The sequence below is a fragment of the Dipodomys spectabilis genome, unplaced genomic scaffold (genome assembly GCF_019054845.1).
Source record: "Dipodomys spectabilis isolate Male_0828 unplaced genomic scaffold, ASM1905484v1 ptg000392l, whole genome shotgun sequence".
Taxonomy (NCBI): Eukaryota; Metazoa; Chordata; class Mammalia; order Rodentia; family Heteromyidae; genus Dipodomys; species Dipodomys spectabilis.
The window spans coordinates 317,368-456,790 of NW_024871069.1; the positions used below are offsets into that span (position 1 = coordinate 317,368).

Genomic DNA, 139,423 nt, shown 5'->3' on the forward strand with positions numbered 1-139,423 from the left:
CGCGGGCTGAGGGCAGAGGGCGCGGGCCGAGGGCGCGGGGCGCGGGCACGGGGCGGAGGGCGCGGGCCGAGGGCGGAGGGCGCGGGCCGAGGGTGCGGGGCGCGGACACGGGGCGGAGGGCGCGGGGCGGAGGGCACGGGGCGGAGGGCGCGGGCCGAGGGCGCGGGGCGGAGGGCGCGGGGCGGAGGGCGCGGGGCGGAGGGCGCGGGGCGGAGGGCGCGGGCCGAGGGCGCGGGGCGGAGGGCGCGGGGCGCGGGCCGAGGGCGCGGGGCGGAGGGCGCGGGGCCGAGGGTGCGGGGCGGAGGGCGCGGGCCGAGGGCGCGGGGCGCGGGGCGGAGGGCGCGGGCGCGGGGCGGAGGGCGCGGGGCGCGGGGCCGAGGGTGCGGGGCGGAGGGCGCGGAGCGCGGGGCCGAGGGTGCGGGGCGGAGGGCGCGGGGCCGAGGGCGCGGGCCGAGGGCACGGGGCGGAGGGCGCGGGCCGAGGGTGCGGGGCGGAGGGCGCGGGGCGCGGGGCGGAGGGCGCGGGCCGCGGGCGCGGGGCGCAGGACTTACCGGGTCGTCGGCGAGCTGAGGGTCAAGTTCACGGCCAGCCGCGGCCCGAGGTCCCGCCCGCGGGCGCGGGGCGCCGTGGTCACCCAGGTCGCCCGGGCCTCGCCACCCCAACTTGGTGCACCGCCGCCGAGCGGCACGTTTCCGGGCTTGGCGGGCGCGGGGCTGGGCCTGGGCGACGCCCGGCTTGCCAACAAAGGAGAGGGGGAGGAAGAGACTGGGGGACAGGGCCGGGCAGGGCGGGCGGCCCCGCAGGCCCGGGACCGGGGCGCCCTGGCCCCGATAGGAGATCCCGCGCCCCAGCCTGGCGGTGCCTGCCAGGCCAGTCCCCTCCCCAGGGAACCGTCTGGAAGAGCCTGGGTGGGCACAGCAGCGGCCCGGGCCCCCCAAACACGTCCCCCCGGGGCACAGCGGGGATGCCCAACCCATCTTCACCCCAGAACCCACACCTGGCTCAGCCTGGGATACCGCGGGCAGCTGGACCCCGGTTTCCACTGAAGGTAGTGGACTGGCAGTGAATACCGGGCCCTGTTCTCGGCCTGCCAGGTGAAGGGCTGGTGCTGCTGGTCCAGGCCTGAGCCACCATTTTCTGATCCCTCTCTCTGCCTGGCACCCACGCTTCCCAGAGTAGGGTGCTGGAGACACATCGGGGGTCAGGGAGGCCGTGGAGCAGCCTATAGGATGGACAAAGTCCCCACAAACCGGAAGGGACCTGCAGGCTCTGGGTCAGGTGCGGAGGGGCAGTGTGGGTGGGGAGCTGGCCCCAGCATGCCGGACCGGCCCTGCTCTCCCCCACATCCAGCCAGCCTACCACCTGAATTTGTTCATGGGAAAAACACTCCACCTCAGCCTGCTATTTAGAATAGTTGCAGGCCAGAAGAACAGGACTTTTTGCCTGTTAGTTCCAAAACAACAGACACAGCCTTTTGGGGGGTTGTGGGAGTGAGGGGGGACTGGAAGACAACGTTCATTGTCTCTTCGGCTCCTCTCTGAAAGTGGGGGCTTTCCCTTTAGGCCACCTCCCAACCTGCCACCTTCCTGGGATCGGTCGGATTCCCACACCTGGTTCCTGGGGAGGCAGTCAACCCTAGAAGTGTGATCAAGCTGCACACCCTCCCAGAAACTCCCAGGACATAGCAGTGGCAGAGGTGGCCAGATCCTGCCAGGGCCAATTGGGACAGCATGTGGCACCCCCACCTTGATAGCCACAGATGCCCCGCATCCCTAACGATTCGTTCCTCGCCCAGGGAGCGCCCGCCCACGGCGGAGGCAGGAGGCTGGCTGGGAGAGGGGCGCCCTCTTCCTCCCATGTCTTCACTGCTGTCTCTGTTCCTTCTCCCCAGGCCAGTGGATGCGTGGTCAGCGGCTCAGTCCAGGGCAGAGAGATCGAAATTTTATCAAGGCAGGGTACCCGGGTGCCGACACTTCCAGAACGCTTGCGGTATCCCCATGCTAAACCAAGCTCCTAGGGCTGGGAAGGCGGCTCAGTGGTAGAGCGCTAGCCTTGAGCTGAAGAGCTGAGGGACAGCGCCTAGGCCCAGAGTTCAGGCCCCACGACCGGACCAAAAAACAACAACAATAACAAGAAACCAAGCTCCTCATGCAGGATGTGGAACTTTCTGCTGGAGAGGTCTGTCTGCTCTGCACTGGGGCCTTCAATGTACAGGCGCTCAGGACAGTCTTCCTGAGCTTTCATTCCTGAGCTTTTGGATTCCTTGTGCTCAGTTTGCCTCGTGGTGCGTGTCACCCTAGTTCTACTGAAGACCAGTAATATTAGGCTGGGTGTGGCGCTGGATGCCTGTTTAAAAAGAGGAAAAGAAAGGAGGCCAACAAGGAGACGGTGGCTCACGCCTGTCATCCTAGCGACTTGGGAGGCTGAGATCTGAGGATTGCGGTTCAAAGCCAGCCAGGGCAGGAAAGTCTGTCTGTAAGATTCTTACCGCCAATTGACCACCAAAAAGCCAGAAGTGCAGCTGTGGGTCAAGTGATTGAGTGATAGCTAAGAAACAGCATCCAAGCCCTGAGTTCAAGCCCCAGGACTGGCACCAAGAAGTAGAAAAGACAAAAGGAAACTGCCCCTGAGCCTGGCTGACAATGAAAACATTGCAGTTGGGCAATTGGGCTTATTCCCTGAGTTCTCATGGGTGCTGATGCGCTGCACTGGCTTACCACGGTGAGAGACAGCCTGCAGTCACTTCACCTACATCTGCAAGTCAAATTTAGTAAAAGAAATACACACACACACACAACACACACATTAACCAAGAAAGTCAGGCTCAGCTACATAGTCCAAAACAAGAATTTTAAAAATCCAGGCCTTGTCTCAAAACAAACTCAAAATTTTCAGCCGGAGGGCAGCTGGGGATTGAACACAGGGCCCTCCTGCGCGTGTGGCCACAGCCCATGTAGCCAGCCCTGCTCAAGGTATTTATGGCTGTGTCTATTTCTCCTTCCTTCCTTTTTTAATCTGTAGCCCAAAGGACAGGTATTCATAACTTTGTCGAAACATTCTTCAATGTAGACTATCACAAAAACTTCACACAGTACCCTATATACTTTTAAAAAAATTAAAAAAAAAATTTTTGCAGTCATGGGGCTTGAACTCTGGGCCTGGGCACTGTGCCTCAGCTCTTCAGCTCAAGGCAAGCCCCTTACCACTTGAGCCACAGCGCCACTTCTGGTTTTCCGGTGGTTTACTGGTGATAAGAATCTCACGGGCATTCCTGCCCTGGCTGGCTTTGAACTGTAATCCTTAGATCTTAGCCTCCTCAGTAACTAGGATTACAGGCCTGAGCCACAGGCTAGGTATTATTATTTTTTAATCAGTGAAAAGTCAGTTTAAAGCCAGCATATTTGACTCATAACCCTAGCTACTCAGGAGGCTGAAATCTGAGGACCATGGTTCAAAGCCAGCCTAGGCAGAACAGTCTGAGATTCTAATCTCCAATTAACCACCAAAAAGCTGAAAGTGGAACTATGGCTCAAGTGCTAGAGCACTAGCATTGAGTGAAAAAGCTCAGGGACAGCACTCAGGCTCTGAGTTCAAGCTCCAGTACTGGCAAAAATAAATAAACTAAAAAAGAAACGAACACACTGTAACAATACTTTTTTTTTAACTGGGAAACACTGGAAGGCCAAGCAGAGCTCGTGACTGCTCGTGACCTCTGCCTGGCCAGAAGGCCCAGACGAGCGCCCTGCAGACCTCACAGGTGGCATGAATCCTGCAACATTTGCAGAACCACAGTGTCGGGAGAAACACGCTGTGGCACACCGTGTTCCTATCCTTCTGTGCCTCCATTCCCATTTAGAACTTGGTTAAAAATTATTTTTTAACTGTTTTAGGCAATTATTTTTCATATCCACAGGCTGTTAGAGAATCTGCTCCACTGGGGAGGGAAAGACACCAAAGCGATCAGGGATGCACCTCCCCTCCGCCTCCCCGGTCCCTTATGAGAGCCTCTCGCAAGAGGGACGTGAGTGGTGGCCAACCAACATGCATCAATCAGCCACTGCGTCCAAGTCCGAAGATAGGTAGGCTCAGCCTACCAGCTATCAGCCAGGTGACTCTGAACAAAGTAAACATTCACCTATGTGCTTCAGCATCTCCAAATCTGAAGCAGGCAAGAAAACACTCTTTAAGCTGGAGATGAGCTAGAACTAGTGTTTCCTGGGTGGCCCTCATTGGCCCACTCACCACCCCCAACAGCCCTGGAGAAGATGCAAAGTGACTGGCAAAGAGCCCTAGAGAAACAAACCCTTGACCCCATGCCCTGGAAGCCAGCACAGTCCAGAGAGGCCACAGGGTCGGCAGCCACCCCAGTCCGGAAGGGCTGGCCCAGGGACAGGGCTCTCCCTCATTCTTCCCTGTCCAGAACCTGAGCTCAGCGGTGACTCGTGGGCACAGCAGCCCCCCAGGGGGAGTGGCCATCAGAGGAACTGAGTGGAGGAAGGGCGGGGGCGCTGGCTCTGGCACCGCGTCCCCAGCTACCATGGTGCTGTGCACTTGTACTTCCTCTTACTGGAGCCTGGCTGTCCTCCCTGCCCTGTCCCGGAGCCTAGCCTTCGTGCCTGGCCAGCAAAAAAAGAAAAGAGATATGCTTGATTTTATTTAACTTGTTTACAAAAAGGAAAGTGTTCATTAAAGAAAATCTGGAAATATAGAAAAGTACAAAATAAAAAACAAAAACCCACGAGGTAATTACTGGGTACATTTTGTTCGAAGTCCTCTGGTATATTCCAATCAGTGTGTGTGTGTGTGTGTGTGTGTATTATATATAATTGGATCATATTATAGATATACACGTATAATGATTAGATCATACTACAAGTTATTTTTACAATCTGTTTAATATGTTGAAGCACTTTATGTCATTAAATACTCTGCTCTACAAAATTTTAAAGAGTAAGAGCTAAAGTTATTTTGAACTGTCCTTTAGCTTTGTCATTCAAGGCTGATGCTCTACCACTTGAGCCACAATACCACTTCTTTTTCTGGTTAACTGGACGTAAGAGTCTCATGGACTTTTCTGCCTGCGCTGGCTTTGAATCAGGATCCTCAGATCACCAGCCTTGAGCAAAACAAAAAGCCCAAGAGAGTTTGAGACCCTCAGTTCAAGCCCCACATACCTGTCCTTCCCAGACAGGAGGCCCAGCCTCTTCTGAGTTAGAATAGTCTCTGCCTATGTATAGATTGGCAGGCCTGAAGAATATTAATGCATCTGGAGCTAGGTGGGGTGGAACCTAAGACAATTCTCAGGAGCTTAGGGGATAGAAGTGGTCCAGATACCCCTACTCACCCCATCAATTCCTGCCCCAGCCCTAGGTGCCTCCTTCCCAGAACCTAACTCCAGACTCACAATATGGTGAGTAAACCCCATGGAAGAAGGTGAGAGTTGATGCGTGAACTGGAAAGCCCCGGGCCCAAGAAGTTCCTGTTCTTGAAGTCAGAAGATCTAAGAACTCCTCTGTCCATGGGCCATGAAATCAGGGAAGAGCCCATGTGTTTTCTGTTTAGAGAGGGGCCTGTCCAGTTCCTTTGTCTAGTTCTTTAATGCAGAAGGGGAAAATGTGCAGCTCAGATCTCTGAGGTACTTTTGAGACTGGAAAATCTGGATAGCTGTAGATGTGCAAAGTGTGTTGGGCCTCCAGCTCAGGACTAGCACCCCACATGCTGCCTGCTGCCAACGCCCAACCTTACAACCTAAAAAGCCACAGTGGAACCAGAACAACCCTTAGCTCGTCTCTGGTAGATGCAGGCGAGAGGCAGCCTCGCGGAGCCGTGAGGCCTGGCTCCCATAATAACGGGGAGCTCTCACCCACATTTGTCACCTGGGAATCACCACCTTTTCCTCCTGGATGGACAGTGCCCATCTCTCCCCCTTTCCCACGAAGGTGGTCTTCAACCTACAAAGGTGCCATTTAGGAATTGCAGATTGGGCAACGGTAACAAACTCGTGAAGGATTTCGCAAAGGTACTGACAGGGACTGGAGAAACAGCACCAGGAATCTGGGTACTTCCCCCGCCAGCGATCCTGAGCAAAGACCCTCACCCGGGCGCCTGGAGGGGGACCAAGGAGCCCTGGCGCGGAGACGCGCTTTCAACTTGACAAGGAGCTTATCAGGCCGGGGCCCCGGGGCGGCCCAGGGGCGTGGGTGGGGGGCGGCCCAGGGGCGTGGGTGCGGGGCGGCCGGGCCCAGGGGCGTGGGTACGGGGCGGCCCAGGGGCGTGGGTGCGGGGCGGCCCAGGGGCGTGGGTGGGGAGCCCAGGGGCGTGGGTGCGGGGCGGCCGGGCCCAGGGGCGTGGGTACGGGGCGGCCAGGGGCGTGGGTGGGGAGCCCAGGGGCGTGGGTGCGGGGCGGCCGGGCCCAGGGGCGTGGGTGCGGGGCGGCCGGGCCCAGGGGCGTGGGTGCGGGGCGGCCCAGGGGTGTGGGTGGGCGGCCAGGGGCGTGGGTGGGGGCGGCCCAGGGGCGTGGATGCGGGGCGGCCCAGGGGCGTGGGTGGGGGGCCCAGGGGCGTGTATGCGGGGCGGCCCAGGGGTGTGGGTGGGGGGCCCAGGGGCGTGGGTGGGGGGCGGCCCAGGGGCGTGGGTGGGGGGCGGCCAGGGGCGTGGGTGCGGGGCGGCCGGGCCCAGGGGCGTGGGTGCGGGGCGGCCAGGGGCGTGGGTGCGGGGCGGCCCAGGGGCGTGGGTGCGGGGCGGCCCAGGGGCGTGGGTGCGGGGCGGCCCGGACCCAGGGGCGTGGGTGCGGGGCGGCCCAGGGGCGTGGGTGCGGGGCGGCCAGGGGCGTGGGTGCGGGGCGGCCAGGGGCGTGGGTGCGGGGCGGCCAGGGGCGTGGGTGCGGGGCGGCCCAGGGGCGTGGGTGCGGGGCGGCCGGGCCCAGGGGCGTGGGTGCGGGGCGGCCGGGCCCAGGGGCGTGGGTGCGGGGCGGCCGGGCCCAGGGGCGTGGGTGCGGGGCGGCCGGGCCCAGGGGCGTGGGTGCGGGGCGGCCCAGGGGCGTGGGTGCGGGGCGGCCGGGCCCTTCGGTGTCAGCTCTGCCGCAGCGGAGGGGAAAGGGGCAGAGGTGACCATGCAAGGCCCGGAGCGCGCGGCCCGCGGTGCCCCGGCAGCCACGATCGCGGGACCCCGGGGAGCACGAAGGGCAAAGCCAAGGCCCCGGGCCCCGGCGGGCTCCTCGGTGTGCGCTCGGGGTGCCGACGCCGCGGCGCGGGCCGCCCGGCCAGCCTCGGGGCCGCCGCGCCCGCGCTCCCCGCTCCGGCCCGCGCGGCGAGCCCGGGCCCTGCCCCGCGAACCGCGGCTGCCCGGGCCGTCCCCGCCCCGGGGCCCCGGCCTCCGCACACCTGGGCTGCGCCGGAGGCGCGCGGACCGCGGGCACCGCCCAGTTGGCACGGCCCGAGGGCGGCCGGCCGCCAGCCTCCCGCCATCTCAGCCCGCCCCGGAAGCAGCGCGACGCGCTGACGCAGGGCGGGGCGGAGCCTCGGCGGCCAGGGGCGGGCCCCTACGTGACTTCCGGAAGCGCGGGGAAGGTGCGACAGGCCGCGCGGAATCGGTGTCGCAGCCCGGAGTTGGAGTCTCTAGGAGCGACGTCGGACATCTCCGGCGATGGGCGGCGCAGGCGCAGAGGCGCTGCCGAGTGGGCGGGGTCATGGGCGGAACCTGGGCAGTACGCTCCCAATGCGCTCGCAGATCTGCGCCGGCGGCAGAGCGGGGGCGGGGCCTGGGCGTCAGAGCGGGGGCGGGGCCTCGGGGGCGGGGCCTGGGCGGGGCCTGGGCGGCAGAGCGGGGGCGGGGCTCGGGGCGGGGCCTGGGCGGCGGGGGCGGGGCCTCAGCCCGAGGCCTGCTCCGGGCTCCTGCCACCTGCATGGTTGGTCCCAGCACCCAGGATCCGTCTAGTTCTCTGGATCGTGGGGTGGATTTCATTTCGTTTCAGCCGGATTTTACTTCCACTATACTTTTCCATTTTAAAATCTTAACTCTTTCTCTTCGCTGAACCAGACAGCGAAGGGTTTTGTAAAGCCTGGTCCAGTACAAAGTAAGAAGATGAGCTGGTGCTGGCTGCTCACACCCAGAAGATCTGAGATCCGAGCATCACAGTTCGAAGCCAGCCCAGGCAAGGAAGTCCATGAGACTCATCTCCCACGAACCACCTAACGCCGGAGTGAAAAAGCTCAGGCCCAGGCCCTGAGTTCAAGCCCTAGGACAGGCACACGCACAGTGTGTTAAATGTGCTCAGCACCGTGGCGATTATCAGGCTTACAAAGGAATGAAGGTCTTCGTGTGTGTGCTCAGGGCCTGGGGCTTGAACTCTCAAGGCTGGCACTCTACCACTTGGACCACACACCTCCACTCCCAACTGCCACGCCGACTCCAGTGGAGTCTGCTTAGCATGGGAAACCATCTATCAGACCAAGATAGGGGCTTCAGAGACCTATCTCTGAGTTCTGGGACTTCACCGAAGTCTACCTCAGAGAATGGGGCTTTACAGAAACCTATCTCCAAGTTTTGGGACTTCACCGAAGTCTACCTCGGAGAATAGGGCTTCTGAGAGGCCTACTCCTGGAAAGGCTGGCAAACCCATGGGAAAGATGTGTATCTGCCTTTCTTTTCCTCACTGTATAGGAGTGCCTATTAATCTTTTACTGTTTCTGCTGTTCATTGTACTTACTCATTGTCAACGTTCCCTTATTCAAAGCTCTTTCTTAAGAGTGTTGACGACTCCAATATCTGATGAGTGTCTTAAAAATATGACAAACTCACCAGAGTTAAGTGCCACCCTGAAACCCCTCTTATGGAGGCTAGTAGACAAGTTATAAGTAAATATAAAAGTATTGGGGGTTTCACGAAGTCATTTCAGCAGAAGGAATTGTTTGTAAGAGATTTGCAAGAAGCTGTAGGCGCGGCTAGAACAGAAAGAATGTATGGCAATTGCTGAGATAACTACTTAGGAAAAAGAACTTCCTGTTATTCTCTTTCATTTACTAAGAGACTTGCTAGACCTAGGCCTCCGTAACCTTGCTATTAAAGAAGGAACAGGAAAGATCTTATGGGACAGTTAAGGCCTCTATAGAAATAAGGTAATGGTTAGTTGATGACAAAACATCGAAACCCATTATATTTCTTAGAGATAAGCCAGAAACAAGTGCCTATCAGGCGACCAGCTGGTGACCACCCAAGAAAGAAGCCCTGCAGCAAGATTATATAACCTTTTGCCCTTTCTTATGGAGACTTTTGCTATAAAAGTTTGTTATCCTCTGCATTAAATCGCACTCAGCACTCAGCACTCAGCACTCAGCACTCAGCACTCAGCACTCAGCATCCACTCCTCTTGTGTGTGAGTTGTCTGTTTGCCATCTCCCCACTGTAAGGTCCACCCCTGGATGGTGAGCAGACTCCACCCTCCTCGCAGCAAAGTCTCCACCCAGTACCTGTGTTACCTAGGCAACTGGAACACCTGGAAGAGGTCACATCTGCATCCGCTGAGGTCACATCTGAATTTGATGTGGCCACACCTTTCTCCGCCCATACCCTAGATAAGGCCTTGCCCAGGCCCAGACGCTCTCTTGCTCTTCTTTTCTAGCTCTCTTGCTCTTGCTCTTCTTTTCTAGCTCTGTCTGCTCTCTCTCTGCTCTAGCTCTTTCCTCTCTCTTTCCCAGCCACGTGGAGTGCCAACCTTGCCTGGTCCCAGCAGGTCTACTGAATAAACCTACCCCTTACCTGAATACCACGTGAGTGCTACTGTTCTTACCCCTCTCTCTGCTCTTTTCTAGCTCTTTCCTCTCTTTCCCAGCTCTCTCCTTCCCAGGCCTTTCCCAGCCACGTGGAGTGCCAACCTTGCCTGGTCCCAGCAGGTCTACTGAATAAACCTACCCCTTACCTGAATACCACGTGCGTGCTGGTGCTGTTCTTACTCGGCTACCTCTTTTTAAAAAACCTAACACCCACCTATTCCAGTTCCTCCCCTAGGTGTCCTCCGTCGTCCCGACAGAACCCGGTCCGCGGCACCCAACTTTCTCTCTGTTAATTGGACATACAAGAGCCTCAGAGACTTTCCTGCCTGGAGTGACTCTGAACTGTGATCCTCAGATCTCAGCCTCCTGAGTAGCGAGGATGACAGGTGTAGCCACAGATGCCTGGCATCACTGGAGATTTTTATATGAACTTAGTTTTTTATTTCTGGGCCACAGAAACAGACAGACAGACAGACACACCGAGTTGCCATTGCTGACAAGTTTGCCAACATGCCAAGTGTCATGAGAAAATAACAGAATCCCAGCCCAGAGAAACCTCAGCTGGCCTTAGGGCATCGATTAGGGCATCTATTTCTCAAGAACTTCCTTCTCTATTCAAGATATGAACTTAAATCATTGTGGCCATACATCATGTTTTATTATCTTCGTCCCTGCTAATATGCAATGAAAAATTCCCCTCATCTTTAAGTGTTTCTCCAGCACACGTTAATGACTGCAGGGAGATCCATTGTTCAGATGTCTCTTCCTCACCTCATTCTTTACCACTGGCTGTCGGGTGATTTACTCCTGGGCTGCTGGAGTGGCCTCCCCTCATCCCTCATAATTCCCCGTAGGTGCTCCTCAGGGAATAGTTGGAACTTCACAGAGAATCGGCTCTTTAAAGGCTCTTGAATATATTGCCCGTTGATCTCCCAGGAAGAGCAAATAGATTGTTCTGGTAACAGCATGTGAGAGTGCATGTTTTACATTGAAGTGTGTGTGTGTGTGTGTGTGTGTGTGTGTGTGTGTGTGTGTGTGTGAGTACTGGAGTTTGAACCCAGGGCCTGTTCTTGTTAAGCAGGTTTTCTATCCCTTGAAACATATCCCCCAGCCTTAGGATTTAATTGTTTTTGGAAGAGATTGACCTGGACTGTGATCCTCCTGTTTATGCTTACCGAGTATATGGAATGACAGCTTCCCACCAACATACCTAAAACTTCTTGGTTAAGATGGAGTCTTGTGACTTTTTGCCCAGGTTGGCCTCAAACCACGTTCCTCCTGAAGTCCACCTTCTGAAAAGCTAGGATTACATGGGTGGGCCACCGCGGCTGTCTTATATCTAGGGGTGTTATCCACTGGTGCGGTGAGTGGTCCTCTGTGGAACTCTGACCTGTCGCAGCTGCACCGGAGGATCCGGGCTTGGAGCCCTGCAGGACCCCGGGTCCCTGACTCTGAGGTTGGCTCCACTCCCTGCTGCCCCAGAGGTCACTCCATCTGTGAACTGCCTTTTGCTGGCGCTGTCAGAACTGAGGCTGTTTCTCAGAGTCTTTGGGCACAATGTCCACAGATGCTGCCCCAGGCCCACCTGGCCCCTGACCTGACTTGGCGGGCAGTGTGCACAGCACCAGGCTGTCTTGACTTAGAGGGCACTTGCATGACCGACCTCTACACGTGGCCTTCTGCACGGGCCTCCACCCCAGACTGCACTGACTGACGTGAAATAAGATCCCTGGCAACCTCTGGAGACAAAGTCCTGGACATCCTGGCTCAGGACCCCTCCCCTTCCCTGGGGGAGTATGGGCCCGTCTTCCGGGCTCATGGCCCAGCCTTCCTTTGCTGTTCTCCCTAACAGCTGCCTGAGTGCTTCCCTATCAGGGCTCCTGTCTCCACCCTTCCTAAGAGCCTCTGGTTTTAAAGCAAGATTGGGCCTCCTCCTCCTCTTCATTCTCCCCCTCCTCCTCCTGTGCCAGGCCAAGGATTTGAACTTGGGGCCTAAGCTTTGTCCCTGAGCTTCTCTTGCGAAAGGCTGACACTCTACCACTTGATCCACAGCCCCACTTCCAGCTTTTATGGTAGTTTATTGGAGTTAAGAGTCTCACAGACTTTCCTGTCTGGACTGACTTTGAACTGCAATCCTTAGCTGTCAGCCTCTTGAGTAGTTAGGATTACAGGCATGAGCCACCGGTGCACACTTCCTATTACACAGCTCCAGGGAATGGCTTCCTATTTTACTTCAAAACATTATCTTCCAAGCCAGGAGCTGGTGGCTCACACCTGTGATCCCTGCTACTCAGGAGGCTGGGTTCTGAGGGTCACAGTTTGAAGCCAGCTCTGGCAGGAAAGTCAGTGAGACTCTTTTCTCCAATTAGTCTTCCCCCTCCCCCCGCAAAAATAGAAAGAAAAAAAAAAAAACAACTGGAAGTAGAGCTGTGGCTCCAATGGTAGAGCTTTACCCTTGAAGAAAAGAGCTCAGGAACAGTGTTCAGGCCCTGAGTTCAAGCCCCAGTACTGGCACAAAATAAATGCAGCCTCCCAAAAGAAAAATTAAAATTATTTTCCTGAAGGCCTCATGATGGGGAAAGAGTTTGCAATCTGAAGGAGAGCCGGAAGCTTTTCCTTTGAAATTTAAGTGGCCTGTGACTTCCAGATGCCCGGGCAGCCCTGTCTGCAGGAAACCTGTTTAGCACTTGGAGTAGCCGCCCTCCACAGGGAGCCAAGGTCCTTAGTGTGGCATGCGAAGCCCAGTAGGAGGGAAGGTGGCATTATATCTCAATTAGGACTTCCAAGATGACCTCCTTTGCAGAAGTGGGTAGATGCAAGGGGCAAGAATGGAAAACTGAAGCCAGTGAAACAGTAGATATTAGGGATGATAGCTCCTGAACAGTCAGCATCATGTCCACTTCATAAAGAAGGTTCTGGAAGCTGTGTCCTGGTGCCTCATGCCTGTTATCCTAGCTACCTCTGAGATCTGAGGATTGTAGTTCGAAGCCAGCCTGGCTCTGAGTTCACCCTCTACTACTGGCACAAAAAAGGAAAAAAGAAAAAGAAAACAAGGCTCTGGAGTAGTTTGCCCACCATGTCACACAGCAGGTAAGGGCACCTGTGCCCACCCAGATCTGAGGCCTGCCGGGGATCTGACGCCCTGCTCCCAGCTAAGCCTGGATGTGAGGCTCAGGTTCCCTCTCTGGGGCTTCCCGGGCTGCGGCTACCTGTGGGTGAGGCTTGGCTCAGTTGGGCCCATGGAAAGGTTCCTGGACCCTGCATGGTGCCCTCACCTTTGGGGTGCCAGCTGCTAGGGAGGAGATAGATGCGCACGCCCCACAGCTCCTCAGAAAGACAACTCCTCGCTGCTAGAGACTCCAGGTCAGGGGCATTCCTGGGGCACAGGGGACAGACGCCTGTTCTGGCTCATGAAGCCTAAGCCACTCTCCAAAGACTGGAAATGGCAGGTGCCACCCACCACACGGCACAACCCGCCTGGCCCACCATGAAGCAGTAATTGTGTGCTGGGTGCTCGGGTCCTGTGGGAATGGGAATTGCAACGTTCCTGCCCAGGGGATCCCAGTGCGTGGGGTGGGCGGTGACAATGCCCTGGGGTATGACGGACATCCGGGCACCTCCTAGCGGCTCAGGCCCGGCCAGGCCTCCCCACAGACACCAAGCCTGGACTCGGGGAGGTGTGAGTCCCGGTCCCATCCGGGCTGTCCAGGCTTCCGCCAGGAAGGAGGAGTCCTGCAGGGAGCGGAGCAGGCCCTGACGATCTGCCTTCAAGGCTCAGGGGACGCTGGGGCGGGGAGAGACTGCCAGGCAGCCTCTGGAGTGGTGCCAGCGCCGCCTCTGCTCCCTGGCTGGCCGCTGGACCACGCGGGCGCGCCTTTCTCACGGTCAGGGCTACTGCTGGCAGCCGCGTCCCCTGGCACGAAGGGCACCTGGTAGCTGGGGTGGCGGGGACCCCGGGGGAGGGGGCCTGGCAGGGGGACCCCGGCAGGGCCGCCCTCCAGACGCGCTGCCAGGCTGATTAGCATGGGCGAGGGGCGCTGGCGCGGGGCGCCGCCGGCCGGGCTGGCACTTCCTTCGCGGGCCCAGCTGTCCGGGCCGAGACACAAAGCGCCTCAGACGGCGCAGGGGCGGCCAGGCGCGGGCGGAGAGGAGTTCCCGCCGCCAGGGCGAAGAATAGCGCCTGGGCCGGGCGGGGCTCGGCCGCCTGGCGCTCCTGACCTTGAACCTTTGTGACTGGAGCGCATGCAAATCGCGGAGCGGCCGCGCCAGGCCCCGAGGGCGCAGCGCCGCCCCGGGCGTCCCGGCGAACAATGCGCCACTGTCCGCGCGCGGCGGCGCGGCTGGGAACCGCGCGGGCGCGCACCGGCGGCGCGGCCCGCATCGCCCGTGCGGCCCGGATCGGCCGTGCGGCCCGCGGGCGCGCGGATCCGGAGCGGCCCGCATCGCCCGTGCGGCCCGCGGGCGCGCGGATCCGGAGCGGCCCGCATCGCCCGTGCGGCCCGCGGATCCGGCCTCGATCGCCAGTGCGGCCCGCGGGCGCGTGGTTCCGGCTTCGAACCTCAGAGCGGCCCGCGGAGGCGTAGGTCCGGCGGGGTGGGGAGACCTGTTCCCGCCCGACCCGCGCGCCCCGGACCCGGGACCGACCCCCACGCTTCCCACCTGTCTCCTATGGAATCGATGGTTTCAACCATCCAGGCCCAAGCTGGGGCGCAGCGCGCTGGTGCCACCAGGGTGGGATCCTGCCACCTCCCCTCGCCTGGGAGCGCTTTTCTTTCCTTTCTCACAGCCACGAACTCTCCATCCAGCATCTTGGCTGGGTCGCCGGCCCCTCAGAGGTGGCCAATGTGGCCCCCCTTCCTAGTGGCCACACAAGGGAACATGCAGTGGCCTCACCAGGAGTGGCTAGATGAGCCCAGAAGGCGGTGCCAGGCTTTCCTGCGGGCCCCACACCTCATCCTCCCCACCTGCAGGTCGGCTTTCCACGGAGACCCTACCGCATGCACCCAGGAAGGAGCTTCTCCTGGATTTGCGCAGGGCTGCCTGGCCGGCCGTCCCACCCATTCCAAGAATATGAGTTGGACACATTTCTGACAGGAGACAGAGCTTCAACCCAGAATTACATGTCCCAACACTGTATCTGACTTGTCACTTGTCCAGCCAAGACGCGGTACCCTGGTAAGGGGCCTCTGCTTGCTGCCGCCCATCTGCGCTGGGTGTAAGGGTTGGTCCTTGGGAGCCACCAGGCCGCCTGTCTTGTCACAGCACCTGTCTTGAGTTCCATTCCTACTACCAGAAGAAGAAGGAAAGAAAGAAAGAGGAAGGAAGGGAGAGAAGGGAAGGAAGAGGAAAGAGGAAGGAAGGAAGGAGGGAAGGAAAGAAGAAAGGAAGGAAGGAAAGAAGGAAGGGGAAAGAGGAGATGCAGGAGGAGGAGAGAAGGAAGGAAAGGCTCACAATGTCCAAAAAGTCCTCCCCATGTTCAAATGCGTCTGTGCCAGGAGCAGTGTGGACTCCTGCAGTGTGCTTGGGGGGCAGGGGCTCAGTTTTGAAGTCTCAAGTCCTTTGTCCTCTTAATAATAACGCATAACATCTCAAGCGCACCTCCCGAAGACACATTTTGGAAACAAGTCCCCAAAGAACTGAGACCCTGGCCGTCCACGTGCAGCTGCCCATGCCCCTGGGCCTCACCGACCCCTGGGCCTTGGCTAGGCAGAGCAGGGTCACGGCTGAGTGAAGGGAAGGGGAGACAGAGACAGGTTAATCTGGCTGAGACTGGCAGGTTGTTCTGGTGTGAAGCCAGGGCAGACCAATGTGAGAACCAGACTTCCCGCCTTCTGCGTCTTTCCACTACTTCACCGGATTCCTTGGAAATTAGCAATGGAAAAGCCATCCCACGCCAGGCTCAGGGAGGAGCGAGTCATACTTTCCGTCCTGGCTCCAGTAAGCACCTGAGATCCCATGTCAAAGCGCTGGCTTGTGTCACGGGACAGCCCCCAGCACTGGTGGTGAAGCCCCCAGGCCTCGGTGGGCGGCGTGACCCCCCCAGACCTCAGCTGCCTCTCCCGGGCTGGCCCAGGGGCAGCAGCAAGGCCTCCGAGCCTGTCTGGCTGGGGAGAGAGCGCAGGAGGTGTGGACACACAGCCCTTCCCATCCTCCCTGGGCGGGAGGGGATCTAGGCTGAGAAGCGGAGCCGTCTGCTGGCCTTGACCCAGGCTTGACTCTTCCTGGCCCCTAGACAAGACGCTTCACCTCTCAGCTGCCTCCTCTCTGGAGTCAGATGACAGCCGTGGGGTGGGGAAGGATCCGCAGACACCGCCGGGGAGGGCTCAGGACATGCACAAGCGTGGCTACTCTCCATCCATCCTGACAGCCCGGCCCTTCCCTCCCCGCGAACTACCGCAGCGTCTCGGAGAGGAAAAGAGGAACTGTTAGGTGGTAGCAGGGACTAAAAGTGGTGGACATAACACGGGTACGTAACGTGTCCCCTCCAGGTGCTGCTCATTCCCATCATGCCTCAGACTCCTGCTCAGACGCTTCCTCCCATAATGCCTTGGGTGCCTGTTCCACCAATGAGAACAGCCGGGGCGGTGTGAGCTCAGCCACTGGGCAGCCAGCACAAACCCAGGGCTGAAGGTGGGCGGAGCCTCACACCACAAAAATGGCCCTAGGGCTCCTCTGGAGCTCTCTCTCCAGACAGGGAGTTAGTTTCTGCTCCCCGCACAGCTTTCCCTTCACTTTCAAATTAACTTACTCTTTTACCTTAAACATGTTCCTGCCTTTTAACTCTGTAAAGGGAAGAGAAAAACCAGCCTGCCCCTAAATGGTGTCACAGCCACGTTGGGGGGGAGGGGGTGTTGCTGGGGCTTGGGGACCCTTACTGGTAGACAGTACGGGCAGGCAGTGGCGGTCCCCTCGGTACGCACAACCCCTACGAGTAGTAGGCGCTGGGCAGACTGCCCAGGGCAGCCCTATCCACCAGGACTTTCTGGCATGACCCAGACGTTCTTGACCCATGTTGCCCGATACGGTAGCTGCTCGCCACAGGTGAGCCCAAGGAGCCGAGTCTTCAATTTTACTTGTCATTCCAAGTGCAGTGCAACTGTCACAAGCGGCTAATGGCTGCCATCTCTGGACCGCTGGGATCCACAGCCACACATCAGGCTCTGCTATTTCTCCATGACGCGCATCACCTGAGCCTCCTGAGTTCCTTCTCACTCGAGCCATGTGCTTTGGTTTGGTTTGGTTGGCTTAGAAGCAGGATGTGAGGCATAGACTTGCGTGGGGGCAGGCCCAGGCAGGGGTCAGGAGCCAGGACAGTTGGAGGATGCTTGGAGGTCATTCACAGCTGCAGGAGACACCCTTGGCCCTTCTGGGTTCTGATGATGTCTCAGAGCTGTGTACCAGGAGCTGACGCCTGACACTCAGGAGATGGTCAGGCCTCAGTGGCTTCCTTAGTTTGCCCCCCTGGTGGAATCCCCTTCTTAGACCTAAGAAGTCACTCCTTACTTGGGAGGCTGCCAGTGGGAGGATCACAGTTGGAGGCCAGCACAGGCAGGCACTTGAAACCTCTTTCTCCATCAACAGTGAGGAGCCATGGCACACACCTGCCATTCCAGCCACGACAGGAAACCTGACACAGGAGACGCACAGTCCAGGCACAAGCTCAGGATCTACAAGCAAGTCAGAGCCTATCTTAACCAGTGCAAAAACGGGACTAGGTGTGGCTCTACAATATAGCAACTGCACAGGCCCTGAGTTCAAACCCTCATGTTAGGGGAAAAAAGCCTTCGATTGTGGGAGGAAGGGGCCTTAACACTCTCTCAGGCCTGGCGGAGTTGAGTTGGTTCCTTGGGACACAGTGCCTAGGACAGGTTTATCCTGCCCCGTGAGTCACAGTTACCCGGCGCTCGCTCTTTGCCAGCTTTGAAGGGACAAGCAGCTCTCCGTGGAGAACTCCTGTCTGCCTGGCTTGTGGCTGGACCCCGGCTTCAGGAAAACCACACAGAAAGCACTAGGCAAGTCAAGGAATTTCAAAAGGATTTAAAGACAGAGGGTAAAGTGCATTGTAGTGCAAACATGAAATACGGGATAGTTCTGGAATACCTGGACCAATACACAGAATCGAAAAATCTGGACTGAGATGCAGATAGGGCGCATGTCTCTGTCTTTGGAATGAGATGCAGATAGGGCGCATGTCTCTGTCTTTGGGCGCACATTGCTTGTTGTGATAGGGTCTCGATCCTCCTGCCTCAGCCCTTCTAGGTCTGGGACTATAGGCCTGTGCTACCATGCCCAGCTAGGGCCATTCTGAAAAAAATGTGTGTGTGTGTGTGTGTGTGTGTGTGTAAATTAGATCTACATGTCTCTTGTACCAAAAGAAATTTGAGATTAATTTGATTTTTTTTTCTGGACTGGGGTTTAAACTCAAGCTTTGGGCTTATGAGGCAGGTGGAGCCAGACCCGTACCCTTGAATTAAGAATCTTCTTTTTTTTTTTTTTGGTGGTGGGGCTTGAACTCTGGGCCTGGACGCTGTCCCTCGGCTCTTCAGCTCAAGGTGAGCGCTCTACCACTTGTAACACAGCGGCACTTCTGGTTTTCTGGTGGTTTTTTGGAGATATAAGAGTCTCATGGACTTTCCTGCCCGGGCTGGCTTTGAACCTCGAGCCTCAGATCTCAGCCTCCTCAGTAGCTAGGATGACCGGTGTGAGCCACCGGAGCCGGGCTTTAAATTAAGAATCTTAAAATTTTTAAAAACTTGAAGCTAGTGGAGAATGTGACTGTCGTGGTTTCGGGGGATCTGTGCTGCGGTTTCTGAGCCGTCTCATTGCGTCCAGCTCAGGAGTCTCTCCCTGCTCCTCGCGGGACTGGCAGGACGGATTTTATTTTCAGCGGGTACACCGGGGTGGAGGGCCCAGGTGGGAGGGGTGGGGGATGATGTGGGCTTGGGGACGCGGCGGGCCCTGCTCGGGGCAAAGGCAGGGGTGCCCTGGAGAGGCGAGGCGGGCCGGGCCGCGCAGGGACTTGCCTGGGGACGGCCCCTCCCCGTGACTCACCTGCGTGTGCGTGATGCCAGGCGGGGGGGGGGGGGTGTCTGCGCTCCCCACCTGGCAAGTTCCAGCACACAGCTCTGCCCAGCGTGGCCGGGTGCCGGGGTGGCCAGGCTGCAGTGCTCAGAGCAGACCCTGGGCCGGGCACACAGCTCCCGCTGTCCCGTCCGCCCTCCCCAGAGGTGGAGCGGGCCCTGCAGGCTGCCCGCCCGCACCCCACACCCAGGGACCGCTCCTGGGGAAGCCTTGTGCAGGGCTTGCTCCGTGCTGGAGGGGGTCCCCTCCCCCGGGGGTCTTCTGAGCTGTCAGCACATCCAGCTCAGGATTCATCTTGTGGAGGACAGGCTTTTCAGGGACTTTTATTTTGTCAAGTCTGTCCGCTCAGGCAGTGCTGAGGCTTGACCTCCCCACGAGGCAGGCCCCCCACTGTGGCCACAGTGCTAGCCCTCTTCTCCTCTGCTCTAGGTTTTCAGGGCAGGTCTTGCTTCCTTGGTCCAGGCTGGCCTTGTACAGTGATCCTCCCAATCTTAATTCCCCTCGTGGCTGGGATTACAGGTGTGTACCACGGTGCCTGGCCACGGTGCTCTGACCGGGATGGACGTTCCTCACCATCTCCCACGTAATAGCTGTGTGGACACCAGCCACCGGCCCGCGTGCCCCTGGCTCCATTCCACAGCACGTGGATGCCGCGTGGTGCCAAGTGGGAGGACCTGAAGGGAAGGCCAGGACCCCCCCCTCCACCCCCCCCCCCCCCGCACTCTCCGGGTGGAAGGTCAGGACTGCCGTCCAGAGAGCACTCTCATCCTTGGGGAGCCCTGGCTTGGGGCCAGAGGCAGGAACAGCTACACATCCTAGCTTCTTTGGGGTGTCCTAGCAGGCATCCCCACTACTGAGCTGCCACTGATGGCCCACAGGGGAGGCTCACAGCCTTGACACAGGAGGATCCTGAAGGCTGGGCAGCCTCCCGCCCTCCCCCTCCCCTCCCCGCTGCTCCCCAGGGGCCCAGCGTGGGGGCAGGGCTCCCCAGGGGCCCAGCGGGTCAGGCTGCATCCTGGGGCTTGGCAGCTAGGCCCTGACTTCCCTGGCCCGCACCGTGGCTGCCGTGAGCCGCCACAGCCCAGCTTCTGTCCTGGGGCCGCAGGCACTGTTAGCTCAGGTCCGACTTGCTTTTCCCAAGCTGAGCTGGACAGGAAGAGCCCCGCAGCCATGGACACAGCAGAGGCCACCAGCCACCCACCCCGGACGGCTCACAGCCCGCGCGACTGCTCTCCGCTCCTGCCGGCCCTGACAGTGTCAGTTGGTCGACAAGGGCTTCCGGCCCTCTGGACACGCCCTGTCCTGCGGCCGGCCAGGGGGCCCTGGGCACCAGGGCTCTTTTCTCTGCCAGGCCCCCCTTCCCTCCTCCACCCGCCTTCCTCGGGGGCCCAGGAGGAGGCGGCCTGGTGGACTGTCCAATGGGAGGCAGGTGGTCCTGAGAGGCAGCGAGAGCCTCCCAGAGCGCGGAGGACAGGAGGGAGGCTCTCGGTGAAGCTTTCCCCGACTCAGGGGAAAGCCCTTTCTCTGTTCACTCATTCACCTTTCATTCATTCACCACTTCATTCATTCCATCTTTTCAGAGTTTCCTGCCTGGTTGGGAAATGACTGCTGGGATCTCAGATCTCATTTGGTTGAGAAGATGGTAGGGATGCCGGGTACTGGTGCTCAAGCCTGTAATCCCGGCTTCTCTGGGGGCTGAGATCTGAGGATCGAGATTTGAAGACAGCCTGGGCAGAAACGTCCATGCAATGTTCTGAGCTGTCTGATGCCCCCACCTGGCACAGCTCAGATGGCTCCGGCTGGGTCTGGAGTGTCTGTGTTCTGGCGTGGGGACTGGAAGGCCGGGAATATGGCCATACATCTCCCTGCAGCTCAGGATCCCCTCGGAGTCCAGTCCAGTCACCCCAAACTTCTGATAAGAATCCTGGCCCTGAGCAGTGTTTCAGCAGGCACCACAGAGGCCGGCCCTCGCCTGGCTTTGGGGCTGCCAGGAGGCCTTGGAGCCCGAGCCTCCCCCCTCCCACCCCGCCCCCCATCACAGGGCTCCCATGACTGGCCAGGGCCCAGTTTGGCCAGAAAATGGTTGCCCACGGCTGCCAGCCTGCGTGTCCTGGGGCTCTGAGAGTGAGCTGAGTGGCTGAGACGGGCCTTGGCATGCGGCCTGACACCTGGTGATCTCAGTTCTGGGGGCCGAGGACAAGGGCCTCCAGAGCTCTACTTATCTGCCGGCGGGAGCTGGAGCCAGCCAGCCTTAGCTTTGAGCCTCACAACAATGAGATCCCCCGGACACAGAGAACGGCGGAGGCTGCCACCATGCCCAGAGCCCCACAGCGGGGGGGCAGGGGGCAAGCTGGGGCTCACCCTGGAAGCAGCAGGGTGAGCTGCTTCGCCCCGGCCTCCCATCCTCCGTCCCGGGGTGGTCCACATTCCCCAGCCCCCTGCCAGGCCCCTGGAGGCTGGCAGGGTGCCTGGGACTGGTAAAGGAGGTTCATGGGGTCCCCACGAAGGGACGTGGAGGGGAGAGCACCGTCTCTGGGCCTGGCCGGCTCTGGGGGGACAGTCTCAGGCCGGGCCTGTGGGCGCCCGCCAGAGGCGTCCCCAGGGATCAGACAGGCCTGCGTGCGGTCTCTGACTTGGATTTCTTACGCAATGTTGGCCAAGCCCCCGCCCTGGCTGAGTCTCACTTCCCCGCTCTGCGGAGCTGGGTGGGCAGGGCCGGTGACTGCACTCCAGACCTCCTCCCCAGCCCACCCCCACCCGTGGGTCTCCCAGGCTGGGATTCCATCCCCGTGTCGGAGACGGTGCCTTGAGCAGGCCCGGTGCTCGCAGGCTCCAGCGCTCCCGGCTGGCCGCGTGTGACCTGCTGGGCCTCCAGACCCCCTCCCGCTTTTCCTGCACAAAGCCTCTGCTCAGGAGGCCACACAGACGAACAGAGCTGTTCCCCTCTGCTGCCCCCTGGTGGTCACACCACCACCCGGCCGTCCATCGGAGGCCCCGGCACCACAGTGCCATGGGAGAGTGCCCCCCCCCCCGCCCCCCAGGCTGTCCCCCAACTGCCACATGATAGCGGGGGAGATCTGTGAAGCAGGCCAGGCCGGGCCCCGAGGTACTGGTGGCGTTCAAGGGATCCTTTTATTCCCCCCTTCTTTTTGTGCCTGTCCTGAGGCTTGAACTTGGGGCCTAGGTGCTGTCCCAGAGCTTTTTACTCAAGGCTAGCACTCTAGCACTTAAGCCATAGCTCCATAGCCAGATTTCTGGTGGTTCATTGGCGTAAGAGTCTCACCAACTTTCCCACCTGGGCTGGCTTCAAAGGGGGAGCCTCAGATCTCAGCCTCCCGAGCAGCGAGGGTGACAGGCGGGAGCCACCGGTGCCAGCCCAGTGCCCTTGGCCTCCCAGGGCTCTGGTGAAGAAGTAGAGAGAGGAGCGCGGGCCATTGCCGTTCTGGGTTTGCGTCATCCACAAAGAACAGAGGGGAACGGTTGGTTCATTCTCCCAGGAGCAGAGGTGTGTGTGTGTACGCATGTGTGTGTGTATGTGTGTACGCACGTGTGCGCGTGCGTGTATGTACGCATGTGTGTGCGTGTGCGCGTGTGTGTGTATGCTCACGAGCATGCGTGTGGGATACCCTCCTACACTGGGTGCCAGGCCAGGGTGAGAGCGGGTGGGGACAGATGGCCAGGCCCCGGCCCGCGTGGGGACAGATAGTCCACGCCCACACCCAACCTGCGTCTGCACAGCTGCCGAACGAAGCCAGCAAAGCCTGGCCCGTGCGCGGGCCGGCTCCCGGGCAGAGCTGCTGTCCCGGCGGGTCCTGCCCTAGCCGCTAGGCAGAGGGGCTCCCGGGCAGGTGTGCCTCCCAGCGCCCTCTGCCAGTGCTGCCTCCCAGCGATCCCAACACCCGCCTTCCCCTCCCTGCCCGTGACGCTTCCTGCCTCTCGGCCCCTCAGTGGACACCTGGCTGGGACCAAGCAGAGCCCCGTCAACCTCTGCTGGTGGGTAAGCTGAGGCCCGAGGAGGAAGAGGAGCACGCAGTGCAGATGGGGGCGGGGACGAGGCGTGCCAGCCGCACGGCAGCCGTCCCGACTGTGTGTGGGAGAGATGCGGGAGGTGGAGGGGACGCTGGCTCCCGGCGCTCCGGGAACCCCCTGTCCCCCGCTGTCCCTCTGGGCCTGGCCTGGGGCTCCCACGCCACCCTGGTCCCGGGGCGAGGTGCACCGTGCTGGGCTGAGGTGCCCCGTCCCTCCGGGCTTCCGCCCACTTCGGCTGTGCATCACCAGGCAGCTGCCTCCACCTCTCTGTTCTGCACAGCTCTGTCTGTGCGTGGGGCTCGGGGCAGCCTCCAGGCCCCGGGTGCTGTTGTCAGGAGCAGTAGCACTGTCAGCTCATAGGGTGAGCCTGCTCTTGGTCCTGGGGTGCGCATGTGACCATGGCCCATGAGCAGCCTGTGTGGAGGGAGGGACTCACCCCGGTGCTAGAGACAGAGCCCAGCGGGACCCAGACCCAGTCGGAGGGAGGGAGGGCTCGGTGTCACCGGTGAGCTGTGGGGACCAAAGCAGACATGGTGTGGTGAAGGGTGGGTGAGGGGTGGGGTGGGGGAGGGGTGGGTGGATGAGGGGTGGGGTGGATGAGGGGTGGGTGAGGGGTGGGGTGGGTGAGGGGCGGGGTGGGGGAGGGGTGGGGGAGGGGTGGGGTGGAGGAGGGGTGGGTAAGGGGTAGGGTAGGGGTGGGGTGGGTGAGGGGTGGGGTGGGTGAGGGTGGGTGAGGGATGGGGGAGGGGTGGGGTGGGTGAGGGGTGGGTAAGGGGTGGGGGAGGGGTGGGGTGGGGGAGAGGTGAGGTGGGGGAGGGGTGGTGTGGGGTGGGGGAGGGGTGGGGTGGGGGAGGGTGGGGGAGGGGTGGGGTGGGTGAGGGGTGGGTAAGGGGTGGGGGAGGGGTGGGGTGGGGGAGGGGTGAGGTGGGGGAGGGGTGGGGTGGGGGAGGGTGGGGGAGGGGTGGGGTGGGGGAGGGGTGGGGTGGGTGTGGGTGAGGGATGGGTGAGGGGTGGGTGAGGGGTGGGGTGGGTGTGGGTGAGGGATGGGTGAGGGGTGGGTGAGGGGTGGGGTGGGTGAGGGGTGGGTGAGGGGTGGGGTGGGGAGGGGTGGGGGAGGGGTGGGGTGGGTGAGGGGTGGGGTGGGTGAGGGGTGGGTAAGGGGTGGGGGAGGGGTGGGGTGGGGGAGGGGTGGGGTGGGTGAGGGGTGGTGTGGGGTGGGTGAGGGGTGGTGTGGGTGAGGGTGGGGGTGGGGTGGGTGAGGGGTGGGTGAGGGGTGGGGTGGGTGAGGGGTGGGGTGGGGGAGGGGTGGGGGAGGGGTGGGGTGGGTGAGGGGTGGGTAAGGGGTGGGGTGGGGGAGGGGTGGGATGGGGGAGGGGTGGTGTGGGGTGGGTGAGGGGTGGGGTGGGTGAGGGTGGGGGTGGGGTGGGTGAGGGGTGGGTGACGGGTGGGGTGGGTGAGGGGTGGTGTGGGGTGGGGGAGGGGTGGGGTGGGGGAGGGGTGGTGTGGGGTGGGTGAGGGTGGGGGTGGGGTGGGTGAGGGGTGGGTGACGGGTGGGGTGGGTGAGGGGTGGTGTGGGGTGGGGGAGGGGTGAGTTGGGGGAGGGGTGGAGTGGGTGAGGGGTGGTGAGGGGTGGGTGAGGGGTGGGTGAGGGGTGGTGTGGGTGAGGGGTGGGTGAGGGGTGGGTGAGGGGTGGGTAAGGGTGAGGGTGAGGTGGGTGAGGGGTGGGGGAGGGAGGGGAGGGGTGGGGAGGGGTGCGGTGGGTGAGGGGTGGGGGTGGGTAAGGGGTGGGGGAGGGGTGGCGTGGGCTATTGTGGGGTGCAGGGAAACCCTGAGCTTGGCGTCCGTGGCCATGGGAGGGGTCAGCTCTGTGCTCTGGGTGGGTGTCATGATGCCCAGGGCTAGGCTGGGTTGGCGCCACCCAGGTGGCTGGCACAGGAAGGGCCATCGGTCCTTGTCACCCCTGCCTGGGGCCTGAGCTCCGGCTGCTGTTGGAACGTCAGGAAATGGCGATTGGGGGTTAAAGCGCTCGTCTCCTGGGGTGACCCTGGGACCCCTGGAGCAGGGCTGAGGTCACAGCTCCCAGCCTCTGACGTGTGCCCCGAGTTCCGGAACATGAGGGAGAGGGCAGTGAGGGCCGGCCACAGCCCCTCCACCCGCCGCCCTGACCAGCCAGTGCACCCCAACACCTGACAACGCCTACCACTGCACCCCAACACCTGACAACGCCTACCACTGCACCCCAACACCTGACAACGCCTACCAGCCACTGCATCCCAACACCTGACAATGCCTACCACTGCACCCCAACACCTGACAACGCCTACCACTGCACCCCAACACCTGACAACGCCTACCAGCCACTGCACCCCAACACCTGACAACGCCCGCTCTGAGGCTCCCTTTCCTGCCCCTGCCCCTACCTTGCCAGGGGTCTTGGGGCAATCTCTACCCCTCCCTCCTTCCCTCCCTCCCTCCCTCCCTCCCTTCCCTTCTTCCCTTGCTCCCACCTTGGGCTGAGGGAGCCTGGGAGCATGGCGGGCCCTGCTGGTTCCCTGCGGGGCCTCTGTCTGCCCCGGCCCCTCCCCAGCTCTGGTCCCCCTGCCCGTCCAGGAAGAGGCGCGTTCAAGGCGCACTTCTCTGTGGGGTCTTCAGGGGACAGGTCACCGCGCTCAGCACCCTAGGCTGGCGTTGGCCGGGGAGCAGGGGGAGGCAGGCCCGGGGCGGCCGGCGGGAAGAGCAGGAGGGGGGTGGTGCTGGGGCTGGGGGACGGTGGCCATCCAGGGTGGGACAGGGCAGTGTGGCCGGGCACCAGGCCCTTCCATTCTGCGGAGGCCCGTGGACGATGCCACGGCAGCCACTGTGGCCAGGGCAGCCTGGCGCCGCGTCTCCCCTCCTCCCCTCCTCCCCTCCCCGGGGTGGGGCCGGGCGCCCCACGAGACGGACACCGGCCCGAGCCACGGAAGCCCTGGGCCAGAGCCCAGCTGGTGTGACACGGCCACCGGCAGCGGCGTCTCCTGCCCCCGTGGACAGGACTTGAGTCCCCTGCATGGCAGCGCCCTCTGCCCAGGTGGTAGGGACGAGCATCCAGGGTGCACGAGGTGGTGCATCTTTTAGGAGCGGTGGCCGTTGTCTCTTCCAGGTTGGGGGCGGGGCAGCCGTGCGGAGAGAATTCAACTAAGGAAGATGGGGGGGGGCTCAGGCTGACCTGGACCACAGTCCTCCTGCTTCAGCCTTTCAATTGCTGAGATTACAGGCATGCCCCACCAGGCTCCGTTCTGATCCGTCTGGGAAGTTGAATGAGATCTTATACAAGTGACCGAGCCAGGCACCGCAGTGGCTCACGCCTGGCATCCCAGCTACTCCGGAGGCTGCGATCTGAAGATCTCCACGCAAAGCCCGGACAGGAGAGTCCAGGAGAGTCTTATCTCCAATGAGCCACAGAGAAGCCAGAAGTAGAGCTGTGGCTCAAGTGGGTGACCATTAGCCTTGAGCAAAAATGCTCAGGGACAGCGCCCAGGCCCCGAGTCCGATCAAGCCCCAGGTCCATCCAAAAAATAAAAAACAAAAAGTAGCTGAGACATGTGAAAGAATATCAACAGAAGGTGCTAGAAACCAGATCCCCGGCCAGTGTGAGCTCATCACCGGGACAGCCATGGGGAGAGGAAAGCCAAGCGCGTAGCCTGGGCCGCGGGACGGGCCTCGGGCGCACCGTGCCGGGCAGGAGTGGGCTGGGCGGTGGGGACCAGGCCTCACTGTCCAGGGTCCCAGGAGACGGGGTCCTGCCCGGGCCCTGGGCCCCCGTCAAGGGAAGTCCCAGGGGAGGCGACAGGGACAAGGACCTGGTGTGGGTGGCGCGGAGAGGGCGAGCCCTGGGGCACCTCACAAAGTCACTCACGAGCAAAGATGCCCGTGTCTCCCCCCCCCCCCCAGTCCTCTCTCAAAGACTGTCTGTGAGCCCCAGGGCGGGGCAGGACCCAGCCTCCCCCTCCCCCCGCCCGCCCACCGCAGGGCCAGCCAGGCCAGGTGGTACGGGGAGAAGGGACACTTTCGTGCCAGGATACGGGGCCCGAATTCTCCCAGGGCCAGCGGCTGGGTGGTCTGCCCCAGTGGAGAGGCCCCGGTGCTGGGGACATTCCGCTTGTCTACAAGGGCTTGGCTCCCCCCTCCTGCCCTCCCCACTTTCTCCGGGCTGACAGGTGGCCAAAATCTCTGGCCAGGCAGTGCCGTCTGGCATCGCCCAGGCCGGGCGACCAGATGGTCCGGAGGGTCTCCGGGGAGCTGGGCCGAATGGCAAGGGAAGAACAGGATGAGAGCGGGCCCTCCAAGAGCCTCTGCACCCCAGGTCTGGAGGCGTGGGGGCCCAGGTGTGTCTGCTGGGGGCCGGGGGAGGGCAGGGAGCCCCGGGGCCTCTGGCAGCCCGGGTTCGCAGCCCCGCCCGCCCTGGCAGCAGCTGCTTCCGGCCAGACAGGCAGACAAAGCGCTGGCGCAGAGCGGTGGCCCAGGGCCAGGCCGCCCCTCCCCCGGCCCGCAGGAAGACTAGCGTGTCCTCGCGTGAACCCGCTGCCGGGCCGTGGGACAGAGCGCTCGGATTCCTGGATGAAGAGCTACTGGGGTGTGGCAGACCGATTCCTTCCAGCCTGGTGACGGCGGGGGCCGGCGACCCTGCAGGATGGAGTCGTGCCAGCCCGGCTGTGCGAGCGGCCGGCCGAGGCTCCCACCACGGGGCCCTTGCTCGGCCGTGCCCTCCGCCTGCAGCCTGCCGGCTCCAGGTTCAGCAAGGCTGCTCCAATCCTGTCTCCGCTGCAGAGGCTCCCGCAGCCTCAGTTCAGGCCCCGGTACCAGCAGATGGACAGACAGACAGACAGACAAAGGAAAAGAAAAGAAGGAAAGAGGACATCTCATAGAAAAGGACCACAAGTGTGCTCCTCGACCTATGCCCCAGAGCTATGACCACAGGGACAGAAACCAGGGGTCACAGACGTCCAACCGCCCACGCCTGCCCCGCAGACGCGTGGAGAGCGCCCCAGCCAGCCCCCAGCCAGCCGCTCAGCCTGGCCTCCACCAGGCCCCTCCCAGCCCCCCTCCCAGCCCCCCAGGCCTCTGGACACAGAAGCCCAACGTCACAGCCCTGCCGGGGGGCCTGGGGGTGCCGCCAAGCCCTCCCCGCTGGCATGGAGAGGTGGGGACTCCGCACCGCTGCAGCCTGGGCACCGGGCCCGGCCGCCGCTTGCCCTGTGTTTCATCCCTCCGTCCATGCCGGAGCCTGGAGCTCCGAGCCGCCTCTGTTCCCTGCTGCAGAGCGCCCTCTGGTGGGCTTTCTGGGTGCTGGCAGGCGACAGAGGCAGAGTCAGACCAGGACAGCTCCCTGGGGCAGGGCAGGACCCAGCGGTGTGCTCACTGGACAGAGACCTCTGACCACTCAGCCCGCCACCCGGACCTGGGAATGGGCCTGGGGAGACACGAGCCCAGGCTCTGGAAATGTGGTCACTGGAGGGCCCAGGAAGGAGTCATTGGGGTCCTGCAGCGTCCTGTGTCCCCAGGGTCCCCCAAAGCTGCCCCCCTCCAGCCTGGTCTCACAGGTGGTCAGCACCGTCCTCTTGGACACAGATGTCCAGCTCAGGCCAGGTGATTCACTGGTCTCCACAAGAGCACTGTGCAGAAAACAGGGGTCCCAGGGCCCACCCCCACCTCCCCACCTGGCCGAGCACCTGGCCCGAGCTGCAGGAGACGGTGGAAATTTGGGGAGGCGGAGCCCAGCTGGACAACGCGGGTCACCAGGGACCGCATCCTGGCACTTCCTGTCATACTTCCCCTCCACCACACACACTGCCACCGCGACGGTCTGCCAAGCACATGGGTCAGACAGCCGCAAGACGGAGCCTCTGAAGATGAGCCAGGTAAGTCCTCCTCCAGGCTGCTTCTGCCTGGCATGGTACCACAGCAACAAGAAAGGGGCCCACACCCATCCCCCCCACCATCATCACCACCATCATCACCACCACCATCATCACCACCACCATCACCACCACCACCATCACCACCACCATCATCACCACCACCACCATCACCACCACCACCACCACCACCATCATCATCATCATCATCATCACCATCACCACCACCACCACCACCATCACCACCACCATCATCACCATCATCACCACCATCATCACCACCATCATTACCATCACCACCATCACCACCACCATCACCACCATCACCATCATCATCACCATCATCACCATCACCACCACCATCATCACCACCACCATCATTACCATCACCACCATCACCATCATCACCACCACCATCATCACCATCACCATCACCATCATCACCACCACCATTGCCATCATCACCACCACCATCGCCATCATCACCACCACCACCACCATCATTACCACCACCACCATCACCACCATCATCATCACCACCACCACCATCACCACCACCACCATCATCACCATCATCACCACCATCATCACCATCACCAGCACAACCACCACTAGCACCACCAGCACCACCATCATCACCACCACCACCACCACCAGCACAAACACCACCACCACCACAACCATCACTACCATCACCAGCACAAACACCACCACCACCATCATCACCATCACCACCACCATCACCATCATCACTACCACCACCACCACCACCATCACCACCATCACCACCACCAACACCACCAACACCATCATCACAACCACCAACACCGCCACCATCACTACCACCATCACCACCACCATCACCACCACTACTACCACCATCACCATCAACACCATCAATATCATCACTACCACCACCACCACTACCATCACCATCACCATCAACACCATCAATACCATCACCATCACCACCATCACCATCAACACCATCACCACCAATGATACCACCACCACCACCATCATCACCACCACCACCACCACCACCATCACAACTACCACCACCATCACAACCACCACCATCTTCACTGCATTGCTCAGGATTCTCTTGAGGAACAGAGCCAATAGAACACACATGTGTATGTATGTATGTATGTATGGATGGATATATATTCATATATATGAATACCCATCCATCCATACACACGTGTGTATAGAGATATAGATACAGGTATATAGTATGACATACAGTTGGCTTGTATGATTGGAGACTAATCGTCTGCATGATGGACAGATAACCCAGAGCTACTCAGTCCTCCCAGGAAGCTGGAAGCTCCAGAAGAAGGTGATGGGGAGGCCGAGGGCCGGGAAGGCCCCGGGGAGTGGGGTGCAGGTCCTCATCAAAGGCTGAAGAGGCCGCGTCTGCCGTCCATGTCCACATCCACGACACGGCAGCAGCTGCCGACGCACTGGAAAGGAGGGTGCGGCTCCCTGACAGGTGCTGGCTGTCCCCCCCCCTGCAGCCCAGCTGAGCCCCCGGCCTATTGGACAGTGCTGTCCATGCTCAGGGCGAGTTCTTCCCCCTCATTGGCTGTCCCGCATGCCGATCTTCCCCAGACACGCCCTCTCAGGCTCCCCAGCAGTGTGCTCTACTAATCTTTTAAACATCTCTCGATCGGGTCAAGATAGCCAGGCGCTGGTGGCTCACGCCTGTCATCCTAGCTACTCAGGAGGCTGAGATCTGAGGATTACGGTTCAAAGCCAGCCTGGACAGAAAAGTCCGTGAGACTCTTATCTCCAATAAACCACCAGAAAACCGGAAGTGCGCTGTAGCTCAAGTGGTAGAGCATTCGCCTTGAGCTGAAGAGCTAAGGGACAGCGCCCAGGCCCAGAGTTCAGGCCCCATGACCGACAAAAAAAAATTGGGTCAAGTTGACAATTAAGAGTAACCATCACTACTCTGGGACTGAGATGTGAAGATTGCAGTTCAAAGCCAGCCCAGGCAGAAAAGTCTGTGAGACTCTCATCTCCAACCAATCACCAGAAAACTGGAAGTGGAGCTGTGGCTCAAAGTGGTAGGTAGAGCGCTAGCCTTGAGCAAAAAGAGCTCAGGGACAGCGCCTAGGCCCAGAGTTCAAGTCCCATGACCAACAACAAAAAAAGGAGTAACCATTAAACAGTTGGAGCATGGTTCAAGTGGTAGAGCACTTGCCAAGCAAATGTGAGGTCTTGAGTTCAAATTCTAGTATCGCTACACACACACATGCACACACACACACACAAAGGTCATCATCATCCTCATCACCATCATCATCATCCGATCATTTCATGATTATCATAAAATCACCTTCACCACCACCACCACCATCATCACCACCACCACCATCATCACTACCACCATTACCACCACCACCATCATCACCATCATCACCACCACCACCATCATCACCACCACCATCATCATCACCATTACCATCACCACCACCATCATCACTACCACCACCATCGCCACCATCATCACCATCATCACCACCACCACCACCACCACCACCACCACCATCATCATCACCATCACCACCACCACCACTATCATCATCACCATCACCACCACCACCATCATCACTACCACCACTATCATCACCACCACCACCATTACCACCACCACCACCATCATCACCACCACCACCATCATCACTACCACCATTACCACCACCACCATCATCACCATCATCACCACCACCACCATCATCACCACCACCATCATCATCACCATTACCATCACCACCACCATCATCACTACCACCACCATCGCCACCATCATCACCATCATCACCACCACCACCACCACCATCATCATCACCATCACCACCACCACCACTATCATCATCACCATCACCACCACCACCATCATCACTACCACCACCATCATCACCACCACCACCATTACCACCACCACCACCATCATCACCACCACCACCATCATCACTACCACCATTACCACCACCACCATCATCACCATCATCACCACCACCATCATCATCACCATCACCATCACCACCACCATCATCACTACCACCACCATCGCCACCATCATCACCATCATCACCACCACCACCACCACCACCATCATCATCACCATCACCACCACCACCACTATCATCATCACCATCACCACCACCACCATCACTACCACCACCATCATCACCACCACCACCATTACCACCACCACCACCATCATCACCACCACCACCATCACCACCACCATCATCATCACCATCATCACCACCACCATCATCATCACCATCACCATCACCACCACCATCATCACTACCACCACCATCGCCACCATCATCACCATCATCACCACCACCACCACCACCACCACCACCACCACCATCATCATCACCATCACCACCACCACCACTATCATCATCACCATCACCACCACCACCATCATCACTACCACCACCATCATCACCACCACCACCATTACCACCACCACCACCATCATCACCACCACCACCATCATCACTACCACCATTACCACCACCACCATCATCACCATCATCACCACCACCACCATCATCACCACCACCATCATCATCACCATTACCATCACCACCACCATCATCACTACCACCACCATCGCCACCATCATCACCATCATCACCACCACCACCACCACCATCATCATCACCATCACCACCACCACCACTATCATCATCACCATCACCACCACCACCATCATCACTACCACCACCATCATCACCACCACCACCATTACCACCACCACCACCATCATCACCACCACCACCATCATCACTACCACCATTACCACCACCACCATCATCACCATCATCACCACCACCATCATCATCACCATCACCATCACCACCACCATCATCACTACCACCACCATCGCCACCATCATCACCACCACCACCACCACCACCATCATCATCACCATCACCACCACCACCACCACTATCATCATCACCATCACCACCACCACCATCATCACTACCACCACCATCATCACCACCACCACCATTACCACCACCACCACCATCATCACCACCACCACCATCACCACCACCATCATCACCACCACCACCATCATCATCACCACCACCATCATCACCACCACCACCACCATTACCACCACCATCACCACCACCACCACCATCATCACTACCACCACCATCATCACTACCACCATCATCACCACCACCACCATCACTACCACCACCATTATCACTACCACCACCATCATCACCACCATCACCATCATCACTACCACCACCATCATCACCACCACCACCACCACCATCACTACCACCACCATCATCACCACCACCACCATCATCACCACCACCATCATCACTACCACCACCACCATCACCATCATCACCACCACCACCATTACTACCACCACCATCAACATCACCATCATCACCACCACCACCATCACCACCATCATCACCACCACCACCACCACCATCACTACCACCACCACCACCACCACCACCACCATCACTACCACCACCACCACCACCACCACCACCATCATCATCACCATCACCATCACCACCACCACCCCTGTCAGCTCACACTATCACACAGGCATGCGTCTCTGGGGTGAAGATCAGTCTCCCCTGATCTGGCTGGTGACACACACCGGGTACTTTGCTGGACCTAAATATCTGGTCCACATCCGTGAGGTACCTGATTCCCACACCCAGATCTTTCCCATGTCACCTCTGGTTCTCAAGGAAAATGTTACTATTTTTTAAAGCCTTGTCTTTCTCCGAGGCTTTTATGTGTGCATTCGCCGCCGGTGGGGCAGGCCAGGCCCTGCTGTCCTGAGCGCTAAGCAATGGCACAGACGCACTCAGGCTGGCGGCGGTGGCCACTCTAGAGGCTGCAGCAGGAGATCATGAAGCCCCGTCTATAAACAAAACCAGGGCTGGGGGCGTAGCTCAAGCGGCCAAGTGCCTGCCTCGCCCTTGAAGATGATGCTGGGTCCTACCCTGGCACGGCAAACACAATTAAATAGAGCGAGGGGGAGAGCCAGGGGCAGGGGAGGCCTGGATTACTCCTGGGCAGCCTCCATAGGGACTCTGCCCTTGGAGGAGGCAATGCGTCCCCGTGACCGCCCCGGGGCCAGGGGCCAGCACTGCCTGCGGCTCCCGGCTGCTCTCACACGCCAGGCACTGCTGTTCAGGATGGGCACGCCTCTGCTCGGGCTCCCGGGCCGCCTGCGTCCCAGCCCCGGATCAGCCGTGAGGAGCTGAGCACCGGTGATGCTGGTGAAGAGCCGAGGCCTGCCACGCAGCTGAGCTGTCCTCACTCGGAGCTCACCTTCCCTCCCGCCAGCCAGGAGCTGCGGTGCCGGGCTGGGTGCTGTGCGGTGCCAGCCGGGAGCCGCGGGGCCGGGCTGGGAGCCGCGAGGCCGGGCCGGGTGCTGTGCAGTGTCGGGCCGGGTGCTGTCGGCAGCGGCTTGTAATCCTCTCTGTGCCGATACCTTCCGGTGGGTGTGCGCTGAAGCCTGGGTTCAAATCCAGCTTCCAGTGTAAATTATCGCTGGAGCAGGTTCCCCGTGAAGGCCAGGAGGGGAGAGAGCTGGTGTCCCTGGCCTGCCGCCACCCCAGGGGCCCTGCCAGTCCCAGAAGAGGCACAGGATGGGCGCTGCTCCCCTGGGCAGTGGGGTGGGGCGGGGACCCCGGTGCCCGGAGCCACGCAGCCAGGACATCCTGCACTGTGGTTCTTGCTGCTCAAGAGAACAGCAGAATCTTAAAAAAAAAAAAAAAAAGACTGGTGGCTCCCTAGATGCAAAGCAGGCACGCCTCCACTGGAGCCACACTCCCAGGCCCTTTTGGCTTCAGCTGTTCTTTTAACAGGCTCTCGCTTTCTTCTCCAGCCCGGCCCAGGCCGGGTTCGTTCTATTCAAGCCTCTTGCCCAGCTGGGGTGACAGGCCCTGGGCTCCCCGGACTCTTTTCAGCTGGGCAGGCCTCAAACCACAAGCCTTCTGATCTGAGCCTCCACATAGCTAGGATTACTGGCTGCATTTGTTTGTTTTAAAATGGGGCTTGAAGGCAGGGCCTTTGGCTCTCGCTCAGCTTTTTTTTTTTTTTGGGGTCCGGTCGTGGGGCCTGAACTCTGGGCCTGGGCGCTGTCCCTCAGCTCTTCAGCTCAAGGCTAGCACTCTACCACTTGAGCCACAGCGCCACTTCCGGCTTTTTTCTTATGTGGTGCTAAGGAATCGAACCCAGGGCCTCGAGCATGCAAGGCAAGTGCTCTACCACTGAGCCACCTTCCCAGCCCCATCTCGCTCAGCTTTTTTATGCTGGCACTGCCAGCTTCTGGCTGGTTCTCTGGAGGTAAGAGTCTCATGGATTTGTCAGCCCAGCTCAATCCTCAGAACGCAGCCTCCTGAGCAGCTAGGATGACAGCGTGAGCCACTAGCGCCAGCCGAGAATACTGACCTCAAGCACTAGAAACATGAGTGTGTCACGAGGCAGCTCAGGCTCCCGGGGCCCCGCTCCAGGCCCTGGCGCTCCTGCCACTGGAGTCACTCCACACACGCACGCGAGGCCTGGCCGGCCTTGGCCCTGCGTCTTCCCCCAGGGCTTGTGTGCCCGTCCCAGGGAGTCCTGCCTCCCCTGAGCACTGTCCTACCACAGAGGCCGCAACTCCCTGGACAGAACCAGCCCCTGGCTGCCCTGCGACCAGGACAGCAGTGTGCTCTGCAGACGCCAGAGTGACTCAGACCTGCCCATCACCGATGCCTATGAGACCTGCCAATCACCAACGCTGCTCAGACCCGCCCATCACCAATGCCTATGAGACCTGCCAATCACCAACGCCGCTCAGACCCGCCCATCACCAATGCCTATGAGACCCGCCAATCACCAACGCTGCTCAGACCCGCCCATCACCAATGCCTCTGAGACCTGCCCATCACCGATGCCAATCAGACCTGCCCATCACCAATGCCTCTGAGACCCGCCCATCACCAACGCCAATCAGACCTGCCCATCACCAATGCCTCTGAGACCTGCCAATCACCAATGCCAATCAGACCTGCCCATTACCAATGCCAATCAGACCTGCCCATCACCAATGCCAATCAGACCTGCTCATCACCAATGCCAATCAGACCCGCCCATCACCAATGCCTCTGAGACCTGCCCACCACTGATGCCACTCAGACCCGCCATCACCGATGCCTCTGAGACCTGCCAATCACCAATGCCTCTGAGATCTGCCTATCACCAACACCGCTCAGACCCGCCCATCACCGATGCCTCTGAGACCTGCCCATCACAGGTGCCTCTCAGACCCGCCCATCACCAATGCCTCTCAGACCCGCCCATCACCAATGCCTCTGAGACCTGCCCATCACCAATGCCTCTCAGACCCGCCCACCACCGGTGGTGCTGCAGCTTTCATGCAGACTTTCAGGGCCTCTTCAGTCCATGCCCAGTAAGTCAGGCTGTCTCCACTCCCACACATTTAAATCTCAATATGTTCATTTGAGTCTTTGAATTAATTGGTTCACTCTTGTGGCACTGGGGGTTGAACCCAGGGATCGGACTTCTTAGACAACTGCTCCAGCACTATATAGTATATTTGTCTTAAATTGCCACAAACATAGTTTAAAACCAGATCTACCAGCCAGGCCCTGGTAGCTCATGTTTATAGTCCTAGCCACTCAGGAGTCTGAGATTGGAGGATCACAGTTCAAAGCCAGCCTAGGCAAGAAAATCTGTGAGACTCTTTCTTATCTCCAATGGACCCCAAAGAACTGGGAAGTGGCACTGTAGCTCAAGTGGCAGAGCACTTGCCTTGACTGAAAAAGCTCAGGGACAGCGCCCTGTCCCTGACCTCAAGTCTCAGGACAAAAGAATTTTTTGGAAAGCCCCAAACCCAGGTCGTCTGGCTATTCCCAGGAGTGTCCTCAGGAGCACAGCGTGGGGCAGAGCACCTTCTGCTGGGCAGAGCGCCTTCCCGCTGGGCAGAGCACCTTCCCGCTGGGCAGAGCGCCTTCCCGCTGGGCAGAGCGCCTTCCCGCTGGGCAGAGCACCTTCCCGCTGGGCAGAAGGCAGAACACCTTCCCGCTGGGCAGAGCGCCTTCCCGCTGGGCAGAGCACCTTCCCGCTGGGCAGAAGGCAGAACACCTTCCCGCTGGGCAGAGCACCTTCCCGCTGGGCAGAGCACCTTCCCGCTGGGCAGAGCACCTTCCCACTGGGCAGAGCGCCTTCCCGCTGGGCAGAGCACCTTCCCGCTGGGCAGAGCACCTTCCCGCTGGGCAAAGCACCTTCTCGCTGGGCAGAGCGCCTTCCCGCTGGGCAGAAGGCAGAACACCTTCCCGCTGGGCAGAGCACCTTCCCGCTGGGCAGAGCACCTTCCCGCTGGGCAGAGCACCTTCCCACTGGGCAGAGCGCCTTCCCGCTGGGCAGAGCACCTTCCCGCTGGGCAGAGCACCTTCCCGCTGGGCAAAGCACCTTCTCGCTGGGCAGAGCGCCTTCCCGCTGGGCAGAAGGCAGAACACCTTCCCGCTGGGCAGAGCACCTTCCCGCTGGGCAGAGCACCTTCCCGCTGGGCAGAGCACCTTCCCGCTGGGCAGAGCACCTTCCCGCTGGGCAGAGCACCTTCTCGCTGGGCAGAGCGCCTTCCCGCTGGGCAAAGCACCTTCTCGCTGGGCAGAGCGCCTTCCCGCTGGGCAGAGCGCCTTCCCGCTGGGCAGAGCGCCTTCCCGCTGGGCAGAGCACCTTCCCGCTGGGCAGAGCGCCTTCCCGCTGGGCAGAGCGCCTTCCCGCTGGGCAGAAGGCAGAACACCTTCCCGCTGGGCAGAGCACCTTCCCGCTGGGCAGAGCGCCTTCCCGCTGGGCAGAGCGCCTTCCCGCTGGGCAGAGCGCCTTCCCGCTGGGCAGAGCACCTTCCCGCTGGTCAGAGCACCTTCCCGCAGGCTTTCACTGGGGCGCTGGCGAGAACTGTCAGCTGCACATCTGGCTGTGGGCAGAAAATGCCATTCCTCTCCTCGAGGTCGCCCCTTCCCTGGTGACGCCGGCTCTCTCTTGCTCTCTCTCTCTCTCTCTCTCTCTCTCTCTCTCTCTCTCTCTCTCTCTCTCTCTCGCTCGCTCGCTCGCTCGCTCGCTCGCTCGCTCGCTCTCGCCCTCTGCTGGCTCCCCGTGACACCAGCCATCGGTGTCTGGACCCCAGAGCTCACTCCTCTGTCTTCAGATCTAGCTATGCGACAGCGCGCCCTCCGGGTTTCCAATCTCGCGGGCTGCTCCTCTGCCGTGGCCAGGGAAGATTCTGCCTGAAATCGCATTGGCTGCTGGGTGCTGGCAACTTACATCTGCAGTCCTAGGTGCTCAAGAGCTGAGATCTGAGGACTTAAGTTCAAGGCCAGGCTGGGCAGGAAAGTCGGAATTTTTTATCTCCAATTAACCAGTAAAAAGCTAGCAATGGAGCTGTGGCTCCAGGTGCAGCACCAGCCTGGAGTGAAAAAAGTCACAAGAGGCCCTGAGTCCAGGCTCATGGTCAGAGCTGGCATACTGGATGAACTCAAAGGCAGATGCGCAGCCTCCGCGCCTTGCTGGGCAGAGGTGACGCATCACCATGGAAACCACAACCTAGCAGGGCCCTGGGGGCCAGGCAGCACTGGTCAAAGGGTCATCTGCAAGTCGGTGCCCTCAGCTCTGCCCCTCCCCTCCCCTCCCTCAGCTCTGCCCCTCCCCTCCTCCCCCTCAGCTCTGCCCCTCCCCTCCCCTCCCTCAGCTCTGCCCCTCCCCTCCCCTCCCTCAGCTCTGCCCCTCCCCTCCCCTCCCTCAGCTCTGCCCCTCCCCTCCTTCCCCTCAGCTCTGCCCCTCCCCTCCTTCCCCTCAGCTCTGCCCCTCCCCTCCTTCCCCTCAGCTCTGCCCCTTCCCTCCTCTCCCTCAGCCCTGCCCCTCCCCTCCTCTCCCTCAGCTCTGCCCCTTCCCTCCTCTCCCTCAGCCCTGCCCCTCCCCTCCTCTCCCTCAGCTCTGCCCCTCCCCTCCTCCCCCTCAGCTCTGCCCCTCCCCTCCCCTCCCTCAGCTCTGCCCCCTCCCCTCCCCTCCCTCAGCTCTGCCCCTCCCCTCCCCTCCCTCAGCTCTGCCCCCTCCCCTCCCCTCCCTCAGCTCTGCCCCTCCCCTCCCCTCCCTCAGCTCTGCCCCTCCCCTCCTCCCCCTCAGCTCTGCCCCTCCCCTCCCCTCCCTCAGCTCTGCCCCTCCCCTCCTCCCCCTCAGCTCTGCCCCTCCCCTCCTCTCCCTCAGCTCTGCCCCTCCCCTCCTCCCCCTCAGCTCTGCCCCTCCCCTCCCCTCCCTCAGCTCTGCCCCTCCTCTCCTCCCCCTCAGCTCTGCCCCTCCCCTCCTCCCCCTCAGCTCTGCCCCTCCCCTCCCCTCCCTCAGCTCTGCCCCTCCCCTCCCCTCCTCCCCCTCAGCTCTGCCCCTCCCCTCCTCTCCCTCAGCTCTGCCCCTCCCCTCCTTCCCCTCAGCTCTGCCCCTCCCCTCCCCTCCCTCAGCTCTGCCCCTCCCCTCCCCTCCCTCAGCTCTGCCCCTCCCCTCCTCCCCCTCGCTGCCCCTCCCCTCCCCTCCTCTCCCTCAGCTCTGCCCCCTCCCCTCCCCTCCCTCAGCTCTGCCCCTCCCCTCCTCCCCCTCAGCTCTGCCCCTCCCCTCCTCCCCCTCAGCTCTGCCCCTCCCCTCCCCTCCCTCAGCTCTGCCCCTCCCCTCCTCCCCCTCAGCTCTGCCCCTCCCCTCCTCCCCCTCAGCTCTGCCCCTCCCCTCCTCCCCCTCAGCTCTGCCCCTCCCCTCCTCCCCCTCGCTGCCCCTCCCCTCCCCTCCTCTCCCTCAGCTCTGCCCCTCCCCTCCCCTCCCTCAGCTCTGCCCCTCCCCTCCTCCCCCTCAGCTCTGCCCCTCCCCTCCCCTCCCTCAGCTCTGCCCCTCCCCTCCTTCCCCTCAGCTCTGCCCCTCCCCTCCCCTCCCTCAGCTCTGCCCCTCCCCTCCCCTCCCTCAGCTCTGCCCCTCCCCTCCTCCCCCTCGCTGCCCCTCCCCTCCCCTCCTCTCCCTCAGCTCTGCCCCCTCCCCTCCCCTCCCTCAGCTCTGCCCCTCCCCTCCTCCCCCTCAGCTCTGCCCCTCCCCTCCCCTCCCTCAGCTCTGCCCCTCCCCTCCTCCCCCTCAGCTCTGCCCCTCCCCTCCTCCCCCTCAGCTCTGCCCCTCCCCTCCCCTCCTCCCCCTCAGCTCTGCCCCTCCCCTCCTCCCCCTCAGCTCTGCCCCTCCCCTCCTCTCCCTCAGCTCTGCCCCCTCCCCTCCCCTCCCTCAGCTCTGCCCCTCCCCTCCTCCCCCTCAGCTCTGCCCCTCCCCTCCTCCCCCTCAGCTCTGCCCCTCCCCTCCTCTCCCTCAGCTCTGCCCCCTCCCCTCCCCTCCCTCAGCTCTGCCCCTCCCCTCCCCTCCCTCAGCTCTGCCCCTCCCCTCCTCCCCCTCAGCTCTGCCCCTCCCCTCCCCTCCCTCAGCTCTGCCCCTCCCCTCCTCCCCCTCAGCTCTGCCCCCTCCCCTCCCCTCCCTCAGCTCTGCCCCTCCCCTCCTCCCCCTCAGCTCTGCCCCTCCCCTCCCCTCCCTCAGCTCTGCCCCTCCCCTCCTCCCCCTCAGCTCTGCCCCTCCCCTCCTCTCCCTCAGCTCTGCCCCCTCCCCTCCCCTCCCTCAGCTCTGCCCCTCCCCTCCCCTCCCTCAGCTCTGCCCCTCCCCTCCTCCCCCTCAGCTCTGCCCCTCCCCTCCTCCCCCTCAGCTCTGCCCCTCCCCTCCCCTCCCTCAGCTCTGCCCCTCCCCTCCTCCCCCTCAGCTCTGCCCCTCCCCTCCTCCCCCTCAGCTCTGCCCCTCCCCTCCTCCCCCTCAGCTCTGCCCCTCCCCTCCTCCCCCTCGCTGCCCCTCCCCTCCCCTCCTCCCCCTCAGCTCTGCCCCTCCCCTCCCCTCCCTCAGCTCTGCCCCTCCCCTCCTCCCCCTCAGCTCTGCCCCTCCCCTCCTCCCCCTCGCTGCCCCCCTCCCCTCCCCTCCTCCCCCTCAGCTCTGCCCCTCCCCTCCCCTCCCTCAGCTCTGCCCCTCCCCTCCTCCCCCTCAGCTCTGCCCCTCCCCTCCTCCCCCTCGCTGCCCCCTCCCCTCCCCTCCTCCCCCTCAGCTCTGCCCCTCCCCTCCTCCCCCTCGCTGCCCCTCCCCTCCCCTCCTCTCCCTCAGCTCTGCCCCTCCCCTCCTCTCTTCTCCCTCGCGCCCTTGGGGTCTGCCAGGCCCCTCAGCACCCTCCTTGCGGCCCCACCTCCTGGCCCACCTCAGTCCCGCCCCTCTGTGGGTGGGGCTCCCAGCTGAGGGGCGCCGAGGGCTTCACCACCTGCCAGCGGAGCATGGCCCTGACGGGCGTTGGCGCCAAGCCCACTTCTACCTGTGGTGTGGCTTTGGCCCAGTGCATCCCTTCCTGCCTCAGTTTCCCCATCTGAACAACAAGCCTATGAGCCCCATTGTGCAGGCTGCCTTCCGGGGGCTGCCCAGGGCATGCCGGCGGGAGTTCTGGGGTTCGGGAGACACTGGAGGGTCGGGCAGTTGCTGGAGGAATGAAGTGGAGGGGCAGCAAGGACGGGGTGGAAGTGCGTCAGGTGGTGGGCGGGGCTTCCACTTCTCGTGCGGGCTCGCCATTGGCTCAGGCCTCTGCCTATAGCCCTGGAGGCCACACATGCCAGGCGCTCCCTGGAAAATCGTTCCCTCTCACTAATTGTGCACTTTCTCTTACACCTTGGGGTACAGTTGTAACAAAGACACTACAGTAGTTTCCACAGACTCGTGCCCTGATGGGAGACAGACAGAAGACAAGCAATGACATACTGTCTTCTAGGGGAGAAGCAGTGGAGCTTACAGAATGCCAGGGCCTGTGTCTGGAGGGACGCAGCCCTCTTCAGCCAGAGAACCGTGGGGAAGAGCTGTGCGAGAAGGGACACACGCACAAGCCCTGGGCCAGGAGCTGACCCGGCACCTTCCAAGTCACAAAAGGAACTTGTGTGTGCAGCACAGAGTGCCGGCCAGGCACTGAGCGGGGCCCCGGGAGCGGGCAGCCTGCGTGTGCACAAAGGACGCGGGAAGCCAAGGTGAGGAGGCATGGTGGACAGCTGCCGGCCTTCCAGACGGAGAGCGGACCCCCGCCCACCATGAGCACCCCGGGAGCGCACAGGGGGCGCTTTGCTCAAGCAGCAAAGCACACACGCACACATGGGAGCCGAGGTCTGGGCCCAAGGAGCTCCTCAGCAGCCTGCGGCCCTCCCACCTGCACACACAGTACCTGTCCACACACAGTACCTGTCCACACACCATACCTGCCCACACACCGTACCTGTCCACACAGTACCTGTCCACATACAGTACCTGTCCACACACAGTACCTGCACACACAGTACCTGCACACACACAGTACCTGCACACACAGTACCTGTCCACACACAGTACCTGTCCACACACAGTACCTGCACACACAGTACCTGCACACACACAGTACCTGCACACACAGTACCTGCACACACACTGTACCTGTCCACACAGTACCTGTCCACACACAGTACCTGTCCACACACAGTACCTGCCCACACACCGTACCTGTCCACACAGTACCTGTCCACATACAGTACCTGTCCACACACAGTACCTGCACACACAGTACCTGCACACACACAGTACCTGCACACACAGCATACCTGCCCACACACAGTACCTGTCCACACACAGTACCTGCACACACAGTACCTGTCCACACACAGTACCTGTCCACACACAGTACCTGTCCACACAGAACCTGTCCACATACCGTACCTGTCCACACACAGTACCTGTCCACATACAGTACCTGCACACACACAGTACCTGCCCACACACACAGTACCTGTCCACACACCATACCTGCCCACACACCGTACCTGTCCACACACAGTACCTGTCCACACACAGTACCTGCACACACACTCACAGTACCTGTCCACACACACAGTACCTGCACACACACAGTACCTGCACACACACAGTACCTGTCCACACACAGTACCTGCACACACAGTACCTGTCCACACACAGTACCTGCACACACACAGTACCTGTCCACACACAGTACCTGCACACACACAGTACCTGTCCACACACAGTACCTGTCCACACACAGTACCTGCACACACACAGTACCTGTGCACACACAGTACCTGCACACACACAGTACCTGTCCACACACAGTACCTGCACACACAGTACCTGTCCACACAGTACCTGTCCACACACAGTACCTGTCCACACACAGTACCTGCACACACACACACAGTACCTGCACACACATAGTACCTGTCCACTCAGTACCTGTCCACACACAGTACCTGTCCACACACAGTACCTGCACACACACAGTACCTGCACACACACAGTACCTGTCCACACACAGTACCTGTCCACACACAGTACCTGCACACACACAGTACCTGTCCACACACAGTATCTGCACACACACAGTACCTGCACACACATAGTACCTGTCCACACAGTACCTGTCCACACACAGTACCTGTCCACACACAGTACCTGCACACACAGTACCTGCACACACACAGTACCTGCACACAGTACCTGTCCACACACAGTACCTGCACACACAGTACCTGCACACACACAGTACCTGTCCACACAGTACCTGTCCACACACTGTACCTGCACACACACAGTACCTGCCCCCACACAGTACCTGCACACACAGTACCTGTCCACACACAGTACCTGTCCACACACAGTACCTGCACACACACAGTACCTGCACACACACAGTACCTGTCCACACACAGTACCTGTCCACACACATAGTACCTGCACACACACAGTACCTGTCCACACACATAGTACCTGTCCACACACAGTACCTGCACACACACAGTACCTGTCCACACACACAGTACCTGTCCACACACCGTACCTGCCCACACACCATACCTGCACACACACAGTACCTGTCCACACACAGTACCTGCACACACACAGTACCTGCACACACACAGTACCTGCACACACACCGTACCTGCACACACACAGTACCTGTCCACACAGTACCTGTCCACACACAGTACCTGTCCACACACATAGTACCTGCACACACACAGTACCTGTCCACACACATAGTACCTGTCCACACACAGTACCTGCACACACACAGTACCTGTCCACACACACAATACCTGTCCACACACCGTACCTGCCCACACACCGTACCTGCACACACACAGTACCTGTCCACACACAGTACCTGCACACACACAGTACCTGCACACACACAGTACCTGTCCACACAGTACCTGTCCACACACAGTACCTGTCCACACACATAGTACCTTCACACACAGTACCTGTCCACACACAGTACCTGTCCACACACACAGTACCTGTCCACACACCGTACCTGCCCACACACTGTACCTGTCCACACACAGTACCTGCACACACACAGTACCTGTCCACACAGTACCTGCCCACACACAGTACCTGCACACACAGAGTACCTGTCCACACAGAGTACCTGTCCACATACAGTACCTGTCCACACACAGTACCTGCCCACACAGTACCTGTCCACACACAGTACCTGCACACACACAGTACCTGCACACACACAGTACCTGTCCACACAGTACCTGTCCACACACAGTACCTGTCCACACACACAGTACCTGCACACACAGTACCTGCCCACACACAGTACCTGTCCACACACAGTACCTGCACACACAGTACCTGTCCACACACAGTACCTGCCCACACACATAGTACCTGTCCACACACAGTACCTGTCCACACACAGTACCTGTCCACACACACAGTACCTGTCCACACACCGTACCTGCCCACATACAGTACCTGTCCACACACAGTACCTGCACACACACAGTACCTGCCCACACACAGTACCTGCACACACAGAGTACCTGTCCACACAGAGTACCTGTCCACATACAGTACCTGTCCACACACAGTACCTGCCCACACAGTACCTGCCCACACACACAGTACCTGTCCACACAGTACCTGTCTACACACAGTACCTGTCCACACACACAGTACCTGCACACACAGTACCTGCCCACACACAGTACCTGTCCACACACAGTACCTGTCCACACACAGTACCTGCACACACAGTACCTGTCCATACACAGTACCTGCCCACACACATAGTACCTGTCCACACACAGTACCTGTCCACACACAGTACCTGTCCACACACACAGTACCTGTCCACACACTGTACCTGCCCACACACAGTACCTGTCCACACACAGTACCTGCCCCCACACAGTACCTGCCCCACACAGTACTTGTCCACACACAGTACCTGTCCACACACAGTACCTGTCCACACACAGTACCTGGCCATATAGTACCTGCACACACAGTATGTGTCCACACAGTACCTGTCCACACACAGTACCTGCACACAGTACCTGTCCATACACAGTACCTGCCCACACACACAGTACCTGTCCACACACTGTACCTGCCCACACACAGTACCTGTCCACACACAGTACCTGCCCCCACACAGTACCTGCCCCACACAGTACTTGTCCACACACAGTACCTGTCCACACACAGTACCTGTCCACACACAGTACCTGTCCATACACAGTACCTGGCCATATAGTACCTGCACACACAGTATGTGTCCACACAGTACCTGTCCACACACAGTACCAGTCCACACAGTACCTGACCACACAGTACCTGCCCACACACAGTACCTGTCTACACAGTACCTGCCTACACACAGTACCTCTCCACACATAGTACCTGTCCACACACAGTACCTGTCCACACACAGTAGGTGCCCCCACACAGTACCTGCCCCCACACAGTACCTGCCCCACACAGTACTTGTCCACACACAGTACCTGTCCACACACAGTACTTGTCCACACACAGTACCTGTCCACACACAGTACCTGCCCACACACAGTACCTGTCCACACACAGTACCTGCACACACACAGTACCTGTCCACACACAGTACCTTCCCCCATACAGTACCTGCCCACACAGTACCTGCCCATACAGTACCTGTCCACACAGTACCTGTCCACTCAGTACCTGCCCACACAGTACCTGCCCACATAGTACCTGACCATGCCCCATAGGCAAGAGTGAAGTTATTCTAGAAAATTTAATTCCTGCACCTGACACGTCACATCTGGACGGTCCTCACATCAGATCTGGATGGTCCTCACATCACATCTGGACGGTCTTCACATCACAGTGGACGGTCCTCACGTCACAGTGGACGGTCCTCACATCACAGTGGACGGTCCTCACATCACAGTGGACGGTCCTCACGTCACAGTGGACGGTCCTCACGTCACAGTGGACGGTCCTCACGTCACAGTGGACGGTCCTCACATTACAGTGGGTGGACGGTCCTCACATTACAGTGGGTGGACGGTCCTCACGTCACAGTGGACGGTCCTCACGTCACAGTGGGTGGACGGTCCTCACGTCACATCTGGACGGTCCTCACGTCACAGTGGACGGTCCTCACGTCACAGTGGACGGTCCTCACGTCACATCTGGACGGTCCTCACGTCACATCTGGACGGTCCTCACGTCACAGTGGACGGTCCTCACGTCACAGTGGACTGTCCTCACGTCACAGTGGACGGTCCTCACGTCACATCTGGACGGTCCTCACGTCACATCTGGACGGTCCTCACGTCACAGTGGACGGTCCTCACGTCACAGTGGACGGTCCTCACGTCACATCTGGACGGTCCTCACGTCACAGTGGACGGTCCTCACGTCACAGTGGACGGTCCTCACGTCACAGTGGACGGTCCTCACATCACATCTGGACGGTCCTCACGTCACAGTGGACGGTCCTCACGTCACAGTGGACGGTCCTCACGTCACAGTGGACGGTCCTCACGTCACAGTGGACGGTCCTCACGTCACATCTGGACGGTCCTCACGTCACAGTGGATGGTCCTCACGTCACATCTGGACGGTCCTCACGTCACAGTGGACGGTCCTCACGTCACAGTGGACGGTCCTCACGTCACATCTGGACGGTCCTCACGTCACAGTGGACGGTCCTCACGTCACAGTGGACGGTCCTCACGTCACAGTGGACGGTCCTCACATCACATCTGGACGGTCCTCATGTCACAGTGGACGGTCCTCACATCACATCTGGACGGTCCTCATGTCACAGTGGACTGTCCTCAGAGTGTCTTTTCCAGGTGCTAGAGGAGCCATTGATCCCCAGGGAAGTCCAGATTCTATAATGCTAGAGCTGGGGTAACCAATTATTCTGTTGCCCAAGACTGCGGGGGTTCTCAGTGCTTGAAGCTGGGAATGTCCAGGAGGATACCTAGAGCTTCTTGTCTCCTCTTACAACAAATCCATCCATCCATCTGCTTCCCATCATCCATCCATCCATCCACCCACCCACCAATCCATCTTCCCATCAGTCATCCATCCACCCATCCATCCATTCACCCATCCATCCATCCACTCACCCAGCCACCCATCCATGCATGTATGCATCCACATATCTATTCATTCTTAATCCATAAATTCACCCACTTTTCCCTCCCATAGTCCCTTGGCACTGCTCTAGACGCTGGGACCTGGGGATGAGCCAGTCATGAGGTTGGACTTGGAGCTCCTGGTCTGGAGACACCCAGGACCCTTGGGTGGGTGTTCAGAGCTCTGCCTCTCCTCCCACCTTTGACTCCAGACAAGTGACAGCCTTCCAAGGGTGACACTCTCCCAGAGCGGCTCAGCTGGCTGCCTTCTCCAGGAAGCAGTCTACATCCAAGAAGGCAGAGCATGAAGAGGCAGAGAACAGAGTCCTGACTCCCTGTTGTCCAGAGAAGGAAGAGGCTCCAGGGAGCTGGGGGGGGGGGCAGCTGTCCTGCTCAGGACACACCACAGACAGGCACCTCGCCTCACATCTCCCCTGGAACTGGGGCAGAGGGAGGCCTTCTCTGACCGTTCCTGCTGAGCCGCATTCTCTGTAAGGTCGGCACAGGTGACCGCCCGGGGGCAGTGGGGGGCAGGCGCTGCGGGGTGTCAGGAGGCTGGAGGTGCGGGCACTCCCGTGGCCATGACCGGGGCTTGGGGGATGGCTTCGGTGACTGCAGCCTGAGAAGACCAGAGCCTTGCCTGAGGCCATGCAGGCCAAGCCCCACCGAGCCCACGGGTGACAAAGACCCCCGTGGGCCCCTGGGGGGGTCTCCAGACCCTGGAGACTTTTGTCCTCTGGCCCAGTCTTCAGACTGACCCTTAACTTCAAGGAGAGCCGGCCTTCTGGCAGAAGCACCCCCTCAATCCCCACAAACGGTGGGTGGGGATCTAGGGTGACAGGGCCAGGCCTGGGCAGCTGCATCTGGGATCGTGGGGGGGGCAGCCCCTCCCCCAGCAGCGCCGCACCACTGCGCCTGCGCGCACGGACACGCGCTGTTCCCTTCACATCTCTCCCCCAACCTTGGAAACTAGACCCCACCCCCAACCTGTGGGTGCGATTGAGGTTCGGGGCCGCCTTTCCCGCGGCGGCGCCTGCGCCCCGCGGCCGGCAGGGGGCAGCAGGACGCCGCGCAGCCGCCCTCCCTGCGGGCGCCGCTCCGGAGCTCCGGGGAAACCGAGGCACCGGGAGGCGGCGCACCGCATCCACCCGCACCCCGGAGCCCCGGCGCCCTCGCCTCCAGGGGCCGCCCCTCGACCTCGGGCCCTGCGAAGCGGGGTGCACAGGGCGGGCGTGGGGGTCCCCGAGACCCCGTGGAAGCTGGGGGACGCGCCCCCTCCCTGGCTGAGCCCGGACCCGTGAGTGGCGGAGCGGCGCCCCGGCCGCCCGGTGTCCGCGCGGTGGCAGCATCCGCCCGCCCGGCCCCGCGCCCGCCGCCGCCGCCGCTCCCGCGCGGGGGTCGCTGAGCGGCACCCGGGGCGCGCGGCCCAGGGGGCGCCGGGGTGGGGCGGCCGCTCCGCGTCCCTCCGTGCCTCAGTTTCCCCGACCCCACCCCCAAGGTCGATTGCCCGCAAAGGCCTCCCGCCCGCCGCGCCCGACCCGGGGCCGAGGTCGAGGCCAAGGTTCAGAGGATTTGACGGGATTAAGGGGGTGGCGGGGCCGGGGTCCCGCGGGGCCGAGGGGCGGGGCGGTGGCTTGGGGCGCGGGGTCCCGGCGGGGCGGGGCGGGCGGCCGGGCCTCTCCGCACACCTGCTTCCTCCTGCCGGCCGCCGCACTCTCCAAACGCGCCCCGCGCAAGGGCGTCGGCAGCCGGCGCCCTGGCCCGCGCCGCGCCGGCCGGAGAGCGGCGCCCACCGAGCGGGCGCGGGGGCCGCGGGCCCGACCTTGCGAGGGCCTCCGCGCCGTCGCGCCCCCTCCGGCCCGCGTGGGGCGGGCGTGGGTCTCGGGTGGCGGAGGGCGCGGTCCGGGGGCGCCGCGTGGGGGATTCGGGGGGCGGAGGGGCGCGCCGGGACGGGGCGATGGGGTGCGTGGTCCCGCCCTCTCCCACTCGGCCCTGGAAGGCCCGCGGCCCCCAGAACGTGCGGCCCCTGTCCCCCCAGCCCCGCGGGCGCAGGGGCGCAGGTGTCCCTTCCCCGCCGCGCCTCCCCGCCCGCCCGCCCGAGCGCGATCGGAGGGCAGGGAGCGGGCCTGGGGAGGGGGGCCGGGGGTAGATGCGTTCGTGTGTCACGGGGGAGGGAGGGGAAAGGGGAGGGAGCGAGGGAGGGAGGGAGGGAGGGAGAGCGCGCGCGGCGGGCGGGGAGGGCGGGCGGGAGGCGGGTCCTCCTACCTGGGGCGCGCTCGCTCTCTCTCTAGCTCGCTCGCTCGCTCGCGGCTCGCTCGCCCGGGCTGCGAGTCACCTGGGAAGGCCGACAAGTGCGGACACATTGGCCGCCGCCGCCGCCGCCGCGCACGGCGAGGCGCGCACGGCCCCCAGGCGCCGAGCCCGTGGAGGCAGCGCCCGCCCGCCGCGCCCGGTCCCGGCCCGCGCTCGCTCGCGGGGGCCCCACGGTCTCTCAGCGGGGCTCCGGGCTCGCGGCCCCCCGCCCCCGGCCCGGGTCACTCCCTCCCCGGGGCGCGCGCGGCGCCCCGGGCTCACCATGGTGGCCACGCGCGCCGAGTGCCCGCGCGTCGCCCTCGGGCCGAGCCGCAGCGCCGGCTGAGCGCGCCCCGCCCGCGGCCCCGGCCCCGCCCGGCCCCCGCCCGGCCCGCGCAGCCCCCCGGGCCGAGCCGCCGCCCCCCGGGCCGAGCCGCCGCGCCGGCTGAGCGCGCCCCGCCCGCAGCCCCGGCCCCCGCCCGGCCCGCACACCCCTTCGGCCGCAGCTGTCTATGGCGCAGCCCCCCCTCCCTGGATCATGCACAGAAACTTTCGCAAGTGGATTTTCTACGTGTTTCTCTGCTTTGGCGTCCTCTACGTGAAGCTGGGGTGAGTATCCCCTCCGTGGGGTCCCTCGGGGTCCGGGCCGTCGGAGGGGCTCCGGGGCTGGCCTTCGGGCCCGGCCCGCCCTTCCCTCCCCCTGCAGCCCGGCCGGAGCCCCCGGGCGCGGGGCGCGCGGGCAGCCGCCGCGGGCCGGCGGGTAGCGGCGAGCGTGCCCGGCGCGTACTTTCACCCGCTCGGGTTCCAGGCCTCGGGGGTGGGACGCGCCTTCCCTCCCCCGGGCCGCGATGGGCGCCGAGCCCGGGGGCCGAGCGCTCGCCGCCGGGAGGGCGCGCCGGGGCGGACGGGTGTGGGGGGGCTCGGGCGGCCGGGGCCGGGCCGGGCGGGGGGCGCGCGCCCCCTGCGAGCGCGTAGGCCGGGCACCCGCCGCAGCCCCGCGTCTCTATCCATCACCCGGACGTGTTGAAATTACCTTGACAACTCGTCGGGCTGGCTCGGGATGGGCCGCGGGGCCGGCCGGGCTGCCTCGGGCTGCGTCCGGAGCCCGCGCCCCGCCCGCCCGGGGCCCTGGGCCCGGCCCCCTCGCGGCCCGCTCCCCCTCGCGCAGCCCGGCGGGCGGGCGGGCGGGCTCCGGGCGCGCCGCGCTCCCGGCTCGCTGCGGTAGCTGCTCCGAGTCGTATTTCCACATTCCTGAACCCAGCCGAGTCCTTACCTGTTGAGCCGCGATCTCCTTTAGACAGAATCTGTCTCGGCCTTCCTCGATGGGGGGTGGAGAGGGGGTGAGACCCAGAGGCCATGCTCCTGGGGGTGGGGGGTCCCCGCTGCTGGGCGTGGGCCTTGTGCCCTGGCACCTGCGGGCACCTGAGCCCCGCCGCCCCCCGGCACGCTGCTACTGTGTGGGACCCCAGGGCCAAGGGACGGCCCTTCCTGGGCCTTGGGGAAGGAAGGAGGCAGGCAGGCAGGCAGGCAGGCCGGCAGGCTGGTGAGCAGACTTGTAGGAAGGGCGCGTTCTCATACCTGGGAGACAGAGACCCAGGTAAAAACACACCAGAGAACCCTCTCCACCCTGTCTCTGTCCGCGTCTGTCTCTCTCTCTTCTGGCCTCCGCCATTTCAGAGGTGGAGACACCAGGGCCCAGAGCCGGTGCCGACCAAAGCCTTGGCTTCAGAGCCAGGGGAGAAGCCTGGGGCCGGCCTTGGCCCTTGCAGGTCCGGACGGGTGTGTCTGTGGCTGGGGGTGATTCTGTTTATTGTAGGGCTGTGGGTAGCCTGTGTCCCTGGGTGTTTGTTTATGGAGGTGAGGGGTGCCCGCCTGGAGCCTGCTGGCGGTGGGGGTGGGGTGGGCAGGGCAGGCCACTGCTTCCCGGCCTCTGTGGCCGGCAGTCGGGTCCCACCGAGGGGTCAGGTGAGGCCCTGGCTCCCGACCTGGCTCTAGCACTGTGGTCCCCACCTGCAACCCTAGAGTTGGGTGGTTTTGCTTGCTGAGGCTTAAGGATCAGAAAATCCAGTGTGGGAGGGCCCGAGGCCAAGTCGCCATCCACAGGGATGGGAGACAGAGAGCCTGGACTGGCTGTGGCGTCCACTGCCGATCCCCATTTCCAGTTCCATAAAAGCGGCCCCTCCCCCCAGAGCGCTGAACCCCCCCTTGCCGTGCCCGGGCTCCCCTGGGGGCTTGGAGGGTGAGCAGGTCTTTCCTGAAGCCGGGCTTCTGTCTGCCCCTGGACTGCACCTCAGGCCCTTCTGAACAGCATGGAGGACGGTGGGTGGGGAAGACCCCTGTGCTGGCTTCCCAGGCATGCATGAAGGTCTGAGAGAGGGAGGCTGAGCTCCCTCAGGGTGGCCCTGCTTCCGCCAGGAGGGGGGGGCATTCCTCCCCTGGTGAGCCCAGCAAACACCCCCCCCCCCCGACTCTTGAGTTTCCAAAGAGAGCCCCGAAGACCCTGCCACACGACCACCAGGGAAAACCAAGGCCCATTCTGGAGTGCACAGGAGAAAGGCGGGCGGAGGCGGGGTGAGCACGGGTTGGGTGAGCCAGGCTCTGCCGTGCTTTCTTTGCAAGCTCTCTGCTGTGCCGGAGACTTAGGAGGGGCTGCTGGGTCCCGGGTAACCTAAAGCTTAGGTACCCATGGATCAAGGGGGTCTGGTGGGATCTGGACCAACAGCTTCCCTGTCCATCACTCCTGGCAGGGGCCGGGGTGAGCTCCGTACCCCCACAGCTTCCCTTCCCTCACTGGAAGAAAGCCAGGTGGTAGCAGCCACTCCCTCAGGGCTTCCGGGGCCCTCATCCTGGAGCCTTTGCCCAGGCGGTGATGAGAATGTGTCCCAGTAAACACCACGAGGTCAAAGGTGCAGCCCGGACCCTGGGGGCTCCTCCAGGCAGAGAACCCCAGGACCTCTGAATCTCAACGAAGTTCCAACTGCAAATGAGACCCGGGATTCCCCTCCTCCCCAGCTCACCTGCAGGCTGAGCGTTCTTGCCCCTGCCTGAGAGCCTCCTTCCACCCCTCCCGTGAGCTCACCAAATACTTATGCCCCTCAGCCGTGCAGCGCACGTACGCACAGGAGGCAGAATGCGGCCGGCCCAGTCCCCGGAACAGACGTGCCTTGAGCAATTTCAAAGCCTAATGGCTATGATGGCTCCGGGGAGACAGTCACCCCGGGTCCTTTGTAAGTGGAGCAGTTTTCAAGCTTCAGTCCTGGAGGAGACCAAAGCAGAGCAGGCAGCAGCCTGTCTGGCTGGTCTGGGCCCAGTGGACCGCGCTGGCCAGCCCCTGCCTTTGTGGCCAGGAGAAGGAAGCGGAGGCTCACGGACCTGCCCAGGGAAGGGAGGAAGGTGGCATTCTTGCTGGATGCTGGGGGTGAGGGGCCGGGCCAGGGAGCCCCAGAACCCACTCCCCAGGACCGCCGGGCCTTCCTGGCTCCTTTCATGCATCCCCTGCTTGGTGGACGGGGTCTCCGGCTCTCCTGGGCCATTGGAGGTGGCAAAGCGTGGCACACCAGGAGATAGGACCTTAAATGTGTGTTTCTAGGTTACCAAAAACTCCTTAGTAAGAGGCTTGTGGAGAGGAGCCAGTCCCGTGGATCCCCCTCCCCCCCTCCCAGGCGACTCCCCGGGGAGCTGGGGGAGGCCCTGGGATCCCGGGGTGAGGAAAAATGGCACCGGCAAAGTCTTGCCAGACACACTCCTGGTGTGGACGCCCGGCTAGGACAGGCAGGGCTGGGGGGCAGTCCCTCCTAAGCACACCACACCGAGCCGACAGAGACGCCACACAGATTTCCCGCGTGGACACACACCTGCACCCTCGCGGCGGCCCGGCTGCCGCAGGCGCCGTGCGCAGGCAGGTACATGCGTGCTCACAGCAGCACATGTTTGCTGAGCACAGTCGGCCCCGGAGGGAAGCACAGGCCTGGGCCCGGTTCCTTCCCCCAGGGGGCTCTCGGGAGCCCGGCTGGTGGGGACCAGGACATCCCCGCCAGGGCGACGGGGGCAACCCCTGGGGGCGGCTCCCTCCGCGCCTCCGGTCAGCCTCCCCTTTAAAAAAACCCGCCCGCCCGAGGAGGCGGATGTAGGGGCAGCCGGCCAATGGCAGCAGCAGGCCTCGGGAGACTGGGAGACGTGAGTTGGAGCTAGCGAACCAGCCGGCTCTTACAGACGGACAGAGGACCGAGGGGTGCAGACAACCGCCAGGACGCCCCCACGGCCCCATCGGGCCGGCCCCTGCCTCTCTGCCTCAGCACCCACCGCGCCGGCCCCAGATCCAGCATGATGTGCGGCCCTGGCGGCGGGACACGGGCGACCGCCGGCCCCCAGCCGGCCAACCCTGGCCCCTAGTGCCCAGAGTCGCTGCCCCGCACCGGGACGGGCGGGGGCCGCCCCGGCCTCGGCTGGGCACAGGAGCCCTGCGGGGGGGCGTGCACGCACCACCATGCGCCTGTTGTCGGCGCGCCGCGCCCTCCTCTCCGTCTATTGCCCGCAGATCTTCCTCCTCCTGTCCAGCGGCAGCTACCTGTGAGTGCTGCGGGCGGCCGGGGAGCAGGGCGGGCAGGGAGCAGCAATGGGGCCGCGGGGGCGGGGTGCTGGGTGTCCTGGGGGCGTGGGGTGTCCTGGGCTGGCCACACCCCCTGGGGGACCCCTGCGAGGGTGAGCTGTCCCGGGGCAGCAGGGCGGGTGGTGGGGGTCCCGGCCTCTTGGGCCAGCGGAGACCTGCTCACTCCCCATCCTACCTCGAGCGGGCATCACTGCGCACGCACCGCGCACCCGCCCCACGTGCATGCTGCACCCCGTCCCCAGGGTCCGGCTGTACCCCGAGGCCACGGGAGGCTTTGCCTCCATCCCATCATCCCATCCCCGGCCTGGGACTGCTCACCTGGGAGCCGGGAGGGTGCGTGCGCCCCGGCGGCCAGGCCTGGGAGCGCACTCTGGTGGTTTCGAGCTCCGGGAAGCTCCGAGCAGGGCCCGGTCCGGGGCTGGGGGGAGGGGGCGCGTCCGCGAAACCGTGGCTTCCCCCGATTCCTAATGGGACGCATATGCTCTGGCCTCTGATTTAAAAAGAAGTTTGATTTATGGAACCGCCGTTTGGGGGAGAATTTAAGCTGGATGCTACTGATTAAACCTCAGAGCAGCGCGCCCTCCCTCTCCCCCTGCTCCCCTCCCCCGCCCCTCCTTAGCAGGCGGGCCACGTTCGGGGTGGCCTGAAGCGGCCGGAGGGGGCAGCGGAGCCCGGGCAGCCCAGGCCAAGCAACCGCCCGCTAATAAATGGCCGAGCCCCCAGCCCTTTTAATGAAGACACAGCCAATTGCTCCTCCAGCCCCTAGGAAATTACTATCCTACCCGCTTTCCTTCTAAAAATAGTTGCGCATCTTGAAACAAAAGTTCGCAACCGCAGCCAGATGCTGCGAGGCTCGCGGCTTCCCGGCTGTGGGACGTAATTACAAGGTCCCGGCAGCAGGAGCTCGGGCCTGGCCGTGGAGGCATGGCCTGGGGTGGGGGGCGGCAGCCACCCCCCCCCCCCCCGGGGCAGGGCCGGGCAGGGCATGGCGCAGCGCCTGGTTCCAAGGCTAAGGAAGTGCGGGGTGGGAACGTCCCAGCTCCAAGTGGACGAAGGGGCCTTGGTATCCTGGCCTCGGGTTTGGGGTGTGGAGGGGGGGGGGTGTGGAGCTTCCCCCCCCCCCAATCCTGGCATTTCAATCGCGGAAGCTCTGGCGGCTACTCTGCCCGAGAAATTCTTTGGAGCTGGTCTTGAGGTTTGGGGTTCCCGGGGAGGTGTTAGGGTCCTGGCGGGGGAGGTCTGGCGGGAGGGAGGGGGTGGGTGGGAAGAGGAGGAAGCCCCATGGCCGCCTGGAGGGGCTCTCTGGCAGGTGGTGGCAGTCTGCGTAGGAAGCCAGGCTTTCCCCTAACCCGGGCCATCCTCTACCACACAGGCTCGGCCCACCTGTGCCACCAGCTTCCCGGGCTGCTTTCTTGTTTCGTTTGGTTTTTGAGGAAGGGCTTCTCAAACATGGCTAGGCCTGTGGTGGGGCCAGCGTGATGGGGGTGACAGCAGGCAGCCTCGCTCCCCACCCTGCGCTCAACAGCTCGCACGGCGTGCCAGGCTGGCCTGGTGCAGCCCCCAGGGGAAAGGCTGACCTTCCCAAGCAAGGGTCAGCTCAACAAGAAGGTGGTATGCACGGCCCCGGGTTTACTGGTTGGGGTGCAAGATGCCCAGGTGGGCACTGGGCAGTTGGAACAGAAAGTATGTATGGCGAGAAACCCTTGGTCCCTGAGTCCCAGAACCGTGGTGGAGTGTGGCCAAGGCGGCCAGGGCCGAAGAGCTTTGAGAACTAAAGAAGGTGGTGAGGGTCACCCCCCTCCTCTCCCCTCCCGAGGGGCCGCCTGTGGGAGCTGAGGACGCGCTGGGTGGAGGGTGTGTTCTCTGGTGCAGAGAGCTCTCCAGAAGGTGTCTCATGCCCTGATGGCGGACGCTGGCGGACAGTTGATCCTAACCCTTCCATCTGGGCTGCGCTCCCAGCTCCTGCTGCCGGGCTGTGGTCCACACAGCCAACCCAGATGCCTGCCCCCACTGATCGAGTTGGACGGGTGTGCTGGCCTGGAAGGGTCCTGAGCCCCTGCCGGACTCTGAGTGAAGCCCTGCTGGGCTGGGCGGCTCTGGCCAGTCCCTGCCTCTCTGTGCCTGTGTTGTCAGAGTGAGGGCTCCCCGGCCAGGGCCGGTCCGCGGGGCTCCCGGGGGCAGGGGAGGACCACGGGCCACAAGGAAGGTTTGGTGCTTTGTTAGCTGGTGTGGGGGCCTGGCCCCAGGCTGAGAGCCAGGCCCAGGATGGGTCACTGTCCTGGGCAGGTCCTTTCTGGTCTTGGCCTTCCTCTCCCAGATGTGGTGGCTGGTGGTGACGACCCCCCCTCCTCCCCAGGTCTTCCGGTGCGGCCTGTCATGGTGACCGCCGGCTCTGGAGAGCCGGGTGACTCATGGGTGACAGGCGGTTACTCACCGACCACCTGGCTGTGGGGGGCGGGGGGTGTTCACCACGGTTGTGCCAAGGCCAGGCCTCTTCCCGACTCCCTCTGTGGCCTTGCCCGTGGTTCTGACCGCAGGCCCAGAAGCCCTGTGGGATGACCCTTGGTGGGCTGGGTGCTGAATCAGGCCTACCCCCTGGCCTCCCAGCCTGGGGGGTTAAAGGGGGGCAGGCAGGTCAGCGTGGTGCTCCTGGCCCAGGGGGTGGCATCTGTCTGGGTGCAGAGGGACTCTCTGGGCATCTGTCTCCTCCTTGGTCAAGGGGGCGAAGGTTCAGGTCAAGGCCAGAGCTCCGGAGTGTGATGGCGCACAGGGTTACCTGGCAAAAATCTTAACTACAAGCAGCCCTGACACACGGAGCCTCGCCAACCACGGAAGACAAGCAAGCCCACCGCCTGGCGCGATCCACTCACCAAACAAGAAGGGGAAAGAGGCGCATTGTGGGGCAGACTGCTCTGGGCTGCTTCCTCCTGATGCCAGGGGCCCAGTGGCTGTTGGGCCTGTGGAAGATGAACCCCCCAAGCCCCCAGGCATTTCACTGGGATTTCATCTCAGGGCCCCCAGCTTTCAAGGCAGGAATTCTGACACGAGAGCCATCTCCCCAGTCTGTTTGCGTTTGCTTTAGTTATTCTTCAAGTAGATGCTCACCTTTACACGCGGCCAGCCTGTGTATGACTGCACCCCTCCTACTTTCCCTTCCCACGTGGCTAGCAGGACACCTGCCGCTATGCCCAGCCAGGTATTGGTGGAGATGGGATCTTGTGAACGTTCTTCTCAGGCTGACCTTGAACTACGATCTTCCCAATGTCAGCCTCCTGAGTAGCTCAGGTTGCAGGCCGAATGAGGACCCCTTTGGAGCCTGCTTTCTTTCCCGTGACTCTCAGATGGCCAAATCTGGGTTCTCAGCCCAGCTTTACCTGTCCTGTCCTCCAGAGCCTTCTCTCCTGAGATGTCCGGTATGCAGGGGCTGCTCAGGAAACGGGGGGTTGTCAGGTTTTCGAGCAGAGAGAGGCCCCGAGGGTGAGTTTGTCCAGGGAGGCTTGATGGACTCTAGTGTTCCCTGGGATGTACCTCGGTGGGTTCTGAAGAAAGGAGAGGGTGGAGGAGACTCCTGGGAAAGGAAACGATGTGCGAGGGCATTGTCACCCAGGGGCAGACAGAGAGTACTGGTCCCAAGAGAAGGTCCTCTGCGGCTACCCAGGGCCAGGGCCCAGCCCTGTGGCTGCAGGCTTCTAACCAGGTTGTTTGCTTAGGGAAATCCTCCGGCTGGAAAGGACCTCCAAGCTCAGGGTGCCCAGGACACTGTGGGGAGCTGGCCGAGGGCGGGAGCTCTGTTTGAGGGGACCCGGCCTGTTTCCTCAGCCGCGCACTTTGCGGGCTCCTCTGGGGACACAGCAGGTGCACGTCTGTGTCTACCCTCCAGCCCCGAGTCCTCCCGCCGGCCCCCAGTGCCACGCCAGCCCTGAGGAGCAGGCAGGGAGACGGCCTTGGGTGTTTCCCTGGGATTGACCCGGACCACCGCTCTGCCTGGAGGGGGGTGGCGGGGCTGGGGGGGGTGGCACTTTCCATTTCTGAGACCCGGAGCACCTGCCAGCCCAGGCCCTGGGTGAAGTGTCCTGAAGAGACCATCTCTGGTCTGTCCACTAACCTCTCCTGGGCTCCTGGCATTTGGAGGGTCCACAGTGGGCTCTCCCGAGCCCTCCATTTTGCACGGCCCTGCGTCCGGCGCAGATTGGGCTCAGCTCCCCTCCCAAGGGGACAGGAGGCGGGCGCCCTCCCCTGTCAGATGAAACCCCGGCCAGGGGCTCCCTCAGACTCATGAAAGGGTCATTGTGTGGTGCAGGCCGCTGCTGGCCAAGGACAAAACGGCCGTTTGTCCTCCCTCCTTGGTGTGGGGCTGGGGGCCTCCCCCGGGCCGGCTGCGGGGTGGGGGTGGGTACAGGTGTGCTCTTCTCCCTTGTCTCTCCATGCCGCCAGCCGGGCCCTTCCCCCCAGCCGCCCCCAGCCCAGGCCACCCTGTGCTTGAGCGTGGACTCCAGCGTGGCAGCCTGGCTGCTGGCGGGGGCGGGGGGAGCAGGGGGCTCTCCGGCCACGGGGCACACAAGCTGGGGATGGGCCCTGCTGGCCTGGGACGCCGGTCCAGTGCGGGGCAGCGGGGATGTGGTCCGTGCTGCTCTCAATGGGATGGGCCAGGCTGAGAGCCAGCCGTGAGGCAGGGTGGCGGGTGGGGCCTGGGATGCTGGTCACCTGCAGCAGGTGGCTGCAATCAGTGCTGGGGACTGGCGGGCAGGGCAGGCGGCCACAGGGACAGGGAAAGGCCCAATTCAGCCCAGTAGCCACTACAGCTATCAGTCTGGAGATGCACCAGAGGTTGGGAGGGGGGGAGGAGGGATGGGGTTGCGGGGAGGAAGGCTCACCCAGCTGGCTGCCAGGGCCCTAAAGGACCTGAGCCAGCATTTCCAGGGAGTTCCATCCCATAACGCCTGAGGGGTCTTCTGCTTCCAGAACCTTCTGCTGTCTTGGAGACCCTAGTGCTCAGAAATCCTGCCACCATGCCCCTATGGGAGCTGTTCCTGGTAGCTGGGCCTCTGGGAGAAAGAGGCCCAGACCCAGGCGCCTGCCTCTCCCCCCGGCAAGTGTTAGTATGACCTGGGTGCTGAGGAGGTTCAGTAGTGACACTGATTAAAAAGGCTTTTTGAGGCTGGGTGTGGAAGTGCATGCATGACTGGAATCCTAGCACTGGGGGGGGGGGGGGGGGGAGGGGAGGATGCTAAGTTCAAGGCCAGTCTGGGTTACAAAGGAAGATCATATTTAAAAAAAAAAATGCTGGGGATTCCTGTCTGGTGACCACCTGCCCCAGGGACCAAGGCCCGAGTCGTAATTCCCATTTCTGAGGTCTCTGGACACGCAGGGCATGCTCAGGACCTGCAGCCTGGGCTGGGCTGTTGGGTCCATTTGGGGGCTGTGTACTGGTGCCGGGAGGGAAATACCATGAGGGTCATACCCACAGCAAAGTGGCCGAGCTCAGCTTTGAACCCGTGTCTGTCTGTCTTTGAGGTCCTAGCGCTGTCAGGACGGCTTCCTAATGTGGGTTTCTAGCCTCTGGCGAATTCTACTCACAGTTCATTGCATTGGTTGAGAAACCAACGCATGAACCAGCTGGTTGGAACCGCTGGCCGAGAGGCGCCCAGCCTGTGCCCGGCGCTCCTGCCCACAGCGGTGGGTCCAGAACCACAGCTGCCATCGTGGAGGTGGAAGCCAGGAGGCTTCCTGTGCAGGGCCCCGAGGCCAGCTGGGAGGAGGGCCGGCGGCCCGGCGGCCAGCGTGTGTCCATGTGAATGAAGCCGTGATGTCCCGGACCGTGTTGGCCATAGCTTGTGACACCCTTCTTCTTCTCTAGGCCTTTAGTTTCCCCATCTAGCTGGTGGGTCTAGATCCCCTCCTCCTCTCTCCCCTTGAGTCTTGGAGTCCCATTGCCCATGCACGAGTCTGGCCAGGAGGGGCGGGAAGTGCATTCCGAACCTTCTCATGTACACAGCCCAGGTACTGCCCCCAAACTCAATTGGAAGCTGCAGTGGGGGCTGGGCTAGGACTTGCCACAGGGTGCCGACAATGTCCAGGTCCTATAGCAACCTCCCTCCTCCCCCAGCTTGTTCCCAACATCTCCAGGTTCCTGGGACAGTCTGCGTGCTATAAAGGCAGGGCTGCAGGAGCGGCTGGCTCCAGCAGCCACACACGTGCTTTTGTGGGCTGGGACGGAGCCCCCATCCCAGGCCTGGGGGGTTGGTGTTTCCCTTGGTGGCAATGCCACAGGCGTGGAGGACCAGGTGGGCGTGCCAGCCTCCCAGGTGACTTCCCCGAGCCCCAGCCTCATGAAGTGGGCTGTGGTGCCCGGTGCTGAGTGCCGTGTGAACAGGGAGTGGGGGGGGGGGCAGGGCCAGCAGCCTGGCCTGTGGGGCGGGAGGACAGTATGGAGAAAGACTGGACGGGGCCCAGAGCACTGGAAGGGGAGCTCTCCCTGAGTAGGACAGCTGGGGAGGGGTCTGCATGGGAGACTGCCCCGGCCTGGCCCCTGCCTTCCTGGATGGAGACCCCCTCCCCGGGGAGGTTAGCGCTGGCCGCAGCATGCCCCGGAGCCCAGCCGAGCGCGGGCGCTGCGTGCCTCTGCCCTGGGCTCTGACGTTGCCTCCTCCCCCGCGGGAGTGCCGTGTGGCCCCTCTCCGAGCCTCCTCTGTGACAGGAGATGGGGGACAGGTGGGCAGGCAGGGAGTGAGTGCACCTCTTGGAAGCATCCAAGCAGAGGCGGCTGGCTGCGGAGGCCACGAGGCACAGGAAGGACAGTCCAGGGCACTGGGGACCTGTGTCCAGAGGGGTCCCCACAGGGTATCTGGCAGGCCCAGCGGGGTGAAGCCGGGTCTGACCCCCGGGACGGTGTGTGGCCCCAGCAGCCCCACCTCTCTGGCCTCTGAGGGTGTCCTGGCCACCCCAGCCTCCGGGGCACCTGACCTCTCGCCCAAAGCCGTGCCAGGCCAAGGGGTGTCAGGGCTGGGCACCCTTCTCCTCGCCCTGGGGTCTCCGTGCTGTGGCAGGCGTGAGGTGTAGTGGCTTCCCTGGGCCATGTGCATCAGGAGAGTGCCAGGCTCGCACGCGCGTGCTGGGAGGAGCAGGCAGAGCTGGGGGCAGAGCTGGGGGCAGAGCTGGGGGCAGAGCTGGGAGGAGCAGGCAGAGCTGGGGGCAGACTTCCTGTCTGGCTGTCTGGCTGCCGGCGTGGTAGGGTGCCCCCTCCCCGGAGGGCAAACGTCTGATCCCAGAGGGTCGTGATGGGCCTTGCATCCTGGTAGGGGCGTGGCCGTTTCTGAGGTCAGAGGTCAGAGTCCCGAGGTCAGGGGTCATGACAACTGGATGGCTTCAGTTTCACAGATCTGGAGGGGACGAGAGTCCTCTCCAGTCCCCTTGTCCCTTTTGACCGTGGCTCCACCACCTACCTGGCCAGGGCCTGTCCACCCCAGTGTCCTCACCCCTGCCATGGGTCCCCTCCTTGTAGCCTGCTTTCTCTCCAAGGTGGGGTCCGGGGGGACCAGGGCAGGAATGCCAGCTGCCCCCTGGGGTGCGAGGAGCCTGCGGGCCTGGCGTTGGGGCCCCAGGACACCGAGGACAAGGAGCTGGGCTGGTGGTGTGGAAAGATCAAAGCTGGCCGGACCTAGGGCCAGGGGTGCCTGCAGAGGCCCCACCCGTACAGAGTGACTCCCCCAGGACAGACGGGCAAACTGAGGCGAGTCAGCAGGTGAGTGCTTCCAGCCTGAGGGCTGCCTGGGCTGTAATCTCAGTTTCTCGGTTCCTCAGGAGTCACAGGGGCGGGGAAGGGCAGAGGAGTGACCTCATTCCTGAGCCGAGCCCTGGGGGTATCTGCAGGGCTCTCCGAGTCCCTGGCTGACTCCAGGGCCCTTCTGGGTGGTCTCTCTTGGTGGCCTCGCTGTTCGTTTGGGCTGGCGAGACCCCTCCTGTGTAGCAGTTGCGTGTGGGGGGAGATTGTACCGGGGTGACAGCGGCGCACGCTGCATCAGAAGGGTGTCCCCCCTCCCACACAGGTGCAGGCCAGGGCACAGGCACATGGCCAGGCTGGCCGGAGCAGGAGCTGCTTGCCCCCCCTCCACCCGTGCAGGGTTTTTCCTGGGTCCAGGTTCTTCTTGTCCAGGCGAGGAGAAAGGAAGGCCATTTGCCTAAGGAGGGCAGACTGTCCCTGATTTTCAGATGAGAAGACTGAGGCTCGGGACAGCCCAGGTGGTCTATATGGGGACCCCCCCCATCCCCGCCAGCCCCATGTCCCCCTGTGGAGCCGAGAGGGCCAGGGGAAGGAGAGGTGGCCTGAGGCCGGGGGACCTGCTCAGACCGGTTCTGCGCCGCTCTCTCCCCTCCCGTGGCCCTGAGGGTGCCCAGCCCCAGCTCCCGCTCGGCTCTTGGGTCCTGGTCAGATTTCTCTAGCCCCGAGCAGCAGCTAATGCAGCGGGGCAGAGGAAGTTGGTGGTTTGGGCTAACCTGTGCCCAGTGGTGCGTGGGTAGAGGTCTGCCAAGAGACCCGGGCCCTAGAAGATATTCCTGTCCCCAGATGTCAGGCAGGAATAGGGGTTCACTAGCCCCCTGCCCCAGGGGAGCCTGTGGGGCCCCAGGACCAGGGAGGACCCCTTCCTGCCCCTCAGGGGCTGGAAGCCACCCCCTCCCACCTGAGAGAGAGGTTGGGGTCCAGTTACCACTCAAGCGGGGTTTGTAGCTACTTCCTGGACAAGCGGACCCAGGCCCGCCTTCCTGGCCGGTCATAGATAACTAGAACATTCTTCAAATATTTTGCCTGAGGATGCCCAAGAAGGAAGCGTTGCGCAGTGCCGGGGGCCTCGAGCGTGGGCCGGGTTGCCTGGGCAGCTGGGCAGCTGGTTGGGGCAGTGCGGGGCCTGAAGGAGCTCGTTCAGCCTGTCCTTCCCGCCCGGACTCCGGGGGGTGGAGGGTCCCCAAACCCCGCCCCCCAGGCGGGCAGGGAAGAAGGGGATTCAAATCCAGGGGCTTAGAAGGTGTGGAGTTTGTGGCTGGTGATGGGGGGGGGGGAGACCCAAATGGCCTTTGACCTTGGGCCGGGGCGAGGTGTCAGGGTGGGGGGGGGTGTCAGGTCTGAGAGCTGGTGTGGCAGGACTCAGGATCAGCAGAAGAGGGGGTGGAATCCTGGGGGGGTATGAGAGGAAGCAGCCAGGGGGCATGCGCAGGTCCAGCTTCATGACTGACACCCACACCCGCCAATCAGACCACCCAGAAGTAGACTCCAGCTGGTGCTGGGAGGGGCTCAGGCTGGGGCCTGTGGGTTGGGCCAGGGGCCAGGGGCCAGTGGATGTGGTCTTGCCCTGGGGAAGCCCTTTCACACTGGGGCAAGCTTGCAAAGGAGGTTCCGGCCAGCCAGGGAGGGAGTGCCCTTGTCCCCAGGGACCCTTTCTGGTCCCAGGCTCTGGCGGGAAGGGTAGGAGCCTCCAGGCCCTGGGGGTTCAGGCTGGTTCTGGAAGGTGGGTCCTGCGCAGGTCCTGGACACCTAACACGGCCGGCCTGGTGGCTTCCTCGGAGAGAGTATTCCAGGCTGGGAGCCCCCGGGGGCCCCCATGGGGGCGGGGGGTCCCATGGAGTCCTCGGATCCCCTTCTAGGAGAGGCGAGAGCAGGGCTGGCCGGTCAGCGGCCGCCCTTTGCCCTCCGGGGGGACACCTCAGTCTCAGGCTGTGGCTTGTGGGGTGCACTGCAGGGGTGATGTGTCCTGGGGCCCCTTGGGCCACAGGCCGTAACAGTTGTGAGGATTGCTCAGTTCCCCGTGTCTGGCGCCACCGCCATTTCTCTCTGACCACCAAAGCCCAAGGACACGGCCTGGGTCAGCGTCCTTTCCTGTCCTCTGGGGTGGCTCCAACCCCACTGCCCGGTCCACGAGTGCGGGGTGGGGGATCTGAGCGGCCCTCATCTTTCCTGGCTGGAACTCAGGCCGAGGGCAGGGGACGCCCCATCTCCACATGCTTCAGCCACTGTGCCCGGGGAGGCCTGTCCCCTCGCGTGGGCCTGGACAGCGTGTCCTCTGCCTGCATGCGGCGGTGGCCACTGAGTGTCCGCCCCAGGGCTGGTGCCAAGGGGCTGGCGAAGGGCCAGGGCCTGGGGGGGGCCTGGCTGCTCTTCCTCCCGACTAAGGGGAGACCCAGTCCACCTCCCCAGTCCAGGCCTGCCCACGCCCTGCCCTCCCCTGACCTCTGTGAGTCTCAGGGGTGGTGTGTCGCAGGGAAGGGCTGGTGGCTGCCTTGGTTGGTCCTGTTGCTCTTCCGTCCGCCTGAGCTGGACAGACAGCAAAACCGTCCTAGACCCCAGCTTCCTGTTCCAGGAAAGTGAGGATGACGGATTTACCCTGAAGCTTTGATGGCAGATTGCAGGGACTCAGCCCAGTCCAGCCATCCTCGGTGCTGTCTCCAGCATGAATCCAACAGCATGAAGGACTTAGGTTAGACTTCCACCTGCTGGGGCAGACTTTGGAAGGAGTTGTGTTTTCTGAAGGAAGCAAAGATGTCATCCAGAGGCTGGGAGTGGATAGGATGGCTCAGAGGAAACACTGCCCCCCCCAGCCTGGCCTTCGGGTCCCTGTCAGCTGAGTGCACCCACTTCCCCTTGAGAGCAGTGGAGGAGGAAGGCTGTCCTGGCAGGGCGGGGCCTGGTCTAGAGCAGCCCTTTTGCCGGGGTGGCTCGAGCTCACTGGGAGGGAGGCAGGGCGGGCTGGGGGGTCCTGGGCCTGGGTGGGGGCCCCCGTGTGGGCTGGGGGCGTGGGGCCAAGCGTTCCATGGACCGGCCAGGAGTGTGGCCCCAGCCTGGAGGGTCAGGGATGACCTGGTGGCTGCACGGCATCCCGGGCCAGCTACCCAGCATGGGCCTCCCCACTGCGCCTCGGCCGGCTCACTCCCACGGACAGAGGTGGAGACGGAGGCCCGGAGGCCCGGGAATGGTCTGAGGCCTCCTGGCGTAGAGGAGTCAGAGTTCTCGGCCTTCATGGCTGCCCCAGAGGACGGTGGGCGGGCGTCCTGGCACCTGGCTGGCACGGCAGTAAACCTCGCCCCCTGTGGCCAGGCGGGTGTCTACCTGCCACTGGGCAGTGCAGAGGGGGCCGGGGTGCCCTCATCACCCCCACCCTGAGCCCCTCATCCTTGAGGAAGCCCCATTTCCTTGGGGCCACCCTGGCAGGGAGGAGGATTTTCCTGTTATTCAGGGTGGCACTCCTCTGCCAAGCCCAGTGCCAGGGCATGGCAGCAAACACCCCCACCAGCCCTCTGCTGGCCTCTGCACCCAGTCTGAGTCTCTCCTGCACACGCTTGTTGCCCGGGCTGAGCCCCTTCTCCTTGGAACGGTTTTATTTGGGGGGGGGGAAGGAAAGTTCCAGGCTCCCTGCTTGGCCTCTTCCTCCTGGCATCCTGCCCGTGTCCTGAGGCCCTGGAGCAGAGAGGGACAAGCCCAGAGCAGAACTTTCCATGGAAAAGTCAGCAACACGTGGTAGTGTCACCCTAGGCCCCTCGGCCTGCCTGGGCCCCTTATGGGCCCGTTGGCCTGCCTGGCCCCGGCCCCGGCCCGGCCACAGGCACCTGGCAGAGCTGAGGCGGGAAGAGGATTTCCCCCCTCGGGGAGAGCACGGGGCCTGGCGTGGGGTATACCTAGGCTCCCAGCAAGCCCAGCGCACAGCCCAGTCCGCCTGCTGCCTGGCTCCTGGGGAAGCCACTGGCCAAGGATTTCCATACCAGTTCCCACAGGTGGTTTTCTAAGGATGCCCGCCCTGTCCGCAGCCAGGCTTGCCGGAGGCAGGGCCCGCTTCGGAGGAGGCTCAGGATGGGTGGGAGGGGTCTAGACCACAGGCAGACTCCCAACGCTGTGACTGGAGGATGGATGAGCCAATGGATGGGTGAATGAATGAATGAGTGAGTGAAGGAATGATGGATGCCCTGAAAGCCCTCGGGGGAGAGGTGGTGATTTAAGCTGTCTTCTGAGAACTAGACGAGGATCTAGCTAGGGGTCGTGGTACACACCCAGAATCCTTGCACTCAGGAGGCGAAGGCAGGGGGCTGGTCTGCATGGTGTGTTCATGTTTTAAAACAAGCAAAGGGGAGGGGCGTCCAGGGCCTGCTGGGTGGCTCCCTGGTCTACACTTCAGTCTCCACCTGGGCTCTGGAAGCGGAACCCCAGTCCCCAGCGTGGCTGGTCAACCTAGGCAGCTCTCTAGCCTCTCTGGGCTGTGGTTACCGCTGTGGAGTGAGGGCTGCCAAGGTTTGATCCAATAGAACCCGGCAGCACTGTGCAGTATCCAGCAGCTCGAGGGGCACGCTTAGAATCAGTCGTGGAAAACACCCTGTGCAAAAAGAAAGGTGACCTGGAAATTACTTCTGAGTGACTATCTGGTCGCTCACACTCTGTCACCCGAAGATTTGATTCACCTGTGTGTGTGTGTGCACGTGTGTGTGCTGGTCCTGGGCTTGAACTCATGGCCTGGGCACTGGTTTTGAGTCTTTTTGCTCAAGGATGGCCACTTGAGCCACAGCTCCAATTCCAGCTTTTTGATGGTTAATTGGAGATAGGAGTCTTACCGTTTTTCCTGCCTGGGATGGCTTTGAACCATGATCCCCATTTCTCAGCCTCCTGAGCAGCTAGGGTGACAGGTGTGAGCCACTGGTGCCCAGCTATGATTCACCTTTTAAAAATTTATTTTTATTTGAAGGGGTTACAGTTACGTGAGCAGGTAGAGAGCGCATTTCCCTTTGGACCATGTCCCCCCTTCCCTCCCTGTCCCCCAGGTTTTCCCTCCCGTCCCATCCATGAGTTGTAGAGTTCATTTCCCACTTGGTGTCCAGTGAGGACCATGGCTGCCTCTGTTCACCCTTTGTCCCTCCATCTCCTCACCCTCCCGAAGACAGATCAACCAACAGGGCAAAAAGGAAAGAAAACAAAAACAGCCAAAACGGCTTGTTCTGCTTTGAACCTGTGCACTGGCCCCCATACCCATGGCGGTTCTGGAAACTTCCCTGCCACCGAGCCTTCCCTCCAGCCAAGGGTCCTATCATATTCATTTAAAAAATTGTGATTGAAATACACATACAGTAAGATTCACCACTCGAAAGCATCTAAGTCACTACCATTTGGTATTTGTATATTGCAGCCTTCCATCTAATATTTTTCTGTGGCAACCTTCTACCTAGTTCCGGAAGCTTTCCATCACTCCAAATGGAAACTCCACACCTACCAAATAGCCACTCCCTGCTTCCTCCTCCCCAACTCCTCCAACACACAGATCCGCATTCTGTCTCCATGGATTTACCCATTCTGGGCATCGCGAATAAATGGACTCTGACAGCCTGTGGCCTTCTGTGTCTGACTTCTTTCTCTAAATATCATCTTTTTGAGCTTCTTCCACATTGTAGTATGAATGAGTTCTGCATTCCTTTTCACAGCCAAATAATATTCCATTATATGGACATACCACATTTTGTGTTTCTCCGCTCATCCATCACCGAGTTGTTTCCACTCACTGGCCATGGTGAATGGTGCCCGCTGGGAGCATTTGTGTGGAAGGCTTTGTTTAGACACCTGTCTTCAGTTCTTTTGGCAGTGGAACAAGAAGTAGATCCAGGTAGCTGTGGGTGGTATGAGAACCGAGCCCAGCCCCTCACATGCCCCAGCGGTGCAGGAAGGCCCTGGGCTCCTGGCACGTGCCGTTCCCCAGCGTTGCTGCCTGGTGAGCTCACTTGCCTGGTGGTAGGATGTGGAAGCTGGCATTTCCCTCAGAAGCGAGGTCGAGGCCTGTGCTCGGCTCCTCTGCCATTCGTGCATCTTTCAGTCCTTTCTGAAACGGGGTGTGTGGTGGCCTTGAACTCGTGGAACTGCTTCTGGTAGAGCTGTCGGTTACGGCTTGCTCATGTACACATCCGCCCACTCCAGGCAGCCCAGGGAGCCCGCCGCCGCCGTTCCGGGGACCCAGACCCTGCTCAGACCGGGCTGTGGGCCTGTGTCACATCTCATCGCGTGGGGGAGTTGGGAGAAGGTGGTCACTGGGGGTCTGAGGGGGTCACAGGACCCCGCTGCATCCTGCTGAGGGCCATGGTACCAGGCTGGGGCTTTTTCTGGGGTAGAGTTTGCCGGGCGGCAGGGGAGGAGCCTCGGCAGAGGGACCCACAGACCTGCGGGGGGGGCGGGTGGACGGGGAGGGAATGGGTGCTGGTGGGTCTCATTCAGGCAGAGAGCACTAGCTATGGTCCTCAGGGCAGAGAGGCTGCCCGCTGTGCTGTCTGAGCCCCGTCCCCCAGGAAACCACGGGGCTTTGTGGCAGGAGTCTGTGGGGAGTCTGGGAACGAGGGGAGTCCTGCTGGTCCAGGGCCCGAGTGGCTGTGAGCCAGCGTGGCTCTGGTCCACCTCATTCCCCAGCCTGGCTTCCGAGGATCTACAGTTACTTTAGGCTGAATTCCCCAGATTCCAGCCCGCATCACCCCGCCCGTCCACACGCCCTTCCTCAAAGCCGGCCTGGGGCGTGTCTGCCCGTTATGCCCGTGGGAGACGGGGGGGGGGGGGGGGGGGGGGGGGGGGGGGGAGATTAGTGGGTGGGGCAGGCAGGCGGACCCGGGGGATTGAGTGTCGCAGCCCGTGCTGCACGTGCTGGGGTTCGGGCCACACGGGGACTGTCCAGCTGCCCTGGAAAAACACCATGTCTCAAGGAAGGGCCGTTGCCCAGTGGGCATGAAGAGTCCCCCCCCCACCCCGTTCCAGCCGGGGCCTGGTTATCAGCTTTGGAGACCCCCGGTGGCCTTCTGCTTGGCTAAGCACACGCAGTCTGTTGTTTTGTATCCAGATCCTTTTCCTTCTATCTCTGGGTTCCTTTTGGGGTGCTGAAAACCAGTCTGCTTGCCACTCCTCCGAAAGCAAAAACACCCAGCAACACCAGAGCACCCGAAGAGCTGAACATGACCGCCAGAGCCAGTGTGGCCGCTGGGTCAGGGCACCATCCGCCATGAGCCTGTGTGCCGTGGAATAGTATTCAGCCTTAAAAAAGAACAGAGCTCTGGTGTGCTGCAGCGTGGATGCACCGTGGAACACTTTGCTCAAGGAGAGTGGCCGGGACACAGGACTGCATGCATTGTAAGATTCCATGAACATCTAGAACTGCAACCCCGTGGGAACCGAGGGCAGATTAGAGGCTGGCGGGCCGGGGCGGCTGGGGGCGGGGCGCGCGAGGCCCAGACAGAGCTGCTGCTTGCAATGCGGACGGAGTTTCCTATTGGGGTGATGACAACATCTTGGAACTTGATAGAAGCTGGAGTTGCACAACGCCGCGGGTACAGAAAGGCCAGGGAGCTGTATACTCTAAAATGGTTAATTTGATGTTATGCGAATTTCAACTCATTACCAAAACAAACAAACACTCTCCCTACAACACCTTTAGGGAGAGTGGGCTTGCTGGCTGCCAGGAGGTTAATTATTGGTGCAGCCTCAGGGCCCCACGTGGCCTGGTTAGCGTGGCACCTGCCAAGACCAGCATCCAGTGGGGGTGATTAGCTGGGTTCCTGGATGTGCTTGGTCTCCCAGAAGTGAGTGACCTGTTCCTGCTGCTTGTGTGCTGGTAGTGTGTGTGTGTGTGTGTGTGTGTGTGCGCGCGTGCGTGCGTGCGTGCTGGTCCTGGGGCTTGAACTCAGGGCCTGGGTGCTGTCCCTGAGGTTTTTCACCTAAGGCTAAGCTCAACCGCTTGAGCCACAGCACCACTTCTAGCTTCATTAGTAGTTAAAGAGTCTCACTGACGTTCCTGCCCAGGCTAGTTTTGAACTTAGATCCTTGAACCTCTCAGCTTCTCAGTAGCTAGGATCCCAGGCATGAGCCACAGACACCCAGGGGAGGAGATGTTTTATGTGCCCATTTTGTGCAGTAGGAAACTGAGACTTGGAACATCTTTTATGGGTTACACAGGCTGGAGCTGGGGTCTGAGGCTGCTGGGCTTAGGAATCCGGAAGCGGGAGAAGGGAGCCAGGAACTATACCCCGGGGCTAAGCATGGTGGTCTGGGAGTTGGGTACACCCTGTGGGGACCTGCGCCGTGACTGTGGCCTTCCAAGGGGAGAGGGCTTTTGGGTCTGAACCAGAGGCCTGGAGATGGTGGCCAGGCCATGGGCTGAGAGTCTGTGGTTCTGGCAGCTGGGAGGCGGGGAGGCCCTGGACTCGGGGGAGGCCAGGACAATGGAGAAGGACCCTTGAAGACATGGGTCACTGTTTCCTGGTGGGCAGGAACAAGGCTGGTGAGGACAGTCAGTGGGGGAAAGGGGTGAGGAAGGCCGGGCTGCTGGCGGGGAGGCCTCACTGCCGGCCTCACCGCCTGGGCCTCACTGCCCAGCCCTCACCACCCCGGCCTCACCGCCCAGCCCTCACTGCCTAGGCCTCACTGCCGGCCTCACTGCCTGGGCCTCACCACTGGCCTCACTGCCCGGCCCTCACTGCCCGGCCCTCACCGCCCGGCCCTCACCGCCCGGCCCTCACCGCCCGGCCCTCACTGCCCGGCCCTCACTGCCTAGGCCTCACTGCCGGCCTCACCGCCTGGGCCTCACCACTGGCCTCACTGCCCGGCCCTCACTGCCCGGCCCTCACTGCCCGGCCCTCACTGCCCCGGCCTCACCGCCCAGGCCTCACTGCCTGGCCCTCACCACCCCGGCCTCACTGCCCAGCCCTCACCTTCCCAGGCCTCACTGCCCGGGCCTCACTGCCCGGGCCTCACCGCCCCAGCCTCACCGCCCGGCCCTCACCTTCCCAGGCTTCACTGCCTGGCCCTCACCGCCAGCCTCACTACCCGGCCCTCACCACCTGGCCCTCGCCATCCTGGCCCTCACCACTGGCCTCACTGCTGGCCTCACCGCTCGGGCCTCACCGCCAGCCTCACCGCCAGCCTCACCGCTGGGTCCCCTCCCTGTCTCCGCAGAGCACTGTCATCCGTGGTGGCCCTGGGAGCCAACATCATCTGCAACAAGATTCCCGGCTTGGCGCCCCGGCAGCGGGCCATCTGCCAGAGCCGGCCCGATGCCATCATTGTGATCGGGGAGGGGGCGCAGATGGGCATCAACGAGTGCCAGTACCAGTTCCGCTTCGGCCGCTGGAACTGCTCCGCCCTGGGTGAGAAGACCGTCTTCGGGCAGGAGCTTCGAGTAGGTAAGGGCTGTCCGGGCTCGCGGGCCGGCCGCGGGCGGGGGCCGGGGGTCCTGGGGGTGGGGGCGGGGGAGCCGGGAGCAGGAGGGGGGCGGGGGCTGGGGGGGCCGGGGGTGGGGGCTAGGGGCAGGGGCTGGGGAACCGGGGGGCCGGGGGCCCAGGCGCCAGGGGGGGGGGCCGGGGGGGGCGGGGTCTGGGCCGCCCACGTCGCTGTTCTGCGCATGCCTCCACACTCCGACGTGCCTAGCACCCTGTTGCGGGGCCCTGCTCCAGGCCGGGCTCGGGGTGGGGAGCGCAGGAGCCCCTCACGTGGCTGCACCCCTGGGGTACCATGACACCCGAGGTGGGGACGCACTCGTGCGTGTGGATGGGGGCTGTGAGGCCAAGGGGGACCATGCTCAACACGGGCAGGAGCGGATGGGCGCGTGGCATGCAGGGAAGTGAGCAGAGCTTGCGCTCTGGTGACTGGGGGTGTGGCCAGACAGGGTGGTGGGCAGGGCCTATGCTGTGGTGATTGGCGTGGCAGATCCAGGCCAAGGTCCCTGCGGTGTGTGCGCGCGTGTGCGCATGCACGTATGCACGTGCCGGTCCTAGGGCACAGCTCAAGGCTGGTGCTCTGCCACTTGAGCCACATCTCCACTTCTGGCTTTTTGCTGATTCTCATGGATTCTCCAGCTCCCTCCTGAGCTCTCAGCCTCCTGAGTAGCTAGGGTTACAGGTGTGAGCCACCAGCACCCAGCGAATGCCTCCATTCTTCTCCAGAAAGCAGGGACAGCGTGGCACTTCCCAGGTGGCTTGGGGACTTGAGGGGAGCAGTAGCTGCCCTCGGGAAGGCTGGCGGGGGTGCAGGCAGCGAGAAGGGGACCCTGGGAATGCCACAGCGAGAGGGCTGACGGCTCGGAGGTATCAGTGTGGAACTGGGCTGGGGGACAGGCGGACACCGGCTGAATCACGCAGAGCAGCCATGGGAACCGGCCACGTGGGGATGGCCCGGTGTCCCTGCTGGGACCCTCGCGGCAGCCCTCCTGTCCTCAGAGCGCCGTGTCATGGATCAGGGAACATGCTTTGAATCCATCATGTAACCTTGGCCTTGTCAGTCAGTGGCCCTGGGCCCCGGGAGTTGCCAGCCTGCCTTGTGTGTCTGCCAGTGTCTGCGCACAGTAGGTGCCCCGGGCTGCTGTCAGCAGGAGAGTGCGGTGGTGATTTCAGCTTCTCTCCAGGCTGTGGCAGGAGTCCGGCTCAGAGCCCGGAGCCAGGCTTGCTGGCTTGCTGGCTACCTGGCCCGCAGGCGCGCACAGCGCACATCCTTCCAACCCAGAGGCCCGGAGCTGCCAAGCAGCCCCACAGCTGCCGGGACCCAGGCCAGCGCTGCTCTGCAGGGCTGGCGGTGCTGCAGAGGGGCTTCAGGGTGGCGCAGGGGAAAGTCCCTGGGGGCCCCTTTGCGGTGAGCAGCTGTGGGTGGCGCCTGGCAGAGCCAGGGTGGCACCACCTCCTCCCGCGGGGCCTACCACCCAAGTGCAGCTCCCTCCCTCCAGTGCCAGCTGCGGCGGGCTGGTAGGGCACTGGCATGAGTGTCTGCCTTGTGCCAGCTGCCCACCTGCCCGCCTGGCCCCCCAGCCCAGGGCTGCCAAGCTGTGGAGCTCCTGGAGAAACTGAGGCTCGGGGGCCTTTTGAGAAGCTGCTTGGCTCTGGCTCTGTGGCCCTTCGGGCCATGCTGATGGCGTTGCCGTGTGAGCAGCTGGGAAACCAGCCCCAGCCTCCCCCAGGGGGTGGTGCCACCAGGACTGGCAGAGGGGGGCGTGGCCCCCAGCCTCTGCCCTGTCCCCAAGGAGCAAAGCGGCTGCTGCTGCCCACCCCCGCCCGGACGCCTCACTGAGCACCACAGCCGGCTGCCGGGACCAAGCCGGAAGGGACTGAGCTCTGCCCACAGGACTGATGTCCGGGTGCCAGGGCCATCCTTAGCCTCAAGGTGGGCTCCACCCCGGGCGGCCCCCACCCCGAACTCCCTTGGGGCCAGGCATCCAGCCGTTGGCTCTGCCCCTCCCCCTGCCCCCGTCCCGGTCCCCTTCGGAGAGAATGCACGTGGCCCCCGCTCTGCCTCCAGGGAGTATGCATGCCATGCCTCTCCTGCCTCCTCGGGCTTTCAGAGGTGAACGCTGTGGTCCAGCTGTCCACGCCCATCTGGCACTCTCCCTGTCGCACGGTCTGCCACACCACTGCCCCTGTCTGGCCACCAGTGGCCCAGGTGGTCCCCATGGTGCGCTCTCTCTGGCTCCCAAGCCAGTCTCTGACTGCCCCCCCAGGCCCGGGTGTGCCCCGCCTCTGGGTGCTCCTGCCCCTGTCACCCACAGCTCCAAGGGCCACAGACCCACGGGAGCGCTGGCACTACGGCACACCCTCTTCTTACTGCCACCGTGTCAGCTCCTCCGGCTGCCTGACTGTCCGGCATCGCACAGAAACCTGCAATGCTTCCGCTGTCCACGCAGCCTCGCAGCCCCGGGTGGCTCCAGGGTCCAGCCCTCCCCGCCCCTGCCCGCCCGGCCCTCCTGCACCCGGTTACACAGTAGCCACGCAGTCATGGCCCACAGTAGCTCCCTGTGGCAGCCCAGGGTGTGGGCAGGCCTCGCAGGCCTCACCCCTGCTCTTCTCCCTGGCGCTCAGAAGCCAGCCCGGCCTGGCACCTGCCGCCTCTCCACCCTTCTTCTGGTGCTCCCGCCATCTTGGTGTTCCTCCTCTGGCCTCCAGCCTGAGCCGGTGCAGTGCTGGCCCTGAGCCTTTTCTGCCTCCTACCCCTAGTGGACAGGTTTTTGGGTTTTTGTTGTTGTTCTTTCTGTCAGTTGTAGGGCTTGAACTCTGGGCCTGGGCACTGTCCCTGGGTTTTTCAGCTCAAGGCTAACGCTCTACCACTTGAGCCATAGCGCCACTTACGGTTTTTCTGGTGGTTCATTGGAGATCAGAGCTTCATGGATTTTCCAGCTCTGGCTGGCTTCGAACTGCAATCCTCAGCTCTCAGCTTCCGGAGTAGCTAGGATGACAGGTGGGAGCCACGGGAGCTCAGCATGGACAAGTTTTTTTAACCAGTGACTCCAGCCTAGGGTCCTCGCTGTCCTGGGTCAAAGGCCCGGCCCTCAGCCAGGGTGGCCCTGGCCACAGCCACACAGTGCTATGCAAGGACCTCCTGCTGGCACCTGGCTGCGGTCTGGGGTCTGGGAAGGGCCCCTCCTCTCCGGGCTGTGCTCCGACCCGCCGTGTCATAGGTGTGCTGAGGCCTGGGCAGCTGGGGCACGTGTGGACCATGGGCAGTGCTAATGAACGACTGACCCCAGAAGGAGAGGGCCCGCTTCAGGGCCTGTGCTCTGCCTTGGGCCTGTGCTCTGCCTTGGGCCTGTGCTCTGCCTTGGGCCTGTGCTGTGGCTTGGGCCTGTGCTCTGCCTTGGGCCTGTGCTGTGGCTTGATACCCGGGGGGGGGGGGAGCCTTTGAAAGGGCCCCAGGGCCCCTGTACAAAGCCCACCCTTTCTCCCGCAGCTGTGCCATGGCTGGTGGGCCTCCAGGGACAAGGTGCTCACTACGCCATCTTGGGTTCTGTGTGTGTGTGTGCTGGAACTGGGACTTGAACTCAGAGCATGGTGCAGTGTCTTTGATTTTTCACTCAAGGCTAGCACTCTACCACTCTAGCCACAGCTCTACGTGTGGCTTTTTTTGCTGGTTAATTGGAGACTTTCTTGCCCACGGTTGGCTTCAAACTGAAATCCTCCCATCTCAGCCCTCTGAGTAACTAGGAGGTGTGAGCCCCGGGCATGGGGTTGGGTCATAGGTCATTCTTGGGATGACTCCTCCTTGGCCCCTCCCTGGGGTCACTCAGAAGCCACTTGCTCTGCCCTCTAGAGCGAGGCCCAAGGCCCACGCTAGGCTTCCTTCCGCCCATGCACGCTAGGCTTCCCTCCGCCCATGCGCTCCTCCCGGTCTCCAGCTGAGCCAGCACGGTTGGCTTCTGGAACCGGGGAGGCTGTGACCTCCTGACTGTCTGTGGTGTCTCGGGGCATGTTGGAACCTTGCAGACCCCCAAGACCTCTTGAGGACCCACAGCGAGGCAGCTAGGGCTCTCAGCAGAGATGTCCCTGAGAGAGTGGCCTGCCACAGGGAGGACCGGGCCGGCTCGCATGCGCAAGGCCAAGGGACCAGGAAGCTGAGTTTCCCCAGCACTGCAGGAGCGTGGAGGGCACGGGGGCGGCTTGGGCCAGCGAGGGGGCAGGGCCGGAGTGCTGTGTGCCCAGCACTTGCCCAGGGAGAGCCGGGGACGAGCGGAGGGTCCCAGCAGGCCGGGCTTTTCTTCGGCCCCTTTCTGCTTGCGGCCTCTGCCCCAGCCCCTCCTGAGCCCAAAGTCCCAGCACCCGCCAGCCGGACCGGCCTGGGCCGTGGCTGCATGCAGGCCCTGGCTCCACCCCTGCTGCCAGGGAATGCCGAGTCCCACCTGTCACGTGCCAGCTTCAGACATGACCAGGCATAGGGCCGCCCATAATCCCAGCTCACGTGAGTGGCATGAGGCAGCTGTTAGGCTTCTGTTTGCTTTGTGGGTGAGCTGTGCGTCAGGGTGGCCCGCGCAGGCCAGGGGAGCAGGCCCTGATGGGCAGAGGACCGCGTCTCAGGGGTCTGAGAGGCAAGGGGCTTTGGGCGGGGGGTCCAGGGTGCCGGTGTGTGTCCACCGCCCCGCTCTGCAGACAGACGCTGAAGAGAGGCAGTGTTGCCCTGGGACGGTCAAGGGTCCTGTGGCCTCTGGTGGCAGTGGGCTCATGCCCGCCGGGGATGCGTTCAGGCATGCGCACAGAGGTGAGGTGTAGCTTTCACCACAGCAGACTGGGCAGACTCTGCACCCCAGCACCAGCAGGACAAGTCTGCTCGCTACTGAGACCCATCAGAGTGACCAGGTTTCGATATGTGGACCAAACAAAAGGCCATCCCGTCAGGTTCTGCTGAGTGGTTCTGCATTCCCAGTGGGACCACTGGGGAACTTCAGATGACATCCGCTGGCGGGGACCGGGTAGGTCTGGGAACCCGGACGGGGCAGGCTCTTCCCAGATGCCATCCTGCGGGGCGGGGAAGGGCAGTCTGAGGACGGAAGTCAGCTGGCCAGGGTTTCCTGGGCATAGCCCTGCTGTGGTTCAGTCTGCAGGCGTGGAGCACCTGCTGAACGCCAGGCCAGGGGGCAGGAGGGAGGCATGGCACAAGAGCAGACATTTCTGAGGGGCAGGGACAGGGAGGAAGGGGCGCCAGGGGTGGGAAGGAGCTCAAGGTCCGAGTCGTGCTCAGGTTAGGAGGACACCCCAGCTGCAGCCCAGCCCCGGCCCCTCCCCCTGGGGGCAGCTCCCAAGGGACATGGGAAAGGTCAGCTTCGGGCCTCCCTAGGGTGTCTCTAAGGCTCGGCAGGCTTGACCAGCGAGGTGCCACGGGCTGGGCAGTGGCCTGGCACCTGGAGCGGAGCCTTCCGGCGCTGGAAGGCCACCAGAATGTGTCAGAGAGAGGCATTTTCCCACTCCCTGACAGACTGGTCGGACGGGAGAGAAGGCTGGGTGGAGTAGGAGGGGACCCCACCTGGTCAGCTGACCGGCCCCCCTGTCCCGGGAGGGGCTGAAGCTGGGACTCCACAGGGCCTGGGCGCTCTCCCAGACCGCGGTCAGGGAGGCCGTGCAGCCCCTGCAGTGGTCCTGGGGCGTGGTGCGTGGGTCCCACGGCAGGCCCAGGCTCCAAGTGGAGAGGGGCCCGCCTGGCTTCAGACAGCTCCGGCCTGGCTCCATTTCTTTCATTCCCGTGGCTGTCTTCTAAACCCTCACCAGGGACAGGGACCAGTGAGCCATGTCACCCCCTGTGGGTTCCGCCACCCATCTATCACTGAGGGTCTGGGGAGGCTCTCGACCAGGCCAGCCTCACGCCTGTGAGAACCTCACAGCCTCACGCCCTGAGCCCACACAGCCCCGCAGGGCACTGGGCCTGGAGGCCCTGGGGACGAGGCCCGGGGAGGCCCAGGGCTCTTGTGTCACCAGGCACAGGCCTGGGTGGATGTCATCAGCTCCCGGGGCAGGAGGGAGGCCCTGAGGGGGCATCCGGCCCCAAGCAGCTGGGATAAGGAAAGGCACGGCGGGTCGTAGGGCGGGATCTAGGTGGGGGCTGCACAGGTTCAATCACATGACACAGACCCTGCGGTGTGGCCCTCTGCCCGCTCTGGGCCTGTGCCCCCCACGCCACCCCAGCGGAAGCCTGATGCAGCAGAGGGGCTCAGCGTGTGCGGGCTGCCCTGGGTCAGAACAAAGGCCCAAGGGCGGGCATGCCGGCGTGTCCGGACCTGGCAGGACTTTCCCGGCGCTGTGCTTATGACAACAACATGAAGAGCTTAGAGTGGAGACTCTGAGTCAGCAGGACAGGCAGAGCAGGGCCGGGAGACGGGGACAGAGGAGATGGAAGGACTCAGAGGCCAGGAAGGATGGACAGATGGACAGACATGTAGAAAGAAAGCACACACGCGCATTGACACATGTACATGCATACATGCCAGAACATATTCTTACATACCTTCACTCAGGTGCGCGTGCACGCATGCACACACACACACACACACACACACACACACACACACACACACACACGCTTCTGAATCTGGCACTGGTCTCAAGCCTGTGATCCCAGCTACTCAGGAGGCTGAGATCTGAGGACTGAAGTTCAAATGAAGATAGCTTGAGCAGAAAGTCTGTGAGACTTTTTTTTTTTTTTAACTTTTTTTAAATTATAATTATCTTTAAGTAGTTGTACAAAGAAGGTCCCATTCTACAAAACAGTGTATGAATACAGGGTGTCTGACTACATTGTCACCCACCCCTCCTCTCTGTGAGACTCTTATCTCCAACTAACACCAAAAAGCCAGGAATGGAGCTGTGGCTCAAGTGGTAGAGCACTAGCTTTGAGCAAAAAAAAAAAAAAAAAAAAGGCTCAGTGCACATACATGCAAACACACCCATGTATGAACATGCACACACACACACACACACACACACCTATACTGCCTGTTTGGAGGTGACACAATTCTCATACACAGGCACATGCAGTTGACACATGCACACACATGCACACATATGTGTACGCCCTCACATGTACACACACATACACATATACCGGCCCTTCATCTGCCTGCCTGCCCAGGCCCAGGGTCAGGTCTGCTCTGAGACCAGCACGGCAGCACATGCCTGCAGCACACTTCCCATCATCCCCTGCCTCCCAGAGGGTGCTGCGACCACCTCGGTTTGAAGGGTCAGGGGCGGCCACGGCTGCCAGGCCTAGGCGCCCTGCCTGTCTCCACGCCGGAGCCCTGGTCTCAGCCGTCCCTCAGGAAGGCTCGTCTGACAACCCCCACCCCCACCACGCAGTGCCCACATCCCTGTTACCGGGCGGGCCACCACCGCGGGCCTCGAGCCCTCAGAGTCTGGCTTGCGGGCTGGGGCTGAGCAAGTCCCGCTGACTTCTCGTGCCGTGCCAGGCTGGCATGTGGCTGCCTCCCGCCTTCCCGGCTGCTCTTACCGCAGCGTCGCCCCCGGCCCCCTCTCCCCGACCTCCCACCAGAGCCACGCGCTGACCCGGGGCCACACCCGCAGACCCTCCCGGGCCTGACCCCCTCCACCCCTCAGCTGGCGGACACCCTGCACTGGCCCCCCTGTAGCAACCCCATCCAGGGTGCCCCGACTCTTTAGAGCCAAGTTGAAATCTCCCCTGTGAGGCCCTTGAGGCCCGTGCGGGCGGCGCTGGGCCGGACAGACTGGGCGTGTGCTGCTCACATGCTGCTTCCTATCCCCTCTGCCCAGAGCACGGTCCCCCGATCCCCACCAGTGTCCCCACTCGGGGCCGCCTTCAGCACCCCTTCCCCAGAGGGGTGCCCCCAGCCACCCCCTCCTGGCGCCCCCAGTCCATTGTGGGGCTGTGGGCCTCCCGGGGACAGCCGTGCCCAGCCCCGCCGTAGCTCCGCAGTGAGCAGGGCTCACGGTGTCGCCCCTGGGCTCTGGGAGCGAGGCTGCGCGTGGCACTGGGGATCAGAGTGGCAGGGAACTGACTCCCGGGGGGGAGTCCGGCGGACATAGACGGGGGAGAGTCCAGGGCAGTGAGAAGCCAGCAGAACACTGGCGTTTCCGTCCCGGCCAGCGGGCTGCGCAGGCCCTGGGTCCCACCCGAGCCAGCCCTGGCCGGCCGCGAGGCCTGGCCTGCTCTCAGCCCACTCACTGCACTCTAGAAGCCCCTGGGCCCAACGCCTTTGCCAACCGCTCAGACACTAGACAATGCCACGCCTCTATTCATTGACTTTTGCATTTACTTGAGATACGGTCTTGCTCTGTGGTAGTTCAGGCTGGGCTCACACTTCCATTCGTCCTGCCTCAGCCTCCCACATGCCGGGATTACTGGTGTGAACCACCCTCTTCCATGCATGTGATTTCATTTAAGTTGTACAGTTCAGAGGTTTTTAGGAGATCCTGAGACTTGTGCAAATGTGGTGAACACAGTCAATTTTTAGAACTTGGGGGGTTTTGTGTTGTGTATGGGTTTGAACTCAGGGCCTGGGCACTGTCCCTTAGCTCTTTTGCTCAAGGCTAGTACTGTACCACCTGAGCCACAGCTTTATGTTTGGCTTTTTGGTGGTTAATTGGAGATAAGCATTTCACAGACTTTCCTGGCTAGGCTGGATTTGAACAGGGCCATCAGATCTCAGCCTCCGAGTAGCTGGGATTTACAGGCCAGGCGTGAGCTTTCATTACCTTTGTATGGCTGAGTAATAGTCCACTATATGGATATTGAACCATTCATCCCTGGGACAGGATTTTGTGCCTGCGTTTCTCTTGGGCATGTACTTAGGAATGGTGTTGCTGGCCGCACACGGTCTCTCATCCCCCGTGTGGGCTCAGGGTCCCAGCTGGTCCGCCTCCTCACCAACCCTTGTCCTTGTTGGTCTCCAGTGTGTCCATTCGGTGGGTGTGAGGTGGGGCCTCTTGTGGTTTTGGTTGGCATTCTCCACAGCAGACTGTGCTGCTCATATTCTTATGTCCTTATCGGCCGTTTTTGGAGACATGTCTGTTCAGTTACTTTTCCTGATTGGCTGATTGATTGGCTGATGATTGATAGGTTGGTACTAGAGACGGAAGTGGGCTTTCTGCTCACGCTACGCCGACACTGGGTCACGGAGCCACGTCCAGGCCCGGCCTCGCCCGTGGCGTAGCTTGTTTCTGTAGCTGTGGTGTTCTCGACCGTGCTGTGTGTGTCAGGAGGTGGCGTAGCTTGTTTCTGTAGTGGTGTTCTCGACCGTGCTGTGCGTGTCAGGAGGTGGCGTAGCTTGTTTCTGTAGCTGTGTTCTCGACCGTGCTGTGTGTGTCAGGAGGTGGCGTAGCTTGTTTCTGTAGCTGTGTTCTCGACCGTGCTGTGTGTGTCAGGAGGTGGCGTAGCTTGTTTCTGTAGCTGTGGTGTTCTCGACCGTGCTGTGTGTGTCAGGAGGTGGCGTAGCTTGTTTCTGTAGTTGTGTTCTCGACCGTGTTGTGTGTGTCAGGAGGTGGCGTAGCTTGTTTCTGTAGTGGTGTTCTCGACCGTGCTGTGTGTGTCAGGAGGTGGCGTAGCTTGTTTCTGTAGCTGTGGTGTTCTCGACCGTGCTGTGTGTGTCAGGAGGTGGCGTAGCTTGTTTCTGTAGTGGTGTTCTTGACCGTGCTGTGTGTGTCAGGAGGTGGCGTAGCTTGTTTCTGTAGTTGTGTTCTCGACCGTGCTGTGTGTGTCAGGAGGTGGCGTAGCTTGTTTCTGTAGTTGTGTTCTCGACTGTGCTGTGTGTGTCAGGAGGTGGCGTAGCTTGTTTCTGTAGCTGCGTTCTCGACCGTGCTGTGTGTGTCAGGAGGTGGCGTAGCTTGTTTCTGTAGCTGCGTTCTCGACCGTGCTGTGTGTGTCAGGAGGTGGCGTAGCTTGTTTCTGTAGTGGTGTTCTCGACCGTGCTGTGCGTGTCAGGAGGTGGCGTAGCTTGTTTCTGTAGCTGTGGTGTTCTCGACCGTGCTGTGTGTGTCAGGAGGTGGCGTAGCTTGTTTCTGTAGTTGCGTTCTCGACTGTGCTGTGTGTGTCAGGAGGTGGCGTAGCTTGTTTCTGTAGTGGTGTTCTCGACCGTGCTGTGCGTGTCAGGAGGTGGCGTAGCTTGTTTCTGTAGCTGTGGTGTTCTCGACCGTGCTGTGTGTGTCAGGAGGTGGCGTAGCTTGTTTCTGTAGTTGCGTTCTCGATCGTGTTGTGCGTGTCAGGAGGTGGCGTAGCTTGTTTCTGTAGCTGCGTTCTCGATCGTGTTGTGTGTGTCAGGAGGTGGCGTAGCTTGTTTCTGTAGTTGTGTTCTCGATCGTGTTGTGCGTGTCAGGAGGTGGCGTAGCTTGTTTCTGTAGCTGTGGTGTTTTCAACAGTGCAGTGTGTGTGGGGGGGGTGGGCGCAGGTTGGCCGGGAGGAGGGTGGGCCCAGGCTGGTCCCCAGCCCCTGAGCCCCGTGGCCCACACTCATGGCACAGAGCACACACGGGAGGGACACATGACCCCATGTGTGCCCTGCGAGGGGCCCTCGGACTTACGCCGGCCGGCCTCAGCCTACGTGGGAGACCCCCAGGGACGCAGCCAGGCCCCTCCGCGGTGTCCGGCTGTACCCAGCCCGCCATTTTAGGATCTGGCCTTGAGCTCTGGTGTCACGCCTGACCCCTCCTCTACTGGCTGAGGCACGCGGCCCCCGTGTGGCCCCGGTCACTCCATCAGGGTGGACGCCGGTGCCCCCAGCTCCTGAACTGCTGTGTGGCCCGGCCGTGTGCTGGGCCTCTCTGGCCTTGGTGGGGATGGAGGCGTGTCCCTGAATGATCTCTCAGCCTCTCCTGGCACCGCTGTTGCCGATTCCTGGCTCCCCTTCTGAGAGGCCGGCCAGGGCCTCTGCCAGCACAGTTAACCAGGTCATTATTAGCTCAATTATAGCTGTAAAAATTTATGTCCCTGCCTGTGTGGACAGAGGGAAGTGGCAGATCACTGAGGGGTGAGGAGAGTCACGCTCGGGCTGGGGAGGGGGGAGCCCTGTGCTGACATCTCTTTGCCGAGTAGGCTCATTCGTTTTCTAGAAGCTTCTCGCAGCGATCTGCCAGGTCCCCAGCAGGGTCCTCCTGGGAGTCAGGGTAAGGGATCGCCAAGCGGCCCAGGCTCCAGCTGGGGTCTGGGCAGGCATCTAACCCTGGGCCTGGGGTCCGCCTGGCACGTCTCCCTCGGAGCCTGTGCTGGGCTGGAGTTTGGGTAACCTGAGAAAAGAGCCGAGCTCAGGGGTGCCCGGTGTCCTGGTGGTTCACCCGCATGGCATTGAAGCCAGGATCTTGCCCTGATAGCCTGGGATTTTCTAGAATGTCGGGGGAAAGGAGGGTGGGGCAGGGCTCACTGGGCGACCCTGGGAAGAAGCTGTTTCCAGAAAGCCTGCACTGAGCACAGCCAGGGACCAGGCCTGTCCTGGAAGTCCGGTGACACGTCCAGTTGTCCCGGCCATCTCCGGCCATCCGGGTTCTGCGGCTCACAGCTGGCGCTGGAGGCCAACAGACGGGGTGGGCATCGCCGGCTCCTTAAGACAGATGCCGCCAACGGCCGCCAGGGCCCCTCGGGGCTAGTGGTACTGGCTTTGGCGGCAGGACAGGACGTCCTGCACCAGGCTAGTGCCCTCGGGCCTCTGGGACTCACGGACAGGGGTCCCACGCCAGGCTGGTACTCTCGGACCTCTGGGACTCACCGGCCCACCCCAGGGCACTTGTGGGGTGGCCCAGGTGTGCGCTGGGCCTGGCTGGGGCTCTGGGGCCCGAGGGTGCAGCTGTGCACCAGGGCGGGCGCTGCCCTGAGGGGAAGCCACGCGCACCTCGGGGCAGCCTCTCTCCTTGGCCTCCGTCTGCCTCCCCCCAGCGCAGGCTGCAACAAACCCCATCTGTGAGATGGGTCTGATTCAGACAGTCCGTTCCGTCAGGTGCTGTGGAGATGACAGGAGATACGTTAGGGGAAGGGCCCAGACCTGCTCCGGCTTGGGGACTAGCAGCTGTGAGCGGGGTTCTGGGCACCGTCCCTGCGGCGTGAGCTTTGGCACGAGGGAGTTCTGGGACCCGGAGTGTCTGAGATTTGTCAGACCTGGGCCTGGGGACTTGGGCAGCGATTCCACCCCAGACAGGGAGCTGGACGGCCAGTGGCGTCCAGGCCCTGGGGCTTTGGGGACCAGGCCAGGGTACCGGAAGTCGTCTCAGAGGTGTTGAGCCAGCCTCCCACCCCAGGCCCAAGCCCAGGTCTTCTGAATCCCAAGTGGGCCCCAGGAAGAAGAGGAAGCTTCCCCCGTGTGCTCTCCCACACACGCCGGGGCACTCGGGGCTGGGGGATGGCTCCGAGCCCTTGGAGCTGGCATCTTCCCCTGTGAGGGCCCAGCCCGGGCCCAGCGCCCCTCTGCCGGGCCTCGCTCCCCGCATCCTCCGTGGTATGAGAGGAGAGAGAGCTTGGCTCAGCAAAACCAAATTAAAAAGGACATAGGGGGAGTTTCCGGCTGGTGAGTGACTGCTAATGAGTCTGGGCCCGCGTGGGCAGAGGCCGGGGAGACTTGAGAAGGCCTAGGGGTCAGCCCCGAAATGCACGGAGCTGCCCCGGCACCTGCCCGCCCGCCCAGGATGCCAGGACAGGATGTCGGCGTGGGAATCCCCGACTGCTGGCTGACCCTGGGGTAGCGGGGGAGGCCTCCCTCCCTCCTCATCCCTGGCCCGGCCTCTTCTATAACTGCTTCTGGCCTCTGCTATTGGGTGTCTTGCTGTGGCGTGTGTCCACTAGGAGGCCCCTGGGCCTCCCCCAAACCTCCGATGTAGAGTTTGCCAGGCAGCCAAACCCGTGCCTCACAGTCCTCAGACTGCCCAGGCCCGTACTGCTCCTCCGTCCCCTGACCAAGCCTGTGTGCGCAGTGGCACTCAGTAGCTGTCCACGGAACAGATCTGACATGACTCGTGATTGTTCTCAGCCTGGGCGTGAGCACCCCGGCCCCAAAGCAGGGCCAGTGTCTGGGCACATGGGCAGGCGGGTGTGGCAGATGCTGGCCCCTGGGCCAGGCCGTGTGTGTAGGGCTGGGTCCTGGGCCTGACTGCCAACCCCGCTGGGTTGGGCTTGGACCCAGCCAGCGGCTGCAGGGGAGAGGCCAGTCAACAGAGGGCACAGGTGCCCTAGCCGGCAGGGGTGTGGGAGGAGAGAGAGGCTGGAGACCTGAAGGATGATGGCCGCAGACAGCCAGAGAAGAAGGCTCGAGCACCGGGCAGGCTTCCGAGCCGTATAGGGGTGGGGTGGGTCCCTGCGCATCCCCAGGGCTGGCTTCCCCCTGGCACACGCCTGGTCCCGCACGCGCAGCACCTCCCCCACGCCAGGCTCCGTGGAGGGGAGCCATCACACACTGCTTTGGTGCTCAGGAACGCGGCGGGGGCAGAGGCCCGCGAGGGTCCCGCGGGAGCGCTCTCACCCCTCACCCCCCCCCCCCCCCCCCCCCGTCTCTGCCCGCCACAGGGAGCCGAGAGGCCGCCTTCACCTACGCCATCACCGCGGCCGGCGTGGCGCACGCGGTCACCGCGGCCTGCAGCCAGGGCAACCTGAGCAACTGCGGCTGCGACCGGGAGAAGCAGGGCTACTACAACCAGGCGGAGGGCTGGAAGTGGGGAGGCTGCTCGGCCGACGTGCGCTACGGCATCGACTTCTCCCGGCGCTTCGTGGACGCCCGGGAGATCAAGAAGAATGCACGGCGCCTCATGAACCTGCACAACAACGAGGCGGGCAGGAAGGTAGGCGGCGGGAGCCGGGCAGCAGCGGGGCAGCCCGTGGCGCACGCTGGGACAGCGGTAGTACTCCGCACTCAGTACTCCTCAGCACTCAGCAGCGGGCATAGGGCTGAGCAGGGCCCTGGGTCTGACCGAAGACTCCAGCGTGGGCAGAAGTCCAGGCCCCAGCCCCACAGGCCCGCCCTGGGGTTCCTGGTCCCACAGGCTGACCTGGGGGTGAGGGCCACTGCACGGAGAGCCCAGCCTGAGCAGCAGCTGCAGCTGCAAGCGGTGCTGGGGGCCTGGCCTGTCGGTGGGTGGGGTGGGGGCGGTCGTGGAGGAGAAGCTGGGACACTGGGGAAGAAGTCGGGGCGAGCCGGCCTGCCGGGGAGATGAGGGCCCCAGATACAGGTGGGAGGAGCAGCCGCCTTGGCGGCAAGATGGCCTGAGATAGGGCGGCCAGCCGGGCGGAACGCCTCCCCGGGGCGGGCTCTCCGGCCCTGGGGGCTGCGCCCAGGCCCGCGAGGCCAGGGGCTTGGTGGGCTGGACCGCGTCCTGCCCAGGCATCGGGAGCGCAGGGTCCCTCTGCCTCTGCGGTCCTGCTCCCACGCGTGTTCACTCAGCAACACACCCAGGCCGCTCCGAGCAGACGCTGGGCTGAGCCCGGAGGGGGAGGGTAGGGGTCGGGGGGGGGAGGGGGTCTGACATGACCCGGCGATGGGTGTGTGGCCGTCCGAGGGACAGGAACCTCGCTCCTGGGCTGGGCCTGGGGGCCTAGGGAAGGGTGCAGCCGCTTCCTGGAGGAGGTGACCCGCAGCCTTGCAGGATGTACCAGCACGGGGCTGGTACCAGGGCACTGCAGTGCTTCTGAAGGGCCTGAGTTCAAGACTTAGGCACAGCATGGGCAGTGGCCAGGTGAGGGTCCCACCCCAGGCTTGCTGGGTTATTGTCACTGGTCTCTAGGCACAGACGGATGGCGTGGGAGGGCCAAGAAGAGGGCGGAGGCCCAGGAGGGCTTCCTGGAGGAGGCTGGGCTGTCTCCAGTGGAACCACCAGGCCTTGGCCTTCACAATGGTTTCTATGGAAGGGGGCTTTCCTGCACCCTCCGAGCAAGGGCCCTGGGGCCATGGCAGCAGCAGAGGCCGGCAGGATGCTGGCCGGATGTTGGCCTGTGGGGGACAGGGGCCCCCTGAGGGCCACGCGCCTGTCCAGTTCTCTTCCCCCCCACCCCGAGCTGGGGCCTGGGATACGGGCTTCAGGAGAGGTGACGATGAGGGCCTCAATTTCCCATCTGCCCAGCAGGCAGCGTGCGCTGTGCCCTGAGTCCTTTGGAGAAGACCAGGTGTGAGGCTCTGCATGGCCTCCGGAGACCATGGCCTCTCGGCTGCATGGTGATCAGGGTGGTGGTCCCACACGGCCCACCCAGGTGAAGCTACGTGTTCCCTCCCACCTTCTCAAGAGGGCCCCCAGGTGTGGCCCCCAGGTGTGGGCCCCCAGGTGTGGGCTGCCGGGTGTGGGCCGCCAGGTGTGGGCTGCCAGGTGTGGGCCACCAGGTGTGGGCCACCAGGTGTGGGCAGTCAGGTGTGGGCCGCCGGGTGTGGGCCGCCGGGTGTGGGCCGCTGGGTGTGGCCATCAGGTGTGGGCAGTCGGGTGTGGCCATCAGATGTGGGCAGTCGGGTGTGGCCATCAGGTGTGGGCAGTCGGGTGTGGCCATCAGATGTGGGCAGTCAGGTGTGGGCCGCCAGGTGTGGGCCGCCGGGTGTGGGCAGTCAGGTGTCGGCAGTCAGGTGTGGGCCGCCGGGTGTGGGCCGCCGGGTGTGGGCAGTCAGGTGTGGGCCGCCAGGTGTGGGCCGCCAGGTGTGGCCGCCAGGTGTGGGCAGTCGGGTGTGGGCAGTCAGGTGTGGACCGCCAGGTGTGGCCGCCAGGTGTGGGCAGTCGGGTGTGGGCAGTCAGGTGTGGGCAGTCGGGTGTGGGCAGTCAGGTGTGGGCAGTCGGGTGTGGGCAGTCAGGTGTGGCTGCCAGGTGTGGCCGTCAGGTGTGGGCCGCCAGGTGTGGGCCGCCGGGTGTGGGCAGTCAGGTGTGGGCAGTCAGGTGTGGGCCGCCGGGTGTGGGCCGCCGGGTGTGGGCAGTCAGGTGTGGGCCGCCAGGTGTGGGCCGCCAGGTGTGGCCGCCAGGTGTGGGCAGTCGGGTGTGGGCAGTCAGATGTGGACCGTCAGGTGTGGCTGCCAGGTGTGGGCAGTCGGGTGTGGGCAGTCAGGTGTGGGCCGTCAGGTGTGGGCAGTCGGGTGTGGGCAGTCAGGTATGGCTGCCAGGTGTCACCGTCAGGTGTGGGCCACCAGGTGTGGGCAGTCGGGTGTGGGCAGTCAGGTGTGGACCGTCAGGTGTGGCCGCCAGGTGTGGGCAGTCGGGTGTGGGCAGTCAGGTGTGGGCCGTCAGGTGTGGGCAGTCGGGTGTGGGCAGTCAGGTGTGGCTGCCAGGTGTGGCCATCAGGTGTGGCTGCCAGGTGTGGGCCGCCAGGTGTGGGCAGTCAGGTGTGGGCAGTCGGGTGTGGGCAGTCAGGTGTGGCTGCCAGGTGTGGCCGTCAGGTGTGGGCCGCCAGGTGTGGCTGCCAGGTGTGGGCCGCCAGGTGTGGGCCGTCAGGTGTGGGCAGTCAGGTGTGGGCAGTCAGGTGTGGCTGCCAGGTGTGGCCGTCAGGTGTGGGCTGCCAGGTGTGGGCCGTCAGGTGTGGGCCGCCAGGTGTGGGCCGCTGGGTGTGGGCCGCCGGGTGTGGGCAGTCAGGTGTGGGCCGCCAGGTATGGGCCGCCGGGTGTGGGCAGTCAGGTGTGGGCCGCCGGGTGTGGGCCGCCGGGTGTGGGCAGTCAGGTGTGGGCCACCAGGTGTGGGCAGTCGGGTGTGGGCAGTCAGGTGTGGGCAGTCAGGTGTGGGTAGTCAGGTGTGAGCCGCCAGGTGTGGGCCGCCAGGTGTGGGCCGCCAGGTATGAGCTGCCAGGTGTGGCCGCCAGGTGTGGGCCGCCAGGTATGAGCCGCCAGGTGTGGCCGCCAGGTGTGGCAGGGTCACACCCCCTCCAGGGTAGGGTCCTTCCTGTCTATCCAGCTTCAGACCCTCCCTGGCATTCCTTGGCTCGTGGCCGCATCCCTCCACCTCTGCTTCTGACTCCGTGGGGTCCCTTTCATCTCTTCTCAGTGGATCTAGGAACAGCCCATTCCAGGCTGTACCACACTGCCAGCCCTCCCTTGATTACGTCTGCAGACCCTGTTCCCATGTGGCCCCTCCAGGGTTCCCAGTGGACATGAATTACAGAAACAGCCACACTCCCTGCAGGCTGTACAATGCCAGGTGGGCATGTGTGGTGGGCAGGGGGTCAGGCAGCCGAGCTCAGAGGCCTGCTGGCTGCAGACGACTCGGCCCGCCCGGCGGTCCTTCCAGGCCCTCTCCTGGGCTGTGGTGGCCATGCGGTCTCAGTCTTGCCCTGCGCTCCTGGTGTGTGCGCAGGGGTGTGTGCGTGTGTGCGTGCGTGTGTGTGTGTGTGCGCACACGCGCGGGGGGGTGCGCGTCTGTGAGACTCAGTCCCAAGCTGGGCCACTGCCCGCAGGCCACACTGGACCTGTGCTGGGGAGGAGGCAGGTGATGGCCACACCTGCAGAGAGGTCGGGTCCTCCTGTACAGTCAAGGACGTCAGGGACGCCAGGCTGTCCCCGGAGCACGGGAGGGGCAGGCCAGCTCCTCCCAAAGGGCTTCAGGTTGCGCCAGAAGCGCTCTGTGTCCCTCACACTGGCGACCCTTGCTCTGGGCACCCCCACACCGCCGTGCCTGTGGTTGGGGAAGAGGCCTGGGAGCCGCCCGGCCCCTCCGGCCCCTCCTGGTGGTCTCCGGGCGCAGGGTCGGCTGAGCGCCTGGCGGTTCCCGCTGCCGTAGGCACCACAGCCGCGGTAGAACATTCTTGAATCCAGGGAGGCTCGGCCGGGACCAGCCGAGCGAGGACTGACCGCGCTGGGCTGCAAACGCCCGTCCAATTCGCCTCATCCGGCCACTGCCACTCCCCAGCAGCGGGAGGTGCAGTGGGGCTTTGATAGGGGCTGGAGAGGCCGGGGCAGACCCGGAGCCAAGGCAGAGGTCAGAGGACAGGCCTCGCAGGCCTTGGGGACACTGAGGACAATTAGAGGCTGATCATGTGACCAGTAACACCCTGGCACCCCTGCAGGTCTGGGGCGACCTTAGGAGGGTCTGTGGGCGGGGCAGAGCGAGCTCTCCTGGATGGGGAGAGCAGTCGCCCTGGGCTGGCCAGTCTGGACAGCACCTGCCCGGGGAGAGGGGACAGCCTCCACAGATGGCCAGGCAGGGAGGCCCAAGTCCTACAGAGGTGGGTGAGGGGGCCAGGCCCCAGCAGGCTGAGCACCTGGCTGGGAGAGGAGGCAGGGAGGGCATCGGGCATGGTTCTCTGGGACTGCCTTCTACCTTCTATTTTTTGTCTTCCACCCTCTGTCCTCCATCTCCCATCCTCCATCCTCCATCCTCTACCCTCCATCCTCCACCCTCCACCCTCCATCCTCCATCCTCTACCCTCCACCCTCCATCCTCCACCCTCCACCCTTCATCCTCCACCCTCCATCCTCCACCCTCCACCCTCCACCCTCCACCCTCTACCCTCCACCCTCCACCCTCCATCCTCCACCCTCCACCCTCCATCCTCCATCCTCTACCCTCCACCCTCCATCCTCCACCCTCCACCCTCCACCCTCCACCCTCCATCCTCCACCCTCCACCCTCCACCCTCCATCCTCCACCCTTTACCCTCCACCCTCCATCCTCCACCCTCCATCCTCCACCCTCCACCTCCATCCTCCACCCTCCATCCTCCATCCTCCACCCTCCACCCTCCATCCTCCACCCTCCACCCTCCATCCTCCATCCTCTACCCTCCACCCTCCATCCTCCACCCTCCACCCTCTACCCTCCACCCTCCATCCTCCACCCTTTACCCTCCACCCTCCATCCTCCACCCTCCATCCTCCACCCTCCATCCTCCATCCTCCACCCTCCATCCTCCACCCTCCATCCTCCACCCTCCACCCTCCATCCTCCACCCTCCACCCTCCACCCTCCATCCTCCACCCTCCATCCTCCACCCTCCATCCTCCACCCTCCACCCTCCATCCTCCACCCTCCATCCTCTACCCTCCACCCTCCATCCTCCATCCTCTACCATCCACTCTCTTCCTCTATCTTTCCTCTTTCCTCTACCTGACTCCCAGCCCTATCTGAATCACGCCGTCCACCCAGACATCTCTTGGCGCAGTCATGGAATCCTCCTAATCTGTTCTCTACCTCTATGAGATGGCAGGGCATCGATCTCCTCCCCAGCCTCCCTCCTCCCCGGCCTCCCTCCTCCCCGGCCTCCCTCCTCCCCAGCCTCTCCAGTCTTACCAGTAGGCACGCAACTTCAAAGCCCACCCAACACGTGTGAGGCACAGGTGGATCGTCTCCCCCACCCCACCCCCATGTTCACTGATCTTGGACCTTTGTTCATATTGATCTTCTCCTGGAACGCTGTTCTTGGTCTAATGAGCTCCTCCTCGCTCGTCAACGCTGGCCGTGCTCACGGCAGGCGCCGCCGTCTCCGGGACGCTCACCAGGCTCACCACGTCCTGAGGGCTGCCTGTCATGTCCGCCTGTGTCTTCCACACTGCACTGTGGTCTTCTGAGGTCCTGCCTGTGGCCTGGGAAGGTGGTGCCACAGTGCGCATCTGTGGGGTTTTATCTCTTCCTTCCTCTCATTCACTCACTCACTCACTCGCTCGCTTGTGTGCCTGCTGGAGGGCTTCTTCTCTGGGGAAGAGCTGCGACTCCCCGCAGGGCCCCTCAGCAGTCAGCTCTGGGCCGGGGCAGGAGTTCCGGGGCCAGGCAGCCGAGCGGAGCCCCGCGGAGCCCGACAGCTGACAAATGGCCCCTCTGCAGCCGCGGGGCGGCAGCTAATGATTCCCCATCTTTAATCAGGCCGGGCTGGCAGAGCCCTTTCGATCCGGGTAAATGAGTAGCTGGGGTCAGGGCTGGCTCTGGGAATCTGCCTTCCAGGGCGGTGGAGGGAGGCCCAAGGAAAACACGGGGCTGTGCCCGCGTGCCCGCGTGCAGCTGAGGAGAAGGAACGGCAGCAGACTGCAGGACGGGGCTTCGGGGGCCCGGCCCTCACGGCCCCCCGCCCCCGGGCTCGCCGGGCTGGCCCGGAGCCGCCGGGCTGTGTGCACGCAAGGCCCAGGGCCAGGCAGGGCTGCAGGAGGCCGGCGGACCTGCGCGTGTTCAGCGCCCACTGGCCCTGGGCCTCCAGCACCAGCTGCCTGCACAGCGCACAGCCGCGGGCCGGAGCCTGCGTGTGCTGCACAGCTCTGAGCTCAAGCCCTACCATTGGCATGAGGGGGGGGAGAGACAGACAGAGAGAGAGAGGGAGAGAGAGGGAGAGAGGGAGGGAGAGAGGGAGAGAGAGAGGAAGGTTTAGGAAGAGAGAAAAAAAAAGAAAGGAAAAGAGAGAAGGGAAGAGGGAAGAAAGAGAGAGAGAAAGAAAGAAAGAGAAAGAAAGAAAGGAAGGAAGGAAGGCAGGAAGGCAGGCAGGCTGATAAGCATACACCAGGCTCCCGAGGCCTGTGCACGGGGCTGTTCTCAGCTGCCCATTTAACAGGCTGGGACATGGAAGCTCAGAGGCGGAGACACGTATTCGCGATCTCACAGGACGTGAAGAGCCCATCCAGAGTCCAGCGGGCGGTGGGAGGGACGGGACAGTGGGGGGTGGGAGGGACGGGGCAGTGGGGGTGGGAGGGACGGGACAGTGGGGGGTGGGAGGGACGGGGCAGTGGGGGGTGGGAGGGACGGGGCAGTGGGGGTGGGAGGGACGGGACAGTGGGGGGTGGGAGGGACGGGGCAGTGGGGGTGGGAGGGACGGGACAGTGGGGGGTGGGAGGGACGGGGCAGTGGGGGGTGGGAGGGACGGGGCAGTGGGGGTGGGAGGGACGGGGCAGTGGGGGGTGGGAGGGACGGGGCAGTGGGGGGTGGGAGGGACGGGGCAGTGGGGGTGGGAGGGACGGGGCAGTGGGGGGTGGGAGGGACGGGGCAGTGGGGGGTGGGAGGGACGGGGCAGTGGGGGTGGGAGGGACGGGGCAGTGGGGGGTGGGAGGGACGGGGCAGTGGGGGGTGGGAGGGACGGGGCAGTGGGGGTGGGAGGGACGGGACCGGGAAGCAGCCTGCCCAGGCTCCACCCACCCGTCTTCCTCAGGTTCTGGAGGACCGGATGAAACTGGAGTGTAAGTGTCATGGTGTGTCGGGCTCGTGCACCACCAAGACGTGCTGGACCACGCTGCCCAAGTTCCGCGAGGTGGGCCACCTGCTGAAGGAGAAGTACAACGCGGCGGTGCAGGTGGAGGTGGTGCGCGCCAGCCGCCTGCGGCAGCCCACCTTCCTGCGCATCAAGCAGCTGCGCAGCTACCAGAAGCCCATGGAGACGGACCTGGTGTACATCGAGAAGTCGCCCAACTACTGCGAGGAGGACGCGGCCACGGGCAGCGTGGGCACGCAGGGCCGCCTGTGCAACCGCACGTCCCCAGGCGCCGACGGCTGCGACACCATGTGCTGCGGCCGCGGCTACAACACGCACCAGTACACCAAGGTGTGGCAGTGCAACTGCAAGTTCCACTGGTGCTGCTTCGTCCGCTGCAACACGTGCAGCGAGCGCACCGAGGTGTTCACCTGCAAGTGAGCCTCGCCCACGCGCACGCCCTGCAGCGCCGGGGCCTTCGCACGCCTGTCCCCGCCGCCATGCCGCCCGCGGCGGCAGAGGTGGGTGGCGAAGGTGAGGAACGACTGCATCGGCCCTGAGCCCTCTCCCTCCCGGGCCCCGGGCCCGCCCCCAGGTCCCCAAGCTCGAGGATGAACTGATGCCCCTCCCCATGCGGCCGCCCCCCCCCCCCCACGAGACTCTTCCCTGGCCGAGTCCCCCACTGGGCTCTGGGGCAGTGTGGACACTGACAAGGTTATTTATGTTTTCTTAGCATCAGAAGAGGATTCACAGCACTAACGAACGTAGCCAGTCCTAACTCCATCCTCTGCATCTGCCCGCCCGCCCCCTCTTCCCCCTCCACTGTCACCCCCTCTCCTGTCCCCCGGCCCCTAGCCCTCCGCCCCCCCACGCAGAGCTGAGGTGTGGCGGGTTGAAGGAGAGGCTGGGCCTGCATGTCCCAGAAAGTGAGCTGGGCAGAGCTTGGAGCCCAGAGGGGGCACAGCGAACAGCCCACCTGCCCCCCTTCTTTCTGGAGACCACATCCAGCCAGCCCAACACCACCCGAGCCAGGGTCCAGCGGCCACCTCCTCCCCGGCCAGGCACCAGCCTGGCATCTCCCTGCAAGTTTACAAGGGCCTTCGCATCCCGGAGCCGGCCTGCACCTTGGGATGGTACTGCTGGGTGGGTGAGGGGCACAGGCCCAGGACAGATGAGCACAGAGTGGACAAGAGTGTCTGTGCCCCACGGCTTTGCCGGGGACCCCACGGCTGAGTGGACTCAACCTGCAGCCCGAGCGCCTGCCCAGCGCCCCCTGTGCCTGTGCCCAGTGCCCCTCAGGGCAGCCCTGGGCCTCCCCTCCCCTGACCCTCCCCCCCCTCACAGGGGCCGCCCCTCTCTAACCTCTGAGGACTGTCTCATCTTGGTCTTTCCACCCTGCCCTCCACACTAAGACAACTGGCTTCAGGCCCAAGCTGGGGCCTGGGCGCCCTGCCTGCTGTTAGCAGATGCCCCCCCCAAGTCCCTCCCTGAAGTCTGACACACCTCCCGCACACATGGTGTGAGGGGGGCCTGCTGGGTGGAAAGGGTGCCGGGCTCGGGGCTCGGGGCTCGCCGGTCCTCCGCGGCGCCTGGCCTCCACCTGGAAGGGCTCAGGGCTCATGGCTCGGGACTCTCTGGTCCTCCCGGGTGCCTGGCCTCCACCTGGAAGGGCTCGGGGCTCGGGACTCACTGGTCCTCCCGGGAGCCTGGCCTCCACCTGGAAGGGCTCGGGGCTCGGGGCTCGCCGGTCCTCCCGGGCGCCTGGCCTCCACCTGGAAGGGCTCGCGGGTGGACGGCTGAGACTCACGCAGTGCTCACGGCCTCTCCTCCCGGCGGCTGCAGAAATGTGCTCCAGGGTGGGCGTCTGGCCCGGCGGCCTGGACCTCACCTGGGGAAACTGAGCTCTGTGTAGGCCCTGGTCCCAGTGTCCAGCCACGTGTCCCCGAAAGGGGCCAGCTCTCTCTGGACCACTAGAAATAGTCCACCCCACCCCAACCCCATCTCTTACCCCCAGAGCCCCAGGACACCCCAAGTCCACAGCCTGGCGTCCTCACCAGGAATCTGGTTAACTTATATTGTTATATAGCGTCGAGATGTCTATAGTGTCCTTTAAGTTATTGTGACCTACACTGGGTACTGGAAGGCGTGGGGGGTGGCCGTGGCCTCCGTCCCCCCAGCCACGCTCCTCCTTCTGCTGGAAACGGACCCTCAGGGCCCCGTGCCGCCCCCCCGGCAGCACAGCCCTTCTCTTGGGAGGGGGAGGGGGCTGGCCGCCGGGTGCTGTGTGCGGGGCAGCCGTGGCCCCGTGGCATTGGGTGCTGTGTGTGGGGCAGCTGTGGCCCCGTGGCATTGCACGCCCTTGCGGTGCCCTGCTTCTGACGGCTTGTGATGCACACCTCCCCTCGAGGGGCGCGCTCGGCCCCAATAAAAGCTGGAATCAGAGTCCTGAGTGGATGTGAATTCCCTGCGTGGCACCCCTGGTGTTTGCCCCAATGGGGGGGGGCATACACGGTCTGCCAATGGACAGCAGCCTAGCTCTTCCTGCTCCCTGGCCCCTCCCAGGGCTGACTCCCACCCCACCCTGCACCCCGGAGCCCCTTAGCAGAGCTTGGCTGGAGTGGGCATCCCCCACAGGGAGGTGGGGAGGGTACTGGATGCAGACCCCAAGACTTCCTAGGGGCCCAAGCACTGGCCACAAGGCTGGGCAGGACGGGCTCACGTGGAGGGGCAGGAGGCCCTGCACTCCCCTGGGACCCCAGGCAGGTCCTGGGCTGGGGATCAGGGCCAGGGACGGTCCCGTCTGGTGGATTTGGGCTCCAAGCCCCCTGGGGAGCTCCTAGCCCCTTGGAAAGGTAGTGTGGGGACTTCTGGGGTTCCCCCACAATACCCGATTGCCCACTGGGCCTTGTGCTTCTCCCCAGAGGCCGGCCTGTGGCCGCGGTAACCACGCGCTAGGCTGTGATGAATGGCATTCCTGCCCCGGCCGGAAGGCATGCGGTAGGGCCGGTTTGGCCACTGCCCGCTGTCCCCTGGCAGCCTGGCATCGGGCAGAGCCACTGATCAAACAGCCCGGTCCCCACTGTACCCAGCTGGACACCCACAGAAAGCTGCCCCACACCCAGGTCCCTGGAGGGACCTCCGCCCGGACTCAGCAGAGGGGACGGGGGGCGGGGGGACTGGCAGGAAGGGGATGTCCACGCCCCCAGTGCGTGCACCCCCGTCTCCCCCTCCGGAAGCGGGGGGGGGGGGAATCAGGGTGCAGTCCGTGGGCTCGTGGTGCGGGTGTGTAGGGGCAGGGGTGTGTAGGGGCAGGGGCTAGGGCTGGGCGGCCTGGCAGGAGGCCCCAGTTCCCCCCGAGACAGTAAGCAAATCCGCGGTGGCGGCCTCAGAACGCGGGGTCCGGCTACTCCCACAGCGCCAGGAATGAGGAAAGAACTCTGAGAATACCGTGGCCCCAGTGCCTAGACTGTACTTATTTCTTGGCCGCGGTTCAAGCCCAGCCTTGGCCCCCCGGGGCCCATCCTGGCGAGGTGGAGGAGGCCCTGCCCCAGGTGGGGAGCCTGCATCGCCCAGCCTGGCCCCAGGCCCAGCCGACCCCAGCCCAGGCCCATCTTAAGGCTGACATCTCCAGAGCATTTGCCAGGGCCGTCAGGATCAGCACCCCGACTCCACCGTGGCTGGGTGCCCCCAAGCAATACCCCCTGCACCCCGGCTCTGCCCAGCCCAGAACCGTGCTATCTGCTGCCTGCCCAGGGGCCTTCCTGCCTCCTTGTCCTCAGGATGTCCATCCCCGGACGGGCCCCCTCGTGTGCTCAGGACACTGGATCCCCTGGGCACAGAGGAGACTCTGCATGGGGGACTTGGGCACTTGGAGCTGTGGGGACCCAGTTCACCTGCTTCTTCCCTCCTGAAGCCCCTCCCCAGCCAGCCAGGCGGGGTCCCGGGGTGCACACATCCCTCTCCCCGTGGCAGCCAGGCAGCTGCTGTCATGGGTGCAGACCACAAAAGAGGCAGGCCACGGGGAGGAAAGAGACCTAGAAGATTCCTCTGTATCTTGAGCCTTGGCTTTCCCTCCAGAGAACCAGTGGAAGGTGACCAAGGGTGCTTTCCCAGCAGCCTCTGTGCTCCTGCCCCTGTGTGCGCCGCCTCAGGGCAGGCTGGAGATCCTGGGGGAGCCCTGCTACACACAAACCGTCTCCTCGCACCTCACCCCCCATCCCGTGTCCACAGCCCACCTCCCCTGGGCACCCGCCCCCTTGAACACCTGTCTCCCCCACCCCACGCAGACCAAGTCCTTAGAACTGGAGGGAGTTGTGAGGGCACTGAATGCCTGCCCAGCCCTGCCAGGCCTCTGCAGCCGGCCTCCATTCCCTTCCCGAGGTCAGAGTGAGCAAGGCCCAGAGAGCTGTCCAAGGACACACAGCTGCTGAGGGACAGAATCAGGATTTGAACCCAGGCCCTTCTGAAGTCTCCCTTCTACCTGATTCATGGTCTCATACTTGGGGAAACTGAGGCTCAGGAAGTTTGTCCGAAGCCATATAGAGAAGAGCAGGAAGGGAGTGGTTCGGGCTCATCTCAGAGATGACAAGCAATGCTCAATCTCCACTAAGGACAGAACAAGAAAGACCGGGTTAAGAAGCAACAGGCAGAATCTGTGTTAGACATCTGGGTGAACCAGAGAGGATGAAGAGGGAGAGGCTGCCGGCGACTTTCTTCCTGTTGTTCTGAGTTGGTGAGGCACCCAGGGGCAGGGAGGCTGATCTTAAAGACAGAGACAAATAGAGGAGGTTGAGTCCCGAGCCTGGGGGCAGGGAGGGGGCTTTCTTCCCACCTGCCCTCTTCACTTTGTCCTCCTTCAGGATCAAACCCACCTGTTCACCAAAGTCCTGGAATTTGAGCCCTTCGGGTGGTCTTGGCACTCTGGTCCTCCCCAGTGAGCTCTGGTAGAAGGTCTTGGCTGGGGACGCTGTGAGGACCCCTAAAAGCCACACACACCCCTACATGAGCAAGTCCCTAACTTGCTGCAAGGCTTAGGCAGCTGCCCGCTTGGCCCCCATTTCCCACCCCAGAGCAGGCTGGGCTTTGCCTGGGCCCCTCCCTGGCTCTGGCTCAAACTCTTGCTCCTGGCTCCCGTGTTTCTCCCGCACATGAGAAGTGGTGTCCATCCACGCTTACATTGGTTCTTCACTCTTTCAAGGTCGCTGAGACGCTTGATGCTCAGAGCTTGGCTGTCCATCACGAGCTCTTCCATCAGGGACCCCCAGGCCTCAGGCGAGGCCTCTCATGCCCAAGGCTGTGACCCTGAGCACTGGGTGCTGGCATGAAAAGGGGGCCTGCACCCAGCCTTCAGGAAAGCGGGGTGCTCAGAATGGCTCCTGAAAGAGCTACGGCGAGGCTGAGACTGGAAGAAAAACTAGGAAAAGGGAGAGAATGGCTGGAGGGATATGGCAGGGCCAAGTGGGGAGGCCTGGGTGTTAGGACACGGCAGCATAGAACTGGGGTGCTAAGAGAGCAGTGCTGTCCCAAGCTGACAACGTTCTAGAAGGTTTCAGGACAGAGGGAAACTTGCCCTTGAGTCTCATGGTCCCCAACACTTGTGGGAAATCTTGTCCCTCTGCCCAGGCCTTCCCTCTCTGCCCTCAGCAAATGATCAAGGCCAAGAGCAAAGGCAGCGAGCTCCTTGTCAGTCTGCAAGGGCAGGCAGCACCCGCCGGCTTAGCCCATGGATGGGCCACAGACAGGATAACCACCACCCACTTCCCTTCTTGGTGTCCCAGCATGAGGGACTAATTATATTTCCATGATACATTGAGGGCCAGGCAGACACGGTGACACACCTGAGTCACTGGTACATCTCTAGAAGCCAGGGAGACACTTTCTACAGGGAGGGGCATGGTCAACCCCAGACCCAGTTTGTGGAGAGGGCTGTGGCATCAGGGTCTATGAGCACCTCTTGTTTGGGGGGTCTGGGATGCTCAGAGAGGAGAGAGTTGGCTTCAGGTCACAGTTCCAGGCCTGTCACGCCTAAAAGGGGAAGGATTGGACCCTCCTGTCATTAAAGGAGTGCAAGTGTGGTTTGATCTCCAGAATGACAGGGTGAGGGGGGGAGTGGATTCTGAGGTGAGAGGGGAGTGCAAGTGTAGTTTGAGTTCTAGGAGGAGAGGGGTTCCAAGGTGAGAAGGGAGTGCAAGGATGGTTTGATCTCCAGAAGGAGGGGGCGAGTTCCAAGGTGAGAGAGGAGTGCAAGCGTGGTTTGATCTCCAGGAGGAGGGGGCGGGTTCCAAGGTGAGAAGGAAGTGCAAGCATGGTTTGATCTCCAGGAGAAGGGGGCGAGTTCCAAGGTGAGAGAGGAGTGCAAGCATGGTTTGATCTCCAGGAGGAGGGGGCGGGTTCCAAGGTGAGAGAGGAGTGCAAGCATGGTTTGATCTCCAGGAGGAGGGGGCGGGTTCCAAGGTGAGAGAGGAGTGCAAGCATGGTTTGATCTCCAGGAGGAGGGGGCGGGTTCCAAGGTGAGAGAGGAGTGCAAGCATGGTTTGATCTCCAGGAGGAGGGGGCGGGTTCCAAGGTGAGAGAGGAGTGCAAGCATGGTTTGATCTCCAGGAGGAGGGGGCGGGTTCCAAGGTGAGAGAGGAGTGCAAGCGTGGTTTGATCTCCAGGAGGAGGGGGCGGGTTCCAAGGTGAGAGAGGAGTGCAAGCATGGTTTGATCTCCAGGAGGAGGGGGCGGGTTCCAAGGTGAGAGAGGAGTGCAAGCGTGGTTTGATCTCCAGGAGGAGGGGGCGGGTTCCAAGGTGAGAGAGGAGTGCAAGCATGGTTTGATCTCCAGGAGGAGGGGGCGGGTTCCAAGGTGAGAGAGGAGTGCAAGCGTGGTTTGATCTCCAGGAGGAGGGGGCGGGTTCCAAGGTGAGAAGGGAGTGCAAGCATGGTTTGATCTCCAAGAGAGGACAGTGGAGTTCTGAGTTGAGAGAGGAGTGCAAGCATGGTTTGATCTCCAGGAGGAGGGGGCGGGTTCCAAGGTGAGAGAGGAGTGCAAGCATGGTTTGATCTCCAAGAGAGGACAGTGGAGTTCTGAGTTGAGAGAGGAGTGCAAGCATGGTTTGATCTCCAGGAGGAGGGGGTGGGTTCCAAGGTGAGAGAGGAGTGCAAGCATGGTTTGATCTCCAGGAGAGGAGAGGGGTTCCGAGGTGAGAGAGAAATGCAATGTGGTTTGATCTCCAGGAGGAGAGGAGTTCTGAGGTGAGAGAGAAGTGTAAGTAAGTATGGTTTGATCTCCAGGAAAGGAGAGTGGCGTTCTGAGGTGAGAGAGAAGGTTCTTAAGTGCCAAAGGACTGTGCTGTCACACACAGAGCCCTGTGCTGCTGTGGTGGAGAGAGGCTTGATTTTGGGCTAGGGTTGGAGAGACAGAACTCTTGGGCTCTGAGGAGGTCTGTCTACCCCAGCGTCTCTTTCTAGGCCTGGGAGCAGGGGCATTTTGCCTCCCCCCTCTCTCCAGTCCCCTTCCCAGCCATGCCCACCAGGGCAAGAATTAGTAGCTGGCAGAAAAGCATAAGCAGCTGTTGTGAAGACAGGCTGGGCAGGACCCTGGGGAAGGGAAGGCCAGTGGTACACCAGAGGGGCACCCCAGCTGTCCTCAGGTGTGTGCATGTGGGGGGCTCCAGGGATGGAGAGGAGCAGGATGAGGGCCTCCCTCATGCTCACAGAGCAGCCTGGTCTAGAGGCACCTGCCTGCCCCCTCCCCGCCCTATTTCTCTAAAGTGGCCGCTAGACAGCCAGGCAGGGGAAGAGATGGGGGTCAGGAACTCTGAGTTGGCTCTAGGCTCCATGTGTATCCCTGCATGACCTGGGCCGCATTTTGCCTCAGTTTCTCCACCTGTAAGCTAGGATGGTAGTGCCTAACTGGAAGCTGCAAGGTGAGTCCAGAGACTTGATAGGAGGACTCTTCCTCTGGGCCTCAAGGTCAGTGGAGGGGTGGACAGCAGCCAAGGCTCCAAGCTGGCAGCCCCGCAGGGACCCTGGGACAGCCTCTGCCTCTCCCTGCTCAGGGTCCTGCTGGTCTTCATGCCAGGCTCTGGGTGAAGGGGTGATGGGCACAGGGTGTGAGACTGCATGCAGGCCCACGGTGAGTGCAGGCTCTGGCCGCTGAGCCAGGGAGGGCCGGCTGCTAGGAAGACAGCATTGTGGCCATTGAGTCATGTGACCACAGCTCTTTTCCATTCCTAGTTGCCCTCTGACCATTATTGGGCACAGTGAGACCCAGGAGCTTCACACCCCAGATCACCCTTGGTCCTGGGGACTGCAGCTCCTGAGGAGGCACCTGGCACACACATCCCGGCCCCACCCAAGGGCACCACCCTGCCCCCAAACAAGGGCACCACCCTGCCCCTACCCGAAGACACCACCTTACCCCCACCCGAGGACACCACCCTGCCCCCACCCAAGGGCACCACCCTGCCCCCAAACAAGGGCACCACCCTGCCCCTACCCGAAGACACCACCTTACCCCCACCCGAGGACACCACCCTGCTCCCACCCAAGGGCACCACCCTGCCCCCACCCGAGGATACCACCCTGCCCCCATCACCCTGCCCTCACCCGAGGACACCACCCTGCCCCCACCCGAGGACACCACCCTGCCCCCACCCGAGGACACCACCCTGCCCCCACCTGAGGACACCACCCTGCCCCCACCTGAGGACACCACCCTGCCCCCACCTGAGGATACCACCCTGCCCCCACCCGAGGACACCATCCTGCCCCCACCTGAGGACACCACCCTGCCTCATCCGAGGACACCACCCTTCCCCCACCCGAGGACACCACCTTGGGGAGACCCTTCTCTCCCTGAGGACACCCACACTTACAGCACAACCCGATGAGCCAAAGCACTCATTCACAGGACCTAGGCTGGCATGGTGACTCTGGTAGAAATCCCACTCCCGACCGTCCCTCATCTTTGCCTATGGGGCCCGGCCCTCCTCCATTGCCCAGTGTGGCTGTCCTGGCCTGACCTTGCTGCCCGTCGTGGGGACCCATCCCCTCCACTGGGACACTTTCCCTCTGCCTCTCCCAGACTACTTGCCCCGGACAGGGTCAAAGCATTCCCTGGGTCCTTGGCCCCTGACCTTTGACCTGAAGGGGGATCCACAGCCTCGACCCCTTCCTTCCCACATCACAGCCATGAAATCAAAACTTGGCAGGAGCACAGAGCCCAGGCCAGGCTTTGCACGGCTCGGGGTGGGGTGGAGAGGGATCCCCGTGGGGACGGGATGCACCTATTTTTAGCCTCTAGAAGAAAACTAGCCCCCCTCCCACATACACACACAACCTACAACACAAGTATTTGTTTTTACTCTTAAAAGGGCTTGGGCAGTGGGTGGCGGGGTTGGGGCCTAAGTACATACCTGGTTGAGTCACACAGGCTGAGAGGCAGATTGGTCTGTCCCTAGCCAGCCGTGTGGGGCAGCCGAGCTCCGGGAAGCCCAGGGCTCCCACAGGGACTGCAGCCCTCCTGAGCTGCCAGTCCACCTGCTCTGCACCCGCCCACAGCCCTCCTGCCTCCATGTGCCGCAAGGGGCCGTGGGGGGGCGGGGGGAGATCCGGACACCAAGCGAGGCCTGCAGGGCTGGACACTGGTTCTGAGGCACAGACAAGGGTGTGCGGGCCCCGGGGCTGGCCAAGTCCCCGGAGCACAGACAGCTCAGTCAGCTCCCTGAAGGTGGCCAAAGTGGCCCATGTTCAAACCACGGCTCCGCCCACCCCTTTCTTGTCCTCTGTCTCCTTTTCTTCAAGGGTCTGCTGGCTCGCTGGGCCTCACCCAGAGTGACCACGTGGTCCTTTCTGCCAGGCAAACTCCTATTTGCCCTTCAAGACCAGTTCCTGGGTTGCCTCCACCAGGAAGGCCTCAGTGCTATGCCGTGGAGCCAGCGCTGCTGCAGGGCCTGTGGGGACCGAGGGCGCCTCTCCACTTACCCCAGTCTCCAAAGTCGCTCCTGGCTGGCCGGGCGCACTCTGCACACCAAGGGTCTGGCCTGCTTCTAGGGGGACAGCGTGGGCCGGCCCCAGGGCAGTTAGCCAGCACAGCGGGGAAGCCTGGCCCGGAGGCCAGAGCCTGGCTCCTTCCTTTCTCTATCCTAACCTCTCTGAGCTCAGTTTCCCTATCCAGATGGCGCAGAGAAGGTAAAATAACCCCAGGAAGGTACGGAGGAGGCACCACAGAAGCACCCGCCCAGGGCTTCAAATGGCAGATACTCAGAGTCCGCCAGAGACAGACAGGACTGAGCTGGGCCTCTGTCCCTCCTACCGACCAGATGGCTGTCCCCCCGGGCCCGCCAGGGACTGTCTGCAGTCCTCTGTGCTCACTGGACACGGGGCCACAGCCAGGTCTGCCTGCACTCGGTCCCAACTGCCAATCTCTGTCCAAGTCCCGAGTCTCTGGCAGACGTGGTCAGGTCCTGGCCAGCCCAGGTACCTTGTGGAGAATGCGGAGGGGACCCACCCGCCTCTGGGACCCTCAGTTTCTTCACCGGGGCAAGGGAGCATGTGCCCAGCCTGGGGTGGCATCCTGGGGCCTTTCCCCTGGCCTAGGGTGTGGGGTGAGGCACGCGCGCGCCGGAACCTTAGCTTCACTGTTGGAGGTACCGGTCCAGTCTGCTCTCTTTGGGGAGAAGGGAAGGGAACGGTGGCTCTGGTGCAGCCTGGGGGCAGGGGGCGGGGGGCGAGGGGCTGTCTTCAGGGGGTAGACAGCAGAAAGGGTCTGGCAGCTGGGGCTGGGGGAGGGGGAGAGGGCCCTCCGGCCGGCCCGGGGGCAGAGGAGGACGGGAAGAAGGTGTGGGACCCTCCGCTCTGGAGGTTGGGAAAGCGGCTTCTTTTTAATTAACGTTCTGCAGAGGGCTCGAGACCCGAGGAAAGGAAAAGTGTTGGTGCAGAATAATTAGCCGGACAAAAGGCAAATCCTCTTAGCTTCTCTCCGGGCCATTACAGGTTAATTGGCTGACACCGCTGCCCCCCCCCCCCCCATGCCCGGCTTTCCCAGAGCCCCTGCTGCTGGCTGACCCGGGGCCACACCTGCCCCGCTGTCCAGCGTGGGAACCCAGCAGGGCTCTGCTTGGCCCTTGGCCCCCCAGGCTCTCGTGGAGCCCCCGGCGCCCCCCCAGCTCCAGAGTCCCAGCACTGCCCCTCGGTGGCACTCTCCTGCCGTCAGCCCACACCCTGCACCCCTGCCTGTCACCCCTAACTTGCCACCAATGCCAGCCCTCTCTCCTCTGATGGCCAGTCACCAGACTGCGTCATAGGCACGGGCGACATCTGGGAGCACAGTTCGGGTGGACCGGCCATGGCAGACGCGGGCACAGGCTGCCCTCTGCCAAGCCTCCCCCCAAAGGAGGAGACTGAAGGCTATAGGTGGGAAAGAGGGAGGAAGGATGGAAGGGGAGGGGAGGGAGGGGAGGAGGGAGGGGGAGAGAGACTGGGGACCAGGGTGGGGACAGCTCGGGGTAATCTGCGTGGTATCAGGGGCCCCGTCCTCGAGTCCACCGTGTTCAAAACCATCGTGACACATCTGTGTTCCCGCCCTACTACACGGGCGCCCCAGGACCCTGAACCCCAGCTGTCCTGCTCCCCACCTCCTTCCTGCCAGTGGACAGAGCACAGAGAACGCCACAGGCTGAGCAGGTCTGGCCTGGCTGGCGGCGGCTCACAGCGGGCGGGAGGGGTCAGGGAGGGCCAGTGGCCTGGCCCGGGGTCCGGGATGGACCTGTCCTCTGGCCCCACCTTACGCGGCAGATCCTGGGTCTCGGCGGGGAGGGATGGGCAGCCCGGGGCCCCTGTGTGCTGCCCACCGGGCAGGGCTGTGAGTCAGCGCAGCTGGGCTGGGCCCAGGAGGCCGCAGTACGGCGGTTTCCAGTCGGGAGACAGGACAGTTGTTTATTTTTCTTGCAGTGAAGGAGCGGCCGGGGGCGGGGCGCAGGGAGCTGACCCCGCTGGTTCTCACACTGGCCCGGGATCCCCCCCAGAGCTCTTGGAAGAGAAGAGGCCTCTGGGACAGGCTGCTGAGGGCTGCAGAGCCCCGGCCTCGCTGCCACATTCCCGGGGCGCCCAGCCAAAGCCAATGTGGCAGGCCAGTTCCTGGAGCGGGATGTTGGGGTTTCCGAGGTTGGGGGGGGAGGACTGGCAACGCTCAATTCATGATGTCATCAGCCCAGTGCCAACCCCGGCCTGGCCCAGACCCAGGCCTGTCCCCAACAGGGACAGACGCAGAGCGCCCTGGGGACCCTGAGCTGTCCATCCGGTCACCGGCCCGGCATCTGGGCCCCTAGACACTCCTGACAGCTGAGGCTACCACGTGGGGATGCCTCGAGGCGGGGACCCCAGCTCCCTGGCTTCTGGGCCTGGCAGTGGTTCTCATGGAGGGGGTGTTTCCTGAACCAAAAGCTGTCTTCCAAGAGGCTGTGAGTCACGCTCGCTCCAGGGCTGGGCCCAGCGAGCGCAGACCCCGCCGCGCTGCCCCGGACCGCCGCGCTGCTTTCAACAAGTACTAATGGCCTTGATTTCCCCTCTAGACTCTGGCTGGGACCCCTGGGTGTCCTTCCTCCAACACTTCTTTCCTTTTCTGGATATAAGCACGAGAAAGTGGACGCAGCAGACTTCTGATGAATCTTCAGAAACCAAACCCTCTGGGTAACTCATCACCAAAAGCCCTCATGGGACCCCTGTGGCACTCCCTTCCCCCCTGCTTCTGGATTCACAGGGACCCTGAGGATCTCCGGGCTCTCCTGGTGGGCCACGCGCCCAACCCTGGACCATCCCCCCGTCTGCATTCAGTGTTTCTGCACTCAGACCCACCCAGCACACAGGCTGCTTTCTGTATGTGTCAGTCCTGGGGCTTGAACTCAGAACCTGAGCTTTGTTTTTTTTTTTTGCTTCTTTTTGCTCAAGGCTGGTGCTCTACTGCTTGAACCTCAGGTCTGCTTCTGGCTTTTTGGTGGTTCATCAAAGAGTCTCATGGCCATTCCTACCTGGGTTGGCTTCAAACCTCGATCCTCAGAGCTGAGCCTCCTAAGCAGCGGGATTATGGGTGTGACATGAACCTTTGCGGCCTGCGGGACTGCTTCTTTACATTTGCTTCTGTTGATAGTCTTGATTTCTTTTCAGAACAGTTTAGGATTGCAGAAAACTTGAGGGGGAAAGTCCAGGAAGGTCCTGTCTGCCACCCCCTCCCCCGCATCGACATTCTGTGTTCCCATGGTATCAATTACAATTGGAGAGCTGATGTGGGCCTGTGTTGGTTAGCTCAAGCAAGCCCAAGGTCCGCCCGCTTACTCAGCACTGGACCGGGACGGAGCCGCACGGGCTCCGGCAGATGCAGAGATGAGAGCTGGTCACTGCAGTAGCACACAAGTAGCTCCTCTGCCCGAATAACCCCGCACCTGTGCCCGCCCGGGGGCCTCTCGCCATCTTGCCGCCTTCCTAAAGAACATCAGAGCTGGCCTCACAGCCCTTGGCTTTGTGGACTGGCGTTCCCACAGAAGGATGCGCATCTAAGTCTCCTCTGTGTCTTCTCGGTCAGTGTTGGGTAATAGTCCATGCCTGGGCGGCTCAGGGTTTATTATTTGTCCATCTCTCTAGCCAAGGACATCTTTCTAGTCATTCTTTTTAACTAAGAAAAATGATCCATGCTACTTTCAAGAGACACCATGGTTGGCAGCAGATGGCTGTTTCGGGGGTGTCTCTTCTACTGGGCCTGTGAATCCTGAGGTGCGTTCTGGGCAGCCAGCCTCCGGCCCTGGGTGGCGGAGCAGGCAGGCAGCAGTGGGGGCTACACGCTTCCCTCCCCTGGGAGGTTTGCCTGTCAGGCTATGGAGCATCTACATCCTCCATGTGGCACAGGTAGGAATTTCTTACTGTGGTTTGTGGCCAATCTCCCATCAGTCCCAGAAGGCGGAGGGAGTGGGGACTGAGGGCTGAGGTCAGAGGTTCCCAGCTGGCCCTCAGCCACGCGGTTCCCGTCCTCTGAGTCCACTTCCTTACCTGTAAGGCTGGAGCCCGTGCGGGCTCCAGCCCTGCCCCGGGAGCGATCGAGGCCAGACATGCAGTGGCAGAAAGCCTTTGCAGCTGTAAAGCAGCACTGGGCAGGGGGTCTGTGGATGCCACGGTTAGCGGTGCCCGGGCTCCCTGGACGTGGACCTGCCCGTGGAGGAAATGGGAGGGGAGGGAGCTTCCCAGACATCTCCACCCTTGGTTTAGGGGAAAACAGAATGAAGACTGAGGAGCAGTGTGTGTGTGTGTGTGTGTGTGTGTGTGTGTGTGTGTGTGTGTGTGTGTATGTGTGTGTGTATGTGTGTGTGCGTGCGCGCACGTGCAGGTGTGGATGGACATACAAATTGCACTGCTTAATAAATCACATTCAAGGGGACAAGTTCTCAGACCTGGGTCGCTGACCAGTTTCATGGTGTGGAAATCCATCATGTACCTGTATGGTGGGGTTCAGTGCCTGGGGGGTGGAGATACAGGGGGAGGAGGGGATGGAGGCCCCAGGGGGGTCGGAGGTCCCAGGAGAAGCATGGAGTCCCTGGAAGAGAAGTGGAGGCCTCAGATACCATATAACATGGACAGATAAGGCATTCTGCAGACCAGGGGAAAACAGAATGGCTGAGACGCCAACTGGAGGCAGAGAAGGAAGTTGGTTCACCCACACACTCCACTCCCTCAGACAAGTATCGTTTTTCAAATAAAAGAACCAAGGCCTTAAACGTCATTTAAATTATCTAGTTGTTTAAACACTTAACACCTAACCTAAATTAATCGTATCAGTGGGCCCATAAAACCGCAAAAGCTTTCTAAAATCCAGGCACAGTGACACATTCCTGTAATCCCAGCACTCTGGAGGCTGCTGCAGGAAGATCATGAGCTTGAAGTCAGCCTGGGTACATCCACACAGGACAGCACTGTGCCAGAACACAAACACATGAACAGAAGTCTTTGTCAAGTAAGACAATGATTGCAGAAAGAACTTGAATGATTAGGTCAGAACACATTCAAACGTGTGTAAAAATGAGCTCCTCGCCAATCCAATCCAAAAACCAAAGAATAACCACAGAAAATGGACTTGGGAGCCGGTGCATCCTTGGGCCTTCTAATCTTTATCCAGCCCTGCTACTCCTGTGCAAGGAAATTTTTTCCATATGGCCTTAGTATTTCTGAAGGTTTATTTAATCAATTTTTCCTGTAAGTTGCTTCAAAGTTTCATTTGATGGTCTTAAAATGTGAACATGATGGAACTCCCATTGCTACTTCTCCTGGGTGATAATATTTAAAGTAAGGAAATCCCTTCTTGCTAGGCTCCAATGGCTCACACCTGTAATCCTAGCTACTCAGGAGGCTGAGATTGGAGGATCACAGTTCAAAGCCAGCCTAGGCAGGAAAGTCTGTGACACTCTGATCTCCAATTAACCAGCAAAAAGCCAGAAGTGGAGCTATGGCTTAGGTGGTAGAGTTCCAGCCTTAAGCAGAAAAGCTAAAGGATAGCACCCGGGCCCTGAGTTCAAGCCAATCCAGAAACCAAACCCAGAGTCTCATGCACAGTACATGAGCACTCTCCCGCCAACGTACTCAGAGAACCGGAGACGAAAATCGCTGGTGATGAGAGGTCTACCACAGGAGGCCTGGAGGCTCGAGAGGCTGGCTGTGAGGACGGAGGGCGGTGAACTCCTGGCTCATCGTCACGCCGGCCCCGGCCAAGGTTGGGGGTCGTGGCTCCTGCGTGGTAGACCGTTCACATCCCCCGGGTCCCCAGCGCCCGGAGCCAGCGCGCATCTCCACTCCACGCTGACTTCCCTGAGCGCGTTGCTTTTACCACCGAATTCCTATCTCGCTCATCTCTATAAAAACAAACAGTGTGTCTCCATGCTGAACCTTTTAGCTGAATTTGTGGGTACGCTCACCATCCGCCGGTGAGTCGCCCGGACACGCTCCGCCTCCTGGAGCTTCACCTTGATTACGTAAATTGGGGGAAACTTCCAGCTGCTCCTGGAATCCACGGTCTGTCAGCGCACCCTGTGGATACGCAAGGCCTGGAGGCTGCTGCACCTTTCCATCTGCTTTTAGTCACAGCCGTGAGCATGTGTGTGTGTGTGTGTGTGTGTGTGCGCGCGCTTGTGTGAAGTCCCCTGAGAGAAAGTGGGGAAACTGAGGCTCTGGCCAGCAGGGACTTCTCTCCGGCTCAGTCGGGAGTGCAGCAGGGCTGAGCTGTGCATGTGAACCTGTGTGGAATATGAGTTGAGGGGCTTCGGGGCCTGGCTCCCAAGAGGCTCCTAGTTCCAAAGCCGCCATGTCCCTTCTGTGGCTCTGCCGGGGACTGGCGCTGCTGTGTGCCTCCGGGCCATCTCCCGCGGAACCGGTCTGTGGTTGTGCGGCTCCTAGCTTGAAGGGTCCACGGGACACAGCTTGGGAAGCACTGGGCTCTGTATTCAACTCAGTTCCTGCTGGGAACCTGGGCGGCCTGGCCTGGTGGAGAGAGCTCAGTCCTCTCGTCGGACCCTCCCTGCCTCAGTTTCCCCACTGAGCTGCGGGACAGCCCGTCTCTTACTGTCGTGGCAGTGATGCAGGGCAGGAGGGACGGGGACCCTGAACGGCCCTGCTCAGGTCCGAGGCCCGCGCCGCCCCGCCAGGCCCTCTCCTGAAGATCTAGCGCTCCCACAGCGGGCTGGCAGCCTGGGTCCAGCCCGGAGCAGGCGGGAAGAACCGGAGCCAGGCTGCCTAGAAAGGACACCCACAATGAGCCAGACAGCTCTGCCTGGCCGCTGTCTGGAGGCCAGAGGGGTCTGCGCGGAGGACGGGGCCCTGAGCCGCAGGCCCGGTGGGAGGCGGCTTTGTGTGGCCACCGTGTCCCCGCGCATCCAGGCTCCAGGGTCCTGGCCAGCCCTTCCTGTCTCTGGGCCTCTATCTTCCACCCTACAACGACCCCAAAGGGCCATCCAAAGACCACGCTTAGGGGTGCAAAGGCAGTGGCTCCAGTGCCCAGGGTCCAGAACTTGGTAGAGATTAGGGGCGAGGGCTACTCACGGTGGAGAGGCCTGGGCCCGGGCCAGCCCCTCTGCCCCATCCCAGCCCGGCCCTGGATGAGCTCAGGAGCTGGCTGGCAGCACAGCGCCCCGGTTAGCAGCCTGTGGGCCCACATGCCCGCAGCTACTGTCAGCCAGAACCCTTGAGGTCCATCTGCCTGTCATCTGCCCATTCATTGTCCCTACACACGCATAGGGGGACCTGCCTGGGTACCTAGGCCTGTCCATACAGGGGGTGCAGGGCTGCTAACTGGGAGGGAGATTGAGGCAGAGGGCCGGGATCGGGCTGGGATGAGGAGCGGGCTTCGGCAGGCCCAGGCACAGAGACACAGAGGGCGGGTGTCCCAGATGGGGCTCCCAAGACGAAGGCCCCCTGGGGAGAAGATGTCTGAGTCTCGTAGGTCTCACACCATGTCTTTGCCTCTGTTGGGTGCGGACTGTGCCAGGCACTGGGCCTGGGGCGTCTCTGTCAGTGGACAGGACGGACTCACCCACTCCTGGGCCTGAAGTAAAGCAAGACCAAGCTAGGACATGGAGGAGCACGGGGGGGGGGGGGGGGGGGGGTGGGGGGTGGGAGGGGTCCCGGGACGTTGGGGGAGGAGCCAAGGAGAAGGGACCCGGCCCAGCCAGTGGTGTGGTGGGGACAGTCAGGCTGGGGGAGCACTGCCGGCCAGCAGAAGCCGGAGGGAGCTGTAGGGGGGCCAAGGGGGGGCTGCAGCGAAGGGAAGGGCGTGGCTGGCCAGGTGGTGGACACACGTCCGATATGTCCCCTGAGGCACCTCTTGAAAGCAGGGCTGCCAGTGGAGGGACTGACAGGGTCGAGGGGTGCTGGCCCCGGGGAAGCGGTATTTTATGGGGTGACCTGGTGATGACGTGTGTCTGGCTCAGCTCCCCCCCCCCCAGCCTGCGGAGGGGCCGGCTGACACAGGGGAAGGAGGGAGAACCAGATGCCTTCACTTATGTTTTATTTTTCATTTGTGCCAGTCCTGGAGCTTGAACTCAGGGCCTGGGCGCTGTCCCTGAGCTTCTTTCACTCAAGGCTAGAGTTCTACCCCTTGAGCCACAGCGCCACTTCTGGCTCTTTCTGTGTATAAGGTACTGAAGAATTGAACCCAGGGCTTCATGCCTGCTAGGCAAGCTCTGTACCACTAAGCCACATTCCCAGCCCTTGCTTAGCTTTCTTGATCATGGCTAGAGCTCTGCCGCTTGAGCCTTGCCTCCAGTTTTGTATTTTGTTCGTTAGAGACAGAGTTCTTCAGATTTGTCTGCCCGGGCTGGCTTCGAGCCTCCTGAGCCGCTAAGATTACAGGTGTGAACAGCCAGCTCCAGCTTCTCCTTGATTTTTTCTTTTTGGTGCTGGTACTGGGGCTTGAAATCAGGGCCTGGATGCTTTTTTTACTCAAGGCTGGTGCTCTACCATTTGAGCCACAGTTCCACTTCTGCCTTTTGGTGGTTAATTAGAAATAAGAGTCTCATAGTCTTTCCTGCCTGGTCTAGCTTGGGCCAGATCTTCAGATCTTAGCTTCCTGAGTAGCTGGGATTACAGGCGTGAGCTATAGGTGGCTGGCTTCTCCCTTGATTTATTAAATGTCTTACTTAAATTTTTGAAATGTTAACTCCCCGCAGGGAATGTTAACTCAGAGTCCTCTAGGATGTGATCATGATTTAGCTCCCAAACTTGCAGAAGTGAAAAAAGGCTTCCTTCCCAGCCCGGAGCCCGCCCTGACGAATGGGGGCCTCCAGAGCGAGGAGGCCTTAGTGGCTGCTATCCAGGATTCTGCAGCTCCCTCAGCCTACCTTCCAGACAGGTAAATTGTCCCCAGGGCCAGCTGGGAACGGGGCCGGGTGTCTGGGCCGTGGGCCTCTGTTTGTGTAGGCCTCCCTGGCCTGTGGGGCCTGTGGGAATTTTCCCTCCAGAGAGCCATGAAAGGCCACGGGGGGGGGGGGCAGTCCAGCTGATGGAGGCGAAAGGGCCGCATGGGTTTTGTGGTGGAATTATCCAAACAGTGAATCGCTCCGTCCGCCTGGGCGGCTGTGAACGGTCGGCTTTGGCTTTGTCTGCCCTGAGAACAGCGGCGGCGGGAAGGGCCAGACAAAGCGGACGCTGACGCGGCCTTTTCCATGGTCGGGCAGAGAAAGAAAGGCCTGGCACACAAAGCCGTGCCGGTGGGGCGGCCGGGGCTCTGCTTTAGTCACACAGGCCGAGGATCAGGAGGGGACAAACCGCTGGTGTAGCCAACATGCTGACGGCCTCCTTCCCTGCTTCCCACCCACCTGCCTTGTCCCCCCTCCCCCACGAGAGGCCAGGGGCCCTGAGGATGGCTATCTGGGCCTCCAACACCGTCCGCACCCATCTGGAGAGCACAGGGCCGCTCTGAGGAGCCCCGGACCCCCAGCTGGCATCTCCAGGCCCCGGCCAGCCAGGCCTTCCTTGCCCAATGGCCAGGGTGTCCTCAGAGGAGTTCAGCCAGCAAGGGGTTAAAACTGACGTCTTAGCAAAGAGTATACGGGGGGCACAGGTCGCGTGGGGGGAAGTGGGGGGGGCTGCCCCCAGCAGCGGGGCCCGCAGGAGCCCTGGAGCCGGGGCTGGAGGGGCCGAGAGTGACCACGGCCACATGCCAGGCCAGGTTTCCTTCTTCCTGCTCTGGCCAACTTGCTGAGAAGCAGGGAGCGATGGGGTGGAGAGACAGCAGGGAGACACCCCCGCGGGGAGGGGAGGGACCCCCGTGGGGAGGGGAGGTGCCCCCGCGGGGAGGGGAGGTGCCCCCGTGGGGAGGGGAGGTGCCCCCGCGGGGAGGGGAGGGGAGGTGCCCCCGTGGGGAGGGGAGGGACCTCCATGGGGAGGGGAGGTGCCCCCGTGGGGAGGGGAGGTGCCCCCGTGGGGAGGGGAGGGACCCCCGTGGGGAGGGGAGGGGAGGTACCTCCATGGGGAGGGGAGGTGCCCCCGTGGGGAGGGGAGGTGCCCCCGTGGGGAGGGGAGGGGAGGTGCCCCCGTGGGGAGGGGAGGGACCTCCATGGGGAGGGGAGGGACCCCCGTGGGGAGGGGAGGGACCCGAGCCCAGCCAGCTCAGGTCCCCGGAGTGGGAGCACGGCTGGGATCTCCGCTGTCCTCCAGGCGCGGGAGGGGCTGGGCCGTGCGAGACCAGGTCCTGGGCTGGACACCAAGCAGGAGCCTGTGCCCGTGCCCAAGGGGGCCCTAACCCCAGGCAGCGGAAAGCAGCCGGGCAGGACCCGCACACCTCCACCACCTCCCAGTCCCCCTCAGGCAGGGGGGCCCAGGAGCTGGGGGAGAGAAGGGCATTGTGGGAAGGCAGCTGCCTGATCCCCAGAGCACAGAGGGGTTTGGGAAGAGCCAACTTAGGGGGAGATGCTGGCCTGGCGCAGGTGGCTCAAGCCCCTCATCCTAACTACTTAGGAGGCCGAGGTGTGAGGATCTCAGCGTGAAGCCAGGCAGGGCAGAAAAGCCCGCGAGACTCTTATCTCCAATTAAACATCAAAAAGCTGGACACGGAGCTGTGGTCCGAGTGGTAGAGCGCCAGCCTTGAGTGCAAAGGCCAAGTCTGATGTCAGTGAGCAGGAAGGAAAGCTGGGGCTGGGCCGGGGTGGGGGTCACCCGGGGGGCGGCAGCGGCCAGGAGCGCCTGCCCCGCCGACGGCCACCGAGGCCACCTCTTCACACCCAGAAGGAGCCCTCAGTTCCCAGAACCACGGCCAAGGGCGCCTGTCACAGGCCCTGGGAAACGGAGGCCCAGAGGGGCCCAGGGGGGCCCAGAGCACCGGACGGACCCATGGCCTCGGCTCACAGCCGCCCGGACAGCCTCGCGCCTGACCTGGGCCCCCTCCTTCCACGCAGCCCGGACCACGGGAAGCCTGGCCCTTGTCCAGAGGTGGCGTCATCTCCCCCAGGCAGAGCAGGGCCCCCACACCAGAGGTGGACCCCCCCAGGCCCCGCCGTCCTCTGAGGCTGCCCCAGCGCCATCCGCTCCGGCAGCCAGGCGTGTCGGTGGCGGCCGTGGCGTGGGGAAAGCAGCCGCGGGCCGCACCGGCGGGCCTGGCTCCCCCGCCGGGAGCCGCTCAGCCCGTCCTGACGGGGGTCAGGTGGTGCCGGCCCGACGTCCAGGCCTCCCCCCCCCACACCCCGCTGCCAGGCCCCGCCACGGCCTCCTGCCAGGATGTGACTAAGAGCTAGCCAGGGTCTGCGGGCCACCTGCAGGGCAGCGCAGGCGGGGTGCCCGATTGGCGTAGACAGCACGGCCATCTCCCGCGTACGCAGTCTGGGGGACCTGAGCTCTGAGCCCCTGGCCTCGCCGGGGACCCGGCTGGGGGTCCCCATCCTCCCAGGGAGCCATCTCCTGAGACGCCCTGCGGGACCATCACACCCCGAGGTGAGCGAGGCGCGCTCCCCGCTCGGGGGCCAGGAGGGAGCGGGCCAGCCGCGCAGGCTGACGTGCAGCCAGGGAGAGCCCGCAGGGACGCGCTGGAAACGGCACCGAGGCAGCCAGAAGGGCTGAGGGCGAGGGGCGCGCTCCCGGGCAGGACCAGCGCGGGCACGGGGCCTGGGAGCTGCGGGGCGCCCCATCCGCGCTGGAGGGGGGCAGCCCCCCTGCGGCCCTCAGTGGGTATCACGGGCCTGTGCGGGGGGCAGAAGTGAGCCGAGCCACAGCCCGTCCGAGGGCTGCCAGGGTGCCAGCCGCCGCTGCACCTTCCAGAGCCCGCGGGCGGCCTCCTCGGGCCAGGGCGCCCCAGCGGAGCCTGGGGCCTGCGGCCGGCCGGGAGTGGCTCCGTGTCATGGGGAAGGAGGCCACCGGGGGCAAAGGTGTCCAACCTCTAATGTGTTTGAAGAGAGCCAGTGAGCAGCCAGAATGCTCGGTCACCGCTGCACAGCACCGGCCGCCAGCCTTTGTTCTCGGGGCCTCTGGGCACTGGGGTCTGAGCGTCACGTGACTGGGCCGGTCATGTGACAGAGCCAGTCAGCAGAACTGGATTCTGCTGACTGGCAGGTTCTGTTTGGCTGGGGTGCCGTGGCCCCCCATCACCACTGGGCCCCCCGGACAGCAGGGCTGCGCCCCCGGGAACGCGTGTCTGGCAGGGGAGGCTCAGGCAGCATGGAGGCGCAGAGCTCGGCCCCCAAGCTCAGCGGGGACATCTGAAGGATAAGTCTGAACTGTGGGAGGGTGTGCTGGTGGCCAGGCCGGGGACAGGGGGCAGGGGGCAGAGGGCAGACGGCAGGGGGCAGGGGGCAAAGGGGCAGAGGGCAGGGGGCAGAGGGCACGGGGCAGGGGACAGGGGGCAGGGGGCAGAGGGCAGAGGGCAGGGGGCAGGGGGCAGGGGGCAGGGGACAGAGGGCAGAGGGCAGAGGACAGGGGACGGGGGAGGGGACAGGGGGCAGAGGGCACGGGGTAGGGGGCAGAGGGCAGAGGGCAGAGTGCAGGGAGCAGAGGGCAGAGGGCAGGGGGCAGGGGGCAGGGGACAGAGGGCAGGGGACAGAGGGCAGGAGGCCAGCTCCCTGCCCACTGCTGCCCTTGGGCTCCTTGTAATAAATGGGAATTGGGGGGCTGGGTGGTCTCCCCCTAAACAGGTGTCCTGCCTCTGCCCTTGGGACAAAGATGCTGCTCTCTGCGGGTCTCCTGGTGACCCTCTCAGAAAGCCCCTTTTGGGGGCCCACCAAGCAGGATCCTGGCAGAGGGGCAGGGGAGAGATCAGAAAGGCTGGAAGGGCAAGTCAAAACTTGGTGAAGCACCAGGTGGAGTGGAGAGGGAAACTGAGGTACATCGCCCACAGGCGGGCTGGGGGGGCTGTGAGGGCTGGGGGGGCTGGGGGAGGGGAGGCTGGGGGAAGGGAGGCTGGGGGAGGGGAGGCTGGGGGAAGGGAGGCTGGGGGTCCTGGGCTGGGGGGGCTGTGAGGGCTGGGGGGCTGGGGAGGCTGGGGGGGCTGGGGGAAGGGAGGCTGGGGGTCCTGGGCTGGGGGGACTGTGAGGGCTGTGAGGGCTGAGGGGGCTGGGGGAAGGGAGGCTGGGGGAGGGGAGGCTGGGGGTCCTGGGCTGGGGGGGGCTGTGAGGGCTTGGGGGGCTGGGGGAAGGGAGGCTGGGGGTCCTGGGCTGGGGGGGCTGTGAGGGCTGGGGGGCTGGGGAGGAGGCTGGGGGAGGGGAGGCTGGGGGTCCTGGGCTGGGGGGGCTGTGAGGGCTGGGGAGGAGGCTGGGGGTCTCCAAGTCGCCCCACATCATCCCAGCTCACACATGCTGGGCTGTGCACCCTGGTTCCTAGCTGAGGCTTCTCAGAACAATTCCCCTTTTCAGAAATTGCTGGAATTGGGGGTGGGGGGATGGGAAGGGATGGGAAGGGGAAACAAAGGAGGAGGCAACAATGCTTGATAAGAAATGCACTCATTACCTTTCGCATGTAATTGTAACCCCTCTGTACAGTATTTTCACAATAAAAAAAAGACATGGCTAGAATCTCCACAGTCCAAACAAGTTACCCCTAGATCAAGCATGCACCTCATCCATCAGTCAGGAAGACGAGCAGGGCCAGGAGGCAGGAAGGAGCCAGCGCCCGCCACCCCTCTCCGGCCTCCGGCGACGCCGAGTCCCTGCACTGGGGAGCCCAGGCCGCGGCCTCCCCCTCAGACCCAGGCCGGGGTTTGGGCCATGCATTGAGCTCACCACGCCCGTCATCCCCTCCACTGACCCCCGACTCCCCTGCATGAGCTGGTGTCTGTGCTGCCCACACAGGAAACACACGTGCTCCAGGCCTGCCCTGGGCCTGGGACCCACCGCGAACCTCCACTCCTGTGCTGAGACTCAGTGAAGGGTGCTTTGTAAGCACTTGGAAGTTGGGTTCAGCTGCCTTCCTCAAATACCGCCATAGCTCCCTAGTCCCCTCAGAGAGCACCTAGTACCCTCAGAGAGCACCTAGCACCCTCATTGAGCACCTAGTACCCTGAGAGAGCACCTAATACCATCAGAGAGCACCAAGTACACTCAGAGAGCACCTAGTACCCTGAGAGAGCACATAGTACCTTCAGAGATCACCTAGTACCCTCACAGAGCACCTAGTACCCTCATTGAGCATCTAGTACCCTGAGAGAGCACCTAGTACCCTCAGAGAGCACCTAGCATGCTCAGAGAGCACCTAATACCCTCACAGAGCACCTAGCACTCTCAGAGAACACCTAGTACCCTCAGAGAGCACCTAGCACCTTCAGAGAGCACCTAGTACCCTCAGAGAGCACCTAGTACCCCAGAGAGCACCTAGCACCCTCACAGAGTACCTAGTACCCTCACAGAGCACCTAGCACCTTCAGAGAGCACCTAGTACCCTCAGAGAGCACCTAGCACCCTCACAGAGCATCTAATACCCTCAGAGAGCACCTAGCACCCTCAGAGAGTACCTAGTACCCTCAGAGAGCATCTAGCACTTCAGAGAGCACCTAGTACCCTCAGAGAGCACCTAATACCCTCAGAGATCTCCTAATACCCTCAGAGAGCACCTAATACCCTCAGAGAGCACCTAGTACCCTCAGAGAGAACCTAGCACCTTCAGAGAGCACCTAATACCCTCAGAGAGTACCTAGCACCCTCAGAGATCACCTAGCACCCTCAGAGAGCACCTAGCACCCTCAGAGAGCACCTAGCACCTTCACAGAGGACCTAATACCCTCAGAGAGCACCTAGTACCCTCACAGAGCACCTAGTACCCTCACAGAGCACCTAATACCCTCAGAGAGCACCTAGTACCCTCAGAGAGCACCTAATACCCTCACAGAGCACCTAGCACCCTCAGAGAGCACCTAGCACCCTCACAGAGCAACTAATACCCTCAGAGAGCACCTAGTACCCTGAGAGAGCACATAGTACCTTCAAAGATCACCTAGTACCCTCACAGAGCACCTAGTACCCTCATTGAGCACCTAGTACCCTGAGAGAGCACCTAGCACCCTCACAGAGCACCTAGCATGCTCAGAGAGCACCTAATACCCTCACAGAGCACCTAGCAACCTCAGAGAACACCTAGTACCCTCAGAGAGCACCTAGAACCTGCAGAGAGCACCTAGTACCCTCAGAGAGCACCTAGTACCCTCAGAGAGCACCTAATACCCTCAGAGAGTACCTAGCACCCTCAGAGAGCAGCTAGCACCTTCAGAGAGCACCTAGTACCCTCAGAGAGCACCTAGTACCCTCAGAGAGAACCTAGCACCCTCACAGAGCACATAATACCCTCAGAGAGCAGCTAGCACCCTCAGAGAGTACCTAGTACCCTCAGAGAGCACCTAGCACCTTCAGAGAACCCCTAGTACCCTCACAGAGCACCTAATACCCTCAGAGAGCAACTAGCACCTTCAGAGAGCACCTAGCACCCTCACAGAGAACCTAGTACCCTCAGAGATCACCTAGCACCCTCAGAGATCACCTAATACCCTCAGAAAGCACCTAATACCCTCAGAGAGCACCTAGTACCCTCAGAGAGCACCTAGTACCCTCAGAGAGCACCTAATACCCTCAGAGAGTACCTAGCACCCTCACAGAGCACCTAGTACCCTCAAGAGCACCTAGTACCCTGAGAGATCACCTAACACTCTCAGAGAGCACCTAGCACCCTCAGAGAGCACCTAGTACCCTCAGAGAGCACCTAGTACCCACAGAGCACCTAATACCATCAGAGAGCACTTAGCACCCTCAGAGAGCACCTAGCATCCTCAGAGAGCACCTAGTACCCTCAGAGAGCCCTAGTACCCTCAGAGATCACCTAATACCCTCAGAGAGCACCTAGTACCCTCACAGAGCACCTAGCACCTTCAGAGAGCACCTAATATCCTCAGAGAGCACCTAGCACCCTCATTGAGCTCCTAGTACCCTCAGAGAGTACCTAGTACCCTCAGAGAGCACCTAGTACCCTCAGAGAGCACCTAGCACATTCAGAGAGCACTTAGCACCCTCAGAGAGCACCTAATACCCTCAGAGAGCACCTAGTACCCTCAGACATCACCTAGTACCTTCAGAGAGCACCTAATACCCTCAGAGAGCACCTAGCACCTTCAGAGAGCACCTAGTACCCTCAGAGAGCACCTAATCCCCTCAGAGGGCACCTAGTACCCTCAGAGAGCACCTAGTATCCTCAGAGAGCACCTAGTACCCTCAGAGAGCACCTAATACCCTCAGAGAGCACCTAGTACCCTCAGAGATCACCTAGCACCCTCAGAGAGCACCTAACACCTTCAGAGAGCACCTAGTACCCTCAGAGAGCACCTAGCACCTTCAGAGAGCACCTAGAACCCTCAGAGAGCACCTCACACCCTCAGAGAGCACCTAGTACCCTCAAAGAGCACCTAGTACCCTCAAAGAGCACCTAGTACCCTCAGAGAGCACCTAGCACCCTGAGAGAGCACCTAGTACCCTCACAGAGCACCTAATACCCTCAGAGAGTACCTAATACTCTCAGAGAGCACCTAGTACCCTCAGAGAGCACCTAGCACCCTCACAGAGTACCTAGTACCCTCACAGAGCACCTAATACCCTCAGAGAGCATCTAGCACTCTCAGCACCTAGTACCCTCAGAGAGCACCTAGCACCCTCAGAGAGCACCTAGTACCCTCAGAGAGCACCTAGTACCCTCAGAGAGCATCTAGTACCCTCAGAGAGCATCTAGTACCCTCAGAGAGCACCTAATACCCTCAGAGAGCACCTAGTACCCTCAGAGAGCACCTAATACCCTCACAGAGCACCTAGTACCCTCACAGAGCACCTAGTACCCTCACAGAGCACCTAGTACCCTCAGAGAGCACCTAATGCCCTCAGAGAGCACCTAGTACCCTCAGAGAGCACCTAATATCCTCAGAGAGCACCTAGCACCCTCAGAGAGCACCTAGTACCCTCAGAGATCACCTAATACCTTCAGAGAGCACCTAGTACCCTCAGAGAGCACCTAGTACCCTTACAGAGCACCTAGTACCCTCAGAGAGCACCTAATACCCTCAGAGAGCACCTAGCACCCTCAGAGAGCACCTAGCACCCTCAGAGAGCACCTAGCACCTTCAGAGAGCACCTAGTACCCTCAGAGAGCACCTAGCACCCTCACAGAGCACCTGGTACACAATGAAAACACCTGATACCCTCTGAAAACACCTGGTACCTACAGAAATCACCTAGTATCATCAGAGAGCACTGTTTGTCTCTGGACAGGACAGAGGCACTGTCATAAGGCCAAGGTCCCTGAGGGCCTGAGTTGGTGGTCCTGACACCACCACCTGGCCCACCCTGAGGGAGGCCCACAGCTTGGAATTGTGGTTCCCAAATGCGTACTTACTTGGGGCTTGTGTCTGCAAAGGTGAGGATTTAAGTATCGCCTGATAACAGGCACTCATGTCCAGTGACCTCCTGAATCACAGAGCACCGTGCCCGGGTCTGGCCAGGGCCCACGACAGGACGGTGAACGCTGGACTCTGGGGCGGGGGTTCCCGGGCCCCCTCACACCTGGACCATTGCCGAGGAGTAGCTGCCGCTCTGTACTGGCTCTAAGGCTTGCTCAGCGGGCTGCAGGGGGACCCCGGGTGGCAGGGTTGGCTAGAGGCCACAGCCCGGCCCAGTGTGCTCGGCCACAGGCCCGGAGTGCAAATGATGCCCCACAGTTCTTGTCCAGATCACCAAATGGCGGCAGGGAAGGATTGGGGCAGCAGATGCTGCTGGGAATCTTCCCACGAACCCTAAGAGCGGGTCTTGGGGTGGGGAGGAAGCAGACTTTGGGGGGCCCCGCATGGCCCGAGCCAGGGGCACCGAGGCCCCTGGAGGCCTCTCCAGGGATCCTCTCTCTGACTGCTCATCCCTGAGGGCCACTGTGTGGTATGCCAGCCGGGCCTGGACAACGCCCCCTCCTGCCCCCTCCCCTGGCTCACCTCCCTGGTCTCCCCAGCCCCGAGGCCACATAACGGGGGCCACACCCACGGCTGGGCACAGGGAGGCAGCGTGGAGGGGAGAGGGGCTCGCAGGGCTTCAGGAAGGGTTCTCCTCACCCCTACTGAAGCGACCTGAACCCCAGAGCTGGGAGTCTCACCTGGAATAAGCTCCCCCTCTCTCTCAGCCTTCCTTCCCAGACCTCCCTCCCCTGGACTCTACCCCAGGCACCCTCTAACCCTCCATTCACAGCAAGTCCCAGCAGGTGTGGGCAAGGCCTTATTCTCTGACAGCTGTGTGGCTTGGGAAAGCATAGCTAACCTCTCTGTGTTCCTGACTTCTCTCTTGATGCCAGGGAGGCCACCTTCCCAGGGCAGGCCATTGGGTAGCACATGGCCATCTTGGGAGGCTCCTGGATCACCAGACAGTGAACAACACAAAGGCCGGGGTGTGGTGTTAACTCAGTCAAAACTCTGAACACAGCTGAGTCTATGAGCAGCAGGGAAAAGAGGGGAGGAGAGGAGGGGAGGGGAGGAGGAGAGGACAGTAGAGAGGGGAAGGGAGGAAGGAAGAGGAGGGGGGAAGGTGAGGAGGGAAGGGAAGGAAGGAAGGGGGGGAGAGAGAGGAGGGGAGAGGAGGGGAGGGGAGGGGAGAAAGGGAGGAGAGACAGGAGGAGAGGGGAGGAGAGGGGAGGGGAGGGAGGATGGGAGGGGGAGGGGGCTTGCCACCCACCACAGGTGTAGGCAGAATGCAGAGCACAGGGCCATGCAGCACAGGCTCCCGGCTCAGGGAAGAGGGGCGCAGACCGCAGGGGTAGCTGGCCTGGGTGGTGGTGTCCATCCCCCAGGAGAAGATGACCCGGGCCCCCCAGCTGGCCCCGGCCCAGGGCCCCCAAGGCTGTATAAAGCCCCATGTGCTCACTTCCTGCTGGTGTCGGGGACTCAGGCCTCTGGGACACAGCGGCATCTCAGGACTGCGGCGTCCGGGCTGAGAGCCATCTTGGGATGGTTGGGAGGGATTGCTGGGGACCCGGGTTCAAGGATAAGCAGAGAGCCGGGCGCTGGTGGCTCACGCCTGTAATCCTAGCTACTCAGGAGGCTGAGATCTGAGGATCGCGGTTCAAAGCCAGCCCGGGCAAGAGAGACCGTGAGACTCTTATCTCCAATAAACCACCAGAAAACCAGAAGTGGCGCTGTGGCTCAAGTGGTAGAGCGCTCGCCTTGAGCTGAAGAGCTGAGGGACAGCGCCCAGGCCCAGAGTTCAAGCCCCACAACCGCCAAAAAAAAAAAAGGATAAGCAGAGGATTCCTTTGCTTCTCTGGCTTCAGTGGGAAAATCCCTAGTCCCAACCTAACTCAGGCGGCCCGCGCCGGGCTCTGGCTTGGTCTGCAGGCGCGGGCCGGGCTGTGAATAGGTCTTCATGCCCAGCCTGTCCCGGGGGGCCATGGCTCCTCCAGCCGCCCTCAGGCCGTGGCCCCAGGACCCCCACAGCCTCCGCATTCTCTCCCCCGGTGGTCCCAGTCCTCAGGGAATTGTCCTGGGGACACCTGTCCTGTGCTGGCCTCCCTACCCAGGGTCAGGACAGCTGCGCCCATTCACATGGCTTTGAAGGAAGTCCCCACCTCCTCATCCTCCGCCCTCCCGTCCTCCCCCCCTCCGAGCGGGGTGGGGGAGGGGACAGGCCCGGCAAACAGTCTTTTTTCTGTTCTCTCTTTCACAAGGGGAATTCAATTAGGAGGGAAGAAATCCAAGCCAGACAAGTCGCCCTTAGAAAAAACCTTCTTCCCAAAGCCCCAGCAGGTCCGGGGGCAGCTTCCCGCCTCCCTTCTCTTCCCTTCCCTCCCTCCCACCCTTCCTTCCTCCCTCCTCCCTCCCCTTCCTTCTTCCCTTCCTCCCTCCTCCTCCCTTCCTCCCTCCTTCCCTTCCTTCCTCCTCCCCTCTCCCTTCTTTCTCTCCTCTCTTCTCCCTTCTCTTTCCTCCTCTCTTCCTCCCTCCTCCTTTCCCTCCTTCTTCTCCTCTCCCTCCTCCCTTTTTCTCCCTTCCTTCCTCCTCTTTTCCCCTCCTCTCTCTTCCTCCTTCCCCTGTGTCTTCCTCACTGTGAGTCTTTCTTTGCAATGAAACAGAGGATCTGGGCCGTGCCCCATCTTTTGTCTAAGTGTCGTGCTCTCTGCGCGACTGGCTGCGTGAGTCTTCTGGGTCCAGACATCAGCATGAAGCAGAAGAGAAAGCAGAGCCGCAGAACAGACGGGCACAGGAGAAAGACCCTGTGGCAGGGTCTAGGCGGAGGCCGGGCGGCTCCGGTGGGGCAGCCGCCCAGCAGCGGCTCAGGGCCCAGCCTCTGCTCAGGGCCTCGGGCTCCGTGTGGAGGTGAATCTGCTGCTGACTTTCCCATCTGGGAAGCGAGCAGGTTGGGCCTGGGATCCACAGCGTCTGAGAGCCTTTGACTTAGTCTTTGCCAAAGGTGGGGACCCTTTGCCATCAAATGGGAAGAAGAAAAGGAGAGAGGGAGGGGAGGAGAGGGGAGGAAGAGAGGGGAGGGGGAAGGAAGGGGGAGGGAGGGTCAGCGTGGAGCCAGCCCTTCCCCAGCCTATGGCGGGGAGAGCAGCTGGCCTCTGCTCTGGCCTTTGCATGTGCTCTTTCCTCCCCATCTCCCCTCCTCTGCTATTTCTTCTCTCGGAAGTGCTGGGGCCCAGCCCCCCCTCTGCTTGAGCACCCCCAGGGATGGGCACCCCTCTGCTGTGCCTCGGCCCGGGGCTCAGGACCTGGGGTGGTACACAGGCTGCTGGGCACCACAGCCTGGTGGTCTCGGCGGGCTGGCTGGCGCCCTCCCTCCATCTCTGCTGAGGTTCTGCGGGCCCCGGGGCTGGCAGAGGCTGGAGGGCAGGGGCAGCTGGCACGGTCCCATTGGCACCACCTCCTGCCCTGCCCTGCCCTGCCACTGAGGCTCAACCCTGTCCTGGAGACCAGAACTTTCCAGGGCGGGAAGGGGGGGAACGGGAGAGGCAGAGCAGGCAGCGAGCTGCAGGCCCTTGGCTTGGCTGGCTCCCTTTGATGTTCTGAACCAACAGGGAGCCTTTCAGAAGGCGACTTGGCGACAGGTGACTGGGCTCACAGATTGCTGAGGCGCTAATTAGTGCTAATTATAATCGCATTGCCTAGCCAGGCAATCTGTCCTGCTGGGGCAGGCGCGTAGCGGAGCCGCATGTCTGGTCCTGCGGGTGTGGGTAGCTGGGGGGAGGGTGTCTTCATGCCCCTGGGTGCTGGCTTGGAACTCCGCATCCAAGGGGAAGACACCTTGGTGCCCGAGGGTGGGAGGGCCGGGCCGAGGCCACACCCGCACTGGCCTCACCTGAAGAAGGACCAGCGCAGAGGGGTTGCCATGGAAACGCTTCCCCGCTGGAAGGGGATTCTGGAGGGGGTGTGAAGGACAGAAGGCAGCATCCCGATCCTCTCTGCCACTGGATGCAGAGAAGGCAGCTCTGAGAAGCTGGAGGAGGCCCTGGAGGAGTGGAGGAGGCTGGGGCTGCCCGGCCAGCGGGCAGCCAGGCGGTCAGCGAGGGCTCGGCTTGGATGTGGCTTGCGGGTCACTCTGGCCGGGGCTTTCTGAGTTGACACCCAAGGCCAGGCGCTCGGCCTGCGGCAGGGGTGGATGAACCTAGCGCTCTCCTGGTGGTGCCCGTGGACGACCAGCCAGAGTCCTGCCCAGCTCGGCCCTGAGCCGGGAAATGAGTACATGAATCTCAATTTGACAGACAGGGAAACTGGGGCTCAGAGAGGGGAAAGAAATGTGCTTGGGGGTCTAGGAGGGGGGAAAGAACAGAACCAGAGGAAGAGGCTCACGCTGTGGCCAGAGCCCAACGCTGCAGCCCCGCACGGGGGCGACGAAATGGAAGGGCTGTCAACACCAGCTCTGGGCCTCGGCTCCCTCCCAGCCAAGTCCCCCAGTGTCCTGGGGCTCAACCCCATCCTCACTGTACCGGAGGGAACCGAGGGTCAGCAGGGGGCAGGGGACTGGCTTGTGACCCAAACCCAGATGGATGACGTGCTTCCCTCCCATTAGCCCGGGGATGGCCGGCCTGCCCTGGTCCTTGGTGACAGATGTCACCAAGGGGCCTGGAGGGAGAGGGAAGGTGGACTGGGACTCTACGGAGGGCCCAGGCTTGGGGGGGGGGGGCCTGCAAGGAATCCATGTATAGGGTCCCGCTGGGCACAGCTGGCAGGAGCTCATTGCTGGCTGCATCTGGCTGGCCTTTCAGGGAACAGACTCTTGCAGTCACCTCACTCCCCAGCTCAGTGGGACAGGTCTGGATCCTCTGCAGGGGACGAATGGAAAGATCCAGAAGGTGGCCTTGCGCTCGACTTTGTGACCAGGACATGCTGGCTGCTCTCCTGGCCGTGCAGGGCTTGGCGGTCCAGGCTCACAGGCCGACGGGAGCTCAGCATCGTCAGGCCGGGCCTTGGGCTTTCTGCGGGGTGAGGTGGCCAGGTGTCCCTTCAGAGGGGGCCCCTCGGCTGGTGCAGGCAGCCGCCATCCTGAGCCCTCTGCTCCCGGTCCTCACTGCGGGGCGTGTGCCCTCCTGGCTGCTTGCCGGGCGCTGGCCGCCCTTGGGCCCCCGGGCCGGTGGGGACGCCCCTCTGAGCACCCGATCCTCGGGACGTGGCTCAAGTGGTGGCGCGTCTGGCTGTGGAGGGTCCGGTGCTGGCCCAGCGGCGGCCACGAACGGCGGTAGCTGACACTTGGAACCACAGCTACTAGGCGGTAAGAGCGGGCAGCCCGGCCAGGGCCGGCTGGGACAGAAGCTAATGGCCTGCAGCCCGGCCGTGCTGGGGCTGCCGGCGCACAGCACACGAGCTGCCCGGAAAGCCGCCGAGGCGGCGCGGGGCGGAGACTCGCCTGGCAGACGCGGGGCCCCCGCGCCGGCGGGCGCCATTCCTCCCGTCTTTAACACCGTGGTGAAGCCTGGGCGCCACACCACGCGCCGCGCATCCCCGGGCCAGCTGGTAAGTTTTGTTTTTTTGGGGTTTTTTTTGCTTTTTTTTTTTTTATTGTAAAGATACTATACAGAGGGTTACAGTTGCATGAGTGAGGTAATGAGTACACTTCCTCTTGAACATTGTTACCCCCTCCATTGTTTTCCCCCTACCGTCCCTTCCCTCCCTACCTTCCCCAAGGTTCTTTTTATTTTTTTGATTGTGATTAAGTGATTACATAATTTCCGGAAATTCACAGTATTGTGGAATAATGATGCTCATTTAAAGTCACAAGTTCATTCTAGCTTTCCTGGAGCAAATTGTCTATCACAGTCTATAACATATAACGGTGTTCACATGTTATACACCATACATGTGATCAGCAGCGTGGGGATATTTAGTAGTGGTTCGACCAGATGACTGGGAGTTCTTTGTTTCTTAAGTCCTGTTAGTTTTGTCGTATCACCTAACATTTTGGATTTAGCATCCACTTATCAGGGAGACCATGTACCGTTTGTCTCTTCGTTCTTGGCTTACCTCGCTCAACATGATTCCTTCTAGCTCCATCCATTTCTCTGCAAATGCCATTATTTTGTCACTTCTAATGGCTGCATAATATTCCATTCTGTATAGATACCACAATTTTTGGATCCATTCATCTGTGGTGGGGCATCTGGGTTGTTTCCATATCCTGGCTATTGTGAACAGTGCTGGAATAAACATGGAGGTGCACCTGTCCTTGTATATTGGTTCCTGTTGTTCAGGGTAGATGCCTAGAAGTGGTATGACTGGGACGTAAGGGAGGTCAATCTTTAGCTTTCTAAGGACCCTCCAGACTGCTTTCCAAAGTGGTTGTGTAAGTGTACATTCCCACCAGCAGTGTAATAGGCTTCCTCTTTCTCCACATCCCCTCCAGCATTTGTCGTTGGCTGATCTGTGGATGTGGGACATTCTGACTGGGGTAAGGTGGTATCTCAGGGTTGTCTTTATTTGCATTTCCTTCACCACCAGGGATGATGAACATTTCCTCATGTGTTTCTTTGCCATTTTTATCTCTTCTTCTGAGAAGTCCCTCTTTAGTTCCCTTGCCCATTTAGTAATTGGTTTGTTAGGTTTGGGAGGGATTAGTTTCTTGAGTTCCCTGTAGATACAGGATGTTAACCCCTTGTCTGATATATTGCTGGTAAATATTTTTTCCCAATTAGTTGGTTGTCTTTCTAGCTTAGTTGCGATAGATTTAGCTGTGCAGAAGCTTTTTATTTTAAGGTAGTCCCATTTGTCGAGTCTCTCTCCAACTTGTTGTGACCCTGGGACTCTGTTCAGGAAGTTCCTTCCTGTGCCTATTAGTTCAAGTGTCTCTCCTACTCTGTCCTGTAGTAGTTTCAGAGATTCAGGTTTAATGTTAAGGTCTTTAATCCATTTTGAGTTGATGTTGGTGCATGGTGATAGGCTGGGGTCCACTTTTAGTTTTCTGCATGTGGCTGCCCAGTTTTCCCAGCACCAGCGGTTGAAGAGGCTGTGTTTCTTCCATTGTATGTCTTTGGCTCCTTTGTCGAATATCAGCTGGCTGTAGGCCTGTGGATTTATATCTGGATCTTCTATTCTGTTCCATTGGTCTTCGGGTCTGTTTTTGTGCCAGTACCATGCTGTCTTTGTGATTATAGCTCTGTAGTAGAGTTTGAAGTTCGGCATGGATAGCCCTCCCATATTGTCTTTATCCCCTAGAATTGTTTTGGCTATTCTAGGTCTTTTGTTGTTCCATATAAATTTTTGGACTGTTTTCTGTATTTCAGTGATATATGTCATTGGGATTTTAATAGGAATTGCATTGAATTTGTATATTAGTTTTGGAAGTATCACCATCTTTACTATATTAAGTCGGCCTATCCAGGAGCATGGTAGGTCTTTCCATTTCCTAGTGTCTTCTGCAATTTCTTTCTTTAACTTTTTATAGTTCTCATTAAATAGTTCTTTTACATCTTTGGTTAGGTTAATTCCTAAATATTTTATTTTTTGGGAGGTTATTGTGAATGGGGTTGCTCCCTTTATTTCCCTCTCTTCCTGTGCGTTATCAGTGTATAGGAAGGCAACTGATTTTTGTGGGTTTATTTTGTATCCTGCTATTTTGCCGAAGTGACTTATGATTTCTAAAAGTTTGGGGATGGAGTTTTTGGGATCGTGGAGGTATAGTATCATGTCGTCTGCAAAAAGGGATAGTTTAACTTCTTCTTTCCCTATGCGGATCCCTTTAATGTCTTTTTCTTGCCTTATTGCCCTGGCTAAGGGTTCTAGGACTATGTTGAAGAGGAGTGGAGACAGTGGACATCCTTGCCTTGTTCCTGTTTTTAGGAGGATTGGTTGTAGCTTTTCCCCATTAAGTATAATATTGGCTATTGGTCTGTCATAAATGGCTTTTAGTTTTTAGAAATGTTCCTTCTATTCTTATTTTCTCCAGAGCTTTTAGCATGAATGAATGTTGAATTTTATCAAAGACCTTTTCTGCATCTGTGGCGATAATCATGTGATTCTTGACCGTGGCTCTGTTGATGTGTTGGATTACATTTATTGACTTACGTATGTTAGACCATACCTGCGTCTCTGGGATGAAGCCTACCTGATCATAGTGTATTATTTTTTTAATGTGTTTCTGGATTCTGTTAGCTAGAATCTTGTTAAGGATCTTTGCATCTGTGTTCCTCAAGGAAATTGGCCTGTAGTTCTCCTTTTTGGTTGGGTCTTTGCCTGGTTTGGGGATAAGTGTGATATTGGCTTCGTAGAATGAGTTTGGGATAGCTCCCTCCTTCTCTGTTTCTCTGAAGAGCTTGAGGAGTATGGGTATTAGTTCTTCTTTAAAGGTCTTATAGAATTCTGCTGTGAATCCATCTGGTCCTGGGCTTTTTTTTGTTGGAAGACTTTTGATAGCTTCCTGTATCTCATTATAGGATATTGGCTTATTTAATTGGTTAACTTCTTCTTTGCTCAGTTTGGGCAACTTGTATTTCTCTAAAAATGCATCCATTTCTGCAAGATTTTCTTCCTTTAGAGAGTATAGCTTTTGAAAGTAGTCTGTTAGAATTGTTTGGATATCTTGGGTATGTGTTGTGATGTTTCCCGTGGTATCCCTAATCCTATTAATATGGGTCTCCTCTCTTCTTTTTTTAATTAATCTTGCCAACGAGCCATCAATTTTGTTTATTTTTTCAAAGAACCAGCTTTTTGTTTGGTTTATTTTGGTTATGGTTTTCTGATTTTCTAATTGGTTAATCTCTGCTCTTAATTTGGTTATCTGGCTTCGTCTAGTAGCTTTGGGTCCCATTTTTTCTTGTTTTTCTAGCTGTTTTAATTGCAACATGAGATTATTTACTTGGTCTGTCTCCATTCTCTTGATGTGGGCACTGAGGACAATAAATTTGCCCCTCAGGACTGCTTTTGCTGTGTCCCACAAGTTTCTTTGTGAGGTGTTTTCATTTTCATTGAGTTGTAGGAAATGCTTTATTTCTTCTCTGATCTCTTCTGTTACCCAGGCCTTGTTAAGGAGTGTGCTGTTCAATTTCCATGTATTAGAGAAATTTCTGCGGTATGCTTTGTTATTGAGAGCTAGCTTGATTCGACTGTGGTCAGATAGGATACAGGGGATTATGATTTAGGGTGAAATACTCGGTAGATGTCAGTTAATTCCGCTTGAAGTATGGCCTCACTTAATTCGGTAGCTTCTTTGCCAATCCTCTGGTTGGTCGACCTGTCCTTTGGTGAGAGTGGCGTGTTAAAGTCTCCTAGTATTATCGTATTGGGATCTATTTTATTCTGTAAGTTTGAGAGCATTTGTTTAACATATCTGGGTGCACCGATATTTGGGGCATATAAGTTGATGATGGTTATATCCTCCTCTTGGATTGTTCCCTTTATTAATATGTAGTGTCCGTCCTTGTCTTTCTGTACTGATTTTAATGAGAAGTTTATTTTGCAAGATATCAGGATAGCTACACCTGCTTTCTTACTGGGGGCATTTGATTGGTAGATCCTTTTCCACCCCTTCACTCTGAGTTTGTTTGTATGTTTGGCTGAGAGGTGGGTCTCCTGAAGGCAACAGATGGATGGGTCTTTTTTTCTGATCCAGTCCTCAGTTCATTTTCTTTTAATTGGCGAATTCAGCCCATTTATATTAAGAGAAAGTATAGAGAGATGCATTGTTGTCCCTGCCATTCCGTTTTCCTAAGTTTTTCTTCTTTCCTTTCCTCCTGTGCTTGCTCAGTTAGACTTTGAGTAATGCCTGTTTGGGGCAGGTCCCAGTTCCTGGTTGCTTTCTTCATGTTGTGTCCCCCCTTTTAGAATTCTTTGTAATGCTGGCTTAATGTTTATGTATTCATTTAGTTTTTCTTTGCTATTAAAAGTTTTCAGTTCTCCATCGAATGTGAATGCTAGCTTTGCCGGGTATATTAGTCTGGGTTGGCAGTTATTGGCTCTCAGGGCTCGTATGGTGCTTTCCCAGGCTTTTCTTGCATTCATTGTTTGTGTGGAGAGATCTGCAGTGATTCTAATTTTTTCCCGTTGTAGTATAGCTCCTTCTTCATTTTTGCTGCATGCAGGATTGTTTCCTTATTATTCAGATCTATCATTTTTACTATAATGTGTCTAGAAGTGTTTCTCCTGGGATCTTGCTTGTTGGGTGTTCTATAAGCTTTTGTAATGTAGTTAAGATGGTCGTTTTTGAGGTGGGGAAAATTTTCATTGATTATCTTGTTAAATAGGTGTTGCATTCCCTTGCTCTGGAATTCCTCACCTTCGTCCACTCCGATTATGCGAAGATTAAATTTCTTGGCATTATCTGCTTGCTCTTGAATTTCCCTTTGGTTTAATTTGAGTGATTTTTCCATATCTGTCACTTTTTGGTCCCGTTGGTGTATTCTGTCTTCTGTATCTGACACTCTACCTTCCATTTCATTCACTCTGTTGGCCGTGGCTTCTATTGTGGTTTGCATGGTGGAAATGGATCCCTTTATGGATTCAATGTTGGTTCTCAGAGTACTGATCTCACCTCTCAATGAGGTGAGATCAGTATGCATTACCTCTAATTTGGCGTTTATCTCACTTCTTACTGAGGTTTGTGCAGCTTCTATTTTTGCATCCAACTTTTGTTTGATATCCTGTATCTCTTTTGATAGTTCATCCTTGTGCTCTTTCAATTTCTGATCCATTTCTCGCTTTATTTCTTGAGTCATTGCCTCCAGCAACCCTTGGATGTAGCTTTTGTCTTCCATTCCTGCTTTGCTCCCACTGGGGCTCTCCCCTGCGTGGCTGCTGGATTTTGAGGTGAGCTTGCTGTCCTGGGTGGTGGTAAACCTTGTGATTTTTCTCTGTGATTTTCGCATGGGGGTTCAGGAGACTGCTCTTCAATTTTGTTTTGGTGTGTCTGTCTTTGCTTGGTTGCTGATTCTGTATTGGTAGAGAGAGTCTGTGCCTAATCTGGGTTCTGTTGGGAGCCTATTTCCAGCTGCTATTCTGACTTACTTAGGATTCTCAGCTCTCTGCTGTAGATTGCTGGCAATTCCCGCCTTTGGAGGGGTTGAGCAGCCTAGACTGATTGTGTTTGCTCCTACGGGTGCTCTTGGGAAGATCAGATGCTCTGGATGCACTCTCCCAAATACTGGAGTCTGCTATGGGCTCCTGATGTGTTTTTGTTTGTTTGTTTTGGGCTGGTTGTGGGCTTGAACTCTAGGTTTGGGTGCTGTCCCTCAGCTCTTCAGCTCAAGGCTGGCACCCTACCATTTGAGCCATAGCACCACTTCTGACCCTTTTTGCTTTTGTGATGCTGAGGAATCAGATCCAGGGCCTCATACATCCAAGACTATCACTCTATTGCTGAGCCCCCTTATCAGCCTGAGCTCCTGCTTACTATCAGGTGCTGGCAGCCTGTGTTGCCCAATTCCCAGCCTGGGGTATATGGGTGGAGTTTTGGTGGGGTTTGGGCTTCTCTTGTCCTGAGCCTCCAGGTCTTTTGTTGTCACAGGCGTGCTTCCCGGGGAGTGTTGTTTCCTGGTTTTCTCCCCTCTGTTGAGGCGTATGCTCAGCTTTTTACTTCAGTTGGGAGGAGTTGGTTGTGTTGTTCAGGCGCCGGGTCCCCGGGCCTGGTTCCGGCCCCAGCCTGGAGCGCGCTCATTAGGCCTGTGCTGATGTGTATACCACCTAGGTTATGCAGCCTGGAGGACACAGTTCAAATTTCTTCTACTGTTGGTAGTCTTGACCCAGGGGCACTGTTCCTGGCTTGGGCATTTAAGCTCCCTTCCAGGGGCACTCTTGCTCTGGCCTGGCCAGCAGAGTGTGCTCCACGGGCTGGTGGAGCTCTCGGACAGTTCCCAGTTTTAGTGGGTCCTGTGGTCCGGATGTTGGGGTAGGGAGTCTAGGTCAGGGTCTGGGGATTCCCTCCAGCTCTGGTCTCCCTTGAGGGATACACTGTCCCCTGTGGGGTACTCACCCTGGAGCTGGTTGTTTCTGTGTGGCGTAGGTCGTCAGTTGTTGTTGCAATCCGAGTTCAGTTGGGGTGGTTGTGGGCTGGGTTGGGCGGTGGTGGCTCTGTGTGATTCTTTTCTGTCTCTGCCTCTATCGAAGCTGTCGGGTCAACAGTGTCCATGCTCCGGCGGCTTCTTCGCGGGTTGTAGAGATCCGGTGGGTCTGAGTGCGCGGGTGATCTGCAGGCAGCCCCCTGTGTCTCTGGGACCCGGGTCGTTGCGATCGCGATCGGGCGGGTGGTCTGCCGACAGCGCCATCTGGTAAGTCATCTGGTAAGTTTTGAGTTATGAGCACGTCTGTGAAGACACCGCCAGCCACGTCGGCTCAGGAACTGGGCCTGCTCCCAAGGGGCGGGGCCTGCCCCGAGCCCGCCCCGCCCACTGCCCACCATGCCCACTGACAGCCACGCCCACTGACAGCCACCCCCACACACTACCCGTCCCGCCCACTGCCCCCATGCCCACTGACAGCCACCCCCCACTACCCGCCCCGCCCACTGCCCCCATGCCCACGGCCAGCCCCGCCCACTGCCTGCCCTGCCCGCTGACAGCCACGCCCACTGCCCACCCCCCCACTGCCTGCCACGCCCACTGCACACCATGCCCACTGCCAGCCACCCCCCCACTGCCAGCCACGCCCACTGCCCACCACGCCCACTGCCCGCCCCGCCCACTGCCAGCCACGCCCACTGCCAGCCACCCCCCCACTGCCAGCCCCGCCCACTGCCAGCCACGCCCACTGCCAGCCACCCCCCCCCACTGCCCAGCCCCGCCCACTGCCAGCCCCACCCACTGCCCACCACACCCACTGCCAGCCCCGCCCACTGCCAGCCACGCCCACTGCCCCACGCCCACTGCCAGCCGCGCCCACTGCCAGCCACCCCCACTGCCAGCTACGCCCACTGCCAGCCACGCCCACTGCACCCCACTGCCAGCCGCGCCCACTGCCAGCCACCCCCACTGCCAGCTACGCCCACTGCCAGCCACGCCCGCTGCACCCCACTGCCAGCCGCGCCCACTGCCAGCCACCCCCACTGCCAGCTACGCCCACTGCCAGCCACGCCCACTGCACCCATGCCCGCTGCACCCCATCCCTGCTGCCAGCCACGCCCGCTGCACCCCACTGCCAGCAGCGCCCACTGCCAGCCACCCCCACTGCCCCCACGCCCACTGCCAGCCACGCCCACTGCCAGCCACCCCCACTGCCAGCTACGCCCACTGCCAGCCACGCTCGCTGCACCCACTCGCTGCACCCCATCCCCGCTGCCAGCCACGCCTGCTGCACCCCACTGCCAGCCGCGCCCACTGCACGCCCCGCCCGCTTCCCGCCCTGCCCACTGCCCCAAAGAACTTGGACCCGTTCCGCCCACTTCCCCATCAGCCCCCGCCCCGCCCCGCGAGTGACTGTGTCTACACCCCGTGCTTCATTCTGAAGACACCCCAGTTTCTTTTTTCCCTCTCAGGGACCCTGAGGTGGTGTCTGCACTCGGAGACACATAAAGCCGCCATGAATCTTCATGTCCCATCTCCTCGGGGACAGCGGTCATGTCAGTAAGCAAAGGCCCGAAGGCCTGGATCCCAGGGTCAGGGTGCATTAAACTTGTGAAGAGTGTCAGATTGTTCTAGAAAGTGGTGTGCCATTGGCCCAATGTCTGCATGTGCCGGGGCTTCAGTCCCTCTCTGCTGGAGTGGCCTCACCAGCTTGCTGGCTCTGCGTTGTCATTGTGATTTTCATTCTCATCTCACAATGGCATCTTCTCACATGCTTGCTTGCTCTTTCAATGTTTTCTTGGGTGAAAAGGCCATCATGCATTTCAACACTGGACCGGTCACGGTAGTTTACAGCTGCAGGCTCTGCACTGGGGAGGCTACATCAGGATTAGGAATTGGAGGCCAGCCTACCTTTCAGACTGAGACCTTGTCTTTATGGATTTATTTTTGCTGGCCCTGGGCTCCTTGCTCTACCACTTGAGCCACACCTCCAGCTTTGCTTTCAAATTTTTTTAAAAAATAGTTATTATCAAGGTGATATACAGGAGTGTTCCAGTTATAAATGTCAAGTAAAGAGTATGTTTCTTTGTTTTTTGTTGGTTATGGGGCTCGAACTCTGGGCCTGGGTGCTGTCCTCAGCTCTTCAGCTCAAGGCTCTACCACTTGAGCCATAACACTACTTCTGGTTTTCTGGTGGTTCATTGGAGATAAGAGTCTCACGGACTTTCCTACCCAGGCTGGCTTTGAACTGCAATCCCCAGATCTCAGCCTCCTGAGTAGCTGGGATGACAGGCGTGAGCCACCAGTGCCTGGCTTAAGAGTGCATTTCTTTTTAGACAATGTCACCCCTTCCTTTGCTCTCTCCCAGGCTTTCCCTCCCGCCTCACCCCGGCATGGAGCTGCGTGTGTTCACCTTGCGCCTCCATTTCTGTGCCTTCCCTTACCCAAACACAAAAAACATAAAAGGAAAACAAAACAGCTACATTCCCATTTCCTGTAGTTCATTCCAACAGATACTATTTTATATGATCAGATGCACATATGCAGCTTGGCTTTCTAGTGATTCTTTCAGAGACAGAGTTCATCACCTTGTGTGCCCAGGTTACTTAGAACCACACACCTCCAGACCGGAGCCCCAGGGGTAACTGGAATCACAGGCATGAGCACTGGCGCTCAGCCGAGAGCCGGCCTTACAATAGTAACAACAAAAACCGTAACAACTCAAAAAAGAAAACGTGAGTTATTTTCTTATTATTGAATTTAAAGATTCATGATATGTCCTAGATAGATATTCTTTAACAGAAACATTTTTAAATTATTCTCTCCCAGATTGCATGTGGCTGGTCTTTTCAATCTTTATAATAATTTTCAAAGGCCAGAAGCGTTTAGTTTTGGCCTGGTTTGCTACAGTACTCCTGTAATTCCAGCACTAAGAAGGCTGAGATAGGAGGATTAGAAAGTCAAGGCCTGCTACTTGAGCTGAAGAGCTGAGGGACAGCGCCCAGGCCAGAGCTCAGGCCCCTCACCCAACAAAAAGAAAGAAAAGAAAAGTTTGTCTAATTCAAGGTCATGAAGATCTTCAGTAGTTTTAGATTTTACATTTGGCCTGGGCTCCATTCTGAGTTAACGCCTGTCTGTGCGAGACAGGTACAAATTGAGGTTTGTTCTTTAGTCTTCTGGCTTTACTTTTGCACGCAATATTCAAGTGTTTTCAAATTGCTTCAAAGCGTGTCATACTATGCTCTGAATCACATTTTCACTTTACCATTCAGAGGATGCTAGTTACAAAACATGGTTCTGACTGTGGGGCTACGTGGGAGGAAGGAGGGAAAGGAAAGCTGGAGGGTGAAGAACTCTGAACTACGCCGCAGCTGCGCATGAACACAGCGCAAGGAACTCCAGGATAACTGCAGATCACTAGGGGCTAGGGGTGGAGGAAGAGAACGCAATAGGCAGAGGTATTCTGAGTGAAACTTAAGATATGCATATCTGAAATACCACAGTGGAAACCTATGGTACAATTAATAGACACTTAAAAAATGGGTGACAGGAAAGCAAACAGGCTCTGCTGGGGAGATGGAGGCAGCAGCAGGAGATGCAGGGCTAGGGGAGGCGATGAAGCATGAAGATAGTCAACATAGTTTATTTGCATGTATGAAAACAGAGAGATGGAACCTGTGGAAACTGTTGAAAGAAGGGGCAGGGGATGGGGGGAGATGGAGGGGTTGGTTTGATTGGGGTACATTGTTTGCAGGTGTGGAAATGTCACACCAAATCTTTCCCTTGCATTAAAAAAAAAATCACACCGCAGGCTGGGCACTGGCGGCTCATGCCTGCAATCCTCGCTACCCAGGAGGCTGATATCCAAGGATTATGGTCCAAACCCAGCCAGGGCAGGAAAACCCGCGAGACTCTTATTTCCAATCAGCCACCAGAAAACCAGAAGTGGAGCTGTACCTCAAAGTGCTAGAGCATTAGCCTTGAGCAAAAGGAGCTCAGGGATAGCACCCAAGCCCTGAGTTCAAGTCCCATGACCAACAACAACAAAAAATCACATTGTACATATTGTATCTATGCTATATTTTCCAGTGCCACAGTAAAGCTGGGAGAAGAATTAAAAGTCATCATGTGTGTGCCTCTGCTTCTAGGCTCTAATCTATTTATCAGCAATTCTAGACTCTCTTGATTACTGTTATCCTATTGCAATTCTTTTTTTTGGGGGGGGGGGGAGTCTGGTCGTGGGGCCTGAACTCTGGGCCTGGGCGCTGTCCCTCAGCTCTTCAGCTCAAGGCTAGCGCTCTACCACTTGAGCCACATCGCCACTTCGGGCTTTTTTTTTTTCTGCTTATGTGGTGCTGAGGAATCGAACCCAGGGCCTCAGGCATGCAAGGCAAGGGCTCTACCACTGAGCTACCTTCCCAGCCCCCCTATTGTAATTCTTAAACACTGCAGTGTGAATCCTTTATCATTATCTTTTTTAAAAAGTTGTTTGGGAGTGGGAAGGTGGCTCAGTGGTACAGTGCTTGCCTTGCATGCATGAGGCCCTGAGTTTGATTCCTCAGCACCACATAAACAGAAAAAGCTGGAAGTGGCGCTGTGGCTCAGGTGGTAGAGCATTCTCCTTGAGCTGAAGCTCTGAGGGACAGCGCCCAGAGTTCAGGTCACACAACCAACAAAAAAACAAAAAAAGTTGTTTTGAATCTTGCAGGCCCAGCACATTTCCTTATGAATTTTAGAGCTGGTTTGTCAGATTTTACAAGAGCAAAAGTATTGGAATTTCAGTTGGGCTTGTGTGGGAGTTGTAAGAAAATTGAGGGGCTCTCTCTCTGATCTTTTCTAGCTTTCAGCTTTTTCCTTCTCTTCTCTTTCCCAGCTCCCTTCTCTTTCCTAGCTCTCTCTCTGCTCTTTTCTCTCTTTGCTCTTTTCTAGCTCTCTCTTTCTGCTTTCTCTGTGTTCTTTTCTAGCTCTTCTCTCTCTCTTTCCCAGCTCTCTCTCTTTCTCAGCTCTCCCAGCTCTCTTTTCCAAGCCTTTCCCCACCGCGTGGAGGACCAAGATGGCCTGGTGCCAGCCGGAATGATGAATAAACCTACCCCTTACCTGAAAAAAAAAAAAAAAGAAAAGAAAATCGAGGGGAGAGTAACGCAACCTGGAGTCCTCTGTGTGCCTGCGGCTCACGTCCATAGTCTCAGCCACTCTGGAAAGTGGGCACAGGCCTCTTGTCTGGCTCCTGAGATAGGAGCTCTCACCACAAACACAATGCTGGCTGTAAGATCTCTCCTAGATGCTTCTTCCCACTTTGATCATCATTACTACAAAAAAGCGATGTTGGAGTTTGCTGAACGCTTTTTCTGCATTTGCTGAAAAGATATATATTTTTGTAAGTTTGTTAATATGGTAAATTACATTGATTAATTTTCTAATGGGGACTAACCCACCTGGTCATGGTACCTTTTTTTTTTTTTGTCAGTCGTGGGTCTTGAACTCTGGGCCTACATGCCGTCCCTCAGCTCTTCAGCTCAAGGCGAACACGCTACCACTTGAGCCACAGCACCACTTCCGGTTTTCTGAGTGGTTTATTGGAGCTAAGTCTCACGGACTTTCCTGACTGGGCTGGCTTTGAACCGCAATCCTCAGATCTCAGCCTCCTGAGTAGCTAGGATTACAGGCATGAGCCCCAGCACCCGGCTACATTATTATTATTTTTTAATGTTTTTTTTTTTTAAAAAAAAACATGTTGTTGGATCTGCTCGTGGTTATTGAGAATTTTTGCATCCATTTTAATAAAATTGTTCTGTAGTTTTCTTATTGGTTTTGTGTTATGGAATAAGTTGGGAAATACATCTTTTTCTCTGATTTTTTTTGAGCACTTGTGTAGAATTCCTGAAGTGTTTCATAGAATCATTAACACAAGCAGGAATTTTTTTAGTGTAATTTTAATTTATTTAATAGACTTAGGGATAGTCAGTGTCTGTATTTCTTCTTGAGGGAGTTCTGGAAATTTTGTGTCTTTCAGATAATTTGACCATTTTATCTAGGTTGTTAAATTTATAGGCATAAAGTTGTTTGTAGGATTCTCTTATTACCCCCTTTGGCATCCATAGTAACGCCTCCTTGCGCATTTTCGGTGCTAGCAGCTACCCTATTCTCTTTCTTTATCCATCAGTCTGGCCAGAGTTTTATCAGTTATATTGATCTTCCCAAAGAGCCATGCACTGGTTTCATTGGCTTCTTTCTCTATTTTTCTCTTTACGCTTTTACTTTCACTTTGATCTTTATTATAATTTCCTTTCTTTGGCTTCTTTTGGGGCAACTGGTCATAGAGGTTTAGTTTATTTCTGGGTCAGTGATTTTTTTTGTTGTTGTTGTTGGTCGTGGGGCCTGAACTCTGGGTCTGGGCGCTGTCCCTCAGCTCTTCAGCTCAAGGCTAGCACTCTACCACTGGAGCCACAGCGCCACTTCCTGCTTTTTCTGTTTATGTGGTGCTGAGGAATCGAACCCAGGCCCTCAGGTATGTGAGGCAAGCGCTCTGCCACTGAGCCGCCTTCCCAGTCCTGGGTCAGTAATTGTATCCCATATGTGGTCCCCCTGCTAGCCCCACAGTTTTTCCTACCATGGCTCTACAGTAGGTTGTGAAATCAGGAAGAGTGAGATCTTCAACTTTTTTCTGCTTTGTGCAGATTTCTTGGCACAGGGCCTTTGCAACTCCATGTGACTGTGGAGATCTGTCTGCACTGCGGCCACCCTGTGATGACCACCTGCCATCATAACGCGATGGGCCTCCAATCCATGAGGATGGGAGACTGCTCTGGCCCCCGAGGCTTCCTCGCAACTCTTTCAAGGAGATTTAAATAACACAAGCAACCCCTAAGCCCGATCCTGGGACTCTGTATCCCCGTGTCTGGGTCTGTATCTGTGGCACACTTTCCTCTGCCCGCGTCTGTCTTGTGTGGGTATGTTGCTAACGAGCAGCCGCCAATGCCCTCGCAGGCCCTGTTCTGTGGGTTTTGAAATATTTTGGTTTTGAAAGCTAGCTCAGTGAATATTTTCAATATGTCTAATTGAAAATATATTTTGAAAGATATTTTTTCTCTAAATATGGGTCGCGGTTGGCAGATTTTTCTGTAAAGAAAAAAAAAATAACCGTAAAGATGTTGCTTCACTGCCTGCCGATTTACATCATTTCTGATAAGAAATCTGCTGTCGTTCTTGTGTTCTTCTGCCATATGTGATGTGTTATATTCACATGCGTATGTAATGTCTCGGGTCCCTAACTGCTTTTAAGATTTTTGACATATACATGTATGAAAACAGAATAATGAAACCCACTAAAAACTGCTCAAACAGGGGCCAGTGAAGAAGGTGAGGAAGGATGAATAGAAGGGGTGGGCGCGACCCAAGTACGTTACGCGAATCTTTACAGATCTCATCAGGAAGCCGCTTTGTACAGTGCTGTTGCGCAGTGTGAT

The 139,423-nt window shown here is 60.8% G+C and overlaps 2 protein-coding genes across 2 annotated transcripts; one reads left to right on the forward strand and one right to left on the reverse strand.

The window, feature by feature from the left end:
- Positions 1-13,788: 13,788 nt before the first annotated feature.
- Positions 13,789-49,941, reverse strand: LOC122096821 (collagen alpha-1(I) chain-like). The gene is made up of 10 exons (XM_042667345.1): positions 49,700-49,941; positions 49,053-49,390; positions 48,352-48,765; positions 47,792-47,901; positions 28,577-28,722; positions 28,318-28,531; positions 28,075-28,205; positions 27,060-27,158; positions 26,590-26,719; positions 13,789-14,436 (listed from the first exon to the last, which is right to left on the reverse strand). The coding sequence occupies exons 1-10, from the start codon at positions 49,939-49,941 to the stop codon at positions 13,789-13,791; spliced, it is 2,472 nt and encodes an 823-aa protein (XP_042523279.1).
- A 188-nt stretch (positions 49,942-50,129) lies between these two features.
- Positions 50,130-93,053, forward strand: Wnt7b (Wnt family member 7B). Its single transcript, XM_042667358.1, has 4 exons — positions 50,130-50,265; positions 71,211-71,437; positions 85,004-85,275; positions 92,513-93,053. The coding sequence occupies exons 1-4, from the start codon at positions 50,195-50,197 to the stop codon at positions 92,990-92,992; spliced, it is 1,050 nt and encodes a 349-aa protein (XP_042523292.1). The 5' UTR covers positions 50,130-50,194; the 3' UTR covers positions 92,993-93,053.
- The last annotated feature ends 46,370 nt before the right edge of the window (positions 93,054-139,423 follow it).

What these genes read in the sequence shown, in the direction of transcription:
- LOC122096821 (XM_042667345.1), bottom strand. Translation starts at nt 49,941, where the DNA reads ATGGTGAGCCCGGGGCGCCGCGCGCGCCCCGGGGAGGGAGTGACCCGG. An exon ending in AACCTCAATCGCACCCACAG is followed by an intron (nt 47,902 to 48,351) that starts GTTGGGGGTGGG and finishes GACACCCCGCAG; the next exon opens with CGCCTGCCCCCCACTGCCCC. An exon ending in GCCCCAGTTCCAGGGGAGAT is followed by an intron (nt 28,723 to 47,791) that starts GTGAGGCGAGGT and finishes TGTGCTTGGCAG; the next exon opens with ACCGTCGCGGTGGCAGTGTG.
- Wnt7b (XM_042667358.1), top strand. Translation starts at nt 50,195, where the DNA reads ATGCACAGAAACTTTCGCAAGTGGATTTTCTACGTGTTTCTCTGCTTT. An exon ending in GTCCTCTACGTGAAGCTGGG is followed by an intron (nt 50,266 to 71,210) that starts GTGAGTATCCCC and finishes CTGTCTCCGCAG; the next exon opens with AGCACTGTCATCCGTGGTGG. An exon ending in CGGGCAGGAGCTTCGAGTAG is followed by an intron (nt 71,438 to 85,003) that starts GTAAGGGCTGTC and finishes TGCCCGCCACAG; the next exon opens with GGAGCCGAGAGGCCGCCTTC.